This window comes from Apus apus, chromosome 8 (genome assembly GCF_020740795.1).
Source record: "Apus apus isolate bApuApu2 chromosome 8, bApuApu2.pri.cur, whole genome shotgun sequence".
Lineage (NCBI taxonomy): Eukaryota > Metazoa > Chordata > Aves > Apodiformes > Apodidae > Apus > Apus apus.
This window is the reverse complement of record NC_067289.1, coordinates 13,807,656-13,950,156: the sequence shown is the minus strand read 5'-3', so window position 1 is coordinate 13,950,156 and position 142,501 is coordinate 13,807,656. Positions and strand designations below refer to the sequence as shown.

At 47.8% G+C, this 142,501-nt stretch overlaps 6 protein-coding genes across 9 annotated transcripts; 1 reads left to right on the top strand and 5 right to left on the bottom strand.

Annotated features, from left to right (window-relative positions):
- The first annotated feature begins 8,465 nt into the window (after positions 1-8,465).
- HES1 (hes family bHLH transcription factor 1) lies at positions 8,466-10,389 on the top strand. Its single transcript, XM_051626628.1, is given in 5 exon segments — positions 8,466-8,664; positions 8,747-8,842; positions 8,934-9,021; positions 9,639-9,816; positions 9,818-10,389. Coding segments are annotated over 5 exon segments (777 nt in total). The 5' UTR covers positions 8,466-8,556; the 3' UTR covers positions 10,125-10,389.
- A 27,551-nt stretch (positions 10,390-37,940) lies between these two features.
- Positions 37,941-44,284, bottom strand: LOC127387826 (uncharacterized). The gene is made up of 3 exons (XM_051626623.1): positions 43,957-44,284; positions 42,796-42,945; positions 37,941-41,199 (listed from the first exon to the last, which is right to left on the bottom strand). Exons 2-3 carry the CDS (start codon positions 42,924-42,926, stop codon positions 38,517-38,519), a joined length of 2,814 nt encoding a protein of 937 aa, XP_051482583.1. The 5' UTR covers positions 42,927-42,945; positions 43,957-44,284; the 3' UTR covers positions 37,941-38,516.
- An 89-nt stretch (positions 44,285-44,373) lies between these two features.
- LOC127387790 (carboxypeptidase N subunit 2-like) lies at positions 44,374-48,761 on the bottom strand. Its single transcript, XM_051626564.1, has 3 exons — positions 48,758-48,761; positions 47,168-47,310; positions 44,374-46,203 (listed from the first exon to the last, which is right to left on the bottom strand). The coding sequence occupies exons 1-3, from the start codon at positions 48,759-48,761 to the stop codon at positions 44,578-44,580; spliced, it is 1,773 nt and encodes a 590-aa protein (XP_051482524.1). The 3' UTR covers positions 44,374-44,577.
- Positions 48,183-51,394, bottom strand: LOC127387829 (leucine-rich repeat-containing protein 15-like). The gene has a single exon (XM_051626627.1). It carries the CDS (start codon positions 51,392-51,394, stop codon positions 49,673-49,675), a length of 1,722 nt encoding a protein of 573 aa, XP_051482587.1. The 3' UTR covers positions 48,183-49,672.
- A 10,282-nt stretch (positions 51,395-61,676) lies between these two features.
- Positions 61,677-67,419, bottom strand: GP5 (glycoprotein V platelet). The gene is made up of 2 exons (XM_051626626.1): positions 66,336-67,419; positions 61,677-63,718 (listed from the first exon to the last, which is right to left on the bottom strand). Exon 2 carries the CDS (start codon positions 63,690-63,692, stop codon positions 61,767-61,769), a length of 1,926 nt encoding a protein of 641 aa, XP_051482586.1. The 5' UTR covers positions 63,693-63,718; positions 66,336-67,419; the 3' UTR covers positions 61,677-61,766.
- Positions 67,420-67,506: 87 nt separating this feature from the next.
- Positions 67,507-127,255, bottom strand: ATP13A3 (ATPase 13A3). Of its 4 annotated transcripts, none has more exons than XM_051626619.1 (34): positions 127,238-127,255; positions 125,532-125,585; positions 104,651-104,744; positions 102,524-102,697; positions 101,660-101,830; positions 101,333-101,403; positions 97,636-97,716; positions 95,806-95,875; positions 94,824-94,958; positions 93,956-94,025; positions 93,066-93,197; positions 92,011-92,190; positions 89,767-89,924; positions 88,910-89,098; positions 87,955-88,016; positions 87,239-87,389; positions 86,665-86,781; positions 85,636-85,653; positions 85,382-85,535; positions 85,175-85,295; positions 83,392-83,516; positions 82,292-82,470; positions 81,719-81,841; positions 81,553-81,632; positions 80,859-80,901; positions 80,651-80,760; positions 79,711-79,807; positions 78,811-78,883; positions 77,840-78,017; positions 76,977-77,164; positions 76,424-76,512; positions 76,153-76,233; positions 73,405-73,494; positions 67,507-71,891 (listed from the first exon to the last, which is right to left on the bottom strand). In XM_051626619.1, exons 2-34 carry the CDS (start codon positions 125,567-125,569, stop codon positions 71,694-71,696), a joined length of 3,840 nt encoding a protein of 1,279 aa, XP_051482579.1. In that variant the 5' UTR covers positions 125,570-125,585; positions 127,238-127,255; the 3' UTR covers positions 67,507-71,693. The 4 variants fall into 4 exon arrangements, with proteins under 4 accessions (XP_051482579.1, XP_051482578.1, XP_051482582.1 ...); XM_051626618.1 differs by lacking the exon at positions 127,238-127,255 and adding an exon at positions 126,573-126,764; XM_051626622.1 differs by lacking the exons at positions 73,405-73,494; positions 127,238-127,255 and adding an exon at positions 126,573-126,764.
- Between the last annotated feature and the right edge of the window lie 15,246 nt (positions 127,256-142,501).

Genomic DNA, 142,501 nt, shown 5'->3' with positions numbered 1-142,501 from the left:
CATGGTTTCCACATTGCAGCACTCTATAAGGTCTCCTCCAGCTCCCTTTGCTGAAACAAGCTGTTCTCCAGGTGCCTACATCAGACACGCTCCGAATCCACAGGTGCCTTTGGCTCTGAGGAGAAAGAATGGCTGTCCCTTGTCTGCTTCTGGGCATGCTGCACAAGGAGCTGCTTCTAGCTCTTTCCTCATCCTCTCCTGCCTGTGGCATCCAGGGTGCTTTTGTCACAGGGGACAGGGGATTCACCACCATGTGCTCCACTCCTGGCTGCAAATAAAGTAACCACAATGGAGATGGTGCCAGGCAAGGCATGAGTGTTATTTTCTTGCCTCCCTCCAGCAGCAGGATTGCAAAGGCTAGCTTGCCTATTGTAAAGGCAGAGGCAAGGGCTGCTGCCTGCCAAACCCTCCCCAGATATATACCAGAACTCCATTTTATCATGGGGCAGCAGCAGAGAGGGTAGGACAAAGTGCTCCATAACAATGGACTGGGCCACTGTAACATCCCTGCAGCAAGCATCCCTGCCCTCCGTGCTGCTGGCATTTCTCCACCAGGTTTATCACTGTATCAGCCATGTGAATACACCTTTTTTATGGCATGACCCTTTCAGTTGCCTTTCTGAAAGACAATGATGTGCCTTTGAAGGTTTGGCTGATCCCATTTCCTGTATGCTCCTGAGTCTTGTATACATTTAAATTTCACTTGTTAACTTTATAAGTATACTTCAGACTTGTATTGTACTGAAATTGGCTGGGATCTCAGTATCTCTCTTATTCCCACGTACTTTTTTTCTTAGAAATGCTTTGTAGTTATGTTATTGCTGTTGGGAGGTTTGGCTTTAACAGCCTCCAATAAAGATATGAGCCTGCGGAAGGGCACCAGTAGCCCAAGATTATTCAACAGGAGCAACCGAAGTGCAGGTGCCTGATGTTTGCAGGGCCTCTTATTTGGGGCAGCGGCCACCAAGCCCAGCTTGGGCAGCCAGTGTGGCAGAAGGCAGGCAGCAGGCAGGCAGCAGCAGGCCAGGCTCCCTCACACCCTGCTGTGCAGGACCTGCCTGCGATGGGCACAAAGTCCCGCAGCCTCCTGCAGCACTGGTTGGGCATGCACAGGTGGCAATGGGCTGCAAACCCCCCTTGCTGGGTGTATTTGCTGCAGCTTTGGTTTGCATCCTCGCACAGAGCCAAGGCCACACCAGTGCAAGGGCCGGGGCACTGATGCCTCCCAGAAGCACTCCCTGCTCACTCTCCTCCTCAGGTCCTGCCTGTGCTTTTCCCAGCCCTGCCATCATCCTGCCACCACCCAATGCGGATGTGAAGCCTCCCCGTCCACTGTGATGTCCTTGGTTTCTGTATCTATATGCTCTCTTTGCATTTTGTAGTATTGAAAACTTGCATCTACTTTAACCTAGGGTTGCTGCTCTACTGTGTCACTTCTAGAGGATTATTCCTGCGTCCTCTGTGCTCCCAGGCAGCCTGAACACATTTCTAAGGCAGCTGATAAAAACACTGCCCTTCATTGCAGGGAAGGAAGGACAAGGCCCTTGAAATCTTATATCAAGACATTTCATCATTTGGATTACATGTGTAAATAAATGTAATTCCATACGACATTCCAGATTACTTATCAAATAATGATCTGCATTTAATGCCTAGACTACTGGAACCTGTGCAAATTAAATGTTGTACTTGCAAATGTATTTATTCATTATGCTTAGCAATTAACTCATGATTTAAGTAATTGAGCTGTAAATTATCCCCTTGTTTATAAAATAACAACATCTTCTGAGGGATAATATTTTCTATTACAGCAATTAGTAACACATCATTTCTTGACTAGCATGTGAAAGATCTCCATCTTCTCTCATATTAGCTAGTATGAGAAAAACAGTTCTCCAAAGTGATCTCCAGCACCAGGGCATGCACACAGCTCCAGACTGGCATATAGATGGCTGTGCATAACCAAAGCAAATGGAGAATGTAGAGGAGTTTTCCCAAAATCCCACCCCACGCTACTGCATGTTAGTGGCCAAGGGGGCTAGGCCACAAATCAGTGAGAGGAGAAGGAAAATAAAGAAGAAACCCAGTCCATCCTTGCACACTCCCGGCCAATGTCAGTAAACTAAGGACTTCAAATCACCACGTCCCACATCCAGTCTGAGCACCCGGGGCAGAAAAATAAACAAAACCCCACTGTCCCTGTGTCCCCTTGGAACACTGCCCTGGATCACCTCACCTGTCACTGTGGCTTACCTCTGGCATAACTTGGGTGGCCAAGCAGGACTGCCACAGGCAGGAGGCAGGGCAGGATCTGACTCCCTGGAGAGGTGACCAGGATGATGTTGAGGATGCGCTGACATGCAGTGTAGCACCGTGCCCCACTGCCTGCCCACGTGTGTGAAGACTTGTGTCTGCATGGGGTCACTAATCCTGAGAACACATGATCATCCTGGTATTCCTGATACAGCAAAAGGATTAATTTTATCTCTGCTGTCACCTTGAATAATGAATATTGATTTTAGGAATGCATCATTCAAATTATATACACATTAAACTGTTAGTGAGATAGGCTAATTCTCAGCATAAGGCTGCCAAGCTAAAACAAAACTGAAGACACCAAGGAGATCAGGCACCGAGTGCAAATGATTCATCACACCCTGGATTCATCAGAGTCCACGTACTTAACCATGTCAAGAAAGGCACTGGCTGTGCAAAGCCTGTTCTGTAGCAGCACAGCACTGTGCCCTGAAGTATTCTGTGTTTTCCTGAATAAATGGATATGAAAATAATGGAAATGGGAGGGATGGCAAGCTGTGACCAACCTCATCTGCCAAGCGGAAATTTTTGGTATCCCAAGAGCTTCGGGACAAGACCAGACCGGAGGGACTGAGACCTTTTTCTCTGCCCTCAGTGGGGCACACAGCTGCTGTGCTGGCTGGCCTGCCTGTACTGCCCTCAGCTGAGTTCCCCAGTGTGAGGCAGGACTGCCTGTCACTGCACGTCCCAAAGGTCCCAAATATTTTCTTGCTGCACCATGGTGGTTGCCAGGGATTTGAGGATAACGTGCAGTTTAGGCACTGCTCTCCCTGCTGCCGATTCGTGGCATCAGGAATAAGAGATGTTGGTCAGATGGTAAATTTGACAGAAAGCTCTGGGGCAGTGGTAAGTCCAGGCTGCTTTCCTGGCCTGATTAATGATGAAGAGGAGGAATTGTGTTGGAAAATGTGATTGATCACTCTGCAGAGGAGCACAGACACTGTGGTCAAGGGCTGGCCCCGTGGGGTTTATGAGCCTGTGGTCGGTGAAGGTTGGGTCCCCAGGGCCCCCCTGGGCTGCGGGTGCCGGCGGGGCCAGGGGAAGAGGGCAAAGGGGGAACAGAAGGGCTCGTGGGCTGGGATTTGGAGGGCACACTGCCGTGCCCGGGCTCGGTTTCCCTGCGCCGAGGACGGCTGGCGAGGCTCCCACCTCGCCACGCTCCCGCCTGCCTCTTCCAGCCTCCCGGCCGCACTGATCCAGCTGCTCACAGCTGGGCTGCAAACCGCACTGCTGGTCTGATCTGACTTAAAAGCTGTGTTCTGGAAAAGCCCGCGGGGCTTCCTGCAGCCACGGCACGCCAGGGATCACACAGGGCTCAGCGCACGAGTGCTGCAGCAACACGGATGGGGGCTGGACTCCGTGGATGTGGAGTAGCTGCACATCCACTTTTGCCTGGAGGCTCTCAAGAGGGTGCCTTCTGCTCGGTGTTTGGGCCAGGGACATTTTCAGTGCCAATGAGCCCCGGGTGCATCCCCCAGACCCACCATTGCTGAAGTCACAGTGTTTTCATATATGTACCCAGGCTCCATGGCTTGCAAGGTCTCCCTGTGCCCTGCATGCAGGCAAGCAGCACAGCTCCGGCACAGAGACAGCAGCCTCAAGCAGCAGCACAAGTGGGATCTTAATAAATAAATAACTCGGCTCTCACTGCCAACACCTCCCACCACACAGGGAGAGGATGACAGCTGAGAGACACTCCTTCTCCTCGCCGGAGCACAGCAGTGACTGCGCATTTATTTTTGGTTCTCAGAGGGACGCAGGCTGGGCTGTGTGCCCCGCTGCCTGGAGCTTGCAAAAGACACTGCCTGTTGTGCTGGAGCAGGACTGGCCTGCCATGGCCAGCAGGCTGCAAGTTCATGGTCCAGTGAACTCTGGTCATGTTGCATGGAAAGAGCATCTCTAAGAGAAGGGTACAAGTCAGCTCCCAGCCTCCAGCTGGCAACAGCAGAGGCAGATACAGGTCCAAGCCCTGCAATTTGGGGATGTTCCCAGTGCTTGTTCCCAGCTGCAGTGCCTGCCCAGTGCTCGGCCTTCACTGTCAGTGGAGAGCCAGGCTGGAGCTGGGGCTTCACAAGGGTGCAAAGGGCAAAGCTGGGGCTGCACCACCTCGTGCCCATTAGCACATGTGGCTGCTCCAGCCCAACCAGCAATCTCTGAAGCAATGCCATGAGTATCAGGGCAGGAAGGGAATTCCCATCCACATGGGTGGCATTTCACAGCTGCCAAAATGCCCTCTTCGCCAGCTCCCCAGCAGCGTTTCCTTGGTTCAGCAGGATAGGAACCTGCCAAGAAGAAGAATCAGCTTAGCAAGAGATCCAGGTACCCTGGCTCTTGTCCCAGAGCCCTCCTCAGTGCAGAGCTGTGCTACAACCTGAGATGGGGAGACAAAAATTGTTCTTCAATGCCTGTCCTTAGTGATGATGGAGTTTCTCAGAGTGGTACTTTGCTACTCCAGCAAAGCCTTGGCCTCTTCATCCCACAGCTTCCTGTGCTTTTCCTAGGGATGCTTGCCTGGCTGTGTCAGCAATAGAGGGAAGGGTACCATTTCCTGGAGCCCACAGATGCCCCCCTCCCCATAGCAGCAGGTGTCACTGCAGAAGGGATGGAGCCCCCGTACACCCAGCCTGACTCACACAGCAAGGAGTAAAACAAATAAACTTTGCGGCAGCAGCCAGGGAACAGCCTCAAGAACCTGGCTCCTGCAAGGCACATGCTTGCCAGGGGGAGCAGCCACCATGCTAGCCCCCTGAGGTTTGTCTGCCAGAGCTGGGATCCTGGATCTCAGCAGACACTTGGGAAATGGGAGAGGGCAGGATCAGCTGCATAACAGGGCTGCCATCCCACCCAGGGAGCTGCTCCTGCCATCGGGAGGGCTGGCCAGTGACACTCCTGCATGAAAGCTGTTCTGCCTTCTTCACCACGAGGACGTGGTGTGTATGGGAGTAACACCTCTGAAGGCTTCGCTTCATCTAGGGAGCTTTGTCAGGCAGTCTGTTTCCAGAGGATCTGGCAAACATTTATGGAGGTGAAATAAACCCTGAAACCTGGCGCAAAGCTTCTGAGATCACACCTCCCAGGGGAGCTGGTTGGGTATGGATTGCACAACAGCTTCTGGGCCGGGGACCACGAGTGGAGGCATGTGTGCAGGGCTGCCTAGAGGAGACATCTGCGCCAGGGACATGTCCCTGAGATGCAGCACTTGTTTTCCAGCCTTCAGGGTGGTGACGACTTTGAGCTGTGGCCAGGCTAGGATTTCAGTCCGTGACCCAAAGAGGAAAGGCTGGGTGTGCCATTCCAGGGCTTCAGCTTGTATTCCAGCTCTTACAAGCAAAGTGGTTTCTATTTCTGTATTTCCTAGGATCCTGCAAGTTTTGGATATCAAGGCTTTCAGATCTCTAAAAGCACATTTTGCTCATCTTGGCTACTTCCTAAAGGACTGGAGAGCAAGCACACTCAGCCAGCCCTGCTGCCTCCTCACCTCCTGCATGCTGCACCAGTGACAGCATCCTATTTTATTCCACCTTCCCACCCCTGGGCTCATGCCCAGGACTAGTCTAAATTTTCTTGCCAACACATTTTTCCTCCAAGATGTTCTGCCAGTCAGTAATGCCCTAATGCGCTGCCTAAAGGTTCTTCCCAAATCTGTTTTGGACAATTCCCAATTTGTAACCAAAGATTACTGCCCAAGCAAAGCAAAAAACATTGCTGGAGGACTGTGGGACAAGGGACGCCCCAGTCCCTGGGGCAGCCCCTTATCTCAGGGCTCTCTCTCCCCCTGGACATCTCTTTCACAAGCATAGGCTGGGCTGGAGTTGCCCAGAGGATCTGTTCAAGGTCCCCCCAGCGATTACAAACCCCTTCACCACCTTCTTCCAACCTGAACTTGGCCTCGGCCACTTCATTTCCAGAGACAACCTTCCATGTAAATCCTCCCCTTCCTCCCCTGATCCCTGGGGAATTCACAGTATCTGCACTTCCTCTTGGGAATCACAACCCTTGCATGTGTAAGGCATTTTGCAGCAGCAAGCCAGCAGAGGAGGAGATGTGGAACAGGCACACCAGGGTCACTGCCTCCCTGCTGCCCTATGCAGCACTCAGCTGGGGCTCCAGGAAGCCCCTGCAGATGTGGATGCTTTTGGGGGCTCAGTGCCCCACAGCCTGGCTCCTCTCATGCCCCAGAAGTAAAACTCTCCCAGTGGGCTCTGTGGCAGGTGGGAGCGCCGGCAAGGGGAGCTGCTGCAGGGCAGTTCCCAGGTCCTCATCGTGGGCGAGCGCTGGCAAACCCCTGACGCCAGCCTGTCCTCACTGCCTGCCCCGCAAAGACACCGACCTGTTGCCGGCAATTAGAGGCGGGCACAGCAGCTCCCCGGCTGCCATCAACACGGACATAATTACAGCCTGTGCTCACTCCCGGCCTGCCCAGCTCTGCATTTCCTGAGCCCTTCAACAAATCCCCGCAGGAGGGAAAACACCGGCTCAGGCACTGCAGTAACTTTTCTTTTTTTATTATTTTTTCTCCTCCCAAATATACGCAAATACCAGCACTAGAAAAAAAACCTGGTCTGCTGGAGAACTTTGTGGGCTCCCCAGAAATAAACTGCAGTTTTCATGCTAATCACACGTCTCCGATTTCTCCAAAAAGCCAACTCAGAACAGGCTTTTCAGCAGTGACTTCCCCAGAGCAGTCTCAAGTCTTTTCCTCGCTGGGGTTTGTCCGAATGTCTCACTAGCTGAAAGCTTACGTCAAATATTGCTCATCTGAAGTTAAATCTTACACGCTGAAGGCTGCTCTTTGTTTTTAAATCAAAAGGCTTGTGGCTCCATCAGGGAGCTGAAAGAAAGCCCGGATTTGTACCTTTCTGCCGTTTTAAACATGACACTCTCCCTTTTATTTATTTTCTTTTTTTTAAACTCTGAGGGCTCAGCAGGCAAGCCTCTGCAGGGACGAGGGCTTTGCACCGGTGAGATCTGCAAACATGTCTCTTCTTTCTTGAACTTTATTTTTCTCACGGTCTCTGAAAAGGCAAGATCAGGTGATACGTGTGGGATTGGCCCTGTACAGGTGCAGTTCAGGTACTGGAGGAGGTGGAAAAACATTACTGTGTATACTCAAAAAAAAAAAAAAGAGAGACGGAGAGAAAGAAAGAGCGAGTGAGCACATTTTTCAATAGGCCAGGTCTAGTTCTTGGCAGGATGACTCAGGCTTAGCTGGCAGGCTCTGGGAATAGGAGTGTGAGAAAGTCAGTCAAGCGGAGGGGAAAAAAAAAAGATTCAAGTCCCCGGGCAAAATACTTTTTTGTGTGTGTGTTTGTTTTTAAGGTAAGCCCGCAAACTGCCCGAGCCAGCTGGAGGTAGCCAGTGGAGCGCGGCTGGGCCCGGGCTGAGGGACAAGCACCCACCTGGGGCCGCCCCTCGCTCGATGCTGCGGGACACAGCCCCCCACACCTGCGGCCACCGCCCCGCCCACGCGTGGGAGGCCGGGGAGCGTGACCCACAGCAGCGCTGCCCCCGGCCGTGTGTGTGTGTCCGTGTGCGTGTGTGTGCGTGTGCTGCGGTGCCCCCGCTGCGGGCACCGGTGCCGGCCCTGGGGACACCTGCGTGTGGGCACCGCCATGGGGAGACCCAGACTGCCACGGCAAGGGTGGCCGCGGCGACACTGAGGGTACCGCGGGCGGCCGGAGGGCAGCGCAGCGGGGAGCGGGGCCCGTCCCGCACCCAGGAGCGGGGCCCGGGCCAGCACAGCCCGGCTGTTCCCCACACCGCGCGCCGGGGCCATCGCCCCGGAGGGCCGGGCCCCCCCACCGCGCGGCCCGCCCCGAGGCCGGCAGCCGGCGTCCCCCGAAGGGAGCGGGCGGGGCCGCGCCTGCCACGGGCGCCAATTAACCCGGTAATTAGCGCCGCGCTCCCCGCGGGCGGTGCCCAAGGGGTTAAACCGCGGCCGCCCGCCCGCCCCGCGCCATTGGCTCGCGGCCGCCGCGCGGCTCCCAGCCAATGGGCGGGCGGCGCCCACGAGCGGGGCCGCGTGCGGGCGGCGCCCATTGGCTGGGCGCGAGTGTGGGAACGGCGGCGGGGGACGTTTCACACGAGCCGCGCGCGTGCGGCGCGCGCTATAAGTAGGGGCGGCCAAGGGCGCGCGGCACCCGCCGGTCCCGCCGCGCGCCGGCCCGCAGCGCGCGCCCCGCCGCCCCCCCCTCCCCTCCCTCCCCGTCCCTCCGCGGCGGCGGGAGCTGCGGGCGCAGGATGCCGGCCGACCTGATGGAGAAGAGCAGCGCCTCGCCCGTAGCCGCCACCCCCGCCAGCGTCAACGCCACCCCCGACAAGCCCAAGACGGCGGCGGAGCACCGGAAGGTAAAGGGAGCGGAGCGGGGCGGGGGGCGGCGGGGCCGGACGGTGCCCTCGGGAGCCGGGCTGACCGCCGCCTCTCTTGCAGTCCTCCAAGCCCATCATGGAGAAGCGGCGGCGGGCGCGCATCAACGAGAGCCTGGGGCAGCTGAAGACGCTCATCTTGGACGCGCTGAAGAAGGATGTAAGCGAGGGGGTGTCCGGGGCGGGGGGGCCGCGGGAGGGTGTGGGGACCGGGGCCGCCGGGCCGGTCTGAGCCCCGCTTGTGCCCGCAGAGCTCGCGGCACTCCAAGCTGGAGAAGGCTGACATCCTGGAGATGACCGTCAAGCACCTGCGGAGTCTCCAGCGAGCGCAGATGACCGGTGAGTCCTGGGGGAAAACCAGGGAAGGGAGGATAAAGTGGCAGCGCACTCCCTGTCGGCGGCTCGGGCAGTGAGGGTAACGGGGGCACCTGGTGCTGCACCTGCAGCCCTGGTACTGGGGGCAACGTGGGGCATCGTGCCTTGTTCCTCTCTCTGGTACACCGGGCCAGTGGCGTTCTCAGCTACGTCCCGGGCACTGGGGGGCCGCTGGGGGCACAGTGCTACCCACCTGCATCCCCGGCACTGAGAGGGCTTCAGTCCCAGCTTGGGTTGCTTCTGGCAATCTCCACCTGAGTCTGTTCTGATGGGGACAGAAGGCACAGAAGCCACAGATGGGGCTGTGCTCCCAACCTGGATCCCCAGGACTTAGGGACACAGGAGGACTCTAGGGGTTGTCTGTTTCCCACCTGGGTCCCTGGTGCTGGAGAGCTCGGTAGTGGAGGGACCATGCTCTCCATCCGGATCCTCAGCACCTGGAAGCACAAGATATTGCTGGAGGGGCTGCACTCCTTGCCTGGATTCGTGGCTCAGAGGGGCTGCAGAGTGCAACGCTGGTGGGCTGCACGCCCCCATCCCCCGAGGAGCCTGCTGACCACCGTGCACTTCTCCCCCCGCAGCCGCGCTGAGCACAGACCCCACAGTGCTGGGCAAGTACCGCGCCGGCTTCAGCGAGTGCATGAACGAGGTGACGCGGTTCCTCTCCACCTGCGAGGGCGTCAACACCGAGGTGCGCACCCGTCTCCTGGGACACCTGGCCAGCTGCATGACCCAGATCAACGCCATGAACTACCCTGCGCCCCCCCCCACCGCCCCCGCTGCCACCAGGTGCAGCCTTTGGGCCACCCCTGGTGCCGCCGGGCAGTGGCGCGGGGCCGCTCCCGGGCATGCCCTGCAAGCCGGGTGCCGACGCAGCCAAGGTGTACGGGGGCTTCCAGCTGCTGCCGGCCTCCGATGGGCAATTTGCCTTCCTTATCCCCAGCACTGCCTTTGCTCCTGGTGGTGCAGTGCTGCCCCTGTATGGCAGCCCACCCACGGCTGCCACTGCTGCCTCACCGCCTGGCCAGCCAGCCGGCACGGCCGACTCCGTCTGGAGACCCTGGTGAGGGTGGTGGGCACTGGACTGGACTGAGCTCAGCACCCCGTGCTGCTGGCACGGCTGTACATAGGTTATATGTTCATATTGGATTGTGCCTTTGTACCATAGCACTCCCTTGACAGTGTTTCGTGTTTTACACGAGATCTTTTTTTTCCTTTTCCTCCCCTTCCTTACGTGACACCAAAGATCGGGCTTCTTTCCCCCCTCCCCGCCCCCCCGAATGCTCTTAAAATAAAAGTGTCTCTTCCATTTTGGAAGGCCTTTGGAGATAAGTTGGAGTGCTGGCATGTGTGCATAGGAAGGAGTCCAGCTTCTGGCTTGCTCCTGGCTGCTTGTGGATCTTGCTGCTCCAGGGCCTCCTTGCCCTGCTCTCCAGGCTGGAGCTGTTGCTCAGACCCTCCATCCCCTTTCCCTGCCCCAGGGCAGGTGTAATCGCTGCTTTCTTGGGAGCAGCTCAACTGCTCAGACTTGTTAAAAAGATTTTATGCTTTCGGAGCTTGTGAATGCACTGGGGGAGGCACCTCTGCTCTGTTCCTATCTCCTGGAGCTGACAGAGGTGGAGTAGCTCATGTAAAGGGAGATGGATTCAGCACAGAGGCTGACAGCCTGTCTCCCAGTCCAGGCTGCCTGGTTGAGCCTCCTGCCGTGGCACCAGGAGGGGCTTGCTCCTGGCCTGGGGTGTAAATCGCAAGTGACTTCAGTTGCTTGATTTAAAGAGCCTGCCAGCTTCTCGGGTTACAGAAACAGCAGCTCTCTGCAGGACAGGCCTGACACGAGTGCTTCTGTCTCCTGGCTGACAGGCTGCAGCAGGCGCTGGGCATCACCTCCACCTGGACTTAAAAGCACAGAGCTGTTCCTGGCCTTGAGCACTGGCCAGGCTCTGCTTGATGATTAATGTTCTGCATGTGTTTTTGATAGGGTTGGGCATTTCCTCTGCTGTTATATGGAAAACATGTCCAGAGGAGTGATGTGGGGCTGTGTGGATTGTAGCAGTGAGTGGCAACTGACCCCTTTGACTTAGTCATGCCCCATTTCCAGGCAAGATGCAAGCCCTAGATAGAGGTGAGTGGCAGTCTTGGGTTACAGCTTGCATTGCCTGTCTTAACAAGTCCTAACTTGGAGCGGACAGCTTTAAACTCTGCTAGGATCCACTGGGGATTCCTTCCAAATCCTGCCTCCAAAGCTTGTTGGATTTTGTCTGGATCAGCCAGGTGTTTGCATCCAGGTGCTGAAGAAATGAAAGGTGGGGAAGGTGAGACTGTACAGATTAAACCTGCTGGGGTTTCAGTCCCTCCAGCTTCCCCCCCTGCTTTTCTCTGTATACAAACACAGCCGCCTGGTCTGAAAATACATCTTGGGATGGATTTTGGAGGGGAAGAGAGGAGGTGTATGTCTGGGATCTCTCTCTGCAGGCTGTACTGATGAGATGGGGGCCAGTGGCAGCTGTCTTGAAAAGGGCTGCCTGGGTAATGCAGAAAGCTTCACCTCTTCCGTCTGCCAACACCTTTCTGGCCTTGTCTGCATTGCCACCCTCCTGGTGGCATTTCCCAGCCAGGTTTTGTGTGCCAGGCTTGGGAATTTTGGATTTGCTGTCCCTGTGCAGGTGTGTAGCTGTATGGGCTGAGCTTGCCTTCCCTTCCACCAGCTGTAGTGTCACTTTTTTTGTGCTGGAGGTACCAAGGGCAGGACTGAGCCCACCTTGTGTTCAGAGAAGTGCTCTCAGGACTTGTCTGTCTTGGAATTGTATCAGACCAGCTCCTGCTGCTGGATGGCCTGCCTGGAACTGATGCAAACCAGTAATGCATCACCTGTAAGCTGAGGCTCTTCCAGTTTACCAGAGTTCTTTTTTTCTACTGAAGCAGCTGGTTTGGAAAGCACATTAGGAAAAGGCATTGCTGTAAACTAATGGAGAAGGTACAGCAGACCCAGAAGTGGAAGACAAGATGGACCTATTTGCTAATGGCGTTTAAATAGTCTAGTATAAAGCAGGTATGACATGATTGGACCGGTTCCTCCAAAGTGTTCTGTGTTTACTCTATCCCACAGCCTGTTGACTTGAGAGATCTACTTGAGTCTGTGAGCTTTGAGGGCATCAGAGCAATTCCCAGGAGCTGCACTCTTGATGCGATTCACTGAGCCCATGACAAATTGGGATGACAAATACAGGCTATGGGTCTGCTGATCATTATGTGCAGAAGTTGTCCTTCAGGTGCAGCAAGTGCCTTCAAAACCAGTGGTGTGGGGTGAGCAGGTTGAGGGTAAGGGAGGGGTGGGGAGTGCCAGGGAAAGGCCTCTTGTTTGGCCATAACCTCGCATGAGGTGGTGCAGGACAGGATGGAAAAGGACTCGATGCTGCTGGATGAGATACAGCTCCTCTTGGCTTCCATGGCGACCCTGCCTGCCAGCAGAGAGGACCCCAGGGAGGGCTGGAGCCAGGTCTGTCCCTCTTGCATTATTGTTCTTGGTTTTGTAAGCAGTTTGACACAATCCAGTGTGTGCTCTTACAGCCTGGAGAGTGCTGAGCCAGAGGGAGCAGGCTCCATCCCTGCCTGTGCCACACCTGCACAAGGTTCCATAGGCAGAGGGCTTTGCCTGGCCCTGCCTGCATCTAGCTGTGCCCCCCACCCACCGTGGGGTTTACGCCCCCAGCTGCCCCTCACATCCCTGTGTCTCCTTTCCCTCGCCTGCTGCTGCTGTCCCGGGAAACCTGTCATTAAAGTCAATTAACTTTTCCCACACTCCTCGTGAGCAGCGCAAAAACCCCTCCTCGCTTCCTCCTTGGCTCTTAAGTGCTACCATATGGCACGGGGCCCCGCGCCCCCCCGCACCCGCCCTGCCTTTGATTCCAGCCAGACAGCCGGAGCTTTATGATTTAAGCCGGGAGAGCCCTCGTACCAAGCCCTGGGCCGCGCTGCGGCCAAGGTGGTTTTTTTAGCAGGCAAGGCTGTTTTCTGGCAGGAAATGAATAGCTCCCAGATGAGCTCAGGAACCTGAGAGGTCGTGAGAAAGGAGCGAACCCCCGGCGCGGTGGCGGGCTGCCAGGCGGTGTGGGGAGCGCGGGAGGCAGCCCGCCGGCCCCGCTGCCGCACGCCGCCCGCGCCGGCCCCCGCACGCCGCCCGCACGCCTCGGGAGAGCCCTGGCCCTGCGGCCCCCCTGCCCCAAACCACCGTCCTCGCTCGTGCCAGGAGCCCGCGGCCGCTGGCCGGCCTTGGGCTGGGATCCAGGCCTCCCGGCCCACAGGGAGCGTGGGGATGGTGAAAAAGCAGCCTGGCAGCTGGGCTGGGATTCGGGGTTAGTGAGGCAGGTGGTCTGGGGGTGCTGGGACAAGACTTCCCTCACCCAGTCCCCCTGGGAGCTGCGAGTCGTGGGTGTGCGAGCAGGTTTGGGGTGGCAGCTCTGCTGGGTCAGGGATGCTCCAGCCCGCCAGCTCCTGGCTGGGACACGCAGCCTCCTCCAGCTCCATGGAGGGGCTGCATCCTGCCCAGATCCAGGGGGCCAATGACCCAGGTTTGTGCCAGCACCCCTTTTGCTCTGGCGCTGCCCCCAGGGCAGGGTGGGGAAGGGGACCTCTAATTTACAGGGGTGACGTGTTTTACTTAAAATAAGTCAAAACAAAAGCCCGGTTTGTTTCAAGGAGCATAGACTTCCTGGGGGGGTCAGCCCAGACAAATTGCTCCTGTTCATTGAACATTTGTGGCCGGCTGCGCCATCAGCTGGCACTGGGAACTGCGGTCCCGGCACAGCAAGGACAAGCATCTCCCCAGCCTCTGCAGCAGGAGCAATTTCTGATGTCCTCTGCCATGGCAGAGCTGTGCCCCAGGCATGCTAGCTCCCCATTGCAGTGCCTTGCAAGTGTCCAAGGACAGTGGTTTGTCCCACGCAGGCTGTGGTCCACCCTTCTTGTGCACAGCTGTGGCTCAGCTCTGGGTTGACACCCATGGTGAGCACCAACCAGGAGCAGGCTGGGGGCACAAGTCTTGCCTGCTGTCCCCGCAGGCAGGGTGGCATGGGGCTGTATGACACTGGAAGGGTGCAGGGCTGAATGGGTTTCCCCCGCGGTGTTTGCCAAGGGGCCACAGGAGCAGCAGCACAGGGCAGAGGTGCTGTTGTCGAAGGACAGCCAACAGGTAGGGCTACCTGTAATCCGTAGTGATTAGGAAGCTGTTTCCAGCTGCATTTTATTGCCATATAAAGCCAACTCAGCACAGCTGCTGGGGCATTAACTCTGTCTGTCCAGCAGCAAGGGCCCTGGGCTTTGCCTTCGGGCCCAAGGTCACCAGAGCCCTGTGGCAGGGCATGGCACAGCCCTCCAGCGCTGGGGGTGTAGCCAGCACCCTGCACAGGTGCTCCCAAAGCTCCTGGCCCCAGCCCCCTTTGCCTGTGCCCAGCTGCAGGGACGAAGGCTCCATACCCAAACTCCTGAGTGGTTCAGCTGTACAAAAGCAGCATCCCACTTAATTAAAAGCAGACCTGCTGGAATGAGCCTTCCAGCACAGCAGTGTGGCTCAGGCAGCTCTGCTAGGCTGGGACTCAGCCTAACCCTGGGACTGGGATACAGATTGGCCCAGGGGCTGGAAGCGAGGGCAGGGTTACCCTGTGACTCCCTGTGAAGCCATGTCTCCCTTCTTGTCTTCCCAGCTCCCTGAGGAAACGCAGCCTGTCTCTGATCCAGCCTGCTTGGCTTAGCACCTCGCCAAAAGTCATCCCTAAAATCAGCCCCGGAGCGGGGCCTCTGTTGGGTCCTTTCACTCAAGTGTGGTCCCATGCTGTCCCAGGGGCTGTTGGCTCCTATTGCATCACCCAGCCACACTGGCACTGCCAGCAAATGTGCCTACCCTGCTAGGACAGCACCAGGAGGAGGGAGCTCTCTGCTTTGGGTCCTTGGGGACCACAACATCATGCATCACCCTTTCCAAGGGTGCCCTGCATTTAGTTGGCTTTTTTTGGCTGCCAAGGAGGTCAGAGAGTTGCTGGCAATGACTGGAGACTGCCTTGGGTCTTCCCACTGCAGAACACAGACTGCAGCTCTGTTTTCTGGAAAACGTTATGAGTTCTTGAAACCGTAAAACAATCTGGCTGGTGTCTCTCTGACGTTGGAAATCTGGACAGTGTTTGTACCAAGAGAGGGAGCAGGATGTAGAGACACATGCTGAACTCGCAGTTACGTATCTTGCCTGGCTCTAACTCCTGCAGCCCTGCTGCAGCCCAGGCCCAGATAACCCCCCACCTCTTTTGGCAGTGCTGACACATGTAGGACATCTGCCAAGCAGGGGAGACAGTTCTGGGTGTAGCAGCATCCTCACTGAGGCTATTGTATAAAGCAGGACCAAAACAGGCTGATCCTGTGGGGGGTCAAGGAATATTTGGCTTTGTTTGCAGCTCCAGCATCAGGCTAAGCCACATCCCCAGCTCCATCAGAAACAGGCTCAGCTCCAGACATGGAAGACAACCTGTCTGTCTCAGCAATGACATGAATCTGGTTTATGGAGGAGGAGAGCAGATGGCCTGTTGCACTCAGGGGTTTGACTGCAACGTGTAAGTGCAGAGCAATACCTGAGCCCTTCGTAGCCATGGAGGAGAGACCAGGACATCCTTCAGGTCTGCATTCCGGTGAGTGCTGAAAGAGAAGATGGGCCTGGAAGGGGATGGGGGAGCTTTGGTATGATGATACATTGGGTCAAATTCTCCCACTAGGGTGTATTCCCAACTGAACCAGTCCCTTGGTAAATTGGAGTAAATTACTCCAGGTGAATTGGAGTCCTCATCCCCATGTCTGCAACTGGAAGGGCTCTGACAGGTCAGTAGATGCACGATGACCTCACAGCAAGGACTGTGATGGGCCTGACGGGTGCTTCCTTTCTCTCTGCAGCCAAACCTCGCTCCTCGCCATTGGGTTGGCACTGGCTTGTCCTGCAGCACAGAGCTCCATGCTTCCCTTCCCACAGGGTGGCTTGCTTCAGCCATCCTTCAGCTTGCTTTGTGCTCTGAAGGAGAAGGGCTGGCAGCTGGACAGCCTGGGCTGGTGTTTCTGAGTGGGCTCCAAGCAGCTGTTTGTGCTCTCAGACGGTGCTGGCGCTTGCTGCCTTCCCTGCTGGGCTCAGCTGCGTGCGGGCAGGCAGAGGCAGAGGCTGTGGGCAGCCCCCTGCCTGTGGCACTGCCTGTTTGGGTCAACCCCCCCTGGATGTCTGAGAGCGGGTCTGGTACTGGGCACCAGGTGAGAGGCGTCATGTCTACCCAGGGGGATGGGGAGCGTGACCGCTATGGCCACCCACTGCTGGACAAATGGATGAGGGCAGTGGGATGGGAGCCAGCAAACAGGCAAAGGGAAGAGAGCATGGCCATGAGCTGCACTGTGCTTGCTCAGCCAGCGTCATGGCCAGCATGAGGGGTCACCAAGTGGCTCTTCAAGAGCTTCTCCTTGCACCGAGGCTGCCCACAGCATAGCCACCCCTCCCTTATCACCTGATGTTTGTCTGTCTGGAGGAGCACACTGCAAACAGGGCTGGTTAACCATCACCCATGGGAAATAGGACAGGAAAAGTTCTGATGGGACAGGCTGTCCATGGCCCCCTGCCCTTCATGGGGGAGGCACAGACCCCAGCTGGCCCCACACACTCTACTGGCAGCTCTGGGCTGCTCCAGCAATGGCTTTGACGTCAGCCATGTTTCACAGCTCCAAGCTATCCCTTCTGCATTAAAGCCCACTGAGACTCCATTCCTAAAGTAAACAGGAGCCAGTTTATTGCTCACTGGAGTCATTTCCCTGGGAGGTCAGGAGGGCTGTTCTTGGGGCTCGTGACAGCCTGCTAAGCTCCACTGAGCCAAGGTATTATGAGAGCACCATGCGCTGGGAAGAACAGCATTTGGCCCTGGGGATGCCTGCAGGCTGCACTAAACCTTGGGACAAAGTCCTGTTTATCTTCCCTTGCTCTTCAGGGTGCTGTGCTCTGGGCTCCCCTGCCCGCTTGTTTATGGCACTGTGATGGCTTTAACTGCCAAGGGTTTGCTGACTGTGCACCCACCTGGTTTACTGGGCCAGAGACAAAAGCCCTAAATCCCTTTCCAAGGTTTGAAACCATGTCAACCTGATAGACAAGACGGAGATATACTTAAGCATTTGCTTACAGAGTGCCTGGATGTAAAGTAAGACCAGTGGCACCTTAGGGCAGCAGCAATGCTGGCATCCCTGGGGACTGCCCTGCAATGTTGGCTTGCTGCTCCCCATGCCTCCCTGTGCCAGGGACTCAGCTGGGCACCCTTGACCCTATCTGGGTGTTTTGGAGGCCGATTCCCATGCAGGCTGTCAGCTTGTCTTCTGGCACCAATCCCTCTGCATCTCAGGCAAAACTGGCACACAGCTTTCCTCAGGGGCTGAGGCACCATGGACCTGGGCTACATGTGTCTGAGCCAGCCCAGGGGACTGCTCCTGGAAGGGCTCCCGCCTCCACCCAGATACTTCCAGGAGGGTCCAAAGGCTTTTAAGAGGGAGGGAACCCCTCCCTGCCTGCAAGACCCCAGCAGGATCTCGGTCACAGCTGCAGCAGGGCTGAGCAGAACGATGCAAGATGTCTGGAGAGGGCCAGCTACCGGCAGGAGCGTGTGGGAGAGGAGCTGCCGGCCACGGGGCCCTGCCTGCATGCAGGAGGGACCACACAGACACTTCACCATCTGGCCCTTTGAGTCTTGGGGTGCCTGGGAAGAGCAGCACAGATTTTCCATCCACCCCTAGGCTGGGTCCCCCCTCCAGGGTTGCTCCATTACCCCAAAAAAACCTGATGGGCGGAGGGGGCAGCAGCTGGTAGGGGTCTGCAGGAGCTGTGCCTGTGCTGCTGGGTGCTGGAGGGGTCAGGCAACAGTCTGGGGCCTGAGGGGGTCACTGTAGCCGAGGGAGCTTCGCATGGGACCCCAGGAAGGAGGGAACGATTATTAGGCAGGGCAGAGCCCCCAAGGGCAGCCTGGGGAGGAGGGCAGCAGAGCTGAAGCTGGTGTCAGCGCAGGACAGCGATGGGCACGGAGACACCCCAGTGTGTCGTGCAGCCGCAGCCTTGTGCTGTGCAAGCCCCTGGGAGCACCAGCAGCTTGGATACAGCCCTGCCAAGCCCGCAGGGAAGGCCCCTGTGCGCAGCCGTGTCGGAGCACATTCGCACAGAAAGAGTAAAACTTCAGACTCTGAGTGTTGTTTCAACCCCGGAGCCTCCTCAATAGTGAGCTGCCCTCTGAAGACCTCCCCTCTGGCCGCAGAATGGAAGTAGCAGCCTCAGCACTTTGGCAGGAGCAGCGAGCTTTCTGCCTCCCAGCCCTGCTGAATAGCAGCAGAATTCATTATAGCCCCGTTTCACTGCTCCCTCCAATTATCCCCCGGGACAAAGGGCCGGGGCTGTGGCGGAAGGTCCCTTTCAGGAGGTGCCGGTGGCAGGACGTGCTGCTGGGGCTCAGCCAAGAGCCCCTTTGCTGGAGGGCAGTGACCTGAGTCCAGCAAATGCCACTTTTTGGCCCAGGCGGTGTGCATGCACGGGGCAGCAAGGCCAGAGGCTCCAGGGACTGGGGGATGCTCCCTGCAGAACGGGAAGCGCTTGTTAAGCAGAGCTAGCCCAAGTCTGGGAAACACCTGCAATATGGGGGTATTGTAGTCAAAAGTAAGACATCGAAGATTACTTTATTTTAGTACTGGAATGTCATTTTATCTTTACAAACAGAGGGATGATTCAGTCCATCTGGCACATCTCTCTGTGCAGCAGCTTTGGAGCCTGCAAAGACCACAGGTGCTGCTTGCGTCATGACTCTGACCCAAGGGACTGGGCTCTGCAGATGACACCTTACATCCCAGGACCCAGATGTCTTCCTTGTTGCGTTGTGGCCACCCAGGTCACCACTCTCCAGCCAGCCACGTATAGGCCATCAGCTGCTAAGATCAAGAAACCATCAACAATCAGCGCTGGAGCCTGTCACAGCTCTCTGAAAGCCTGGAGCTGAGAAGATGGACATTATACTCAGGTAAGGACTGTTCGTCACCGGTCCTGGCTGCTCGGAGAGTCCTCTCTCTTCCAGTGGTGTTCTGGCCTGACCACACTAATCTCAGCACAGGTCCCAAGAACCTTATTCCACCCCAGTGGAGCAGAACTCACTGGAATGCTATTTGAGGGTGACTGATGTTCAGAGCAAACTTTGGTGTGGAGAAGGGCGGAAGAAGTAGGCGACCAAAGCCTAGGGGTTTCATGGGGGGATTTGCAGCCATGCAGGCAGGGAGAGCCTGGAGTTTTGTGCAGCCACCCCATCCCTTCCACCACTGGCTTTGCTGAACATAAGGGCTGCTTTGGAGGAGCTGGCACAGGAGACTAGCTTTCCACCAGCAGGTCCAATCCTGGCATGCTGGATGCCATTGCAGCATGCATGTCGGTAAAGCAGACTGAGCTCCAAGCCAGAGAGCCTGCAGAGAAACCCCAGGAGAGGACCCCACAGGGCTGAGGACATTTCAGATGGAGGCAGACAGGACACTCAGCCTACTTAGTTTATCAGTAAGAAGATCAAGAGGCGGCTTGATTACAGTCACAAGGACCTTGGTGAGTAAGTTCCTTGGCAGAAATAACAAGCCAGGTACTTAAGAGCACTGTTTAATCTCACAGGGAAAACCAGAATGAGGGCCAATTGCTCCACATTTGTAGCAGCCTGAGTAATTAACTGCAGAAGGAGAGGCAGGAACTGAGGCTTCCTTCCCCTGCAGAGCTGGCTGGGGACTCCTACCCCAGCATCACCTGGAGCAGTGTGTTTTACTTTAACGTAAGTTACAAGAAACTTCTGGAGATGCAGAGAGGCAATATGGGCTGACTTTTCAAGTGCTTTGGCTGCAGAGGGCACATCTTCTCAGCAGGTGAGGAGGCCATTGCTGGTCCCTGGAACAAGGCAGGGCACAGGTGGCAGTGTCCAGAAGCAGTGGGTAGGGCAGCTGTCTGGCCAGGGAATCTGCAAAATGACATTTTTGTTGAGATTGCAGCTGAAGGCTCTTTGTGCCAGAGGGATCTCCAGCTGATGAGGCTCAAGCTCCATAAGCAGAGGGGTGATTGATCCCCTCTCTGCAAGCTCACAAACCCCACCAAAAGCTCCCAAGGCCATAGGGGAGCCAGCTTGCCCAGCAGCTGATCCCAGTACATGCCACTGCATCACCTGCAGGATATAGCTAACAGGTACTGGGGCAGCTGCATCTCCGTCGTGCCAAAAGCATGGCGAAGCAGGCGGAATGGAGCGCTTCTCTCATTGAGCCGTTCATGTTCCTATTTAAATCAAATTTTCCCCCTAATTTTTACAGTTTTCTGGTTAAAAATGAACAGCCTGGCTAGGGCCCTGTTGCAAAGCACTGGGAAGAGCCCTTCCCGGGAGTGCAGCGCGGGGCCCCCAGGCAGCCCCGATGCCCGGCGTGCAGGCAGCGGGGCTAACAAAAGGCCAGCAGAGGGGCCAGCCCGCTCTGGGAGCGCAGCGGTGCCGCTGCTGAATGGCTCTTCCCGCACAGAGGAAGGCATGAAGAGGCGTAATCAAATGAGGGTATCAGCATGGTGCTCCTTGAACAGCGCTCCCAGCGTGAGCCGGCAGCGGGGCCGCGCGGAGGTGACAGGTATCTTTATCCCACCAGGCAGGAGAGCTCCAACGTCCCGCTGGCAGGAATTTGTCTGCAAATTTTCCTCCATTGAAAGAAGCGAGGAGGCCAGCAAGGCGCAGGCTGAGATGATCACTTGATTAAGGCTGGGGCAGGCGAGGTGGAGGGAAGGGGCAGCTCCCGGGGAGCCGTGCTCCCAAGCCCTTAACCTCTCCTCAGGAGACCGCAAATTATATCTGTTAATGTATCGGCCCCCTGGTATCCTACAAATAAGTCGTCTGGCTAAGTGTGTGTCAGACGTTGGCAGGAGGAGTTGTTACCTTTTCATCACTTAATCATTTTCATCATCATCGTTTAATTTATCTCCCAATAAACTTCAACCTGGTGAGTCCCAGGGAAGACAGGTAAAGAGACTTACCAGCCTGTCTGGACTGTGAACATGAGCAGGAGGCACCAGCTGCAAAAGGGGTTTGAAGAGCAAAGGGAAACAGTTTTCCCTGCTTCCCGGTGGAAAGGGGAAACACTGCCACAGGGACAGGAGTATTCCCAGCCCCACTTCCCATCCCACTCCCCTGCCACCCTGGGACAGGGGTGCATAGAACTAAGGTCCCCCTCCACCTGGGAGCAGGAGTGGCTGGAGGGAGGATGCTCCCTGATGTACCGGGGCTGGGGAGTCAGGGGGACATGTCACACACTCCCCTTGGGTGCCAGAAGTGATTTACACAGTGCACCCTAGAGCAGAGTCAATTAAGGTCACATTTCTGTGTTGCTAAACAACAGGCGGCTCTGGGTTCAGGCCCGCTGAAAAGAAAACAAAAGCCACCCCTTGAAATGGGGGCTTTGAGAGGGTTCAAAGGAGCAGGAAACAAAAGGCAGGCTTTGTGGGCTGCCCTCGCCCGCGCCTTCCCGGGCCCTTCCGCCACCAGAGACACCGTTAATGTGGCAAGGGGGAGTTTTTAATTGTCCGGCACAAACAATGCTGGCATATTTAGGCCGGCCTCATTACAGAGCCATCCAAAATGCTTGAGAAGCATTCCCACCGCTTAGCATAAATAGCAGAAACGCTCTTTCACCAGCAGAGCAGGTCCCATCTGCTCCCAGGCCATCCTCACCTTGACTTGAGATGGTGAGCCTGCAGCAACATCCCCTCTGCCCCGCTGCTTCCAAACCCCAGGGTGGGAACTGGCCTCCTAGCCCTGGGCTCACTCAGCTGTAGGGTGCTCCTCACACCCCACGGGAGTGGAGGGCAGGAGCCGTGGGGATTTGCAGCAACGGGTGCTCGACCAAATTGGCTGGTGTGGCAGCTCTGGCTGGGTTTTGTTCTGCCCACTTGGTTCTGGCAGCTTGGCCATAGGTGACAGGGGTCCCGAGGGGCACCATGCACAGCTCCCAGCCCAACAAGGCAGTCTGCACACAGCCCTGCTGGGTGCTGGCTGATGTCTCTCACAGGGAATGAGACAGAGAAGGTCTTGGGAAACTTCTCCAGCTGGGTAGAGTCTGAATTGGGAATAACACTGACATTTCCCAGAGAGACACAAACCCAACTAGGCACTGAGGCCATGGCTGTGGCTGGTTCAGGTTTACAGCCCGTTACACTTCTCAGACCTCCCCACCAGCTTCCCAGCTGGTGCATGGGTGCCCTTGACCCCCAGCAGTGTTCCACCAGCCCCTGGCAGGGAGCTGCTCCAGGAGGCCATCCCCCAGGCTGGGCAGAGGAGGCTGGGAGAGGGCTGCCCTGGCAGGGACACAGCCCCCAGGGCTGGGGAGTGGCGTGGCCACCATCAAGCCCGGCCATGTGCCTGGCCTTTCCCAGACAAGCAGTGCTGACAGGTTGCAGCCCAGCAGCCAAGGCGAAGGCAGAGCTGTGCCCAGTGGGGCAACGAGGCTGCCAGCACCATGGGGATGGAGATCCAGCTCCGCAGCACAGAGACAAGCCTATCCCAAATCCCCCTGGGCAGGGGGTCTTTGTGGGGGCTGAGCTACCTTCCCTGCACCAGCATGGCTAGGAGTTGTAAAGGCACTCCCTGGGATCTGCAGTTCCTATCCCTGGAGCAAACCACCCTGGCAGCCACGGGCAGCTCAGCACAGGGCAGCCAGGGCAGTGAGTCTGTTTTCACCGCATGGGTCCTGGCAAAGAGCCTTGTCAACCCACAGGGATCAAAGCGAGCAGCGTTTCTCCGACCGATACCTGATCCCAGAGCTGGAAGGGAGCCGGGAGGCTGCCGAGTGCCTCCTGCACCGCTCCCACCACCACGCAGTGCCGAGTGTGCCGAGGGCCCCACGCCGACGGGCTGCGTTTTATGGCACTGTGGTTTCTGCCAGCTCCCTCTTCCCCCTTTTTGCCTCCCCTTTCTTGGAGGCAGCTCGCTCCCCATGCCCCAGAGTTTATTAAAAATCCCTGGTACCTTGGAAAAGACGACACAATAGTGTACTTGTTACAGCTGCCTCATATTAATGGACTGCCTCTTTTGATTTTAGAGTGGAACTTCTGGCAGAAAACCAGCATCCAAAAGGGAAAATGGCTGTAAAACTCAGCAAAAATTGGGAAAATAATTTTAAAAGCCCCTAGCTTTGATCAGAAAGGCTTGAAGATGAATCACGGTGATGCCCAGGCAGTTTTGCTAGAGGTGAGGTTCAGTTGCAAAGAGGGGAGCCAGGGTGGGCGCGGAGGGGCTGGTCAGGCCTGTGACGGGGCTGGGGTGGGAGGCAGCCACGGCAGCCAGAGGTTCAAAGGCCTTTGCAGTGAGGAGCAGAACTGGAGGATTATTCACTTTCTATATTTTCACTCCTGCAGCACACATGGGAATCTAATTGGCCAGGATGAGAAATACAGCCAGACAGCTTACAAGTGGGCTCAAGAAGACAGAAAAATATTTGCAGCTGCAAGCCATTAAAGGCAAACCCAGCCTCTCTCTTACACTTTAATTACCCTGCTGTACACTCTCCTCCACGTACCAGAGCTAACGTCAGTTCAAAAACCTTTCTGATCATAAAAGGCCAAGTGCAATGCATGGCTGCATCAGGGCGGTAGTGCTGCTGCACAGTGAGGGCTGCACCACCTCACAGGGTGCCCAGGCACCAGCTCTCCTCCACTTCCTTGGCACAGACCTCAGCACTGCTCCTGCAAGGTTTTTTTAGGAGAGATGGAGCCCATTCTTTCAAGGTCAGGGCTTCCAGTGCAGCCCATACTCTGCAGGGTCCAAGCCAAGCTTTTCCCAGAACCTTGCTGTACTGGCAGTGTGTGGCAAAGCCCTTTGTGGGGCAATGCCTGTGGGTGCTTCCTCCCACCACCTCCCCAGCTGTCTTTGATGCTTCTACATTTCAGCCGAGCTGCTTGGTCCCCAGGATCCCAAAAGCACTTGCTGGGGAGATTTCTTCCTATCAGTACCTGGACCCACCCTGACAGCTGGAGGCAAAGGGTGATGGAGGGATCCCACCTTCCCATCTCTACAACAGCAGCCACACATCCAGGCCATTCTTCCCAGTCCTACAGGCACTGCAGGCTACCCATGACCACATTGCCCACGGCCACAGCACATCCACCCCGGGGTGCTGGTGGCACAGCACTGTCCACGGAGAGGCTCTGGATTCAGCAAAGGGTGGCAAGACAGCAATCACAGCCCAGACTGCCTGGCCAACACTGAGCTGCTCCCCACTCCTTGACTGCTCATTTCCGCTCCTGCGGTGACACCAAAGATGTTATTGCAGGTGTCAGCCTTGGCCCTGCTCGCTCCCTGCCCAGTTCACCCCTCTTCTCCTGAAACCTGAGGAGGACTGAACTAATTTTATGCCATTCTGTTTCAGTGCTCTGAAGGTTAACTTTGTGCCAGGTATTTTCATTCCAGCTATAAACACAGGAGAGGAGAGAGGCTGCAATTTTTCTTAATAAGGCAATTTTTTATTGCTTATTTTGAAGCTTTGATGCAATCTCCTTCCAAATGCATGAGCTGGGGGTAAAAGGGTGCTTGAGTCTGGACTGATTTTAAATTGAGCTTGAAGTTGCTTGGTGACACCAACAGGACATTGCAGAAAACAGGCAAGGACTCCAAAAGATGGGGAAAGACCCCTAGATGAAAGATCTGATAAATATACAGTGTTTGCTCTAGTTGGAGATGTTACGCCCAGGTGTGTGCATGGGACAAGGGAAGTGCTGGGACTGTGGACCAGGGCACAGGCAGGGAGCTCAATGGTCCTGGGTCCCCCATAGTGCTGGTCCTGAGCAGCCGAGTGAGCTGCCCTGGGTCTTGGCAGGAGCTGGCAGGGAGGGCAGAGAAGGTGCTGTGCCCTGGGAGCCTACCAGCACCTGAGGGTGGGGAAGAGGCAGCAGTGGCTGATAGCTGGGGCAGGCGAAGTGAAGGCTAAATAAGGATGCTGGCTTCTCCTGGCTGCCAGCCCAGTTCCACCCCCACAAATCACCCAGCAGCAGATGAAAATCTAACCCTGATGGGAAGACGATGCTCAAGGCTGGGCTAAATGCCAAAGGAGCAACGTTAGCCCCCCCATGGGGTGCGGGCCAGCAGGGACCTTGCTGGGCATTGTGTCCCCAGTGGAAACTTGCCTGAGTCAGTCTCACATCTTGGGGGGGTGGAGGTTCCCTGTGCCCCCCAGGAGGGAACTGGCTGGGTGACACTTCTCAGGGTCGGAGAGCCAGGCGGCTGCCGCATGCCCGGGCCAGCATCGGGGCTGCTCCCAGCCCCTGCCGAGCCCCCCGGGGGCAGCAGGAGGGAGCGGGGGCTCCAGATTGGAACCACATGGAAGCACATTTGCAATGAATTAGGCTGAGAGCCAGCAGCTCTTGCTTGGCCGGGTGTGCAGCCAATCTTTGGGGATTGTCAGCTCCTCCCAGGTTTCCACAGCGGATGTTCCCTGGCCAGAGCACAGCTGGGCTCTGTGCGAAGCCGCCCAAGGCAGCCCAGAAGAAGAGCACACATGTGGGCAGGGACCTCTGCCCACACACACAGCTCTGCCAGGTCAAGTGGGCCCCTGCGCTCCTCCACCTCTGCCAGGGATGCTTTTTGGGGGTGAGGATTCCCCGGTGCAAGGAGAGGAGGTGGTGCAGGAGAGGGGTTATTCAGCCAATTTCCAGCCTGTCAGCCCTGGGGTGATGGGGCAGCTTTAGCAGGCATCATGTCTCCCTGCCTGCCTCAAGCTGCACCCAAAATTCGGCATCTGGGGAGCTCTGGTCAGGCACTGGTGTGGAATCACCTGACAAAAGGGCTGACCTGAGAGGTGGGGAAGAAAACTTTGCCTGGCAGCCCTCCTAGGAGATGGAAGAGGGTTAAATGAGTGGTACAGAAAGGCTCTGAGTGCATATGTCAAAGAATGACACTAACAACTCTTGTGACAACCTGCCAGGAAAACTTTTCAGATCATAATTCGCATAGCGTTTGTATCATGTTCCCTTCCTGTTTAAAAAGGCAATATGGAAACTGTGCAAGGGGTTATTTGCTGGTCAGGCCGGTTTGCTGGTTACACTCCCTGTCACGCATGTCCCTTCAGGAAGTGATGCCACTGTGACAGACATAATTTCTAGAAATAACACCATCCCATGCATTAGTCTCCAGTGTCACTTGTTCTAATAATGCACTCCCAATCAAAGTATAATGGCTAATGATTAGCAGTGGATGCATACTAAGATCCTGGCAGAGCAGGGAATCGGGCTGCCTCCCCACAAATCACTCTTGTGTCTTCCTTGATGGCTTGTCCTGCCTCTCTGGTGGAGAACAGAGAGGGGACACTGCCTTCTGCCCAGCTATTTCAGCCCTTGCAAACCCATCTGCAGTATTTCACTGATCCTGCCCCATGTCCAAAGGACAAATCCTAGGGGCACCCAGGGCCCCTGCACAGCTGCAAGACCAGAGCCCTGGTGCTCAGCTGGATGTACGGGGCCCCAGCAGCACTGTGGCTCTCTGATAAGGCCATGTCTGTTGTAAAACGGCCTCTTGTTTCACAAGTAAGGTTATTTATGAAATGACAGGCTGCTGTGTTAATCTCAGGCTGGCAAGTGACCATGCCAGCAGCGTGGCAGCTGAGCACAGCCTTTTGCTGCAGTCTGGGCAGGGAGACACTTGGAGAGGTCCAGGAAATCTCACCTCCAGCCCTTTGCATGGCCCCTGCTCCCTGATGCCCACCCTGCCCTTGCCCAGCTCCTGGCACAGAGGGGCTGAGGCAGGACCTGCCAGGGCATAGGCAGCCCTTGCTGGGGAAGCTCACCTGCAAGCCCTCCACCCTTCCCCCATGCTCCTGCAAACACCCTGGAGCAACAGCAGCCCAAACAACTCCCCCCTGGATTTTTTATCACCCGCACAGTGCTGGCGAAGGAAGGGAGGCCACCGCCAGGGAACATCTGGGCTCCATTGCTCATTGTCTGGCAATTAATGTCAGCGCTGAAGACAGAAGGGACGTCAGATATTAAATAAACACAACCGCACTCTGCAGACCAAAACAGCCCCCCTGGGGAAAGGCACACATGCACCCCCACCCTCCCCCGGCACGGCCCTGGCTGGGGCACAGGGCACGGGCAGCTCACTGCACACACGTATGAGCACAGCCACACACACTGGCAGGCTCCCACACAGCTTGGGTTTCACCTCAGCTAAGGCAGAGCAGGGGAAAAAAAAAATAGAGCTCCTTCTCCTTTTTTTTTTTCCAGCAGGCAGATCACATCTGCAAGAGCAGAAACCACCAAAAGCTCTACCCCGTGAAACAGGGGGTTGCAGGGAGGGGGCTCAGTGCCCCCAGGGTCTGGGCTGGCAGGTAACCCCCCACCAAGGCTGCTGCTTGGGGTCTTGCCCCTGAGCTGGACGCAGGCCTCCCCCAACCAGCAGTCCCTGCACTGGTCCCAGTGGGTACGTGCACTTCCCAGAGGGCTGTGCACTTCACACAGGGGACTGTGTGGGCTCTGCTGGGCACACCCAGCCCCTCCTGCTGCCCCACAGTGCTGCACGGCCTGGCACGTTGGGGGCTGGCAGCAAATTAGCACCAGATCCTGCCCGACGGGTTTTTGTGCCTCCTGCCAGCCAAAGAGCAGGACCGACACATCCCTCTGACCTCAGTAGATGCTGAAAGCCTTTTTACATGCCCTTTCCCTGCCTGTGCTCAGCAAGAGATCAAGCAGGAGAGCAGGGAAGCTGCCTGGCCATGGACCAAAGCATGTCAGGGCATGCTGGCCACTACCCCTGGGTACAGCTGTGGTGCCAGGCTGGGCTTCACACAAGTTGCACGGATGCTGCTCTGGGGTGTGTGTAAGAGCCACATGGCAGCACTGGGGCATGGCAGGGTGCAGGATGCTCCTGACCCCTGCCCACTGCTGCATTGCTGGAGCAGTTTCCTGCGTCTTGGCACCTTCCATCAAACAGAAGGTGTTTCAGCAAGGATGTTCACCCTGCCCAAGTGCACAGGAAAAGCAAAACACAGTGGGCTGGTACATGTCCGGGATCAGCCTGGGTGGTCTCCCATCCCTTCTGGCCTTAAACCTGTGGGTCTCGTAAAGGGCAACAAGCAAGGGACAGGCAGTGAAACATGCCCTGTTCGCATGGGAGGAGTGCTGCAGCAGCCAAGGGCTTTCTGCCCCTGTGTGCGGCAGGGACTCATTAGCTCAGGGCTGGCTGTGCCTACTTTATTCTCTGGAAGCTTTTGTTCCCTTACAGAAATGTAGTCTCTCTCTCCCTCGCCCTTAGCCCCTTTTAATATTAAGGTCAATAGGTTGACGATTAAGCAGGAAAAGGGCATGAAGAATCAACCAAATTAAATCTTGTGTGCAAACAGGTGGGTGTGAAATTTCAATCAATGGCTGGTGTTAGCGGGGACCCCCAGGATCCCGATTTCCCAGGGGAAGGCTGGGCAGCCCCAGGGGGATTTGGGTACAAAAACTCCAGACATGGGAGAATAGAAAAAAGTCTTCTCAAAAACCAATATTGACAAGGTCCCTGTGTTTGCACCTCGGCTTTCCCCGACAGCACAAAGGGAGATTATTATCCTGGGTCCGGCGGGGAGGGGATGACGGGAGCTCAAAGGTGAGCCGCCCGCCCCCCCCAGCCCCAGCCCCTCTGCTTAATCCCTCTCTAGCCCAAGCTTTGAAGTCACCAGAGGTCGAATATGGGATGTAAATCACGTTAGCCGCAGTGTGTGATCACAACGCTGCTGCGAGACAATGCCGCGCTTCCCCTGGCGCCCGGGCATCCTGCCGGGCTGCGGCCGGCACCGGGCTATAAACAGCCCCGAGATGCGGCCAAAAGTGGGGATGGAGGGTGGGCTGTGGTGGGGGGCACCCGCGGCAGGCCGGGGAGAGCCTCGTGCTCTGCCCTGGAGCTGGGAGTGACGACAGGAACGGGTGCCCAGCGGCCACGGGGATGCCGATGGCAGGAGGCTTGTCCCTGGGATTAATTAGCTAAGGCTGCAGCCGCAGAGTGATGCAAAACACGAACCGCTCGCCGGGCGGTGCTTACCGGGGCTGTCCTGCAGCGTTGCACAGCTTGGAAGCATTAGCGTCACGTCAGAGGAGCCTGCACAGAAGGACGCGGGGTTTATGGGGTCGTAAAAGTGCGTTGTTCCCGCTACAGTAACCTCATCGCTGGTGCAGAAATGTGCCTTTCGCACACGAGGCTGAGGAACCAGGTGTGCCGGGAGGAAACATAGCAGGGTTTGGAGGCTCTGCTGTTGCTATTAGGAGAGAAAAACAAAGCAGGCGTGGGAGAAAGCAGAAGGAGGTACCAGGGAGATGCTACCGCTGCCCCCAGAGCTGCTGTGCCTTTCAGCCCTTTGCATTTACCTGCCCCAGCCCTGGCTCACTGGTGCTCAGCCCCCCTGCTCCCCAAAACAGGTCTGTACACCCAGCCCACTGCCTGGTAAGTTCACACTCGGGATGCGAGGGCTGACAGGGAGTCAGCAAGTATCTACTGGCTCCTCGGCGCTCTTTGATGCCCTTTGCTCTGCCTTGCTCCAGCACTTGTGCTGCCTCCTGCAGCACCTGGGAAGATGGGACACATCAGATTTGCTTCCCGACACTGAAAAAGGGCAGCCCCCAGAACCAAGATCTTCTCCACCCTGTGGAATAATCTCCAGTTTGTCATTTTCCCTTAGCCAGGAAAGCAGCCTCCAAAAATTATTTGGGCAGACCCAAATTAAGAAATTAATCCATTTCCTTTCTTCTCACTAGCAAAAAATACACCATTCTCTGAAAGCAACAAGTTGACTGTTTTAGGACTTTTTTTACTATTTCACACTCAAACCATCACCAATTATCCAAGACCAGCACCAGGGCTTATCAGCCATAACCATCCAGCTGCACAGATCTGGATGAACCCTGTTACAGGTACATCCCTACCAGCCAGCTCCAAATGTCCCTGGTTTCTCCCTGTAACTGCCACCTGCCTCAGTGGCCCCAGCAGACCTTCTCCTGGTGCAAAACACAGGACCAGTCATCCTCCCCATCCAGTGACAAGAGAAGCTGGGTGACACCAGAGATCTGAACCACACGGAATCAATGTGACTGCACATACCCACTAACAGGAGCCACCCCAGCTCACTCCCTTGGGCACCCTGCAGCCCCAACCAGACCTGCAGCACCCAAGCAGGGGACCCTGGCAGTTAGAAAATTCCTACTTTCAAAGCTTTCTTTATTTCTTCTTAACTCGGAGACTGGGTTTTTAATTATTTAATTTTTTTTTCAACAAAAAATGTTGTGACTGTGGAAAGTATCTGCTCTCCACAGAAAATGTTTTGCATTCACTGTACACATCATGGGCCAGGCCATACCAGAAAACATCTGATGTGCTGCCAAAACCATCAGGGCATTTCTTTTAGTACTAGAGTGGAAATTTTCTTAGGAAACAAGTTTCACCTAGTTTGCATTGACATTTGCCATGGCAGAAAGCAAGATTTCCTGTCTCATACCACCCCTCCATCTTGGGGAAGGTGGCATTGTAGGGGACCCCTGCACAACCAAGCACTCAAACCTGCAGCACAAACCCTGGCTTTTACCTGAGCCTTGATCCAAGCTTTGACCCATCTGTGATGAGCATAGATGTCAGGGTGGTGATTACAGCAACTCAACAATTTCCCTGCTGTGTCCATAGCACAAGGCCGGAATCACCCAGGGATGGCTGTTATGGTCCTTCCACGGCAGCTCTGGCTGGCTCTGAATCTGGCAGCCCAGGACTTAAACACTGCCTGACTGGGGAGCAGCTCCAGCCTATCCAGCTGGGGACTGGTCCTTAGCACTCTTCCCCCTAGCAAACCCTCTGGACACATTAAAGAAAACTGTGCCTTCCCACCTGAAACGCACCTTGTTTGTGAACCACTCCTCCTGAGGTGTTTATAGGTTCAAACCCACGGTGGCTCAACTTGCATACTGCAGAGCCTGGGGCTCCCGGGGCGAGGGCTGGTGACAAGCCTGGTGAAGATGCTGTGGTGCCGCGTGGCGCAGGCAGCCGGGACACAGCCATGCTCTGAATTCCTTCTTTTTCTTTTCTTCTTTTAAGCAGTCTTCTGAGAATACATCTGCTGTGCCCCAAGCCCACACCGGAGCTGAAGATCAAAATAAAGGACTTTTGTCTTTTTATTAAGCATTTTAGCAAACGTGACTATTACATTCATATTATATTTCCCTGTTTTGTACAAACATGTTTAAGTCAGCACTAAGAGGATTACGTTTATGGTGCACCAATCTCTGCTCAAATGGGCTGACTAAAGAAACTCTTGTTAAACAGTATTTTCTCTAATGCCTGTTGCTTTTCTTCCTTGCCTTAGTGCTCAGACATCTATCCAGGCTCCCTAAATCCACCCTCCTCATAAGCTTTCAGATCAAGACTCTTCCCCCCTCTGCCCCCTCCGCACCCTTTAATACAGCTGAAGATGAACATTAGCACTTGGTTCAACTGCACTGGAAAGGGAAAGGGCAGATTCATCAAAATCTTTATACCTCCATAGAAAAATGTAGCCTTTTGCCTTTCCTCAAGTGAATGCCTTTTCTAGAGGGTATTCATTAGGGGTTCGGTCTGTTTTTGCAGACAGCTCCACAGATGTTGACATTTTTTTTCTTCGCTGGGTTAAGACGCCTTCTATAGGCTTTCAGTCTTCATTTGTTACTTCTTTATTATCCAAGAGGGGTTTTTCTTTCTTTTTTTTTTTTCCTTCTTTTTTTTTTCCCCCCCCCCCTTTCTTCCCAAGGAGTTGACTCGCTTCTCTGAAGAGAGCAGTGGTAGTCAGGCTCATTATTATCTCGGGCCCTTTTTCATGGCCCCGCCAGGCCGGCCGGGGCCGCGGGCCATTGTGGCGGAGCAGCAGGTAGCCGTGGCACGGCGGGGTCAGCGCTGCGGCCGGCGCGGCGCTTTGTGTGCCCGCCTCGTGCTGCTGGCTCCGCTTCTCCGGCACTGGGAAAGGTCAGGAGCACGTCGCTGCTCCATACCTGAGCTTTTGTCTCCAGCCGATGTCCAGAGCTTATGGAAATCATTTGGATCCAGGGGGGAGGCAGGGCGGAGGTGTGCCGGCAGGGATGTGTGGGATGCTGGAGCTGCCTGGTCCATCGGACACGCTGCGCCTTGGCCGGAGCTGTGGGCTGCTGCCAGGATCCACCCTCTGCGTGCTGCTCAGGAAGCCATGGGCTTGCTGTGGGCCACAAGGCTCAGTATCATCTCCTTTACATCTCCTTAGCCAGTTTCCCACAGCAAACTTTGCAAAGAGAACAATCTGGCTTGGTGTGGAGGCTTAAAATATGATGCAGGCAGCACCCCTCCCTGACGTCCCCATCTCTGAGACCATGACCATGCTTCACCCAGGACCCATTATCCTTGCTTGCAGACATACGCCAGCCAAATACTCCACCCCGGTGCCAGCCAGTGTCCAAATACCTCTAGCCCAGCTCCGAAAGATAACTTACTGTGAATCTATAGATTTTTTCCCAAAAAAAAGATTGCTGGGACAGACATGGGGATTGGCAAAGGCATCATAACTCAGGTGGTGCTTCAGGACATGCTGTAACAGAAACCAGAGGTAAGGACTCCAGCCTATTCACAGCTGGGCTCATTGTGCCAGCCCACCATGCATTATCTTGGGGAAAAGGAAAGCTCTCCTGCTCCTCCTGGGAGCCCTCCCAGCCTGTTCCCATGCTGCTCAGAGGCACCAGCCCCACAGCAGCATGGGGCTTCCCAGCCCTGCTCCCAGTATGAACTGGCAACAGGGCCATGCAGAGGTGACAGGTATCTTTACCCTGCCACCCAGGAGACCTCAAATGTCCTGCTGGCAGGAATTTGTCTGCAAATTTTCCCCCATTGAAAGTAGCAAGAGGACTGAGATGATTACTTGATTACGGCCAGAGCAGGTGAGATGGAGAGCTGTGCTCCAAGCCCTTACCCTCTCTCCCAGCCTGATGATTTAATGCCTTAGCAGAGCACATCAGCTCCAGCCATGGGGCAGTGGGTGGGCATCAAGGGTGCTGCTACTGGGTGCCTGCACCAAGTGCCCAAGCACTCCTAGCCCTCACCCAGCCAAAGGTGGAGCAGGAGGGGAGCAGCTCCCCCCTGCCCCAGATGGGGACACTGAGCATCCAGATGGGAATATTAATGGGAACCCCAAAAGCCATCACATTAAGCCCCCATCAGTATGCTAAAAGCTCCTTCTATTTTCACTTTTTACCATGGCGTTAGCAGGAGAGCTCCCATTAGCTGTACACATCATCCTTGGGGAAACAGTGTTGATAGATGTGTGAGATCAGGTAGGTGGATTATCTTTTCATCACTTATGTCAGGGAAGCTTTCCACTGCTGAAAGCAAGAGGAGAATGAGCCAGCTCTTGCAGCATGCTGGTGATCCACCTTGAGGGTCATGGCTGGTTTTCACATGCCTTGCTCTGCTCTGGTGCCCAGGGTACCGCCTGGCCCCTGGGCAGGGCAGAATCTTTCCCACAACAGCGCAGACTCAGAAGCACTTTCCTGGGGGCTGGGCTCCCCATTTCCCCATGCACAGGGATCAGACCCCTCCTGGGGCAGCATTTCACCCAGCAAACTCCCAGCACAACCACAGGCTGAAAGAATAAAAAGCAGTGATGGCACTCTGCCTGTGCCTGCCCTTTCTCACTCCGGCATGTTTGTGCCGGTCATTGCTCCCCCCAGAGTGTGCTGGCTGGCAGTGACACGCACCCATCAGCACCAGGGATGTGACAGAGACCCGGGCGCAGGATCCTCACCAGCCTTCGCATGGAAGTTGCAAGCACTGAGCTTTATAACCCAGAAAATCTGGGCTCTGAAGGGCTCTATCTGGCGGGGCAGGAGGCGTGCCGCCCTGCCCAGGGCCACTTTTATGCCATTGTGCCTTTTCAGCATTGCATTAAGGCAGCCAAAGAAGGGGGATTTTTAATGGTTCCAGGCGAACAAAGCAGGAACATTCGGCCCAACTTCATTACAGAATCATCTGAAACGCTTGAGGAATGTTTCCCACTAATTATCATAAATAGCCGAAAAAAATCTTTCCCTCCCAAAGCAGGTTCCAGCTGCCCCTCTGTGTTTTCTCACCTCCACTTCCAATAGCCTGACCCTGCCCCTGCACAAAGGGGAGACCCCATCTCTGCTCCCCCTGCACTCGCACTCGGGGGCTCTAAAGAAATACAAACAGCCAGCAGATTAACAGCCCTTGTTTGCACCTTAAACAAACAGGAGACTTCCGCCGCTCTGGGCTCTCCCGCTGCCCAAGGGTGGATGCACCAGCTGGTTTTCCTTGGCCTTGCACTCCCACCCTGCCCAAAGCATGGATAAAAGCATGGGCAGCAAAGGAGTGAAGCAAACAGATGAAGGATGGGATCACCAGGGGTGCGAGCCCCACACCCCATTGAGCCTAGTCCCTTATGCCTGGGTGTCCCCTCGCTGCCCTACAGGGAGCCAGGTCCCTGCCCCAGCAGGACGTGACTGCAGCCCTTTCACAGGAGGGCTGGGAGATGCCAAGGCCAAAGCAGCCAAATGAATGTCCCAGTTCCATCCAGAGGACACATGGAGGAGTGGTGCTAGTGTTCAAAACCATCACCAGCCTTGAGGGGGCACAGCAGCAACACCGAGCAACCATGGCCATCTCTGCTGAACTCAACAGGGGATGGATGGGTTCCAGACATGCCTGCCTGGCCAAGTCCTTAGGCTGATCCCAGCAGCCGCAGATGCCTCTGCCAGGGAGCTGCCACAGCTTGGGTCCCCACCCTGCAGGTCCCATGTCACTCATCCCACCTCTCCAAGTAGCACTGCCAGTACCTCCCTGCTCCCACAGAACCTGGTGCCAAACCAGTCCCTTCTCACCCTGCTCACAGGACCTGGAGCAGCCAGCCCCCAGCCCCACCAGGGCAGGCAGTTGTGAGAGACATTTGGGCTCAAAGCACATCAGCAGCTGGTGAGACACTGATCCCTGCACAGCTATGGCACATTTTGTGGCTGGCATACGAGGCGGGTGCCCAGGGAGAAAGCCGTGGCAGCATGGCCACAGGCTGGGGCAGGCTCCCAGCAGCAAGCCAGCAGTGGCACTTGTCTGCTGGAGGCCCAGGTTTGCTCCCCGCTCAGGTGAAAATCCCCCCACGCAGGTGTTCACTGCTCCCCTTCCTGCTAGCCACAAGAAAGGGCTGTCACTTGAGAGCCCTTTTCCTGCCCAGAGGGTGCCCCAGAGGCAGGAAGGGGACCAGAGGCAGGTGGCAGGGACATGTCACCGCTCTCACAGTGGAGGAGATGACAGGCAGAGGTGTTAAAAGCAAGTGCTGCAGCGTAACAGGGTTGTGGGACCCACGTCTCATCTGCTCAGGGCAGGAAGAGAGCCAGCAGTGGCTGTGGGACTCCCAGGCCATGCTGGAGACCCTCCAGTCCCAGCACCACTCAAGGACATGCAGACACAGTATGCCATCTCTGCTCCCAACTGGTTGTCACCTGAGGCTGTGAGGACCTCAGGCAGTCACAGCAACTAGGAAGAGGTTTGTGGAGCCACAAGCAGCCTGGAGACACCAAACCAGGATCCTCACCTTTATGTGTCCAAAGCAAGCACCAGGGACATCCCATGCAAGGAGTGGCAAGCAGGGGGACAGCAAAGGGACGCATTGTCTCGTTTGGTGCAAGGACAGTCCTGGGCACTCCTCGTCACAGGGTGCTGCAGATGCTAAAAACCTTACCTAGGTTCAGAGAAACCAGAGAAATTCACAGACTAAAAAAAAATCATCAAGTGCTGTTCAGTGCAATGGCTGTCCTGCAGAGTGGGGAGGGTGTGCTAGGAGCAGTGTGCTCCCTGAGCATGCCCCCAGCCACAGACCTCCCTTGTGGGAGGAAGGCCTCTGCTCACCACCACAGTGAGGTGCAGCCCCAAAGCAGCAAAACTGGATGCTGCTCTCTGCTTTTGCTCAGCAATCAGGAAACCCAAGTGTGTTCCCCCACAGGCTGCCTCATCGCCCCCAGGACACCCTGCATCCCATCCACCCTTCTTTTCTGGGGGAAAGCAGGAATGGTTGCTAATTCCTCCAAGCTTAGCACAGCCACAGGCCTCCAGGGATTGGCCCCACAAGATGCCAACTCCTGCCTGCAAGCCAGCTGCACCAGCCTGTCCCCAGGAATATGGGTGGCTGTATTTTCTTTGCAAATTAGAAATCAATCATAGCAGGAAATTCCCGTGCTGTGAACACCCTGGCTATTATTATTTTACAGCACTCAGAGGTGTTCTGGGCACTTAGAAAGACGTGGCCCTTTCAGGGCATTATGGGGCAAATTAGTTTTCAAGGTGGCTGTAGGAATGTTGGCCATTTGGTTTCTGGAGCAGGAAGGGTGCAGGTGGAGGCTGTGGGGCTTTGTGCTGCTTTTGGATACACCACCGCTCTGCAAAGAGGGAACCGGCACGCTCCGGAGGGAACACCTCTAGCCTGACCCCAGCTTTATTAATAACAAGTAATTAATACGAGAGCGGACGTGCCTTGTGTCTCTCAAGACCTTTTAAGATGTGATTATGTTGTGCTAATCTCACCCCGAAGTACTTCCCTGTTTAGGCTGCACTGGGCCATTAAATATCTGAAAAGCCAGCAGAGACCCCCCCCTCACCGCTCCGGGAAGTGCTTGGGGTCTGTTCCCCAGCAGCCAGGCCCCCCTTTCAAACCCTCTAAATCAAACCTTGAGTCCATCTGGATTGCCAGGAAAAACACTCCCTCCCCTCATCTGTGTCTCATTACCCACCGTGCCAGCCCGGCCCCAGAGCCACTTGCTCCATCCCGCCCAGATGTGCCGCCCCGCGCCTGCCTCCCGTATTTCACAGCCGTCAGCAGGACTTCAAGGAGCAGCCGAAGGGCCTGTAACACTGCACAGGCTCTTAGCAAAGACATATATCCAGGTCTCTAATGCACAGCCTCAGGCACAGACCCCAGTGCAAAGCCCCCTTCTCCCGCCCTTGGTCTCACACCAGGCAGGCGGGAGGGGGCTCTCAGGGCTCCCCATCCGGAGGCTTCTGAGCCACTTCCCCACAGCTCTTTGCCGAGCACATCCAGACTATCCATTTGCAGGGGTTCTCCCCCATGAGACTCCCCAAAGCCAGGCAACCTATATGCTGCATTCCCACCTGGGGAAGGGCACCCAAAGGCAGGACATTGCAGAGCACACACTGGCAGCAAAGGCAAGGAGTTTACAACAAACACCTGCAACCTTGTACTAACTGAGGTAAATTTGGGAAGAACTCAAATGGCACAGGGCAAAGTCAGCACCGCTTTGAGCCTAGACCAAAATAAGGTACCCAGAGACCCAGACCAAGAAACAACTCCTGTGTTCATCAGCTCAAAAAAATCTCCTGGGCTAAGGCTTTCTAGTGAAAATGTCAGCACTTCCAGAAAATCCACAGAATCTTGATACTTTCCAGGACCTGGCAGCAGCCCAGGACAGCAGAGGTGAAGGTGCACATCAACCCTCCAGTTAGGAGGAGAGTTAGCCCCTTCCACCAAAGCTTCAGCAGAGCTGGTGCCCAGCCTGCAGGCAGGGCTCAGCATCAGGTGAATTTATGGCATGGGAATCATGCGACCGGCATGATTGAATCTGTGCTCCTCCAGAGAGGTCAGGGCAGGCAGCACCACAAAGAGGTTTTGGGGACACAAGATTTAAAGAGGTGGAAGAAAAGCATCTGTTTCCTCACTCTGCTGCTGCCTGCAGGACAGTGTGCAGCTCTTTCCTGCGCGGGTCCCGTGATGGCCGGCACGGGCCTGGGACCCCGCGCTCCAGCGTGCAACAGGAATCCCCGCAGCAGGTCACAGTGAGAAAAACTCTGGGATGAAAACACTCCTATCACCAGCCCTTCGGTGCACGGCAGAGATGTAGGGAAGGCTTTAATACCCGTGAGGAGGAAAGGGGGACAGAGAGAGGGGAAGAGCTCAGATTTCTGACAGACATACCGGCACTAGCAAGTCCCGTAAGGCGACGTAGGGAAGAGCCGAGGCACGGGGCAAGAAACCTGGGGACCTTGCAGAATATGGAGAGGAGATGCAGGCAGGAGACTCGATCAGACCCTGCAAGCAAGAATGGGCCGTGCCCGAAGTCCAGCGAGGTCCCCAGCCGCCCGGCCGCAGGGTCTCCAGCATTCCGCTGCGGTGCCTTCAGGGCAGGCGCTGCCGGTGTCGGGATGCCATCTAGTGTCGCTTGGCAGGAGGGCTCGTCAGGCGGTAGCAGCGTCCACAGGCTCCCCGAGCTCACAGCATCTCCAAGGGCCAGCCGGGAGGCAGCCCCGAACAGCCTGGGTGCTGGGACACCACCCTGGGGGGCTGCACCCCCAAACAGGCACCCTGCCGCCAGCGCGGCTCCAGACCCCAAGGGTGATGCAGGGCAGCAAAGCTCAAAGCGCTGCCGGGGCTTGCTCGAGGGGTGCCGGGGCAGCCAGGGCTTGGAGGCTCAGCAGCCTCACTGGAGGCGTGAGGTGGCCCCGGCGGTGGGTGGTTTGGTGAAGGAGAAAGGCAAGCATCCCCCAGAGCAGGGTGCAGCCGCCCTGCAGCACCAGCACAGCCAGGCCCAGGCCCAGTGAGACCCGGCAGTGCTGCTGGCCGGGCTGCAGGGCAAAGCCCCGGGCGTGATGGGCACTGGGGGCTGGGGCGGCTGGCTGGGGGCTGGGAGGGTCTGGCAGCGAGGGGACAGGGGTTGTCAGGAGCAGGATGGTGCCTGCAGGGGTGGGAGAACGTTGGGGGGCAGTGGGAGCAGGCTGGGTGCCTGCTGTGGACAAGCTCCATGCCGGGGCGTGGTCCTGCTCCCTGCCTGGCACAGGACCATGATGGGATGGGGATTGTGAGGCCAGTGGGACCGTGACTGGCACAGCAGCCCTGGGGTGTGGCCAGAGTGCTGAGGGGGGAACTGAGACAAGGGAGATGCTGGGTGTCCCCCATGGCATGGTGGCTGGCCTCTCTGTGGGCACCAGAACAGCAGGAGGCTCTGGTCTGGTGGTGGCTGCCAGTGGACTGGTTGGCACCACTGTGGTGGCAGAAGCAAGAGTGGACAGTGCAGGCTCTGGGCTGGTGGTCCCAGGGGGCTGTAGGCTTATGATGGCTGGAGTCAGACACAGGCTGGAGGCTTCCTGTGGCACGGTTGTTAATTGTGTGTTGCTCGAGGTCTTGGGCAGCATGGTTGGTGATGGGGTGCCAATGGAGGCCTTTGGGAGCCCAGCTGGTGATGGGGTAGTGATGGAGGCCTCAGGCAGCACAATTGGTGATGAGGTGTTGATGGAGAATTTTAGCAGCATGGTTGATGATGGTGAAGTGATGGAGATTGTGGACAGCATGGTCAATGATGGTGTGGTGATAGAGGTCTCAGACAGCACATCTGGTGATGGGGTGGTGATGGACATCTTGGGCAGCATGGTTGATGATGGGATGGTGATGGAGGTCTTGGGCACATTGGTTGATGATAGGGTGGGGATGGAGTTATTGAACAGCACAGTTGGTGATGGTGTGGTGATGGAGGCCTCTGTTGGCATGGCTGGCAACATGGCAGAGGTGGCCACAGGCGACAGCATGGTTGGCAGTACCATAGTGGGAAAGGCTGCCAATGACAACATGGTTGGCGCTGCAGTTGTCATGGCTCCAGGTGACAGGAAGGTTGACATCCCTTGTGACAGTGTCAAGGTGAATGGCAGAGATGGAGTAAGAGAAGCTGCAGGAGGCAGAGAAACTGGACAAATTAAGTTGTCATCCCTCAGTGATGTCACTGTTTGCCCTGCCAGGTGGGGTGGACTCTTGCATGACACTTGGGTGGACAATTTTATCTTCTCAGTGTTGCCCAGGATCCAGCTGTGCAGGTAGCAGAGGTTGCAGTCACATCTCCATGGGTTTCCACTCAGATACACTGAGCTGAGCTTCTTCAGGGGGTCCAGGAGCCCTGGAGGGGCACTCTCCAGCTGATTCGTCCGAAGGTTGAGGATTTTCAGATTTGGGAGAGAAGCAAAGACCCCACTATCCAGAGCAGAAATCTGATTTGTGTCCAGTTGGAGGTCTGAGAGCTTGCTAAGCCCAGCAAAGGCTCCACTTAGTAGGGCTGCTAGCTGGTTGTGGGACAAGATCAGTTTGCCAAGAGATGTGAGATTGACAAAGACGCCATCTGGAAGCGTGACCAAACTGTTCCTGCCCAGGTCCAGCTCCCACAGGTGTGGCATGGTGTCAAAAAGGCAGCAGGGGAGCTCCATAATGTGGTTTGAACTCAGAGTCAGTAGTTTCAACTTGTTTAAATGAAAAAAGCTGTAAGGAGGGAGAACCTCGATGAGGTTGTTGTCCAAGAGGAGTTTCTCCAGGTGAGAGAGGCTCCTCAGAAGCATGGGTGGCAGTGTCCTGAGCCTGTTCCTCTGGAGGCTGAGCTCCAGCAGCTCTGACTGACTGTCTAACAGTCCCTCTGGGAGCTCCTGCAACTCATTCTCATACAGCCGGAGGACTTGCAGCCGGGGGAGTTTGTTAAAGGCCTTCCCAGGAAGAGTAGTGATCCTATTTCTAGCCAGGTCCAAAAATGTTAGATTGACAAGAGAATCAAAAATACCTTCTGGAAGAGAAGGGATTGCATTGATGTGCAGGGAGAGCTCTCCCAGATTTTCCAACCCATCAAACAGGCCTTTGGGGATATAGGTGAGGTGGCTGTCTCTCAGTTCCAGCCTCTGCAAACTTGGAAGGTTTTGGAAAGTGCCCACAGCTAGTTCTTCTAACGAGGCACCAGATATCTCCAATTCCCTCAACTTCTCCAAACTGTCAAAAGCTCCAGGTTCAACTGTCTTGATCTTGTTGCCAATAAACAAAATCTTGGTCAGGTTGGGCATGTACCTGAAGGCACCTTTCCTTATAGCAGTGATGCTGGTTTCCACAAAGATCATCTCAGAAATGAAGGGCTTTGCAATCTTTGGGATCTCTTTGACATCATTTTTTGTCCCTCTGTAGACCTCCTGAAAGTCTTTGGGCATTTCATATGGATCTTCACCCAGGATTTGATCTTGGCATTTATGGAGGAGGAAGGAGAGGAAGAAAAGGAAAAGGAAATGCTGGTACATTGTCCTGCAAAAAAGGTTTCAAAAATCAGTTACAAAGAACAAAACAAAACCAAACCACTGTTCACAGCTGCTGAACTGTGGTGTCACAGTGTTGTTCAGCTCTGGGGACACTTCTGTTCACATCTCATAACCCGTGTTAGGGCAGAGACCATACGAGTCCACATATGGTGCATTTACAAGAGTTCCCTGCTGCTGGTACCAAGGGACAGAGAGGAAGAGAGTGTGAGCCAGCTCCGGGCTTGGCACTGGGAGACGCTCCAGGAGGGACAAGGGCTGAACAGCCTGTTCTCTGGGCCTCCTTCTCCCACATTTGGGCTGTAGGCCTGGCATCTGTCTGGGTAAAGAAGGCAAAGTGCTGCTGCCCATTAGCACTGCCCCAGTGGGTCCAGTTACTCAGCAGGGCAACAGCCTGTTCGTGCACAACAGAAGCAGTCAGCCCTGTGCTTGCTAATGAGGGACCAGAAAGGGCCCCAGGAGCCAGCCAAGATCAGATGACCTTGTTTACTCAGAATTTCCATGCTGTGCTGGATAGACTTGCTATTTCATTTGTGCTTCTGCCAGTTCAAGAGGGTCATTTAAAATATGGCTTCTAAGAATCGCCTTTTCAGGATTATTGCTAATTGCATCATATTTTGGCCTTGGTTCTGTCAGATAGAATTGGTTAACTTATGAGCAGCAACAAAGCTTTAGAGCAAGGCTTGTTAAAAGGCTATGAAGAGTCCATAGATGAACTCTTTAATACCTGACATTTAGGGCTCTGACCTGCAGTTAGGAAGTGAAGTGCCTAATGCACACCCGCCAGTAGCCACATAAAACCCACCACTTCCATTGAGTCACTCCATTGAGTTATCCGTTTGGAAACACTCACCTAACACATTATCTGGGGTTTAATGGCTGTGAGCGCTGTACTGGGACTGTAATTTCCAGCTTGTGATTCACAGCCCTGGGTGGGAGCAGGGGAAACAGCTATAGGTTGCTTCTCGGGTGTCCATCAAAGCTGACCATGCAAAGAAACTTATGCTGGGAGGGTAAATCAGCTATGATTTTTTTTTTCATTGTTTTGTTGTTGTTTTGTTGGTGTTGGTTTTGGTTTTCCCAAAAAAAAAATAATGCTGAGAGGTCGGCAAATACAGGAGGCTGAATGCCATCAGGATTGAAGAGAAACCAATAGGAGGTGAGGTATGTGCCAGCTGCCCTGCAGGGCTCCCCAGGGCAGAAGCTGCTGCTGATCTGGTCCTCTCCCCAGAAAAACTCAGGTGCAGGAGGTAGGGACATGGGTGCCAAATTCCCTGCTTTGCTTCAGCTGCAGGTGCAGCACAGGGGGTTAAATGGCGGGAACCACTGGACTGAGCTCATGGGGATCAACATAAACAGCTTCGAACTTAAAGCTCTTTTAAAACCCTTCCTCACCCCACCTGGACTTCAACATGGTCCCTTGCTTCTCCCACCCTCCAGCAGTGCAGGGACATGGAGAGATGGCCCCAGCTCATGTTGCTGCAGCCTCTCCTGCTCCTTGCTGCAAGAAAATGATCAACAGCCCCACAGAGCTGCCCTGCTTAGCATGTTTTAAAGAGTAAAAAAAGCTTTTCGCATCACTTACTTGGCCCGATGCTTGCGAATGAGTCCAGCTGCTGGAGTGAACCATGCTGCGTGTGGAGTGGGGCCACCAGATGTGGTCCCATCACCTGGCCAGCTCTTTATCCATGGCCCAGGCACAGGGCTTGGTTTCATGACAGGTCAGGGCACCGGTCTGTGTGGGGAGATAAGGGACAGCTGGGGAGCTGTGCCCCCGCTGTGGGAGGCTGTCGCAGAAACCCCTTAGAGAGGACACAGGCACGTACTCCCCAGGCGTTATCTGTTGGCACCACTTGACTAGTCACATCCAGGGAACCCTGAAATCTGCAGACCAGCTTGTTTTGGGAGCTGCTGGGCTCTGCAGCCCCATATCTCCACCATGTAACCCACCAGCTTCACAGGCATCACCTCCACTAACACAGCAGAAAGAAGTTTTCCTATTTAAAGCTTTTCCTATTAAAAATGTCCAGCAGTTTCCTTCCTCAGGAATTGGCTTATGAAGCTAAAGATGCTGGTCTGAAGCCATCTGTTTAAGCTTGTAACAGGAATAACATCTATGGCCACAGAGATAGGCTGACATTTGTGCTCTGGGCTCAGCCCCACATATCCACCAGCCATGGGGCTGGGGCTGTTGTGCTCTCCTCTGCCCTAGCACAAGCCAAAGACCCTCTGGCAGTGGCACCCAGGGATCTTGGCTGGCAGAGGTTGTTTTCTTCAGCTTTCACCTACTATTATTAAGGCTCATCTCGGGCTTCCTGGGCTTCCTCATACCTTGCCCGGCAAATTAAAAAACACTCCAACAACTGCATGCCTTCTACAGCCTCACACCTTTCCAACGGCAATGCCATGTGCATCCAGGTCCCAGGCTGCTCCAGAGGCTGCAGGAGCCGGGGTGCACAAGGGGACAAAGCCCACAGCAGGAGGGACACCAGCCCCCCGGGCCGCGGGGTGGCAGCTGTGCCAGCCCCTGTCCCAGTGGCCACAAGATGGAGCAGCAACACCGCCCCGGACCCCCGGGAGAAGGGGCCTGGGCCGTGCACATGGGCACCCGAGGGGCACCCACCATGGCACACGCACAGACAGACACACGTGCGTGCCCTCACACACGCACGCATCCAGCAGCACACAGATGTGCCTGCACTCACACACACGTGCACACCCATCTGCTCTGTTAGGGGGCACTCACCTTCCCTGCTGTCCGCTGGGTGAGACTCTGTGGCCCATCTGCAGGGTTCCCGAACCGCTCCTGGGCAGGCTGCAGGGCTGCAGGCCGAGCCCTGCCTGCCTGTGCACAGCCCCAGGCTGGAGCCCACCCTGCAGCCAGCCCACCCGTGCCCCTCACTGGGCTGCCCTGGACAGCCCACACCAAACCCGTGTACTGGAGGTTAGTGCCAGGCTGCAGATGGGTCTGTGCACTGCCGAGGGACATCGGGCAGGAGGGCTGCACCGGGCAGAGATGAGCAAGCCAGAGAGCAGCACCAGGCACCTGCACCCGTGCCACACCACGTACAGCCCCCAGCCACATCCCCACCGGACCACAGCAACCTTCACCACTTCACCCAGGTGTAGGAACAGTGTTTCCTTTCTCCACCACAGCAACTGGTTGCACAGAAATAATATATATATTTTAATTATATTTGAAATACACAGGAAATGCATAGCTGGGGGAATAAATACCATCAGGCCATGTGGAGAGCTCCGTGACGGCTCGTGACCATGGTAGGAGTAGCAGAGCGAGACTGGTGCTGTTTCCCAGGCTGGTTCAGAAGTTGCCGGTGCAGGAGCAGAGCAGGCACCCGCTCAAGACCTAGGGTGCAGCTGGGAGACCTGGCAAAGTGGCCTCATCCCCACTCTGTGCTGTGATGATGACACTGACCCGCAGTGTGCCACAGCGGGAGCGCAGCTCCCAGGCACCCTGGTACTCTGGCCCTGGCCTGGCTGCTTGCCTGGGAAGAGGAGGGAGGTGAAGGCTGAGCTGCTGGCAGCTGGTGGCATCACAAGCTACACTCATGGTGCCTTCAGGATTGCTGTAGGTACACTGCCCTGGAGCATCCTCCCTTGGCTCCTCCGGGGCAATGCCAGGCACTCCTGGGCACTCCAGCTGCCTCTGGGGGACGTCCAGCAGGGACCTTCCCCGCAGAGTGGCTGGGCTGGCACAGAAGCCTTGTGCATGGATGAGGGGCTCAGCAAAGCCCTGGAGCCAGCCCAGGAGATAGGCCAGGTGGCAGTTGCAGGCCCAGGGGTTGTGGGCCAGCTCCACACGCACCAGCTCCTCGTTGGCATCAAAGAGCCCCAGAGGCAGGTGGGCCAGGCTGTTGTGGTCCAGTGCCAGGGAGGTGAGGAGGGGCATCCCATCCAGCAGCCCAGCTGGCAGGATAGAGATGTTGTTGTAGCTCACCTGCAACATCACCAGCCCTGATAATCCCTGGAAAACCTCCGTGTGGAGGTGGACTATGGCGTTGTGCGACAGCACCAGGGTCTGCAGAGCCGACAGGTTGGCAAAGAGCCCCTGGGGCAGCATCTCCAGCCTGTTGCGAGCCAGCGAGAGGTGGAGGAGGTGAGGGGTGCTGGCGAAGAGGGCAGTAGGCAGAGTGGCCAGGCGGTTGCCTTCCAGGCTGAGGACAGTGAGGTTGTGGAGACCAGCAAAGATGTCAGGGGCCAGGCTGCCCAGGGCGTTGTGCTGCAGCTGCAGCCGCCGCAGCTCCCCCAGACCAGCAAAGGCACCTCCTGGCAGCTCCTCCAGCCGGTTGCCATCCAGGTGGAGCTCAGCCAGCTGGCCCAGTGCCCCAAAAGCACCAAGGGGCACCTGCACCAGCAGGTTGTTGCTGAGCTTGAGGAAGCGGAGGACAGTGAGGGGGGCCAGAAGCCCATCTGGCAGCTCAGACAGGATGTTCTGAGAGAGGTCCAGGGTCTGGAGGTGGCGTAGCGGGTGGAAGATGCCAGAGGGCAGTGCCTCGATCTTGTTCCCTGGCAAACGTAGGTCCTGCAGGTGGCAGGCAGTGGTGAAGAGCCCCGGCTGCAGGGAGTGGATGGCATTGGCACCCAGGGAGAGCTTGCTGAGGTTGGACAGTCCCACCAGCACCTCCGGGCTGACTGCCAGCAAAGGGTTGCCTGACACCTCCAGCTCGGTGAGGCTTGGCAACCCCCGAAAGGCACCAGCCTGCAGCTCCTGGATGTTGTTGTTGAGGAAGACCAGCTTGGTAAGGGTGGTGCTGGAGCCCAGGGCCCCACTGCGGATGCTGCTCAGGGCTGTCTCCACAAAAAAGAGCTGGGTGGCATTCCCTGGCAGGCCCACCGGGATCTCCCGCATCCTCTCCTCCGAGCAGAAGACTTTGGAGGTGTCGTAGCACTGGCAGGTGGGGGGACAGGGCAGGCACAGCCCCTCCTCCAGCAGGGATCCTAGCCCCAGCAGCGCATAGACCACCAGCCTGCACTGAAGAAGCCAAGCTTCATCCCCTGCCTCAGAGAGGCAGAAATCTGCACCCTCAGGTGTGTGCTGCAGGGGAAGCAGCTTCTGCAGCCAGAAATGCAGCAGAAGCAACCTCTGGGGCACCACCAGTAGATGCAGCTGCCCCTGCCATGGGGCATTCCCCCAGCCCTGGCAGCTGCCCTGGCCATGATACATCCCCCCAGCCCCAGCTGCCTGCACCCCCCCACACTCTCCTTGCAGGAGCAGGGAGTGCTTCCCTCCCAAATGTCTCCATGCCTGGCCTGTGTGCTGGGTCAGGGCTCTTTGCCTGTGCCCCAGCACCACTCCAGCCTGTGCTGTGACAGGGTGGTACCACCCTCACTAAAATCCCCACATCCTGCAGAGCAGTAGCCAAGATGGGACCTGTGTGGGGTCTTGGGGGAGCCTGTGGCCTCCTGAAATGTCTCCATGTGCATTGAGCCAGGCTCTGGGGTGGGGGAGCACGTGAAGCATGGGGCTGTGCTGCACACACTGGGTGATGCGGACACCACTGCAGCGCTGCTCTGTGCTCAGGGACAGGAGGAGCAGGCTCCAGTGGTTGTAATTTCTCATTGCCCATCGAGAACTTCCTTCTCTGCAAGCAACCAGAGCATCATCCAACCTTCCTGAGGGATATTCAGCTTGACCAAATGACTGTTCCCAGCCCACATGAGACACTTTTTGAGGCAGTGGCCTCCAGATCTCTGGCAGTCCCTGCCTACTTGGGATACATGCCAGTTGTGGTGGGGGATGCTGCCTGTCCCACAGCAATGCCCATCTGCAGGTACCCGACACCAGGGGGGCTATCCTGGACTTATGTGGCACTCAAGAGCAGTGTTGGGCTTGGCTTTTCCTTTCCACCATCTCACTTGTTTTCACCAGAGCCAACAGTGATTCCCACCTGTCCCTGGGCCCCCCAGATTACCCAAGTGAAATAGCCACCACTTACCGAGTGTTGCATCATGGAGATTGCCACCGAGTCTGCAGCAGGTCTGCAGGGATGCTGCTCACCGAGATGGGATGATGTTTTCTGGGACGGATGGGAAGCTGCCTGACGAGCTGTTCCTGCTGGGGCGGAGCTGCCCCTCACTGCTTATCGGCAACAACAACTCGTGTCCTTGGAATGCTTCAAAAAATAACCTGGCTCCAGAGGGACTGGAGGTGAGGCCAGAGGCAGCTGCCAGCAAGCATCCTGGCAGGGAAGCAGGGTCATGGCCCCGGATGTCCAGTGGCCCAGGGATGGTGGCAGGGCGCTGCTATCATGGCTGGTAGCAGTCCCATGCCAAGGTCAGCACCCTTGCTTCCAGCAGCCTCTCAGGAGATCCCTTGGAGTACGTAAATCTCACTGGGAAATGGTCCTAGCCAACATCTCTTGCATGAAAGCAAGGACCAGGCACAGCTTAGCAAGGCAAAGCAGTGCCATGGGGGTGGGATGCTGACCAGGTGTTTTGCAGCCTGTGAGGTGCACCCAGCCAGCAGTGTGGCGGCGAGAGTGAGCCGTGAACCAACTGCACTGCCTGGGAGCTTGCAACCTGCCTTGGGGAGCAGTGTACACCACCTTAGGGGCTGCCGTGCAAGGGCCTGGGTTGGAACAGACTGGGATGGCAGCAGCCTTGGAGACACCCCCAGGGGAAGGAGGAGGGACACTTACGTGTATTCAGCCAGACTGATGGAGGAGACAGTGACACAGAGAAACTGAGAGGATACAAGCCAGTGGCAGGCAGCTCTGAAGGGAGCCAAGCAAGCTCCCCACCACCTCAGCTCAGGCTCTGCAGCCACAGCCCACTAACCCTCTCCCAGCCCCACACGCCTGTATTGCCTTTTCCAAGGTAAAAACAATCTCTTAGGAGTAGAAATCAATTGCAGCTCCTGTCCTTGCAGGGTCATTCCCCACCTGTGCACCACGGAGGAGTGAATAAACAACTCTTGGCAGTGGGGATGGACAACTGCACTTTAATGGAGAGGTCACAGAGCAGCACCCAACAGCCCCCCAGCACAGTCCCATGTCTCCCACACCGTGCAGGTGCCAGCCCAGAGGAGCATCCCACCACGTGCACAAGGCAGCACTGGCTCCTGGGGCACTGTGAGTGCTGTGGAATGCACACCAAGTAAGACCCTTGTCCTATGGCAGTGATGTCCAGGCAGCCTGGCACCACTGCATCGTGCACAGAGGTGAGCTGGACTTCCCTGTGGCCGTGCCACAGCAGGAGGAGGCAGGGTGGCTGCTGGATGCAGGTGCTGACACCCACCTGCCAATTGCAGAGCAGCCAATGCAGGCTGACACCCCCCTGTGCAGAGCCAGTGTCCCCCTGCCTGGGGTCTCTGAGCAGGCAGCAGGACTGGAACATACAAGAGGGCACTGAAGGGAGGCAGAGGAAGAAGTTTGGCCAGGTTGCTCACTAGCTGGTGGAGGATGCACAAGGGTATCCAGGCAGCAAGAACCAGGGTTGGGGTGCCACAGGAGCAGCCCTGGCATGCTCCAGCAGCCCTGAGACACAGGCACGGGGGCCTCTCCCAGCCGCTGGCAGACACTTCACACCCATCGTCCTACCCCTTTAACTCCCTGGCAGCAGAGGCTGGTGCGAGCCCCCGGGGGGCTGTGGCAGGGTGTTGCAGGCAGGACACAGCCACAGGAGGGTTAGCACCAGGGTACAGCAAGGGCTGAGGGGGCTGTCACTGTCCCCACATGCCAGCACACTGCCCTGTGGCAATCCTGGCAGGAAATGCACAAAGGGTGGGGGGAGCAGGAGAAGATGCTGGCTGTGCTCTGGCCTGCCCTGCCTGCAGGCAGGGAGGGCAGCTTGGAGACAGCCAAGTCACCCAGGGTGTGCCACCCCAGCAGCAGCGCCAGGCCCAGACATCCCAGCCCTGTGGGATGCAGGTGAGCTGCAAAGCAGCTCATGGACACACAGCTGCTGAGGGCAAAGGAACTCGCTTGGCTCCTGGCTAGCAACTGCCTGCCCAGGCAGGGGCAGAGGCTGGGGGCATGACAGGGGGGTAATAAATGGGGGAGAGGAGGTGGGGTTGGGCAGCAGACAAGTGCAAGGGCAGGCACCACTGGAGGGGATGATGCCAGGTGAAGGATGGGAATGTCCAGTTGTTTGGGGTAAGCACCATCATGGTCAGGCTGTGGGTGCCTGCTGGAGTGGTCCCTCTCAGCACGCCATGTGCCAGCTGCTAGCCACCAGCCAGAGAATGAGCACAGAGGCTGCACTGGAGGCAGGAAGGTCTGGGGACATAGAACAGCCAGGGGAGGTCACCTGGGGGGGACACCCTGCTGCAGAGCAGGGGCAGGGAAAAGCAGAGCAGGACAGGGGGACACACAGCACTCAGGGTGATGCTTGCCTGTCCCAATCAGCAAGGGCAGCTGATACAGAGCCACTGTCATGTCCCTTGGCCCCATGGGAAGGGCATGATCTTCTAGCACCGTTCCCCCCCAGGCTCTGTCAGGTGCTCAGGCTTCATTGGGCGCCTTCATCCTCATGAGCACAACGTGGCTTTTCTTCCTACAGCCGTAGACCACCAGTGCCACCAGAGCAGCAAGCAGGGCCAAACACACCAGCACGATGACCGCCACCACCACCCCGCTCTGTATGCGTGTCAGCCCCCACCAGCCCTGCTCCTCTGCCTCTTCTTCCTCCTCTCGTGGGGAGACCGGCACCCCCATGGGGGGCTCCGTCCAATCACTCTCCAATGATGCCACCTCAGAGGGGTGAGCTGGGAGCGGGGTGCTGGGATGGGCAGAGGCAGTGGAGGGTAAGGGAGGGAGGAGCTGGTCCCGCAGCAGCCCGGAAATGGGAGTGCCCCTCAGTATGGGGGGCTGGGCACAGAGGGGGGGTGTATCGCCCACCTTGTGGGGGTTGTCCTCCAACCAGCTCCTCAGGGGTAGGATGCCCTCGTCACAGCGCCAGGAGTTGTTGTGCAGCTTCACCTCTCGCAGGGTTGCCAGGGGGGAGAAGATGCCAGTGGGTAGGTACTCCAGGGCATTGGAGTGCAGCTGCAGGTGCTGCAGCCCTGGGGTGGCTCTGAAGAGGCCCCGTGGCAGCACCTGCAGCTGGTTGTGGTGCAGGGAGAGGTTCTGCAGCTTGGGCAGCCCCTCCAGTGCCTGGGCATCCAGGCGGCGCAGGGTGTTGGAGTGCAGGGACAGCTCCAGCAGCTCCCCCAAGCCCCGGAAAGCCCCTGGTGCCACCGAGCGCAGGCGGTTCTTGCTGAGGACCAGGAGCTGCAGCTGGGTGAGGTTGCTGAAGACAGCAGCAGGGAGGGTGGAAAGCTCATTCTCATAGAGCCACAGCTCCCGCAGGTCGGGCGTGGGCCCGAAGGCGCTGGGGGAGATGTCCCGCAGGCGGTTGACGTGCAGGGTGATCTTGGCAAGGGCGCGCAGGGGCAAGAAGATGCCGCTTGGCAGGGTGGTGAGGAGGTTGTTGGACAGGTAGAGCTTCTGCAGGTTCCCGTTGTTCACAAAGAGATCCGGGGACAGCATCTCCAGCTGGTTCTGGTGCAGCCCCAGCTCCAGCAGCTCTGGCAGCCCGTCGAAGGCACCCACCGGGATCTGCCGGAGCCGGTTCTCATAGAGCCGCAGCACCTGCAACCGCGCCAGCCGCTCGAAAGCCCGGGGCGGCAGACGGTCGATGTTGTTCCTGGCCAGGTTGAGCTTGGTGAGGCTGGTAAGCTGGTCGAACACCCCCTCCTTCAGCTCCTGCAGGTTGTTCCCGTGCAGTTGCAGCTCCTTGAGGTTACTCAGGTGGGCAAAGTGAGAAGGCTCAACCTGGAGAATCTGGTTGCTAGAGAGGAGCAGAGACTCCAGCTTGTCCAGGGGCTCGAAGACCTGCACAGGGAGCTCCTGCAGCTTGTTGCTGGCCAGGCTGAGGTAGCGCAGGTCAGGCAGGTGCTGGAAAGCCCCGGGGCTGATGTGCGACAGGTTGTTCTTCTCGATGCGCAGCCCGATCAGCAGGGAGGTGTTGCCGAAGGACGCGTCGCCCAGCTCAGCGATGCGCGTGTTGATGATCTGGAGGGTCATGGCGTTGGCAGGGATGGGGCTGGGGACCGCGGTGATGCTGGCACCAGAGCACTCCACCTGGGCGGTGCGGACACACTGGCACTGCTCTGGGCACTGGCCACCAGCCAGCTGGATGCCCACCAGCAGCAGCAGCCACTGCTGCCAGCTTCCTCGCTCCATTGGGCCTGCAGTAAAAACAAAGGAGGGGGGCTCAGCCCCTGTGATTTCCCAGCTCCCAGGGCCACTGCCAGGGATGGGTGCTGCTTTCTTTCTGGAAAAGGCCACTGAGGCCATAGCCATCCTGCCCCCAGTGTGGCAGTGAGGTAGAGGAGGGCGGGTGAGGAAGGCTGGGGGCTGACAGGGCTGGTCAGAGCCAGGCAGGAGCACAGAGTGGGACAGAGCCAGGGGCCACGGCGCCTGGCTGCCATACCACAGCTATTAGTGGCATCCCTGGCATCCCCCTTGCTCAGCTCCTCCAGCAGAGACGAGTGAGGTTTCCTGTTTTGGAGTGACTGTGGCAAGCTGCTGCCAGCAGCACTGGCCTCCCAGCACCACTGAACAACTGAGAGCTTCACCAGAGCCAGCCCATGGCACCCACAGCTGATCAGGTCCCCAGGATGCTAGGAGGGGGCACAAAGAAAGGTGCTCCCCCTGGCACTCTCAAGCACCTTCCTGGCTCTGAGCTCCTGTCATGGAGCCAAAAGCAGCACCCACTGCCTGGGTGTGCTTTAGCTCCAATCCTGCAGGAGCTCTGCCAGCTCCCATCACCCCACAAGCATGGCCAGCATGGACACCCTTTCCTCCCTCCTCTAGCCTGGGAGCTTCCTCCCTCCCTCCTTCCCTAGACTGAAGCAGCAGCCTAGTGCCAGGCTGGCATAAAGCAGCCCCCACTAACAGCTTTGAGTGGCATAAGGGAGGGAGAAAACCCATGGCTCCCCTTGCCCCAAGCACAGCTCAGCTAGACGGGCAAGTCCTGCAGCGTGGAGGTCTAGGCATGGTGCTCTGGCTGGCACAGCACCCCGGGGTGCTGAGGCACAGCCCCTGCACTCCACCCCAGCTCCCTTTGAGCAACATGCTTGCACTCCGGCAGGGAGGGAGGAACCCTCCACAAGCCAGCACAGTTTATGTTTCCCATATGGAAACAATCTGCATCCAAGAACAGCTTTGTTTATAGTGAGCTGTTTATAAACTTCCCCAAACGCTCTGCACATCAAAAGCCCTGCTCATGTCACTCCCTGGTAAGGCAGCTGAGAGCATCCACACTGGAGCGCCCTTCAGGAAAAGCAGCTGAAAGCAATTTAGCACCTCTATTCTTCTAGGGACAAAAAGCTTACAGATCAAGAAGCTGAATATTCCCTACCGCTCAACACCCCAGTATCCCACTGCTCCTAATCTCTGTCCCCCTAAACGTTACTTTGCTCCCTTTAATTTTCTCTATCGGTTATTTTTTAACACGTTGCCAATGTAGCTATTTCACCTCCCGTGCCTAAGTGGTCTTGCTTTTTGGGAGAACCCTTGCAAGACAAAGATCTCCATCAAATCAAAAGATGCTGAATGTGCAGATCCCACCGCCACGCTGCCCCCCCTTGGAGCTGCCCCCAAAGCCTCCCAGATCCAAAGCTGCTCACAGGGGCAGCGGCAGAGAGGAAACTTACCCGAGTGTCCTGCAGCCACGAGCGCCGAGCGAGCACAGCTCCGTGCTGGCAAGAGAGCTGAGTGTGGTTCATGATTCCCCTCCCAGTATATAACCCGTCCAAATCAATGAATCAGCACAGGGGCAGTGTCAGGGTTAGGGAAAGCACTGGAGCAGAACTGCCTCCAACTCCTATCTCCTCGGCAAACACAGCAAACATCTCAAGGATGGAGTTTTGGGTTTCCCTCTCCTGAACCCCACTGCGCTTGTTCAAAGACAAGCAGACAGCCCCGTGAACATGCTGCTCATGTCAGCCAGCACCCAGCTCGCAGCGTGGCCCTGAAAGACCCCTCTGTTCACCAGTGTGACATGGCTGGATGCCCCAACCCATGGGAGAAGGTGAGGCAAAGCCAGGGCCCTGGGCACAATCCTTCCCTTTAGTGGCACACATTCACAGCAGGGCTGCCCCGTGACATCACCTCGGCACATGCACAGAATTTGCCTCCCTATGGCTCCTGCAAGTGTCAGGATCTCTGGCTGTGCCCCAGCCCGGGGCCAGCAGCACAGGCAGCCCCCAGCACCCTCACCCTGCCCCAAGTCACAGCTCTCCTTCACTCCCCCCAGCCACAGAAGTCAAGGAGTCAGGAACCCACAAGCACCCATTCCAGGGCTCTGCCCTTCAGGCAGCTCACCCAGCCAGGGAGCAGGGTCAGTGGTGTGGCTGGTGCCAGCTGCAGGCCAGGCTACTCCCACCACTACTGCCTTGTCTGTGGGCACTGAGAAAGCCCCTTGATGCCTATTGGCACCCCAAAGCAGCACATGCTGCCATCTCCCACCAGCTGTTCTTCATCCTCAGCAGCCCCAACACATGGGTGATGGAGCCCAGCACCCAGGCATGTTTGGGAAGCATGGTACAAGCCCCTCCCATCCAGGGACACCTGCTGCCACCCCTCCCCTGTCACTGCCAGCCCACATGGGTGCACGGGGTTCCCCTTGGTTCCCACCACCCAGCCCAGGTCTGCATCCTCACTCACCTCTCTGCGGCAGCCCTGGTCCAGCAGCTGCCAGGAACTAATGTTCTGGAGGAAGCAGCTAAGGAAAGCCAGCATGAGTGGCCCCTTCAGGCTTCCGGGAGCTGAAGCAGCCCCGTGCTAAGCACGGGGTAGCTGGAATTTCCCTGACAATGTCTAATCCCGCCTGAGCCCACCCATGTTTCTGCCAGCCACAGCAGCCCCTGCTCAGGTCCCAGCCAGCACTAACAAGCTGCTGGAGATGTGAGAGAAAGGCTGCCTCCATCCTCATGTCACAGTATGTACTGTCACGCCATGAGGGGTGGGAGGGCACAGAGCAGCGCAGGGGACATAGATCCTGTTCAAAGCAGGGACCAGACCAGGATAAACAGCAAACTGCAGGGATGAAGAGAGAAGTTTCCAGCAAGACTTGGAGGAAGGTGACAGGAGTCATGGGAAGAGGGTCGGGAGTGGGACCTCAGCCGAAGGCAACCAAGGCTGCTCTGTCAGACTGCATGGGGGACCCAGCTCCTGTGGGATGTGTTGGATGGCCCCAGACCTCTCCCCAGCTGGGCAGCAAGCAGTAAGTCTGGAGCTATCCCCCCCAGCCAAACTCCCTGCCTGCTCCTGGGCCAACATCCAGGCATTTGGGCATGGATAAGGAGCATTTTCGAAAACACACAAGTGCTTTAACTCACGCTCTATCGACACAGCAGATTTTCCCAGTGCTATGGTTCCCAAAATAGTCTCCCCACTTCCTTGACAGTGGTGCAGCTGGAGGTCAGGCAGTGGGCCTGGGAGCTGCCCACTCCCTCCAGCCCTGGCATGAGAGCAGGGCTCTCATGGCCTTATCACTTCCTTATCACTGGCTCTGTCTGCCCACCGCCAGCGACACTGGGCTCCTGCCCAGTCTGACTCATCCCAGAGGCACACAGCTTTTCAGCAAGGCAACACAGGAATTAAACCCCAACACTTCCAAAAACCACCACACACCACACCCCCCACCCCAAGCCCAGTCTGACAGAAGAATGTCGGACTCAGCTCCTTCCAAGCAGCACTGCCCCAGGGAGGACTGCAGATGGAGTGCTGGGTACCCTCAAACACCTGTCCCCAGCAGGAGGGGGACCAGGTTGTGGTCCCTGTGGCCACGCAGAGAGCCCAAAGTTTCAGAGGAGCCCAGGTAACAGCCCTGTCAAGAACCCAGATGCCTCTTCCCAGGCCTCGGGAGCTTGACTCCAGCTCCTGGGTGGGAAGGACACCGTGTTTTCAAGACATCCCTAAAAATAAAGCGAGGCTGGGTAACGGCACAAGCACCGCGCCCGAAGCCCAGAGGGAGCTGCTGCCGGAGGTGAGCACAGAGCTCGCCCCGGGCTCTGTGCAAGGGAGGGGAGCAGAGGGTGAGAGAGCCTGGGACAGCACCGACAGTCTCATACATCTGGAAGGGAGAGGCAGCTCCCTGAGACAGCACGTGGATGCTTTCGAGGGTGAGATAAGCGTTTTACAAAGAGAGGCTGCTCACATAGCTGGGAGCTCACACAGTGCTGGATAGAGCGGGGCAAACCTCACGAACGGGAAAGCCACTGGGTCCAGCACTACTCTAAGGACCTTCTCCACCTCCATCTGCACCAGCCAGAGAAAGGCTGAACACCCCCAGACCAGGCTCAGGCTGGTGTGAGGGGTCACTGCCATGTCCCTATGCCTCCAGAGGGACGATGGTGTCCGAGGATGGGCATCTGCCAGACCCAGCACACACAAGAGATGGGGCTGGCAGCAAAACCTGTGGTCATGGCTGGGTTGGTGGCTCCTTCCCCCTAAGTCCTTATCCCTCCTTGCCATCTGCTGCCTGCACAAACATGGTTTTCCAATTCCTGCCAAAGGCAATGGCCAAACACCACAGTGCAGGGAAAAGCAAGAGTACATAATGCAGCCTTTCAGCCCTGTCCTGCCCTTGCACCAGAGCCCCCTGCACTTTCTGCAGGCATTGCTCACACACTAAGCCTACAGGAGGGCTGGAGGCCCTTCAGCAAGTGTTACCCCTTGCACTTTGATGTAGCCCTGCCTGGGGCTCCTGGAGATCTGCACGGCCAAAAACAGGCAACTCCTGGCCACACTATTGGAGCCACTGGCATCTAATACAGTCTGGATTCTCAGCCTCACCAGGGCTCCCATCTGTCCTGTGACCTCTTGCTCAAGCCCTGGTGCTTCCCCTTGATGAGGTCATCCCCAAAATGCCACCAGCTGAGGAGGCACTAGGAGTCCCAGAACAGCAGCATCACCCATTTTTGGGGACATTGGCCTCACTACCAGACAGCAGAATAGTCCCAGTCCATCCATGCTGGCAGACCTCCAAGTGCATCCCCAGGGGCAGGGTGGCGGATGCAGCAAAGCCGAGCAGCTCTGAATCACCAAGGGACTCGAGACTGCTTGGAAAAATGCATGTAATCTCTAAAATTAGCAGCTTGTGGGCTTGGCTGGGAAAGCACATTGCTCATCTGCCAAACAGCTGAGCACACTCACCCACATCGTGCTGCTCCACTGCCTCAGCTCCCCCAGCCCCTGCCTGGATTTGCACCCCCGGGAGAGACGGGACATCCCTAGGACCTGCAGCCCCCTGCAGCACAGGGCTGGAACAACCCCTCCACCAGTATTTTGCACTACTGCAAGCCACCCACCACGCCGTGATAAACCCCCACGGTGGCCCCTGGTGGTTGCAAGGACCAGCTGGCTCAGGGCATGGGGCCAAACTCCGCTCTGCTGAAGCGGAGGAAGAGGGAGAAGGGCTGGGCTACAGGCCAGGGGAGGGGTCCCCTCCGTGCTCCAGCATGACGGGGGGACACCACCAGGCCTGAGCCATGCAACATGACACGTAGGCTCAAGCCATGGCTGAAGGGTGAAGGACTGGTGCTGGGTCCCCCCATCCTCATGAGAGAGGCAACAGCAGTTCTTTCCCCATCACACATCCCCCCCACCTCCCAAGCCTCTGGGGAGCCCAAACAAGAGAGCACTTCTACAGAGCAAACAATCCAGGAGATGTGCAGGGCCAGGGCTGCCCCACTGCCCATGGCTACAGGATGCCCCATCTGCATCTGGGGCAAGGGATGGGGACAGGTCCTGCCTTCCCTGGGGAAACACATGTGCAGGGTGGGAACTTTGGGAAGGAGCGGTAGCCCTGCTCCCTCCCTCCAGGATGAGCAGCAGGGACGGCCATCTGACTAACTTGCATGCAAGCATCAGCATGAGACACACTGTAAAGCCTCTTGGAGCTCAAGGAAAATGGGATTTAGGAACCCAGTCACCTGTGGGGCTCACCTGGCCATCAGGACTGTCACCTCCAGGCTAAGCTCTGGCCCAAGCCACGAGCCATAGCAGCAGCGGCAGGCAGGGCTTGGCACAGGCACAGGGCAGGGCTAGGCTGGAAGGAATGTGGGACTTGCAGCCAAGTCCGCCTGGAGAGATAATCCGAAGCGGAAAGAGCTTGTCCGATCAGCACTGCGAGACGGGGCAAAGAGCTGCTGGAGAGGGAAGCAATGGTGGGGGCTGTCCCTGCTTCTGCACCCTGAGGAGTTTGCTGGACCAGCTTCCCCCCATTCTCCATAAAGCCATCCCTGGCACCAGGGGCTGCCTCAGGGACCTTTTCCTGACACCCCAATGGGGGAAGGGGCCCCATCTCCCCCCCAGGCTCAGGGGAAGGCAGCAGGGAGTGCACAGCAGGCTGCAGAGCTGCTGCCAGCCCGTTGCTGACTCCCTGCCCTGGGCTTTTTTCATCTAGAGAGAGACACAAAGGGACAGCTGGAAGCCTGGCACGTTGTGGAGAAACATGACAGTCCCACAGCAGTGACTGCACAAAAGGGGCTGAGTTTGGTGGGGGGATGTCTCCAGGTGCCACTGGAGCAGCAGCCCCCCACCCCTCAACGAAGCAGGACTCGCCTACCATGGCCCAGGCAAGGCTTTGCCAGGGCTCATCTGCCCACAAACAGCCAGGAGGGAAGGGGGATGGGAACCCAGATTCCTTCCAGGAAAACAGAGGCATAACACCTCCATAGCTTGCCCATCTCTGGATGGAGCTGGGGCAAAGCAGGAGCTTCAGGCCTCCTGATCACTTTGAGAGCCTGTAAACACCCACAAGCCCAGCCTTGGCCCACAGGTATGTGCCTCTGGCTGCATCTCCTCCCAGATATTCTGTCATCCCCAGGAAATGCTCTGCTGTTGTATCGCAGCTGCTGAATCAGCTTCCCCAGGCGAGATGTGCTGCTGGAGTCACGGCCAACGCTCCATAACGTCAAGCAGACGATCCCAGAGCTCCTGCCTCGCAGCCAGAGGTCACACGTGCTCTTGAACCATGGAGTGCTGCTGGGTGTCTTCTCTGAGCACATCTGCCATCACCCAGCTTCTCTTTGCCACCAGGAGAGGAAGGATGCAAGATGCAGCCTCCATTTAGTAGGTACCCATCTGAGCTCACTCCCCTCTGCAAGCAACAACAAAGGCTCTCCAGCAGCTACTGGCCTCATGTGGCAGAGGTGACAGAAAGGGCAGAGATGCTGGGGACACGAGCACAGCACATGCGTGCTGGTGGCTTGGAAGGGGCATCAGCAGCTGGGAAGCAGGCAGAGTTGCCAGCATTTGCAGCAGCAGTTAATTCCCACCTTACCACCATGATTTTCAGGCTGATGGGAGGGGACTCAGTGCATTCAAGCAAATGAGAACAGCACCTGCAGTGACATCAAACTAGAAACATGCTGTGTGCTCCCATGGCCCAGCACAGCAGTCAGAGGTTCCCACTGCTTCAAAGCAGTAGGAGTAGGAGCAGCCGCCACCAGAACAAGTGTTTGAGGGAACCAAGTGAGTTACAAAAGACCCTTGGCTTGGCTGTACTGGTGACCTACTCCAAACTCTCCCCAAAGGCAGCTTCTGGGACTCAAAGGTCTGGTTAACATGTAGGACTGCTAACCACCAGTTCACATCCCGGGTCTGTACAGCAGCCAAGGGCGTGGAGCTGATCCCCTGAGCTGCCAAGCACAGACATGCTTTTAATCTACCCCTTTCCCAGCAGCAGGGATTAGGCACCTTCAGCCTTATCCAGTCCACTGTCCCCCAGGCCCAGCCTGGTGGCAGAGGCCAGGCCGTATTTGTAAAGGTGTGAGCTGCAGGGACTGGGAGGAACCTTGCCAGCACCCTGGAGATGGCAAACCATCAGCACCTTGAGACATCAAGCCAATGCTCCCCAGAGAGGGTCTGAAGTGCAGCTGCACATTCCCCAAGGAGCCCTCCCGGCTGCTTCCCCTGCCATCATGCTGGCCTAGAAGACCATCCCTTCTCCAGGCAAAACAGAGACAGGTTATAAACAAACATATTCTCGGATTTCCCAGGCTAGGGAATTTTGCAGGAAGGGCTGAGCTCTGCTGGGCAACAAGCAATGAATCAGAGGTAGCTCAAAACAGGACACCTCAGACAAAGAGTTACTAAAACATCCCAGGCCCTTATTGCTCCAGCCTTTTGTTGTCTGCTGACTTCACTTCCCTGTCTGGCCCGCCAGGCGCAGGGAAAGCCCGATGACAGCATGTACAGAGGAATCATCCTCTGAGCAGCACTTGACTGTACACGCCACGTGCCAAAGCTTCCACGTGCCAGAGCTCAGCCACGGCAGAACAGGAGCCAGAGGAGCTGCAGAGACCCAACTGGCCCCACTGGGAGGCCAAAGGGGGCTCAGAAAGATGGCAGCTGCTGCTAGCACACTGCTCTTCCAGAGGCTGGGCATCAGGGTGGCATATGCCCATATGGCAACCACACTGCTGCTTTTTCTTAGAAATCCAACAGTGTGCATCCAAGTGCCCGTGGCCATGAGAGTGTTTCTTCACTGTCTCGCTGAGGGAAACAACAACCAGCATGGTTTGTAGAACAATTCCCTCGTTAGTCCAGATTATACTTATCTCCTGCCTGCTGCGAGCAGATGCTTGCGTGGCACCAGCACAGCAGCGCTGGAGCAACACTAAGTGGTCATTACAGTTGCTCAACCTAAATTAGCAACAACTGCCTATTTTTAGGCATTTTTAAGCACTAGCATGTAACAACCCAGAACCACCACCAAGAAAGCTTCACATTGGCTTTGTGCTTCTCTTAAATATATTGCCATAAATACTCGGGTGCTTCTGTGAACTCAGTCCGTTTGCTCCACACCAACTATTGCGACTCCCTTTTCTCCTCCTTTAGAGATGGCTCTACCAACCATTTAGCCAGGCTTGCTAAATTTGGTTAAACTTCACCAGCAAGACAATGGTTATTTAACATCTTAGAAGTGCACCGCCTCCTTTCATGGCCTAGAACAGGAATTAAAGTCCAGCAGCAGAGCATCGTGAAGCAAAGCAGTTCGTAGTTCATTTCACTGCTTTGAGTAGCACACATCAGGGAACAAGCCACAAACCTGGGGCAAACACAAGCTCTCTTCAGCTCAGGCTTGTAAAGTGCCATTTCAAGTCCATCCAGGGAAGACCTCACTAGTTAGAAGGCCAGTAAGGCTACAAAAAGACTCCTAAAGTACAAGGACTCCTGCCCAAGGAACCAGGGAACCACATCCAAAGGCTCTTTAATTCAGCTCTAGCTTTTAAGCACAACATCACAGCTTTTAAGAACAAGCTAAGTCACATCATTAAGGTAACAGCTTATAGTTAAATCCAAGAGCTACCAAAGCACAGGCAGTCAGACAGCTACCAGTCTACTTACAAACTAAGATACTCCTATAATTCAAAATATTAAAAAGTATTAAAGTATGAAGACTAAAATCCACCCTACTGCCTCATAGTTGTCTTTGCATATCAACAATTGAAAGGGCCGAAATCGGGGAGCAATGCTATGGAATAAGAAAAGATTACATTACTGAGACTGAACACTACACTGCTTACTGCAATTGGATGCTCAGGTGAATGCTCTCCAGCCAGCTGCAAAAAAGGTGGCAACACTTCAGGGCCCTTGGCTCGGGCAGGCTCCCTCCCAGCTCAGTCAGACCAGCTCTCACACCAGCTACATTCCTCTGCAGCCAAGTCTTGGTCCTGGGCATCTCCCTGGTACTCCAGGTTCAGGACTGGCTGCATCATGCAGTGAGTAACACCCTGTTTTTCACACCACTGGGCAAAGTTTAAGGATGACAGTGTTTCCTTAAAATTGAAATTTGGATTAATATTACAAAGTTTCCAAAACACAATCAAAAAACAAAATACCTCAAGATCGTACTTTCTTGCCCAGCACCTTCTCTTCCTCTGGTTAAGGTAGAGGAAAGAATGGTTAGTTTTAAACAGTTTTTAAACAGTACCCCTTCCTTCTGCCATGTCCTGAAAAGGGGCTGAGGACAGTAAGTAAAAACAAAGGCACTTGCACCATATCATTCTGCCCCCACCTCCATTTTCAACAGGTTTTTTTCAGCATCTCCTCCCAAAAACACTCTTTCTTCTCTCAATAAGGAGACAAAAAAGGCAGCAGAAGGTGTAATAGCATTTGGAGTACTACAGGCAACCTTTAAAGCACGGTGAAATCCATATTCTGTGTAGGCTTCCCTACACTGATACCACTTCCATCTGAGCAGTGTGAGCAGGACAGCAGGCAGGGATGTCTGGCAGGGACAGGTCTATACACCACAGCAGGAAACTAGTACCAGACACGTGAAGGCAATCACAGATTTTCTTTCAGCTCTCCCTTGGGTTCACTCACCAAGTGTTACAGCAACACACCATGATTACAATCACTTTTGGCAAACACTAAGGTACATAAAAGTGCATTTTCATTACACTGTAAAAACAAGGTCTTTAAGCTTCTTGCTATGAAGATTTGTCATCCAGATCCGAATCAAGTGTGAACTGCCCAAATGCTCACAAAATGAATCCAAAACAGTGCCTCTAATCCTCTCTTTGGCTGGTATTCTCTACCTTCTTAAAAATTTTATCAGAACTACAGGCTGAGCAGCAGTATCTTTGGAGTGCAAGAGCTGCCTGGTTTTACCCATCACATACAGACTGAGCACAATGGTTATAGCCTGGAGTGCTAAAATCAAACTGTGAAGGCACAAGAATAGCTGACAATAAGCTATTCTGGTATTAAAATTGAGCTTAGCACTCCTGCGGGCTGGCAGCTCATCCCACCAGACCAGAGTATTCAAATCTGTTCCTCTGACACTGTTGTTTTCTCCTGTAACACTGGGAGAAGCTTGGGTTGGGATATCTGAAAAACGAAGCCTCTGCTTTCCAACATCTTGAACATGCGAGTAGGTAAAAGCTGGAGTTGAAAGAGGAACTGATGTGGGTGTGCTCATATCCATGTCAGACACTGTTGCTATAGTAGTGTCCCAAGAGGATGTCAACAGCTCTGTCACAAGAGAGGCTGAAGCCTGAGAATAAGTTGATCTGAACATCTGGTAGGTACTGGCTGTGGTTGGCAGACACTTCAGATGATCATCTGTAAGAGCCACGAGAGAAATATTCTGCAATGCCAGTGGGCTGTCACATGTCAGAGATGGCACATTTTTAACTATCTCCATGCTCCTTTGGAGCCACTCTTTGAAGCCAAGAATTTGGCAATCACATTTCCAAGGGTTGTCATCAAGGGAGACTTCCTGCAGCTCAGGTAACGCAGCAAACATATCTCCAGGAAGAGACTGCAGCTTGGTGCTATTCAGGTAAACTTTCTGAAGGTGCTTGAGATTATGGAAGAGGTTTCTAGGAAGAACCTCAAGCCTTGAACCAAAAAGGGAAACATTCTGCAGTTTCTGGAGGCTCAGGAAGATGCCCTCTGGCAGACTGGAAATATTATTTGTATGCAGAGAAAGGCCCCGCAGCTCACTCAGGCCACTGAATACATTCTGAGGAAGAGCACGAAGCTCTGGATTAAAACTCAGCACAAGAAGCTCTAAATTTGTCAAGTTACTGAACACAAAATCTGGTATTGTTGAGAGCTTGGTGTGATACAGCCACAGGCTACCAAGATGCCTCATTTCTCCAAACAATACTTCTGGAAGAGACTTCAGTGGGTTACTGTACAAGGTCAATTTTGACAGGTCATGCAAGTGCAGAAAAAGCCCAGGAGGCAAAGCCTCAAGCTTGTTTCTGGAGAGCGTTAGGGTTCTCAGTTTATGAAGACAATGAAACGCATCAGGGGTGATGGACTGGATGTTATTAGAATGCAGGAAGAGTTCCAGCAGCTCCTTCAGGCTATCAAACATACCAGACTCTATTGAAGACAGCCTGTTAAAATACAGCATCAGCTTCTCAAGCCTGGTTAATGCACTAAATATGTTTTTAGGCAGCACTGCCAAACAATTTCTTGACAAGTTCAGTACTTTGAGTTTGGCGAGTTTCTTCAGCACTCCACTAGGAAGTGCTATTAGTTGGTTCTTGTTCAAGAGAAGCTCCTCCAAACCATCTAGTTTGTCAAACAGATTTTCTTCTATGGATTTTAACCTGTTATTTTCAATGATCAATTGCTGAAGCTGTATCATGTCATCAAACACTTCTGGGGGAAGTTCAACCAGCTTATTATCAAGCAGCTTGAGGGCTTTTAGCCTTCTCAGGCCTTTAAAAGCCATTGGTGAAATCAGGGAGATGTTGTTTGAAGACAAGATGAGATGCTGCAGTTCTACCATCCTGGAAAAAACATCCGGCAAGTATGTTACATTAGTGTCTGTTATGTGAATTTCTGTCATGTTGCAAGGCAGGTTTAATGACTCCAGGTCTTTTATGTGGGGACCAGAGCAATAAATTCCATGTTTTGAAGGGCAGTCACATTTCTCAGGACAAACAGATGCATCCAGCTGGAAGAAAAGCTTGATCATCACTGACATATGGAACACTAACATCCTTGTTGAAGAACCAGAAACATTAGCTGTTACAAGAGATAAGAGAGAGTCAGGATTTCATCACAGGTAGTTTATAACTTAGTAGCCAACAATGTTGTGGGAATATATAATAAAACCTGCAAATGTGAGTGACATTTCTTTTGGCTGCAAAGCAAACCTCAAAATCTCCTACTTGGTTGCAAATATTTCTAAGGTACTCATCTTACACTGAGAAGTACAGATATAGCTCTTTTGTAGATCAAATATTCCTTGTTTACATTTGTATTAGTCAAGTATAATAAAAGCATATGAAAATCATGATGAAACTAAGCTGTCAGAAGGCATGTATTTATTTAAACAAAAAAGTATTATACTAAGTTACACAAAGTCTTTAAAAAAAATAATCAAAAGGTCCTGCATCCACAGTATGTTTATTGTAGGTTGAGGTTTAAAAATAAAGTTTAGCTTGCAAGAATAGATAAGAGGAGGTAAAATGGGTGTCCTATATTTTAAACGGCCAAAAGCAGAAGAGCACACAGTTCTGTGAAATCATCTCTCAGTATCTGCAAGTAATCACTTCTTGGAACAGCCCAAGGACACACAAGAAGCAAAAGGCTATTCTTGACACAGCCTGAAATAACACACAAGAGCTCATGCAGCACAGGACAGTAGAGAGGTTCTGATAACCAACCAGTCTCACTTCAACAGCTTAACACAGTACTAAGTTGTCAGTGGTATTAAAAAAATGATAACAAATTGAGAGGAAAGAACAGCCATGAAGTCAGCTAGAAAGCTGGAGCAATAAAGGTAGTTCTGCATGAAACATACCACAAAGTTGGAAAGCTGCATAGATTTTTTTTAAACAAAACAAAACAAAAAGAACAGGAAAGAAACTATTGCAGCTATAATGATAATATTTAAAAGAACAAGTCAAACAGAAATCCACAGTGTAGAAATACTTCCTTAGTGGAATTAAGGCCAAGCGCATCAGAAACCTGGAAGTCAAGCACCTGGCTGATCAGTGGGAGAAGCAGCAGGTGGGACAGCTGGAATAGCTGGACACATCCTGCAGATCTAACTGGAGCAGCTGACCACGTGTCAGTCTTCAGCACTGAGAGCACAGGGGAAGAGGAGGGCTCCATCCCATCATACCTTTTTCCAGGGACAAAGACGAATGTCTCCCATACCAAGCCCACAAACAGGCCTGTGTACAAAGCCCGTCGCTTAAAAAGGAGTAAATCGGGAGGCACAGCAGAGCTGCTGACGTGCCTGAATTGCTGGCAAGAACACACCACCATGGAGCAAAAACAGCTGCTGTATCAAGAAAAGCAAAGGGGAGTACATTAAAAATGTAAAAAAAAAAAAAAAAAAAGTACCTTGTTGATTTCAGAGTACTGAAGGCTGCCAAAAGCTGCCTCCCTTCCTGCCTCCCTTCCTTGGGAAGGACATGGCACCTGGTGGTATCAACCACCAGCAACGTGGTGCTGCAAAGCAAGTCCTCACTGAGCTTCCAACTCCTTGAACGAGACCCTAAGTCACCAAAAGTAGCCTTAAAGTTTCTCCCTTCCAAAGGACTGTTCCAAGTCAAACAAGAATCTTTCAGAGATTCTCACTCTCCTAGTAACCCACCCCACTCCAAAACTGACCATCTCACGTAAACCAGCGATGCCTTCACCTCAGTTCACTCCTAAGCCAGCCTGGCCCAAATCCTTCCTGTCCCCATCTCAGCAGGCTGCAGAGGAGCTCATCCCTGTGCACCCAGGGCAAGTACCTCTGCCTGCAGCAGGTAGAGCAGGCAGCTGCTGAGATGCTCCTGGGTGGTGTGAGTGCAACCCACCATGTGGGACAGAGACACACATTTCTGTTTCACGTCCTCACTGGCATCTCAACCTGCACCAACTCAAGACCACAGCAGAACTACAGGATTCAACAGGACAAGAGAAAGCAGGATCTAGAGAACTAAATGGGGAATTATGCTACAGACTGCAAATGCAGGTCCCTCAGAGGGAACGACTGCAGGCCACAGTCTGTAAAATAGTCTCACAGCAGTGCTAGCTGGGGGATGTCTGCTTCCCTGGTCTTGTAACAAGAGGTAAGAATGTTCAACAAGACAAGGTTAGACAAGTGCTAGAAGGTACAAACTTTCACAAACAAAAAAGTAGTACAAAAGCATTTGTATGAGATTAAGGCCACAAGAATATGACTGGCACAAGAACTGGATAAATCATCTTACGGATCTAAAACATCTAGAGCTGTTAATGGTATTTTTTAATAAATAAATTTCCATAATTGAGCATATTAATAGTAGAGAGCACAGCAAGATCCATGCAAGGGTCATAAACATTCCTATGTATTAAACTTTCTCAAACCATCATGTGAAACACCTGCCATTCCAGAAAGGACATCAGCCAGCCTGAGCACTTACCACATTGTGGTCTACAGTCTCTTTCCCTTTCTACCAACTCCTTAATGTTTCTCAGACTATGAAAGGATGCCAGAAGCAATACATTAATACTGTTAGTATATTAAAAGTCACAAATCAATTTTGAACTTAGTTTCACAGAATACTGAGCACATGGATAATTTCCTGTGGTGCTTCACTTCCTCACTTTCCTGCAAGTTCGTAAACTGGAAAGAAAATTAAAAAGGAATTTTGAACTGTACCTTAGAAACTTCTCTGCTTTTTAGAGGAACTTACTGGAAGCACAGCAGGCCATCAGGCTTCACCATGGTTCTGCACTTTTCATGGGAAGCAAACCAGCAAAACACATCCTGTAGATAACACTCTCACCCATATTTGTGTAACTACTGTCAAAGGCCAGAGTATTTTAAGCTTCAGAGCAGATTTTGCTGTATTTAGTTGTGTCAGCAACCTGCTTCCATGGGTTGCGTGCAACTCCAAAAGTAGAGTTTGAGACCCCTTACAGGACATGAGGAAGTCTGAAGTCACACGTGCAACAGAATAAAAAATACACTTTCAGCTTCTTTGACAAGGATATCTGAACACATGCTCCAACCAACCCAGTGCAAATCTGGCTAGTCAGGAATCTGCATTTCAGCAAGTATGAGCAGAAAGAAACTTCAAATTTGTTAAGACAGCTTCACTGCAGTCTGCTACAAAGGTGCAGTAGGTTTTGAAGGAGTGGACACATCTACCTTCAACAACCAAGTGATTGATATGTACCTTCACAAGGCTGCACTGACTCTTACTTTCTTGCAGGACTGGAGTAAAAGCAATCTGAGCAAGAAATTAAGTTTTCTTCTTAACACTTTGACTAAGCAATCCAGGTTTGACACATTTCACCTGCTTTTCCCCCAAGCCTTCCATAGTCATTGGCCAACAAAACCCAAAGCCTGAAAGATTCTGAAGAGAGAAAGGCTTTAAGTTTTCAAAATTTTAGCTTGAAATTAAAGGTTAAGTTTTTGTAATTAACCAGATCTTTCAAATAACTTGTTCTCAGTTTTCAAATAGTGTGCTCTGCCAGTAAGTATTTAAATGGACAGTGAGCCACAGAATGGGGAAGATGTCTTCATTTCTGTGTGATTTTTCTGAAGATGACTGTGACAACGCACCAGCTCACACCCAGGAACATCCAACCAGGATTTCCATGTGCCAAAGAACAGAAGGAATATCTGGGTAACAGGAGGTGGAAATGAGTTGCTCTGTACAAGGTCTGGTTTTCAAACGGCTTTCCTAACCCACCAGGTGACCGTAAGCTGCAGACCAGCAGTGCTACTGTACACAGGACATCAGTGGGAGCGGGTCTATTCTTCAACATTCTTTGGGTCTAACTGTATACAGAGTAATTAAAAACAATTTCATGAAACTAATGAAAAGAGTTAAAATCTGTTCATTTTAATTTTATTTTCAAAGAGCTTCAGTCACAAAAGTGATTTACAAGTCTATTTACAGTTCTATTGTACAGTTATTTATGTATGCCTCTTGACAACAGGGTACCATTCTAGAGCAGCAATACATATTTTAAATACCAAGATGTAGTATCATTTCAGATTTAAAAATAAAAAGGAAGCAGAGCTTCTAGAGAGCACTATAATGATGAACCTTTTAATTTGTATTAGGCTAGAGGAATTAATGGCAAATTGAGTAGAGTTTCTGGTTCGCTTAATTATCAAACAAGCTGCAGTTTGTTGAAAATAGCTTTAAAACCCTGAAGCTTTACTGTATATAAAATCAACATATTCAATACACTAAAAATTGTCAGAAACCCACAGCTTTCCCTTAGACATACAAAAACCTAACCTTACATTCCAGAATTTCACAGGAGAAATCCTACAGAACTTTTGCTCTCTCACTTTGTGATGACCAACATAAGCATCAAAATTTTGCAGCATAAAAAGGACTCCACATTTGCTTAGTACTATACTGTATACACATATACAGTACAGGATTATTTACCCAATTTGGGATGACTGTTCAGCATAACCTTCATGAAGAAAGAAAAAAAATAAATAGAATTAAAAATCCAACAGCTTTTAAAAAGTGCAACAGCAGGAGTTTCCAATTTATAGTTATGATGAATATGGACAGTCAGTTCTGTGGCTGTTTCAGCTGCTTCTATTCAAGCATTATTGGCAGCATTTTCTTTACAGTAGATTTAGTTCTATAGTAACAAGAAACTAGTTACTGCTACTTCAATCTGAAGGGAAGAGAAAAAAGAACAACCTTAAAAATAACCCTGAGGGATATACAATTTAATGATCTTGCAGTTTCTTTCTAAAAAGTAACATTTATTATTTTGTAATTGCTTTTCTGGGTAGACCAGTCCTTTAAGTATGTGCATAAATAATATTTAAAAATCAGTAATATTTACAAATCCTAATACATCAAAGTAAAATACGTACAGATTAAAGTCTGGATACACCAATAATTTAATAATAAATCAAACTTCTCAACATAAGGCCAAAATATACAGCAGGAAGAAAATGTCTACCAAATATCTAGTGGAGATCACTAAATTGGTCTGTTCACCTGAATTTTGACTTCAAAGATGAACACTAGACAAGATTCTTTTCAGTACAAACTGAATTTCATCTTGCTTCAAAGCAGAAATTGAATAAGCTAGTGCAGATCTAGTTTGCTGCATTTCTGAAAACCAGAAAAACTAAACTGCTCAAAATGAGAAAAATTATAGGTGGCCAAACTCAGCTCTTGGGCAGGAAGGCATAAATCCCAATAATTGCTGAAGATGCAAAAGCTTATTTTGTGGCTGAACTTGCAACAACATGAAGGATTCTCAGAAAAGCTGATTTATTATTCTTGTCCAAGCATCAGAAGTAAATAGGTTGGAGCTCCAGCATGCAGCCTCAAGAACATTTACTAACTCTGAACCCAGATCTTGAGGAAACTAGCTCCCATTTGAAAAATATTCACGTTTAAATAGAATCATGACCCAGTAGTTACTCAATCATGTGGAGACACTCGGCAATTTCAGTTTTAATAAGAATTCCCTAAAATGTTCTCTGAGACAAGTTCACCTTAATAAGCTGTTTCCTCCTCGCTTTCTAGAATAGTCTAATAAACTAGAGTGAGACTGAAAGACCAGCTTCAGAAACCAAACAAGCCAGAAGAAATCAGCAGTTTAGAGAAAGTATCAAGCGAAAGCATGTAAAAGTGAAAGACAGATTCTTTTACTTCTGATGGAACAACCAAGCTAAAATTGTCTATGAAATGGAATGCAAAAGCTTATGCATTTAAGGATAAGTCACAGCTCCCAGGTCCAAAATGCATAGCTTCACAACAGTTTTCAACTAAAATATTATTTTTCTTTGAATTTGAACGCTACTTACGCAGCTAAGAGTTATTCTTCATCAATTATTCCACGCTACAAAGATTTTATAAAATCAACATTGACAGAAATTGTCAACTGCCTCAAGTTCATGACTAATAAATTTATCCAAGTCCACAGCTGCAGACCCCTCAAAAGCTACCTGTGTTGTTCCATGTTTCTGACCCTAAGAATCCAGGATAAGACTTTTATGTTGCTCTGTTGAATGAATGTTAAGAAAACCACTTCCCCCTTCCTCCTGCTCCACCCCCCAAAAGCAAACAAAATCAGGAAGAGATGTGACAGCTGGACTGCAGGATAGTACACCACATGCATACTATTTATGAGGAGCAAGTGCTAATAACTTAAACCCTCAAGTTCTAGTAAAGTCTTCCAAACCATTTAGCACCACTTTCAAATTCCCACTTGGCACAATATGTTCAACACTGCAGAGACCATGACATGAGCAGCAGGGACACTGCCCGTTCTGCCATACAGAACAGCACAAGGGAATTAGGCCCAACCCGAAAAATTCCCCATATATTAAAAAAATGTTAGAATGGAATAATCACCACAGGAATTAAAACAAACGAACAAAAAACCCCCAAACTTCAAATTCCATCATCAGAATGCACACAATTCAAACTAATCTGGGCTGGTCGGGGAGTTTGATGCCTTCTTTTCACTGCTACTCTAAAGAACCCATTTTTCTTCTCTAAAGGATCTTTACAGAATTGTGACTTCTCTGCACCCCAGATCCCTCCCCTTTTGGAGGTGTCTGAGGCAGTCACTTGCATCTGGTCAAAACAGACTGATCTAGAGGCAGATTTACTATCTTCCCAAAGACACCAAAGAAGACTTTCTGGAAGTTTAGCAACTTGAAGATGGCTTGGAGATAAGTCATTTGTGATTTCAAATTTAAAAAACCTTCTAGGCTTTGCACGTGAAGATGATGACTGCCCCTACATCTTTGCAGACCTGTTTCTCTAGTGGTCTTGTGTTTAGACACCGCCTGATGGCGAAACGATGTATTGCTACCCCAAGTGTTTAAGCAGCATTACTGGTGATGCAAGCTTTTTTTTCCTTTTTTTTTCTTTTTTTCTTTTTTTTTTTTAATAAGTATAATCCACATAAGCCTTATAGCTCTGCAGCAAGACAGATTTTAGCTGATCTATTTTGTCGTAATTTTGTTTCATACAGCTACATATAGTGCTTAAGACACTGGCAGATGTTTTGAAACGCGTATGTTCTTAAAATGCACAAATCATCCCAAGCGTGAGAATGTGAAAAATATTCCCCCCTCCCACCCTCATTTCCCTTGCAGCAGTAACTCTGGCCTTACTACTTCAAGGTACATAGGAAAATTTCCTTCAGTTTTACAAATAAAACATGGTCCACAAGGGAATAACCCAACCCTTCTGCTGGAAAAAGGTGTGTGGAGAAATGCATAGCTAAATGTAATAAAATGTGAGACAGATGATGTTAAGATTCTCCAGCCTTCCTTCTCCAAAAACTTGAGAGTGTAGCCAAATGCCTCCTCCTCTGGAGGCCACCTAAGCCCTTCCTTGGGGTTAGCTAGAAAAGAAGCTAAGGACCCACTTGAAAGCAATGTGCTTTCTTCTTAAGGACAGAGCATATTGTTTCTATTGCATTCCCAATTCCTGCTGTGGCAGACTAAAAAAATTAAAACTTAAAATCAAAACTTTACACCTGGAAACACTCCTTACTAGTAGGGACAAACTCAGAGGTACACACACCAAAACTTTAGAACCATTCTGAGGCACAAAGCTTTTCGACAGTTAATGTTTAAAAAAAAGCAAGCATGACAAGGCTATTTTGTGCCTCTAGCACTACCATGAAACCATCACGTCATAGGGTTTACATGAACACGTGCTCAGGTAAGCAGGTTGGAACAGTGATGATGATCCTCCAGGCAAATAAAGTGAACCTCTTTTAACTGCCCTGCAGTTTAAACCTTCGAATGCATCTCATTTAGGAATAATGAAATTTGATAGAAGGTGGAAGGAAACACAGTAATTTTTGTTCCGCCTAAGGTAACCTACATTTTTAAAATGTATAGCCTAAGGTGTCTGCCTCTGAATTTTGTATTCAGAGAGACAAAACAGTTGGAAACATCTGCATTAGAATTTGACATATACTACGCTGCGATTTCAAATGAAGTCTTAAAATTACATTCCTCTGAATACTACTAGAGACATGCCACTGAGATCCACTGCTACGTCACATTGATGATTTGATATGAACCATTTTCTTGGGATGGTACTTTTGCTTCTGTTGTTGTTCTGGGTTTTGGTGGCCATTCTGGATCAACCAGCAGTTCCTGAGCTAGATGCTTATACTTGGCTTTTGGTGTTTTCTGTCTACAACCAAAGAGGGAAGAAAGGAAGCAGACTCCACAGCGATCCACAGCCTCCTGCAGAAGTGAACAGAATTGAAAATTAGATTACCATAAGAAAAAAACCACAAAACTAACAATACAATAAATAACTAGAAGAAAAGCTATTTTACTTTCTAATTTACTATTTCATAGTCACATTGGACCTAGAAAGTGTAGTACAGAAACTCTTCTGTTTTGTAATCTCTTCTGTACTATGGTAGCAATGGCATTTAAAAAAAAAATTAAGAAAAAAGTATTTAGCATTATTGTAACATCTAAGGTCACCAACAGCTTTTATGCATATTTTATAATAGTTTCAATAAACACAAGTGTATTATGCATAATTCAATTAAGTTGTTATTACTGGAAGAACTAAGGTCTGGGCTAGAAAAAGCAATCAGATTCCCAAAGTCTCTGAACACTTTCTAACCAAATGAAGGCAGGCAGCCACAAGTGCCAGAATGTAACATGCTGACACTGTGAACCCAAGTACTACAGGTATTAATAGTTATTAAAACAGACAAATTCTTGAACTTAAATCTTCCTTCCTATTTTTCCTCTGTCAGTTCTAACTACATGGAACTTAACTAGTTGGAGAAAACAAATATTCCTTATTCTTACGACTGGATTCCTTCCATGTCTCAGAGACTACCTGCAGTCAGCCTGGCTGACAATTAAATGGAGACATATTCTATACTGGTTTTTTCATGCTCTGAATTTCCATCAGCTGGTGATCTGAACCAAATATGGGCCTTAAATACAACTTGCAATCTTCAGTGAACACAAAGCAATTTTCTTCTTGAACAGCCTCAAAAGGACAGATGTAAATCTGAAGTGAATACATTTAATAAAATTTAGTGCTGAGAAATAAACCACTGTAATTCTATCAAGAACAAATATGCAACCAGCAAGAAGTAATAAGCCAAGAGGCTTAAAAAACAAAAGCTAGTTTTTACAGGATTCACATGGATTTCCTTTATGAATTAACAATAGGGGGGCAGAAGTAGACCAAGATTCATGGTCACCTGAAAAGCAGAAGCTAAATCCTTCAGGCTCCTAAACCATGTGTAGTAGTAATAATGTACTTTTGTTTGCTGTTTTATTTCACTTCATTTGTACATGCTATTTCTGCTCTCATAGAAAATGTTCTAAAACCTTGTATCAAATCAATTTAACACAGAGCTGGATTAGACCCAGCATCAGCAGTTCAGCTTCCAAGCACATCAAGACACTCCCAGTTCTAGAATGCTAACTAGTGACAATGCAAATAAAAGCTGCTCATGTGCAAACTGAAGACCAAGTGAGAAAAGTCTTAAAAGCAATCCTCTGGGTTTACATCACAGTTCTTTCATAGATCTAATTTTTTTAAGTGTTAGCAAAGAGAAAAAAAAAAAAAACAGAAGCCTTTCCTTTTAATACTGAAGTTATACAAATCTAATTTAAACAGTCTTAAGCTTAAGATAAGGCAAGAGACAGAGTTCGTAAAAAAAGACAAAACTGAATTAGCCGCATGCACTCAAATGATTACAACAAAATACCAGTCTCCAACCTGAGGCGGCTGGGGCGTGGTGAGGCGATAGTCTCCTTGTTTGTCTCGATTGAACACAACCTTCCAAAGGATCATATCAAGGAGGACATTCTGTGAGAGTGCAGTGAGTGGGAAGAATTAAAGAAACTAATGATCATTGTTGTTAGTGTGCATATTACAAATAAAACCTGAAATAGTGCATTAGGCATAACTAATTCTGTGGCAGGTAAAATGAAGTTGACAATACTTGTCAGTACTTCAGTGCTAAACATTTTCATTCTTAAAGGGATAGTATGAGATTTAAGAATATGAACATGTACTATTTAAATCAAGAGCATCAACCAAAACTGCAGCCATTGTTACAGGTAAAATCATAAATGCACATTCTTAATGTGCTTCAATACTCTAAAAAACCCCATGAAGCACTGCAGACACGAGCACTTAAAGCAGTTTCCCTTTTCACCATCTCAAATGCTACAGTGTACTTCATCCCTGAGCTGTTTTTTTCATTGTTTTAACCTAGTGACATTCCCAGAAAATGTTCAAGAGGGGTGGCAGAGCTGAGTCACTGGCAGGAAGTGTGAAAGAATTCTGTAGGAGCTGTTCCAGATTTTGGGAAAGAGGGCAGAAATTGAACAGCATGTCCAGTACATCCGGTTGTTCTCACATGGCTGTGTGGGCAGACTCCAGAGCCTTGAACAAATCCAACAATGCAGGTGGGAACCTGTATCTTCCATGGCCTTAAGCTCTGATCTTTGGAGAGATTCCATTTTTAACATCTGACTAACCAATGCCACAGAGAAAGGAGAGCGAACTAGCCAGACTTTCAGAATAGATTTTATAATGCTTATGATTTTATAATATACCAGAATTTTGTAGTGCTTTTATAAGGCATTTGCTAACAAATCTTCAACTTGTTAGAAGTTTAAGCCAGTCTGGTTTAAGCATGTCTATATCAGGCATCAGGGTAAGGAGGAACATCTACCAAGATATGCCTTTGTTGTGCAATATTTTCTATCATCTGGGAAAGAGAGTATGTCTGCTTTGTGAACCTAGTCTGGCACCCACATGGAAGGAGAAAAGCTTTACACAGCATGTCACCAAACATGTTTGGGATAACAACAGTCAGAAATCATTCCTGTTGTAGAAGTGATTTAAGAAACTACATACAAGTGTAGTGTGACAAGTGTGAAACTAGCAAGCGTGACAAAAGACAGACCCAATCCCAGTCTCTTCATTATGAGACACTTGGAGGCAACTACTGTGGAATCAGTCTCAGCAGAACAAACTACAGGTGATGTAACTACAGGGCACCTTGTTACAAGATATAAGGAGATGCCACCAGCATTGTTTCCAAATTACTCAGAAGGTAATCTATGGTACTCAGTAACTCTGTAGTGAGAAGTGTGGGTGAGAAGAAAATCCAGCCAGGCAAGGACAAAGACAGAAGGGCAAGGAGCTGTACTGGAAGTGAAGGAATGAAATAGCCTGTGATATCTACAGAACACATTAGACCCAAAGAGTTGCACCCCATGAAAAAGCTCCAGGGGGCCTAGAGTAATGCTGCTGGACAAATAGAGTTGGACAAAAGCAGGGTGAAGTTATGGAAGGTGAAGCCTCTATGGTAAAACAAGGTTTGGGATTTGAGCATCACTAGGTACTGCGTCTGTAAGACAACTTACATCTAAATAAAGCATTCAACTAACAGTAAAAACAGAAGAAATAGGTTTTAAGTGAAAGCAGAATGTTCTAAACAATTAATGTCAAGAAAATTAAATTCTATAATTATTTCTATTCCACTCCTCAAGTATTTTTGCTAAGTTGTGAACAAAAGAGAAAAAAATAGTTGGAAGGAATAATAATGCTGTAGTAATCTTCAAAGGTCAAAATGGTATAATCCAAGCAAACATGCTGGTTACCTTGATAGCAATCCTTCACACACTAATGGAAATGCTGACTAGAAGCTGCAGAGAATGTTATACAGTAAAAACAGATAGCTGTAGTGCAAGGACTAGATGAAAAGCTTTTCCATTTTGCAGGAAAAAAAATAGAGATTAATGGCTGCAACCAAAACCCAAATTTATTTAGGTTGGAAATAAGGCATTGATTAAAGAGGGAGAAGAACTAACCACAGGAATAAATGACTGCCCTTGAATCCAGATTCCTCCTGGAAGATGCATTTATCTGTCAAACTGATTCTTGGAAACAACATAAGGGTACCTGGATGAAAGGCAGGACATGTTTCTGCCCACATTAACTCTAGGATTACAGCAGAAGAGGACAATGACCAGAGCGAGTGACTTTGAACAAGCTTAGGGCTGCAAAAAGGAGCTCTACATGAGTATCTCCACTTCTAGACTTGGATCAGATTAGCTGAAGTTACATAAACCTGCATTATTCTGAACAATAAGCTGTATGTATGATCCAACTAAGAGTTTTCTATAGTTCATTACTATATTATGCTATTCTGAATTGAATTAATCCAGCAAATAAATATGGAAAGTATAATCCTATCAAACAGCCGAAATAATGTGTGTCTTGCAACTTCTCCCCTCTTTTTTTAATTAATAAAAAAGGCTAAGCCTTTAACACAGAAAACCTCAACACTTTAAAAAAAGCCTACGAGAACATTTTTAGGAATACAAATTTAACAAGTGGCCACTTACTCTGACATGCTGTGAAGAGAGACCTTCTAAACAAAAGACAAACATGTACCGTGAAAAAACCCCACTAAACAGACAAGCATTTTTTTCCATTTGAATTTCTTACCTCCATCAGCACAGACACAACTGCATTGAGAACAGCAACGATGAGAATTCTCAGGCGCCACTCGTATGGCACACACACGAGCTGTGAGACGAAGTTGTCAGAAGTTGGCAACATATGAAGTAAACACGGATTCTACACAAGGCTCAGAGTTATAAATTCTCCCTCCCCCCGAGATGCCAAGTTAAAGCTCTAAAAGTGTCAAGCTTGCTCAAAAGGCAGCCAACCAGTTTTCCCAGGAAGTACAGAGGATTATGTATCTGCTGATTCTTACCTCAAGAAAGGTGTCAATAGACTCAACAGGATGCAACATGATGAAAAGTATGAAAACATAAAGAACTATCACAGATGTAACAAAAAGAACTGTAAAAGAAAAACAATTATTTTAGTTGTACAATCTCACAATCAGAGTTTTAGACAGTTTTTACATGTATGATGGGTTCATTACTCTCTGGAAATAAACCCTTTTCTCCCTCTAAATCCCTTCCAGGCAGATTCTGGCAATACAAATTTTACTGATAGCCACAAAGAGACAGAAGGCCAGACTCGGTTTCTCACTGGCTCACTTGTGAAGCTGAAATGTATGTGTGCATATATTTCTACAAACAAAGCAACTATTAAAATGAAATTAAAATGCACAATTCTTTATACAGTTTAATACTTTCCTATCTTTTATCTCTGATTAATAGAGGATAATTGTACTATGTTCTCCTAGCAATGCTATTACTGCTGAAGTGGCACAACAGAATTGTGACCAAGCCACAGGTAAGTAGTACACAGTCACTTGGAGTTTTACTTGGAACTACATATAGTAAGAAAGGACTTACAATTTCTGTAGCATGGTTGTCTAAAGGGCTTTCCTTTAGAAAAGACAATTGCCACTATGAGGTACTGAAAGCTGGATATAAAAAACAAGGTTGTGTTTTCATAATTTTTAATGTTATGTTCATCCTGAAGAGTCACATTCTGATCATGTGCAGAGCTGGTGTTTGTGGCATTCAAGACATTACAGGCACTAAAACAAAAACACATTTAACACTGAGTTAAAGGAGAAGATGAAAAAAAGGCCTAGTTATTAACAAAAGTAATGGCAGAACAAATTGCTACAGTAGTAAAAAGAGCTTATCCTCAGAAGCCTATTATAGGTAGTAAGAAATAACTCAAGACTGCAGCAGGGAGGTAGCAACTTGTTTTGTGTGAATTCTGAGCTGCGAGTTCTCTTATGCTTCCAGCTTGTAAGTTCACTACGTGAGCTGTTTATAAATTATCACTGTAGATACACTTTGAAGACAGGTAAGAAAGTATTGCAGTCTAAAAAACATACTAAAACACTTTTTCCTTTTCAGAAATATGAATTTGGTTTACTAGAACTCTATCAGGAAAACAAAACTTCATAATATAAAAGACTTAAAATAGACCTGAACAATTAATTTCAAATTTCCATCTCAGCTGTCACAAAGTTGAGGAGTCTCCAGCCCCTGCAGTCTGGCTCTGACCCAGTTTCGCTTTTCAGCCACTGAGTAACTCCAATGTACCCATAACCTTTTCACAAAAAATTCAGCAGACTAACAAGCTGCCGTATAAAAGCTTTATTTACGAAGTCCCCAAAGGGGGTCAATAAAGAGAGCAATTACTCTTAATAGCTTTCTGACATTTACTGTATCCTGCACAGAGCCACTGAAACACTTACTCAGATTCTGTTGTCCAAGGCTCATACCAGGACTGCTGTTTGACCCAAAAAAACCCAAAGGTTTGGAAAGCAAGGCAGATGATGATCTGAGACAAAACGGAGCAGAGAAGTGGACCTGAGATAAGACCTGATGGGGGCCTTCGTGCAACAAGCTCCTTCCAAGCAGGATTCAGACTCACTACAAAGAGAAAGGAAAATAAATTACACATTGCATCATTATGGTTTTCAAGAATTACCCTGTGCGGATTCTGTGGAATTAGAATGGCTTGTTCATGACATCACTTCAAAAATAAGTCCAGAACTGCAAGTGTGAAACCACCTTGAAAGGATTATATGACACCAAAAGAATGCCACAGTGCCTTCTACAGGCTGCTCACCCCCAGCAGCAGAGGGTAGCAGGGGACAGCAACAGAAGCCATGAGACTTAAGGAATTAGCTGTGTCTGGCCAAATTTCCTTTGTCTGGCACAAGGACCTAAAGCTCATCTCCCCCATTTTGATCTGCTATTGCTTCAAAGAGTCGGTTTCAGTTAAACAGGAAAATGGAATTCTACTGTCAGCCAAATCCTTCACTAGATAGTAGTTTTGAGAATAACAATTTGTGGACAGCAATTCAACTAAAAATGCAAGAAACCAAAACATTTGGGAAAGATTATATCAGAACAACTCCTGTTTTGATTCCAAAAACAGTTTCTCCATGTCAGCAGAGATTTATGACTTCTTGTACTGTGAAGAAGTGCTTTTCTAAGATCGTGCTCAAACCTGATTTTTGTAAGAGAACATTTCACATACTTCAGATTAAGCTAATTCACTACATAGTGGTTTTTTTTAATGTATATACTGTAGTAGTCATAATATTTTAACTGTAACGATGCTGAGGCCAAACAGCATGTAATTAGAAATTAAAGAAAGTGTGAACAAGCAGAACTTGCTTTATAGAAGCCAGCAAAAGTAATTCAGCACAATACTTACTAGTGAAGACAACCACCAAAATGATTGCCAAATCAATGAAGAGAAACTGGAAATCTCCCAAATTGCTCAGGATCTAGACAGAAATCAGAACTGAAACATTGGTAATTTCTTCACACACAAAAAAAAAATCTTACAGTGACACTCCTATGGCATTAATGCTTTACTTTTCACTCTGTAAACAAGACAGTGTCTTGTCAAACTGTACTCCTTTATCTGCATGAGTCTTGAGTACTCTACAATTCAGAGATCAATTCCTGAACATCAAGGTATGAAACAATTTCAGTTCCATGATGCATTTGGAGTTGAAATTGGTTTGTAATGAAACTTAGGCCCACCGTTCTCTCAACACCTTACTATGTAGTCATACAGTTGTCAAATTTTCCACCTCAAAGGTCCTTTAATACTCTGCATGTTTAACTTACTCAGAATGCAAATTAAAATACAGGATTTCTACCACATGCCATATTGTTAATCTAATAATATTAAAAGGAAATACTCCACTTTGCTTTTTCTTCCTCCTAACTCTACTTGCAAGCTGCCCTATTTCAATCCTTACACAAAAGTAATACATTGCCAGTAAATAGTTAGGCTATTTTAAAATGCTGACAGCTGTTAAATAATGCAAACTTTTATTTCTATTTTGCTTATTTGGACTTCTTACTGTAGAGACTTTCTCTTCATGGGCAATAGTTACTGCCTTTTTCAAAGAAATGCTACCATGTTTTTTCATACAGTTAATATTTTTAAAAAGCAAAACTCACTATCAATACTGTTAGTCCAAAGACAGTTTTTAGAATATGGGTGTTGTGTTCTCAGAGACTTGCAACAATTTATATTTCATATCAATTTTCAAATCTTTCAACTGCGTTGACAGTGCTTAAGCACTTACATAATACTTACAGAATACAGCAGAGTAACACTGATGTACTGGATAATGCTGTACAATGCCATGAATTTAAATACACAGAAGGAAGTTATTAAAGCAGCACGGCCTTCCCTGTCAAAAGAAATGCAATCATGTAACTAGAAAGCTTTCTGTCCAAGCAGGTAAATTCTGCTTAGCAGAATATTAGCAGCAATTATACAGATCAGCAAACCCTTTGAGGGACATTAGACTAAAGACATACAGAGAAAAAAGGGGTCAGAATCGTACACTTTCAAGTACATCAAAGCTGTGAGCATGCCTTCTGAACTGAGGCACCTCCTTACTTCAGCGTTCTTTGGACTGTGGTTTTCCAAGAGGTTTTAAATTGAAAGTTTGCTTGCAAAAGCATCTATGAAACACTAGTTTACTACATGGATTGAATGAACACGCAGTCAGCCAGAGTTGCTGACTTGAGAAGTGTTTCTGATTACACATTACTTCATTAGTTCCACACAGACTTAACTAGATTCTTCTCTGGATGGCCTTTATGTAGAATTAGTACCTAACTTACAATTCTAGAATAAAAAATTAGGTCAAACTCTATTGAGAAAATTTGTTTTCTACTTCATATGGTGCTGAGCAGTTATCTGAAGAATTTTACTGCCTGCCATTACACACAGCCTTTATGGAAACTAGTACAGTCATCAAGACATCAAATTAAATACTAATGTGTAAAAGCTCACTTATGTTCTAAAGAGTAACTTTACAAGGACAAGAGAGTATATTAAAAAAATACCGAATCACACTATGGCAAGTCTTCGCAGAGAGTACCTCCAGTAAAGAAACATAACTACTTAAAATGCATGGCTTGTTCTTTAATTCAAACTGGCCTCCTACAGCATTAAACATGCACTGACACAGGGTATGCATCTGGGTGACTCCTTTTGTATGTGAGCTCCCAGTACGTGGCATTACCTGATCAGCTTTGGCACACAGGAAATACTGGGTGTCCTGGAAGTGAATGGTGATGCCACAGAAGCCTCGAGTTCAGACAAAGAGATACCACCATGTGCCCTCTTTAGTGCCTGCCAGTTAACATTGAAATAGAGAACCTCTTAGAACTTGCTTTGAGCTGTAAAATTTAACAGAACAGATCTGTATGGAAAATAAAAAAAATACTTACGCCACAGTCATTTGCTCCATCTCCACACATGCCCACGTAGTAACTATAAAACCAAAGAGATGTCAGCATTCTGGACCATTCCCTAATCATAGTCCATTCAGCTTATTTCATTTAACACTTCTATATTATTTGACTTACTCAGGGCTTGCATAATAATGAGTGCTCATTACTGCTGAAAACAATTACTGTTCCCACGATACATATAAGGAAGTAAGAAAAACTAACATAACTTAGATCAATCAAACCAACACTGGTTATCAGCCCCTTACCATTCCAAGGTGGTCTAAAGCATCATTGCTCTAGGCAAAGAGACTCATGCAGTATTTTGTAAATTTACAAGGCCTGATACCAACAGTAAGGTTACTGACCATATGTGACTTTAAGTCATTCCATTAATAATTCATTAATACACAGCAGACATTTGATGGATTTTTTTTTATTCTTATTATTTTTACAATCAGTTTAGTTCTTCATCACTTATAACTTCACAAGAAGTCTGACACTTTCCCAACTAGCCAGCAGATGGTACTGCTCTCACTCCTGCTCAGCTAACAGGCTGATTTACCTATTCAAGGAAGTTATATTAGCCCAGCTTTTTTTTATTTGGCAAAGCAGCTAACAGCACACACAGTTTTTTCTCCTATCACAACACTCTGTCAACCCTCCCATTTTCTATGCTTAAGCAAATACTTACTCTACATTTTGTAAAGCTTCCACCAGCTGAGTTTTCTGATCAGGCGCCATGCGAGCAAACACGGTGCCATGTAACACAAGCTGGAAGAGAGAAGGCAAGATCTCTTAATGCTCACAGGGCAGCCTGCTCACCATCAAAAGTGCTCATACTTAAGTAAAATGCTCACCTTGGGTACCAGGTCCTGAAAATGCTCCAAAATCACTGCAAATGACTTCCCATTCATTGCAAAATGGTATTTGGTCATCTGGAGATCTTCAAGGCTTTCATGGACCAATTTCACTGGAATATCCTATCAAAAGTAGTTTAACACTCCAGCTGTAGGGTATTTACATAGATACCTTGTAATTTCAAGCTAATACACAGAGGAGTATTCCAAGAGATCCTTAGGTTTCTAAGAATGTTACTAGAAAGAAAACCTCACACAATGAAAACACTTACTTAATAATAAGAAAATGTGGTTTAATGTTTCAACTACAAGCAGCTAGAGCAGTTTTAAGTAACTGAAATGTGGAAAAAAACATGTCTCCTCCACAACTAGAATGCCAAATGCCTTATTACAGTTGCAAAACTAGGTTCTCCAGCTGTTTTACTGCTCTTTGGTATTTTGAGATCCAAAAGTGCATCCATTTTGATTTGACACTTAACAGCAGACTTGCTACTTAACAGAGTAAGATAAGAAAGAAATAGAACAGTAAAACTAACTGCTTACACTCCAAGGGCATAATAATGCTGGTATTACCTCTGAGTTTATGGCTGGTGATGAACTAGTGCATTTTGCGAGAGTATCTGCATAATGCCAGTTGATCCTGGCAGCCTGCCCATCCTTTGGAGGTAGTGCTTCAGCAATAATCACCTTATCCTGAGGTAGAATCATTCCACAGTCTCTGGCCACTGAGATAGCAGTTAACATGTTATCCCCTGTTAAACAATTGCATTTTAAAAGTTTGATTAGAAAAGGATCAATAGAATACACTGATATTCTACATCAGAGAAAAGCTAAAAAAGGCAGTTCTAACCTAGGAGAAGGACTGCATAATGTGCCAGTGACAACCTTCGGGCAAACCAAGTCTACAGACAAAATTCAAAGCCTAACCTGTTAAAAATCTCCCCTCCACTAGCATCAGGAGAAACTTTGTATGTTTCTTTCAGCCATAAAGATCTCTCACTGACCAAATCTGAGTATATATTGAAAGTCAGGCAGAAAATATGCAGCCATTTTAGATACCGCATTTTAAACAAAGTCACAGAGCATGCAAACACTGAGTTGCATTGCCAGTCTATCACAACATTAGTCCAAAGCTGCAGTACCTGTGATTTAAAAAGCAAACACACATATTGCAAGGAAAACACTAAGCAGAGATACCTAGCCCACTTATGGGAACATAAAAAGACATTCTTACAAAAAAATAAAAACCCAATATAAAGTGACTTATCACAACCTAGTAAGTGTGGTAGGGACACTCAGGAGGTCATCTAGTCCAACCTTCTGCTCAAAGCAGGGTCAATGATAAGATTAGACCAGGACTTTCACCTAGTCTGAACTCAAAGACCCCTAAGATTTCCACCCGTCAATTCAGCATAAAGTAACTTGTGCATAGACCTATGGAGAAGAAGCTACAGTAGATTCAGTCCCCACCCTGGTTTCTGATCTCTAATTTACCAAAGCAAATTCACCCAAAAAGAAGCATTGGTATCTGTATATTCTCACCATAATTTCAACCTTCCTCTTGCTACAAATGTAATCCCAGGCTATTGACACAAAAAATTCACTTCATACAATATAATTAAGACCAAAAAGAGATGGATTTTTATCCTTTGAGTATGAATGTGTAAACTAACCTGTAACCATGACAGTGCGAATGTTGGCGTTATGCAAATCTTCAAGTACAGCAGGGGTTTCTTGCTTCAGCTTGTTTTGCATTATAATTAACCCCATAAAATCCATGTTGCTTTCAATGGCATCTCTAAAGAAAAGAAGGCAAGGAGGAGAACATTTGAAGAATTACCATTATGAGATGTAGACCCTGATTTTCTGTTAATCAAATAAACAGGAATGTTTCTTTTTAACCATGAAAAGTGAAGAATTTGCTTTATAAGTGACCTGATATCATCATAATCATTTATAATTCATTTCCCTTGTGTTAGTTAAAAATCAGTATGAGAAAATGTTATTTTCTGGCAAGCACAAATTTTAGTTGCTTCCATGAAAACTTTCTAGAAGAAACTACATTCTCAAAAATAAAGTTTATGGCTAGAAAAAAATGCTCTGAAACTAAATGCATTCACAGCCAAATTTTAGGTTTTGTTCAGAATGCACACCTCCCGTTTCCAAATTACCTGAACCTCAACATAAAAGCTACAAAATTATGTTACCAAGGCTATTAGATTAAAATACATTAGACCATAGAATCATAGAATCTTAGGGGTTGGAAGGGACCTCGAAAGATCATCTAGTCCAACCCCCCCTGCTAGAGCAGGGTCACCTAGAGCACATCACACAAGAACGCATCCAGGTGGGTTTTGAATGTCTCCAGTGAAGGAGACTCCACAACCTCCCTGGGCAGCCTGTTCCAGGGCTCTGTCACTCTCACAGTAACAAAATTTTTTCGTATATTCACCTTGAACCTCCTGTGCTCCAATTTCCACCCATTACCCCTTGTCCTATCACTGGTCATCACTGAGAAAAGCCTAACTCCATCTCCCTGACACTCACCCCTTACGTATTTGTAAACATTAATGAGGTCACCCCTCAGTCTCCTTTTCTCCAAGCTAAAGAGACCCAGCTCCCTCAGCCTCTCCTCATAAGGGAGATGTTCTACTCCCTTAATCATCTTTGTAGCTCTGCGCTGGACTCTCTCAAGCAGATCCCTGTCATATAATTAAGTAAAGCAACCAATTCACTTTGGCTTACATGAAAGTCAGTGTATTTACAGGTCTTGGGCATTTTACTGCTACTGTAGACTTTAAATTCCTGAAATTGGAAAACCATTTCTCTGCTTTGTACAGTTTTGCATAAAGTTCATCTTGTACACAGAACTAATACAAAAGCAAAGAGTCAAAACCGGCATTTTCATAGTGATGTTACACTATGGAAAAGACAACAGCATTATCCACAACACTGGAACCAGCTGAAAAGTAATTAACAGGCAATGCTATTCTTTGAAGGAAGAAACCTTCCTACCTCCTAAACCTTTCTGACAAGCTTGAGAAAATGGACATGCTGCTTTTAGTAGCTAAAGACAATAAATGAAACAGGCACAGGAGGCTTTCCACCACATGCCATTATCTTTAACAGATACAGATGATAGAAGTATCTTCAAGTAACAAAGAAAATGGATGAGGATTTTCGACATTAGCATAAACTACGCATCATAAAAAAGTATTATCACAGTTCATTTCCAGCTTAAAAATGTTCCACAGAGTTCACATTATTGCAGAAAAACACCCTTATCTTAAACTTAAATGTGTTGTGCAGGGTATAAATGAAGAATGCACAGAACTACATAAGACAGACGAAAGCTAAAAGAGTAGTAATTGATTTAAACAAAAATAAACATTACATAATTAATTGAAAGCAGCTTTTAAAGTCTGTTACTTATTAAAAAAGTGAAGTCACTCTTACCTATTAATAGTCTGGACTTTGTGCCATGTAAGCTTAGACTCCAGTTTTCTGTGAGCAAGAGCAATAACTCGGAAGCCCTGCTTAGTATATTCTTCCAGGACACACTCAAAGTCAACAGGAACTTGAAAAAGGTCAAGTTAAGAGTTATTAAAATTGTTCATATTACAGCTGAGCTACACAAGAAATAGAAACAGCTTGTTCCTGTACCTGTTTCCTGCTTACACAAGCTGGCAATCACTTCAGGTGCACCCTTCATGTAAGCATCCATCCTCTTCTCCCCTAGAACTCTCGCTATTACACACATACGCTGCAAAACTGAAGAAAATGGAAACTGGCGCACAATTCCAATCTCATACCCGGTCTGTGTCATTCAGGAAGGAAGGAAGGAAGGAAGGAAGAAAAGGGTTACATCTACATACATTCTGAAAAAGAGGTACGTTTAATTGACAAAGCATACTTACCGAAAGCTCAAACAACTCCTAGAAAAGAAGAAAAGAATATACGTTTACTGTAAATATTAATTTTGAACTATTTTATTCAGCTACAAACTGTTTCAACATAAATCAGTAAATTAATCTAAACAGCACTCTCAATATAAAGTCACATCATATTTTTAACGGATGTCATATAAGCTAACATGAGTATACTGCATCTGTTTAACATCCTTTACTTTAAGTGAGACATAGTAGAACTTCAGAGCTTGATTTCCTGACTGGAATTTACACCACCTTTCAGAGCCCAACCTATGTCATTTTAGACTATGTGAATGATTTAAGTACTATGGCATTTCAGAATGAGACCATGATTATTAAGTATATCCACAAAAAATAATGTAATAAGTTTCAAGAATGTTCATGTGTCACCTACTGCACCATAATTACTGCTGTGCATGTGCACTGAGCCCTGAACCAAAAAGATCCTGATATCTATTAAAAAGTAAGAGTCATACAGAGGAACCAATCTCCTATACCCTCCTGCTACCCTGGCTCAGTCACATTTAAATTCAAAAAATACTTCCAAATGCAGAGAGAAGAAAATTTTAAGTCTGCCAAGTACATTTTATTTTTAACCCAGCACTTAATTAGAACATACATCTCTAAGGTACAACAGTGGCAAGAATTCCATACTGTGCAGCGACATTAACGAGCAATTGTTGTCACTGAAACTGCAAGGTGAGCACACCTAAGCTCTTCATTAGCATGAGAAGAATTTGGTAATGATACTAGTATTAAAATGCATAGGCTCAAAAAGCATTAGAGTATTTTATAATCAGTCCACGAGGGTGGTAACAATGGCAATCAGTAGAGGTGGCATATACTGAACCACTACTTTCAACAAGCATTTAAATGTCTTCTCTATTTTGCCATCAAAAACCACACAGTTTTGATCCTGTTTGAATTATACCAGCCAGAACCACAGAATACGGCAAAATGTACTTGATTAGCACAAAAGATTACGTTAACTCAAATAATCCCTTTGAATTTTCATACCATTTCTTCATTTGTTGCTTGCTTGGATTCTGGAAAAAGTTGTTTTGAAGGTCGAACCACTGTCGGCATGATTTGATTATGAAGGGCTGTTTCCTCTTCAGTTGCTTCTTCTAAAATCTGTATTAAAATAATCCAACTAATGTATACATTCATTTACTTTTATTTTCTCATAATGTAATTTTCTGGCAAAAAAAATTACCAAGGGGCAATGATCTTTCTAAACAAGATCTTCTGTGAGAATTAAGTGTCTTAATTTTGCAGTTAACTTAAGATCCACTTAGTTATTTTATATGTTTATTATTTACATGTCACATCAAAACCTGTGACACTCAACATCAGAAAGCAGCAGATTAGGTCTTCAGATTCTTTTAGTTCTATGAATTGTTGCAGAGAACACATTGGGAACATTTTCATATTAAGGCTTCCTTTGACATGCAGGGATTTTCAGAAGCCCCCCCTTGTACAGTTACAGCTTGAACCAGCATATAATGCTTGTCTTGTATGTAACACTGCAGGAAATTTATTTAGACTGACGTTAAAAATATTGCTTCTTTTGAAACAAACAGGTACTTACCCATCCTATTGCTTCAAACATCTTCAAATCAAGTGGATCCCCAGACAGTACCCCTTCAATTTTTGTAAGGGAATGACAAGTTGCCATGCAAGCAACAAACTCAGACTTCAGCAGGCTCTCACTGCAAGCACTCTCTTCCGGTAAAAGGAAACTAAAACAATGAAGTTATAATATACTTAGCACTATAATTATTTATTATGAGCCAATTCAAAAGGTTTGTTTAGATTAATAGGAGAAAATGGACTGCACAAGTCTCTTCACTTGTATTTTCACACATAACAGAAAACAAATGAAACTGGAATCTTCAGAAACAGTCACAACTTTTGTCCCCTTCAAAAACTCCGTGTTAATTCACTGTCTAGTTTGATTCCTCATACAGAGACCTCTTACCACTTTGCACTTAACTCAGTTACCTTAGCTAATCCATTTTAGCAACCCAAAGAGTCATCACTTAGGAGGCCAGGATTAAGGCAAAACACGACACTTAACTGCATCAATTCTGCAGTATGAACCTAACAAGGTCTCAGACAAATTAAATTTTCCCTCAGCCTCATGAGAGTTAAAATTTTCATTACACCTAAATAATATTTTCAGTTGCATTCTTACAGACATGCAAATACATATGAGCTCACATAGAATTTTCTGTTCTATTCTGCTGAAGCTGTTAAAGCACAACTAAGTATCATATCTGCTATCAGTTCTGAGATTGTCCTCACCAAGCATTTTCCACCCGTTGAATTCCCCAGAGATCCAAGCCATCCTCAGTAAGTGTGCCAGTCTGCAAAATAAACCAAGGAGCATGGCAAGAAGAAAAAGCCTTTAAAAACTAATTATCCTCAGGTAAAGCAAAAATTAACAGCTAATTAACCAAATTACATCTAAAGAATTTATTTTATTCTGTTTTCACTTATAAATCAAGACCTCAGGACAGGAAATATAACAAAGTTCCAACTCTTAAATAACCTTCAAAAACATTCAAAGTGAGTATGTCCCTACCTGGAGACAGGACAAATGGAACAAGACCCTTGAAAACCAAATACAATAGCTCAATATCTGTCTATTCACAAGCTGGGGGCAATAGAAAACAGGTACTCAACTTTTAGTACTGCTTTCTTACATAGCTAAAACACTAACTGGAATATATTTAGAAAGAAAATAATAAATCTTCTGTGCATACTTAAGATTATTTATTTTTACATGAAAAAGAGGAAAATAAATTTTATCTAAGAATTAGCTAAAAGCAAAGGATTCTGGCTAGTGGTATTACAGTCCTTCATTCATATTTCTGTTAAGGAATATTAACAAAATATTCTGGTTTGGCTTCTCATTGAAATAAAGAGAACTAGAAATGAGTCTGACCTCACATGTCAATTTTCCAGAAGCCTGTGTACTAAATAAAACACTTAATAGACCCTAACACTGATATTTCTGGGGTGCCAGTATTAAGGCTGGATTTGGGACCCCTGAGACAGGAAAGAAGTTCTGTATTAACAACTTCTAAGAGCAGAGTTACAGGCAGTAAACACTGAATACCCAGAAGCTAAGAGGACAAAAATTATCTAACTTATACAAAAGTAATGAATTTTCCTGTAGTCACCAGTTTATACAAATCCCCATTTATAACACAATGCCTCCCCAGGTGACAGCACAAAGTTTCAAAATCCACCTAACCTTATCAAAACACACAAGATTCAGCTGGCCACAAATATTTATCCTTTGTGGGCTGATGCAGAAGATGCCAATTTTTTTCAGCCTTCTTTGTGCATAAACAATGCCAGCAGTCATGGCAGCAGGGAGTGCTGGAGGCACCGTGATGGTGATAATGTCCAGAGACTCGATGATGATGATATGAGCTGGAACCTGCAATTAAGGGCAGAGTTAATGAACATGAACTAACTAGAGATTCACTATCCCACTGAAGCCTTAGATCACTCTTACCTAAAGCAAAATCTAGGCATTGCTTTGCCCAGTACAGCATGTTCTGGATTGCCCAAAAACCTAGCACAATCTTCACTTAGCATCAGCAACCACAACAATCCAATCCCAAATTATCCACAACCCATAATGTCAATTTTGCACTTTTCCTGCCACTGCAATTATATGCTACTTTAAAACAGTGACTGAATAATTCAAACTCTTTGGAGAGAAAAAAACCTACAAGATTAACAGTTACCAATTTCTTGGTAAGGATTTTTTGCCTACAGCATTCTTTAGATGTGTTGTACCTTATTTTCCCCAGCTGGGTATCAGTCAGATGGTAATCCTACATATCAAAGATAAAAGTGTAGCAACTGGGTCAGCAGAAACTGAGGTAAATTCAAATTTCACTGTAATATATTCAAATTCTGCTTCTGTGTGCAATTTTGTTCCCAGTAAGCTTGTCCTTCTAGTTCCATTGATACAAAACGTAGCAAAGAAATCACCACTTAGAATCAAATTGTTTCTCATAATCTGACTGAAGTGTGTTTGAAATCGTGTTCAATCCTTTATTAAAATAAGACTGTTCCGGACAAGAAAAGAAAACATACCTCATTTAAGATGCTATTGACAACTGTGTAAAGAAACCCAATGCCTGCCACCACTACCAGAGACAGAAGAAACAAATAAGCATCTCTGTAGAGTTTAAAATCGGTTGGCTTTGGATACAGTATAGAACGAACAAGCTGTCCTTTAGCAGTACTAAAGCCTAGAAACAAAAAGGAGTAAATTATTAAAAGTATAAATAAGAGCAAGTCTATTCAAATTATTAAAAACCTCAATGAAACCCTTAAGCTACTCATTCCTTTAAGACTGTTTCTCAACATACATAACAGATGTTTAGCAATATGGTAATTAAGGTGCTTCAAAAATGTACGTGCACATCACACTAAGTGGTTCCCTCCCTATGGCAAGGACATGCAGCTGATGCAAATGAACCCTCAAACGGTTTAGCCCTTAGATTTCAGAGCCTATTGCTACAATATCCACGTTAGGTCTGCTGGTCTTAGGGACAGCTCCTTGACAGCTTCTCCATCTGCAAGCCCTCCCAGCAAAGGCTAAGCCCTCCACATTGATATCTAGCATACAAAATTCTACCAGAATTAAGTAGCTATTGCATCAGTCAAAGAGGATGAGTTCATCACAAGAGGAACAAGGTGTAAAAAGCCTCCAGGCTTTGAATTGGCTGCTGCAGAGTACAAACCATGAGCCTGTTCAAAGAAGTTGAGCATGTCTGTATGTACTTGAGTATTTAGCCATGAATGCTTTGTAATTTGACATAGCAATAAAAAAATAAATCAGAACTTCTTTTTATTTTTTAAAATAGTTTTGCAGAAGGTTCTGTAGCCACACAAGCAAGAACACACCAGGGTAGAACACTAACTGAAAGCCTTATGTGATGGTTTGAGAACACATTGGACATACAGGTAACTTCAGTGAACATTTCTGTTCTCTAAAACAAATTACCAGTTTTGAACTACAATAGGAGTGACAATGACATACAAACTAGCATATCCATGAACTGAGTTTCAGAAGGAAAAAAAAATGAATTCATTTAGCTCATTGGTATTTTGTGTATATTTCAGCTGTAACATAAAACATTTCATGTTAAAGGCTGAACTATGATGAGTGCTGCAAGCACAGTCCCAGCAGATCAACCTTACAGACCGATTTAAGACAAGGTTGAGACTACATGTCTTTGCGCACAACCATATGGAGCTCCGCTCTCCCAGAATTCTTTTAAGGACTAAATTTTCTACTATCTTCAATTTTGTGACATCTCCCTTCTTCAGATAAAGGGATTTTTACTTGTATCTCACTAGGTAAGAATTACTTTTGATAAAACTATCAGACATCTTAGTGGCAACAAGCTACAAGCATTGTGACATGTATCCACTTCTGTGGAGGGGGAAATTCCCTACTTGCCTAGAAGCCATCCCTGTAAACCAGACGGGAGAATTGAAAGGATTTTATACCCCTTTGCTCCTTTCTTTATATAGTCATACCAGGAAAAGTGTACTTGTCCATTGTGGGAAACTGTTCTTTCTTCCCCCAAGACTCACTGGGGGTAGCCCCCCAGTACTGGCTTGTGACATCCATACATAACATTTGAACAAGTTCCACAGAGTTAAATTAATCCTATTTGCAACACAGGAGCTAACTCTGACCTGTCATGGGCAAAGTCAGATTAAAAAAATGTAAGCGTAGTAAGACTTAGCGTGTTGGAAGCAGCTACAATACTCCTTGTAAGAGTTCCAGACCATGGTTTCAGATTTTAAAAAAGAGCCTTATGGTACCCACAGAGTAGAAGAATTAAGTCATCAGCAGTTCATTTCTGTTGCTGTTCACAACCCCCTGTCTGTATATATCCATCTGGCTGGGCACATAGCATTTCTTATGTAAGAAATAAAAGAAGCTGAGATGGATATTGCTTAGGGGGAGACTCCAGAAAAATAAGCCATTCCCCACTACACACCCAACACAACAGTATGCTAGACCTTTTCAAAGAGGCATATGTAGTTGAACCAACAAATCACAAAAGGCATCTAAACTACCTGAAAATGTGTAAGTTTTAAATTGATGCTAAAGACTGAGTCACTTTCTTGCTTGCCAACTGATACTCTCCAGGCCATCACTGAGTTCTATTATCGCTATAAGACATTTATCAAAATTATCTGGGGTACACTCATTTATCCAAGCTTAGCAACATTCTACACAATACTCCAAATTATCAGTTGACAAACACCTCAGAAGCAAACAGTATGCTAACAAGTGATAAACTTAACACTCAATACCTGTTCTCACTACTAGAGCTTTGACCAATTCTCCAGTATAAAAGCGGGTTTGGATGACATTGGTTCCACAGAACAAAGTATGTCGTTTATGCACTTCCGGGCTGTATATTTCATCTCCCATTGCTTTTGGACATTCTGAAGGATTTGGTAGATTAATCTTTGTGACAGGAACACTTTCACCTTAAATAGAAAAAAGAGTCTCTAAGAAAGAGCAAATAAGAATAGATTTTTTTTTTTCCCCTTCACAACTTCTTGGATACAATATAATCTCACTTCATCAGTACAGAAGTAGAGTTATGGAAGAAGTCATCTTCCTTTCAGCACGTTATTAAGTAGCCTCTCACTTATCGGCCTCAGCTCACCAGAAAAAACAGAAGCTGAAGAAAATTACTCTCAGCTCCTTTGGTAACTGAGTACACTCAAGTTAGGCCTGTAATCAATTTTTATCAGTTGCTAGTAGCAGCAAGAGGATTAAGTATACTGAAAAAAATTAACATGATAAAACAAAATCTCTGAATTGTTATTTTTTCTAAACACTGCCAGTTTGGACAGATTAAACCAGGAATAACAAAAAGTCCATCTTATTCACTGAAACTGTCTTTCAGCTGTCCTACATCAGGTTTCTGGTTTCAGAGTATGCAGGTACCACTTGAGTGGATTATTTCTGTTTTTAAATACAGCAGAACATTCCACTCACTACCTTCATTCTTGGAAGAAGCTAAAACCTTTGGGAAAAAGTTTTCTGAAGAAGCATACTGCAGAACTCAATCTGCACTGGGAACACCAAGTCAAGAGGCACAAAGACAAGTACCAAGGAGAAACCTTTTCAACCAGAAACCATCACTCATTTTTGGAGGTGCCAAGCAGTACCAGGTAGCTGTTGCAGATAAGCAGAACACAAAAATGTTCAGTACTTAGGAGCATATGTAAATGCAGTAACAAACACATTTCAAGCAAAACAGACGTATCCACTTCTGCTGCAGCATACTGGAAGCATGCACACAGGTATAAACTAATACAATTAGCCATGGAAAACTGTATCAACCTTACTTTACCTGTTAACATGCTTTCATTTACAATGCAAGTACCACTGAGAAGTACTGCATCACAGGGCATAATTGTCCCATTAGATGGAATCAACATAATATCTCCAGGCACAAGGTCAGTGGAAAGGATTTCTTCTATTTCTGAGTGTTAAAACACAAACAGGTTTACGTGAAAATAGCCACCATCTACAAAAACCTGATAAAGATCCTCACAGCTAAGATACAGATGTTGTCAACTAAGATTATGCTCTATTTTATTAATGGCATTATGAAAAGTTTCTTTAAAGATATAGAAAAAGCCACTGATAAACCTAATTCCATCACAGATTAAACTCTAGAACACATGGATACAGTTCATCATACCAAATGAAAGGAATCAAGCTTGTACAAAATATATTAAGAATTAACTAAAGTACAACTTCAGTTTAAAGACAAGTCCAACACAAATGCATGTCTTACAAAATAGTATCACACACCACAACCTAACCATCTTAAACTCTTGCGGTGTACAAATGAGCACAAGTCCAGAAATCAATTTGCAGCCCTGCTGGATAATGATTTGTAGTGGAAACCCAACACAGACAAATCTTTAAGCCAAGAAAGAAACCACAAAGACAATTACATATGTGGAGTGGTAGAGTATGAGAAACAGGAATAGGACAAGCACCTAATATAGAACAAACCTGATGCTCACTAAAAATACTGTCTAGAAGGATAATCTGGAACAGGTGATTATCCTGTCTCAATTCCACTTTGCAACTTCTCTTGTTCCCATGCAATTTTGCTAAGAAAAGTCAGCATTTCAAGCTGATCAAAGAAAGCAGACATGCACACCAACTTCACACTCACACTTAATGAGCCTTTTAAACTCAGCCTTCTAAACCACCTGTGAAATTTACCTTGGTCTCTGCAGACAGAAACCCTGACAATGCTGTGAGCTGCTACCATGTCATGTAGCATGACATATTGCTGTAAATGAGAAAAAAACCAGTTCATTATTTAAAAGCAAAGCTTGTCTTCTTCTAAATGCACACTATTTCTCAAGCAGAAATGATGAGATTTTTCAGTAACATTCTTTTACAACAAAATATTTCTCAAAACATTCTCTTGAACATAGTTTAGGATACTTATGGGCAAATAAAGTCTGAGTTCATGAACGTGTACAGATTCCTACTCTTAACAGTATTCTAAAAGCAAATACACACTGCCACTGTTAGAGAAATGTTTGGTCATCAACATATGTAAGTAAACACTGCAGTAGTGTTATTAACTTGAATAAAGGTAAGGGTTTTTTTTGTCTCAGGTCTGAATTCAGGGATTGCAATTTAAGGATAATTACGACACTGATTTGCATCAGCTACATCTAAGTCTGCAGAGAAAAATGCATCACCAATTTAACAATCCACACATTTGGCTAATGCTCAACTCCACTGGACTTTTTCAAACAGAAGGAAACAATGCAAGATGGAATCACTACTGTCAACACAATTTGGTACATAAACTTGTGTCCAGGTTTCAGTTAAGTCAGGTATTGCTTGTTACCTAAGTTCAACCTACTAAATCAACAGCATGCAAAGTCAGCAGAGAAGGGTCTTGAAGAGAACTGTAAACACCTACATTCTTTCAGCTCACAGAGGGAAAATCCATAAAAATATTCTACCTGTATACCTCTGAAAAAAAAAAATCTTAAAGATTTGTAGGTCATTTCACATTAAAATAAAGAAATCAGTAAAAAGCTGCAAAGATGCATGTTTTCTTTGAACTTACCTTTCTAATGGTGTAGAGTGAGCTAACAATGGATATTACAGACATGATGACAATTGCTAATGCATAGTAGTGATATTCATCAGTGATCCACAATATCACACTGAACAACTGAAAAATGTAAAAAGGGTTGAGAACCTAGAAGAATGACAGAACATGAAAGTTACACCAAAAGGCCACATGCATTCTCCATCAAAACATAGTCAGAATTATCCTTCTCCTCCATAGAGGAGATAAACCTTCCAGTTCTTTATACATTATTTTTGTCTGTTTTGCTAAATTGCTCCCTCCTTTTCACTGCTTCCTCAGCCCCTCAAAAGCACAGTTCTCACTAAAATTATGCAGGAATACATATATTTAAGACTGGGTGCATTTCCCCCTACACCTCAAAACAAAATTACAGGAACGTCTGATGCATCTTTAGTTACAAATCTTAAATTAATTTGGATATTATCTACTTCTTAATAAATGTGCTGACACCTCAAGTTCTTACTCCTTTAGTTCAGGTTGCCAATTTTCCTTGTTCAAAAGTGTCTATCATGCATTATTATACCACATGGATAACCAGTTAACTATTCAAATCCACCAGGAAAATGGAACAAATCCAACAAAGTACATGCAAGAACACATTTGATTCGATGCATATGTTTGCCATGTATAATCCCTGAGCTGGTAATGGATGATAATTTCAAACATAAAATGACTGATTGTAACAACAAAACATATGCAAACCCTCTCAAGAATTCTGATGCATTTTGTAATGTCCTTGCTAAGGCACCAGGTTGTGAACTCTTAAGAGCTTACAGCTAAGGCCTCTTAAGTTTGCAGAACTCAAAATAATCCATATAGTTTTGCTTTACAATGCTGGGCTCTGGGGGAAGGTTTCTGGTTTATTATTTGAAAAGTAATCCGAGAGTCTTCGTATTTACAGTAACTTTGAAAGATACAATTTTTTTTTTACATTTGTTTAAAGAAAAGATCTTACCTCTTTAATCAGAAGCTTAAAAATGGAAGGCACTTTCACAGCAATTTCATTTACTCCATAGAATGCTTTTCTGCATTAAGAAAAACATCAAAAGACAACTGAAATTTGTATCAGAAATCTTATTAACCCTAAAGTAATTCCATTAATATGAGAAAGCATAGAATATGTATTTATCATATTGTTTCAAAAGGCATCTATCAGAACACGTTTATCTAGTGAGATGATCCAATATGATGATAATTATTTTATACTTTAATTTAAACTGTAACTTAATCATTAGGTTATTTCATAAGATTTTCCTGAAAACTGTGTATAGGTCCAATGTTATTATACATGTCATTCTGAAAGCCAATATGGGATTCTCTAACCAAAGCCCAAACAACCCTTACCCTGCAGTAAGACACTATTTCCATGGCTCTGTATTATTCTTAGCATGGAAAAAAAAAAGCAAATAATGAAAAGGGGAACAAGAAACTAAGCTCTGATGGGATCTGAGTTAGTTAAATGACATTGACATGAAGAAGGCCTTAAAGGATGCTCTTAAGCAAAATGGTTTTACTGTAGGAAAAGAAATTGAAAGAAAATGGAATGATGATTAAGTAGCTATTTCCATGTTTTAAACTCTAAGGTGGACTCATTTGCAGAAAGAAAAAGAAAAAAAAAAGCCAGGAACACAACAGAATCCAAACTATTCTAGTTTGGCTACTGTATCAGTAAATTAGAATACCAATAACTGAGTACATATTTCCATATTCACAATTTATATTCCAGCTTGCTGTTCACATTTGAGAATAAAGAAACCCATGAACTATGTATCATTAAAGTTACATTTTAAAGGATTTTTCTAGACTAAGTTCTTCTCTACCTATGCACTTCAGCTGTGCCAGGCATATTTACACCATCTGTCTAAAAGAGCATATTAAAAAATTAGTATTTTTTTCCTCCATTTATGTCTTGACAACCAGAATGAAAAGTGTGAAATACATCTAGCCCAAATCAACCAGAGATAAATCCATGCAAGCCAGGGGACACACCTGTGATACTAACTAAGCTTTTACAACTAAAGCCAGTCTGGAGACCTGGCAAGATTATGCCTAATCTTCCTAAAATAACAAATTAGTTACAGTTCAGGCCAGGTTTGCTGCTTCCTGGTATCCAATATTCTTTGTTACCCATCTAGCACACTATCCCTCCTCACAATGACCACTAGGCCAGGGATGGGAAAGAAAACAAGAACTGGCAGAGGGATCTCCCTCTGCATTTCTTTCAAGCCCTCAGCAATCTGCAGCTTGACACAAACGAGCACCTTTCCAGCTAAAGAACTCTTGATGGACTATTCCACTGGGAATCAGTCTATTATCTCTGAACCCATATACCCCCTCTCAAAATGACAGTATTATATGCTAACATGTCACATAAAGGTGAGTTATGTAGAAAAAATGACTATTTTGTTTTACATCAACTGCCACATTTCACTGTGTACCTGCCAAAGCAGTTGAAAACTGAACTGCTTGCTATTCTTTCTGTACATTCTTTTTATTTCAAAATGTTAAGTAGTAAATACCATTTAAAAAATATATTCTGAATTAGTTTAAGCTATAGTTCCAATTTTCATGGTCAGTGTAGTTTGAAAAAGTAACTCAACACAGTATCAGAGTCTAGTTTGTACTCAATGTATAGGTAAGAAAAACAAGACTTCCATACATCTAACAGCTTTCTTTGAAGGAAGAGCCTGTCTGTAAACACTAATCACTCCATTGTCTTTAGTTAACACTTTGAGCACAGGTAATGGAACAAAAACAATTCTTCCCTCAAAGACTGTAACATTACCTGTAATCATGCATTCCCTTTGTCAATCCTGTGCTGTGTTCGTTGTGAAGTGAAGAACAGAACGTAGATTCATCTAGACCTCTAAGTAAAGAAAAAGTCATTGAGTTATTTAACAATCCTGACATTTAAAATTAATATTCTGTAACTCAGAAGAGCTAGGGCTTTGCCAAGAGTTAGTGCATTATTATAAAAGAACAAGGTGTCTAGATGACTGCTTTTCTAGCTGTTGCTGTCACAACTGCAGATACCCATGAGACGATAAAAGCAGCGCTCTCATTGACACTACATCAAAATAGACACACTTAAAAAATGAAGTAAAACACCAGCTTAACTATTATTCAAAGGCCTCTGAAAAAGTGAGCAAGTTTTATAAAACATTATATGAAATCAAATATGGATTAATATTTCTTCAAATGATCTTAATTTGTCTCTAGTAATGAAAGTATTTTAGAAAAAATTATTAATCGTTTTATCAAATAAATCCATCCTGAAGCTTTTTTGTAGCATTTTGCTATCAAAATATTATCCATGACTAGCTAAAGTACAGTATACAGCTTAAGTACTTCCTTATCACCAGAAGACTCATCTTCCCAGGACTTTTCTACCCACTGTGAAAGCAAATGTTGTCATTTAGCAGATCTGCAGATGCACACCAAAACACCATTATGTTAACAACTACGGGATCATTTCAACTACTAATTCAGTAAATGCAACATGTAATGCTCAATATCCAGGCATTTTCCACTGGACATACTTTAGACGCACAGGAAAATATCATTACCTTCCAAAAGGCTTTCACAGATGACATGAGAAAACCAGCACTATTCAGCACAAGCCTTTTTTTATATTGGGTATCTATTATCTACTAAAAAAGACGCAGAGTTGCCTCAGTGAAGAAAAAACTCTTTATTGTGCACATATAGTAACTATTATTCCCATTCTCTAGAACTCAGGGAAACCTTTGAACATCCATACAATTGCAAAGGCTGGGACCTCTGGTTGTGGATGATTCCATTAACTTCTGATAAAAGAACAGAAGGTGAAAATGTTCATGTGTGAATCTGGCCACTGGTTTATATGGTTTCCCTAAAAATTTTCAAGTTCAAGGATTTTAAAATTATTATTTTTATATTAATAAATATACATCTATTTGTTAATAACAGTGCCTTTCCTCCCATTCTATCCCAAATTATTCAATTACTCTTTTCCTGCACAAAGAAATTTAACAGTGGGTTTAAGAAGGGTCCCTGAAACTAAGTGCTGTCTATGGAAGCATGCAGACCTATGTGTGCAATGTCCACACGAAGACAAAGTTTCTAGCAGGATGTTATCTGCTTTTTACAGCACTGTTACAGTACTGAATTCCCAGGGCATTTAAAAAAAAAAACTTCTGTGCACACAGTTTATTACATAAAGCACTCATCAAGTCACTCAGAGATTCAGTTGACACTAGCTAAAGCAAAACAGACATATAAGGTCAAAGTTGCATCCTCTTTGGCTATGTGACCAAGTCTGATTTAGCTTAAGAACAATTACACTTGCATTTCCTGTGTTTAAAACAGTGATCTTAATATTGCACTGTTATAAAAAGAACAATGATATGGAACTCAAGCTCTCACAGCTGAATTAGTTACCCAAGAAATCTTAATTTGCTTCCCCTCTGTATTGTGCTAAGTCTCTACTCAGTATGATCTAAGAGTTCAGCCTCTGGATACTTGCATAACTGACTGCACAGAGAGACTCCATCTTCATAGCACAGTGTTGTGCTCAGATAGCAACTGCCACTGGGTTGCTTTGCCTTATGGATTTTACTACAAAGTCCTCAGACACATATCCTGCCTCTTTACAAGTATTAACTTGATTCTGTACCATGTTATTAGGAAATACTAATTTCCGATTTTTACATAAACTGAAGGGCAGATTAGGAAAAAGTATTTAAATGAAGGACAAACATTTAAGACTTATGTTCAGAATATTTAGCAGTCATAAGTTCAGCTGTTGTTTCAGGTGGCATCTAGTACTGCACTACATGATGGTACTTAATTCACTTGAGACGAAAATTAGAGCAAACTCATTCTTATTTGACCTTGTGCAGAAGTGATTTAGCACTCTGCCAGTACCAGCTATGTCTCAGATCCAGCTGTTTCTCTTCTTTATTATCCAGTTGCTAAATAATGGTGTTCAGTTCAGCTACAGTACCTGACTAAACAAGTGGTCAGGCTCAGTCATTGTTAATACATCAAACAAATCAAAGTCTGGCATACCAGCAAGAATGTGACTGAATAAATGTTCACATAACTTCACAGGCATATCTGAGATTTTTCCAGGGCTTATAAATTGGCTCAGTTATCACAGGAACATCAAAAGCCACAATCCAACAGCCAACAAATGCCAAGTTTCAAGTCACTGCATTAGTACTAAGGAACATTTTTTCCTAAACACGTGGAGTCCTCCAATTTTTTGCCCATATCTGTTGTCAGCATAGATGTATAGTTTAAATTTGAAGGGGTTTTAAATCTCATCTGTGGGAAATACTTCTTTTTAAGATTTTAAATTAACAACACTACAGGCATGGAAACAGGACCCTGTAATGAAAAATGACAAGTGTCACTACCTGCACCACTGTAATTCATGGTAGGCTTAACACAAAACAATGGATATAAAGCTTTTAATTACTTACAGATTAACTGAGACATTTCCACCCTCCCAGAGGAGGGGATCTCAGTTTTTATGATAGTTTCTTTAAATTGTTGTCATTGCTGTTACCTTTCCATACTATTTGCAGACACTTTTTCAGGAAACTTAACAAACATCTGCAGAGTACGTTTCTTCTTACAGAAATTTTGGCTATTTTTCTTTCCTTCAGTCACTGGCCATTGATTTTTTTCTGTATATACTGCTTGAACTTTACCACATGATGGTTCAATGCACTGAACATCAATTTAAGTTTGAAAGATGTTAAATTTCTGATCTGAACTTCGTATTTTAACAAGCAGTTGTCAAAAGTGGAGAAGCCTGCTTCATTTAACTTGTTAGCACTATGAGAAGGCCTTCTCAGCAGCATCAGAAAAAATAACTATTTTCAAGCCTAACATTATGCAACAGTGCTGTGGATAAAAGAAAATAATACATTTAATGAGTGCAGCTAGTACTGCCCACTTAAAAGACATTACTCATCAATTCAAAAGACCAGTTTTTGTTAGCAAGTAACAGAAGAAGGACCAAATTCAGGTCAACTGAAGCAAAATGTAGTAGCAAAGACCTACACAAAGGTGAGCAACAAGGTATTCAGTGAATTCCCCTCTTCCTAGATACTCATTTTGGGTCTAGCTCAGCAGCACTCCAAAATATGTAAGTTTTTCCACCATAAAGAAAGTTTAAGAGTTTACAGAAGGAAAACTACTGTCTATAAACAGGTGCTCTGATTCTCAGATAACACTTCAAGAACAGGCAAAAAGCCTGCAGAGGCATGCAGCCTGTCACCCTATACAAATCATGCTTGATAAAGGTAGATTAAACAAATACCTTCCTTCCAAAGTCACACCAAGTTAGAATGTTCCTTCTCTTTCTAGGGTTCAACGATTCAATTAGCTAAAGCACCTGGTCAGAATATGATGCCAATTTTCACCATGTTTTTAGGCATGCTTTTGTATTTTTTTTAAATGCAGCTTGAAGCACAACACAAAAGTATTCTTACCTTACAACATCAAAACTTTGAACTGAATCATTCCAGAAATACTTCACGCTGTGATGTGTGAAGTAACGAATCTGCAAGGGCAAGAGATACAGGTATTAAAGTTCTGACTGACTTAATTCTGAACAGTGAAAGTGAAAGTCTTCTTTCAAAACAATCTTTCAAGCACTCACAAATTTCCAGCAGCAAGTTATTGAGGAAAAGATTTGTGCTCCAACCAAAGCATGAGTTCGCCTTTTAGACAAAAGCAGCAGCTCGCATGCACATTTCTCTAGATACTACTTGAGATACTTTGGAAATTGGTATGTGTAATGTTGTGGGTTTACTTACAGGCAAATATTTTTTCAAATCATTTTTATTCTCTTCTGCAGCAGATTCAGAGAAATGAACAGCATGGCCATTTGAAACCTTGTGTACAGTAGGGTTAGGATTCTGTAAAGGACTGGCTCCCAAAGAAGGCATAATGCGAACCTTTGCACAAAACCATATCTTGAATTCATCCTTAAAGAAGAGGGGAAAAATATGAGTTGGTTGAAACAGCATTTAAACAGCATTTTACTACAATAGCTAGGGCAGTATGTGTCAACAACAGGTGACATGTTAGCAGAGCCCACACATAACTAGAAAAGATATCTGCAAGTTAATACCAGCTCCCTAAAGAATACATTTGCTGTCCACAATTCTAAAAGCGTTTTTTTTGCACTGGAAGATTTTTATATTTTTTTTTAACCAATGAGTTATGGTACTTGAATTTCAAAATCTTCAGCAATTTACTATAGTTGTTCTGTAGTAGAAGGAACTACTTCATATAACTGAAGATCATAACCAGGGACTGTACACAGCAATTGTGAAGGAAGAAAATCCCTTGAAATCAAACCATACTTGGGTCCACAGGTGCAATTCAACAAATGCATATTTGCTGAACAAGGGACGGAAAAGATGAAAACCATGTTATCAGGTTATGGGAACAAGGTATATGTTCTGTAACTTTTGATGACAACAGCATCGATGTATTTAATTCTTAAAATCCAAAAGGGAAGACTTTCTTTTTGCTATGCCCAAGGAGCACAGTTCTGCAGTGATGTGAAACAAAACCAAGCCTACACTGCAGGCAAGGCTGTGTGTTTTAGCAAGCAGCAAAGGGGATGTGCAACAGCTGCAAACTGGGAGAAGCACACCCTCCTACAGACTTACAGTTGTTCTCAGCAGAACCACTTCAGAGTCTTTAAGAGCAGTCCTTTTGCATGTTGCTTTCACACGCCATTGAGGCATCCAGTAGAGGAGGAGGAGAAGAAAACCACCAGAACAGATCACTCCTACAGTAACTAGCACCAGCTTCCAGCGACACGGATCATAGCCATAGATCTCCTGCAAGGAAACAGGGAGACAAATAGCAGTGACCCTCTTCATTACTCTGGCTCAGGAAGCCAACATTAATTTTTCATAAAGTGCAGTATTCAAAGAGAATCAAATTTCAAGGCCATTTTCTCCTTTTTCTTTTCTGGGTGAAGGAAAGATTTAAAAGACATAATCCAGGATGGAGCGGCAAGAAAAAGGAACACTCACTTGGTCAGAGATACAAACATCAGTAAAAGCCTGTCAAAGGCAGAACATCCACATTGTTTAAAACACTTCATTGCAAGACCCATCTCCTCTCTCACTGCTCCCTAAGGACTGAGGTTGCAACACAATCTGCCTTAACTCTCAGTGAACAACCAAATTTTTGTCTATGAAAAGTCAGCTAAGCATTCAAGAGCAGAAGTGTATGTGGTTTTGTCAAATGTTGATTTTACCACATTACATTTGATTAGTTAGCTTACATAGCTTTGAATTACTGGTGATAGCAGAATTCCATACTTTCTAAACAAGCAGGTACTTACATTTGTATGTACTATTTTTTAGTAAAGAAGTTGGCTTATTTTGCCTGGCATTTAACAAGAAATTCTACTGTGAAACATTAGAAACTGCAAGCTGCACTGTCAAAGGTTCTGTAACTTGCACCAGCTGGAAAAATCCTCTTCTTCCATTAAAAAACCCACAAAGTATTAAGTGTGCCTTGGTCAAAGGCAAGCACCAACTTAACCTGATGACAGCCGGGAACAGAAAATAATTCAGTGGCTTTCTTGATGCTGTGTTACATTCCTGAGTTTCACATTACATTGTTAGATTATATTTCCTGCTGCAAAAGGGCAATGAAGTTTCCCACTGAGTCCCACCCCCATTGTTCATATTGACACCAACTTTTCGCAAATTTTTTTGAACTTCTGATTAAACAGTATTAGAAAATGTTCAAATTCCTCTCCTAAGAAAAGCCTTTTCAATATGTTTGTTTTGCAGCCTTCTCAGCTGACAAAAAAAAGCAGAGATAAAACCCTTTCTCTGTTACCCCCAAAACACTGGAGCTACTATTCACTCCTTACCAATAAAAAACAGGTGGGTGAAAGATAGTGGGAGAGATAAATGCTTCTTTTGAGGCAAGACTAATTTTTTCCACCAAAGTCTTATTTATTTTAATGATCAGACCTTAAGCACCTCACTTTAATTTTTTGTTGTAAGATGTATTTCCCTACTCTTTGTATTAAAGCTGGTCTAGTGAAGAGCAGCTTTTCCTAGCAGTCTGCACAAAGAAGAAACAAGGACTTCAATTAACAGGAATCTACCATTTTTTAAAACAAAAATCCCTATACACCCCAAATATACTTCACTGTCTCTAGAACGGGCTAGAAATTTAAAGATCAGTTGCCACTATTTTCCTGTCAAATCTCACTGCTGCAGTTTCCAGAACAGTAAGAGTTATCATTGCTCTAGTAGGAATCAAAGCTTGTGTGCTAAGGAACACCCGTAAAACTGCTCACCATGCTTTAGGGAGTGGGTCTTATCTGCATAAATGTGAACATGCAAGAGTACACGGAGTACAGTCAGTTTATGGAGCATTAACCTATTTTAAATGATAAGTAATAAAGCCCCAGGATTTGGAGAATAAAACAAAACAAAGACCACCACCAAAAAAATCTAACATGTCACTTGGTTTCCATTTTCCTTTTTTTCAAAACGGAAAAGTCATTATGTACCAAAAACTTTTATCTATTGGACCACTGACCTCAATGTCTATGTTTGCAAAGGCTTTTAATAAAAACATTCCCTATCCCAAGACTAGATTTCTTAACACCAAAAAAGATTATCAAGGATAACCTTATAAAATTGCTAAACTGATTTAAACAGAGACAGTCCACTTCCTGATGTAATATGCCCCATTTAGAGAGCAAACCATGAAAATGTATTTCTTTCAGTATCTAAAAATATTAGAACATGATTATTTACCATCTCATCTTCCTCTGTTTTATTGACAAATTTCTTTTCTTCTTTCTCCATTTTTAGTATGATATGAAACTTCTCAACTTGAGATATGGAAGACCTTTAACAACAGAAGAATTAAAAACTGAAGCAATTGTATTGATTTTATACTTAAGTATTAGATTGTTTTGCATACACATAAAACACACTGACAACACATTAATACAGATCTTATATTTGCACTGTTACTGGTTTCCAGCAGTAGCAACTCAAGGACCTCTAGTACAGCTTTAAGATTGAACACAGTGAATACAAGTGAAACAATGCAGAAACAGAAGCCTTTGAAGGAGGGAGAGGAGCATATGCCAGTTTAACTTTGTTACATTCTACATGCAGCAAGTAGGTTGTGGTACATTCTTCAAACTTCATGATGGAAACATAAATTAAACATGTAAAAAAAAAATATTTAAAGTAGGTCAAGATGACACATTTCTATGAATGTGCATATAATCGTTTCAATCAGATGTTTCAGAAGCCAGGCTACCCTTCAAGAGCAAAGACATTCTACCTCTGACATGTGCATTTCTCATCTGAGGAGAAAAATAAGTACATGCTAAAAAAAGTTGAGACCCCAGTTTAATATTTCTAATTCAAGACATGCTTAATGGTCAGTTAGTCTTTTCATTTCTTTCCAATTCTTTTACCATTCTATTAGTACCAATGGAGCCGTTTCGTACTCTAAATCTCTCATAGTTGCAAATCTTGACGTGTGCTGTGAGGAGAGATTATTATGATCACAAGTTTCATGAATAGCAAAAAGCATGAAAAAAATATGAAGTTGTCTGTGAGATGAACACAGTGCACATAGATCCCTATTCCAAGAGGGAAGAACTACAAAGAAAAGGCTACAACATACAATGAGGCTCATCGGAAACATCACAAGCAGAGAAAAATCAAAGACAGCAGTAAAAAAAAGCTAAACTTTTGAAATTAAAACTGCATCTAACATTCAACTGGTTTCCCCTCATACATGTTAATAGTACAATTTATAATTAATGCACCCATAATGTATTTCCACAGGACCACTTACCTTAGTGCTCACCTGCCAAGACATGGAATAACACTCATTCTTTGCACAGATACTGTACATTGTTTTTACTTACTACACCTATATAAATCTCTTTGAAGACAGCACTTACTACCACAGCATATACGCAGTCCTTGAGTACTAAAAATTCACTGTCATAGAACAAGTAGATACTGTAATTGCTATTTTTCAGACAAAAGGCTACTGGGTAATAAAAACAACTAGGTGAAAGCCACTCATTTAATCTCAGCTGTTCATTGAAGACAAAAGATGCCACTATTCAAAATACTCAGTATTAGCTTTATGATAAAAGTATAACCATTATCAAGTTCTTTGCTGTCAATAACTCCCCAACATTTTCACAAATCAAATAATCAGAGTCCAATTCAGATCCTCCCAAAGCCAGCCCACTGGATCCATGCACTTACATTCAGCAGCAATGCCAACTTCAAAAGGTTCTTCCCTCCCAGTTCCCACAATTTATCAACTTCACCTCATCCTTGCATGGTTTCTGCAAGGTACCACCTCCTTTCCAATTAAGCCAACAAATGAAGAAGGAACTGAAGAGAAAAGGTTTGTGCTGCTGCCCAAAGCTGGGTTTCCTCAGAAATCTATTCCCATTGCTGAATAAGGTCCTAGTGGAAGAAACACACTCCAAGCAAAGAACCGGGCTGTGTACAGGTGAAAAACAACTCAGCACTTCATAAACCAAGTGCTTAAAACAGTTTGTGTTTTGTTCTGTATGGAGGGAAGCTAACTTGGTAACAGCTGTCTCCTTTGATGGAAACACCAGCTCACACGCTCCTTGCATTGTTAAGATTAAGATTTTCTATTACTGCCCAATTACTGATCTATGAATACATTCCTTATTGCAGATTAATTTAGAGATTAAGCCAAGAGATGTACACCACTGATAATTCCTTATCTGTAACCCATGACATAAAAGTTCTAAACCACATTTTTGTTTAAAATGCCACTTCCCTTCACTAAACAGCTTTTTATCCTGGGAAAGACTTACCTGTGAAACCAGTTAAATGTCTGTCCTAAACCTACACTGAATTGCTAAGAAAGCTCCTGAGAGCAACTGTTGAGTTAATAATGTTAAACAACTTAATGTACACCATACAAATCACATTTTCTATCAAGAAGCCATGCAGCCAGGAAAATTTTTCTGTATTTACAGAATGATACTTTATTACTAATAAGAGTTCACCTCTCCATGAGAGAATGGCAAGATTTATCATACTTGAACTAGTCTGCTCTTAAACAAACATGCCATTCCCTGCTGCAGTTTACTGCAACAGCACGAACTGTGCCAGCAGGCAAAACTCCAACCCTGATGGGCATGTCTAGCAACAACCATACTTCATAGAGGGAAGCACTGGGTTGAAAAATAAATGCAAACAGCTTCAAGATCAATAAATCTCAGCTGAGATTTCCATATGGCCAACACATCAGAACACATACCTAATGGGACATTGCGGCAGCACGAAAGAGAAGCACAACTGCCTTAATTTAGGGCTTTTCCATGGTTAGGAAAGAGCATTAAGTCATCTGTCTGAAGAAGCATGAAGGGAAATCTCAGCACTGCGAGCATCAGCAATAACTCCTGTGACTCAATGAGTTCTTTGAGCAGCTGGTTAGAATCACTCAGGGAATACATGAGGAGAATTAGGAGGCTATGTTTGACTCACATCATTAGCTCCATCTGCATTACTTTATACAGACTCATTTACTGAGCAACCTTCAGGTAACACACACACTCTCAGTATTTCAAATACTATCTGTAATTTTCCATATTAAACTCAAATTCCAGTCTCTAAACTTAGAAAACATTAGAGATCTTTTCTTAATTGATGGGTCCTGAAAATCATTAGTATTCAGCAATGAAGAACAGCAATCTTTCTTCAGTCTTATCCCTTGTGGTTCATCATTAGCCCAAGCTCATCATCAAGAGTTCAAATGCGTAACTGCTTTGGGTTTGTTTCTCACTTCCCTGCTAAAAGCTGGGGTTGACCACCACCACCATGGACTCCACAGAGTTGCCCTCTTTGGAAGTGACTTCAGGCTGCTGGGTCAGTCTGAAGAAATAAGTTGCAGCATCTCACCAATTCCAAAGAGACTTTAGCAATTTGCATTTGATCTTTACTCGCTTCCTTCTGTAATATGATGGGAAATTACACATCTCAATACTTCATATATGTAATATTTAAATATAAGCCTTGGACTTTTCTGACTACAAGGGAGTATGACATTTTACTAGTACTCGAAGGTTGAAATCCACCTACAAGAAGCAACATGGACTCAGGAAAATTAAAATACAAAGTGCCCCTGGTACAAGGGCTACCACTCAGCCTCTCTCCAGCACAAGTTCCCTGAAGTAAACAGCTAGAGAAGTCCTTTCCACCTTTAACAAACTGAAAATAGCAATCAAAAAGCAGAATTTATTCATTTCAAAGAAAGGGGCCAGATAGAAAATAAACAGTGAAAGTTACCGTTGCTCCACTTCCATATTTTTAAATTGAGCTAGTATTGAATAGCTAAGCATATTCTAGAGTCAGAAAAGCAGGAAGCATCAAAAAGGTCTGTAAAATAAATGCTGTTTCCCACCAAGACTGAGAGAATGAAACCACTTGCAGCATTTCACAACATGGGCAGACATTTGACAAACAGTACAGCAATGAGCAGGACAGTGTCTGAACTGTAATGACTTCTAAGAGTATACATCTGAACCACAAGTTTAAAGGGCAAATCTGCAACTTTGTAAAAAAAAGTATATTAAAATGAAGTTAAACTGCAGTTGGTATTCACCTCTGTTCTCAAGAATACATAGCTATGAGTTGGAGAACACCTGCAGTTTCAGATTTAAGTCAATATTATTTTGGAGCCAAAGTAGATCACAAATTAGATCACTAGAGAAATTATAGCAGTGCACCAATCTTAAAACTACATGCATCCCCACAGTGAAGAAAATGTTGTACCTTTTCTGAATTACTACACCAGTATCTGTTTGTTGATCTACCCTGGCTGAACCACCAGGATAACAAGCGGTTCCACCAAAATATCTATAGGCAATAAACATTTGTAGCAACAGTATAAAAGGTGCAATTGAACTCAGAAAAATGTCGTTGAAGAACTACAGTAAGTCTCAATCAGTATGTCTGACAAGTCCTGCAAGCCATACTTTCAAAGGACTACTAGTTTATCTGAAGTCAGTTTTCTAATAGCTGTTATAATTAACAAATTACTTCAGAGCAAATTTTACCCTTTAAGTTTGATTAGGGGAGTGGGGAGCAAAGAGATCTTCCCTCTGTTCTCATCAACATTTGTCCCAAGTCTATAATCCCTAAAAACTAATTCTGCTTTAGTACACATACATTGCTGCCATCAGATTATTCCTCTAGTGCTCAAGTTTCATAATTTCAAGAGAAAATTTCCAAGGTCTGTAAAGTCTACAAATCCAAAAGAAGAAACTTCCGAGATCTCCTGCAGTCACTGGGTTAATTTAAATACCACATTTCTCAAATACAAATATAATTTTGACAGCTAAAGTCTTTAGTAAAATCCATGTATGGATACGCATAAAAAATTACCAAGTTGTTTCATATACTTATGCTCTGATATAATTTGTCTGCTTAAAATACACAATTAAATAATCATACAAACTTGTATCTTAAACATTCCCTATTTTCTTCTTTCAGATATTCACAAAAGTCTTGAGATAACTAAGAGTTTCTCTTACCAGCAAGCAGTCCAGCAGCTGTCCACTTGCTTTTGTTATCATGAGTTGAGTTAGTGAGGCAGTTCTTAATAACTGAGACCCTATCTACAAGGGAAGTCCTGACAAATGAACTATTTTGTCTAAAATCTAAAAAAAGTCTCCAAGGGCTTTTCAAACTGTTATCAGAAGATTAACATATCAAAGAAAATTTGGCACTGCTTGGAATGCCTTCCCTCCCCCCCCCCTCTTCCCTCCAGTGTGGCCAAACAATTGCAAGCCTGTGGCCAGGCTGGAGGCTGCACTTCCAGCATCAGCCACCCGGTCCAGCTCCTTCTATTCAAACAACAAATGCCTCACCAGGAGCCTGAGACAGCTTCAGGTCCATGCACGAGTCCTGATATTATCTGCCCAGCTAAAAGCACACATGTTGCTGGCCAAACCCTTCCTTGTATTTACAGCTGTTGTGAGTGAAGAAAACAACATTCATTCTGAGGAGCTAATGGATGGTACAGGTGGCAGTTAAGAAATACACACTTTCCCCTCAGCATTTTACAACATATCCCAGGTCATAATGAAGCAATCCCATACATCAAATTAGATGACCTTTAGAGGTTAGGTGCTACAAAGCTAAAACAGGTAATTTAGTCACTATCTGAATGATGCAGAAATAAGCTTTTTTTTTTTTCTGTACAAGACAAGAACAAACACTTCTTTGGTCAGAACACAGAGGGCAAATGAAAAATCTAGCAAAGCAGACAAGAAAAGTGAGACATACATCAAGGAGGCCAAGTTTAAAAGCCACCTATGTGCAGACATTAACACAAGTCAATCTTCCTCAACTCCCTACATAATCACTGTCATTGAACAAACCAAGCACTGTAAATTTCTGTAGCAAGAGAACCAAGACCAAAAAACCCAAAACAATTGGCCTGTCTAGAAAAATATTATTATATAGATCAAATATGAATAATATTCCTGACATCTGATCTAGTGTCTTACTAAGTGATCAGTCTGGCTCTCCTGGGTCCAAAAGAATCTATTATGATCACTTGAAGAGGTACTGACAGACTTTCCAACTCATTTCAAGAACTTATTTACAACCAATATATCCTTCATTAAGAGACACTTTACAGCTCTAGAGTTGAAAATTAAATTTACAAATGGCCTGATGTCATGCCAAGCCTCTCAGTTTTCTGAATTAAAAAGAAAAATGTTGAACAGCCTTTCTGATCTTCAGATAGTGCCTGTAGCAGACAGACATCATCTTCAACTATATCCCGACCAGCTGCAAAAACACAGAAAAACCTTGTTTTGTTTTGAAACTAGAAAGTCAAACATTATTTCAGTCACTCAGAAATTAAACATTTCTGCACTTCGAGCCATACTTCCAACCCTTTACCATGAGTAGGAATCAACCTAGCAAAGTAACAGACCTTGAGCAACATCTTCTACGAGGGTGTGATTCCCACACATTCCAGTTACCAAACTGAGTCTGTTTTTCCCTCGTGTTATGGCAAAGCTCTCTGGCGCACATGCAATGGCCTACAGGAGGTAAGCAACTTCTTCACGTATACAAAACACCAACTAATCCTCAGCCTCTGCTGTAGTGGCAGTTCAGAAGAGCAGTAACAGGCCTGAGGAGGTTATTAATGTATCTTCTCAGAATACATTGTTTCAAAATACAGTTTCTTAGTAAAGATGAAAACAGCCTCAGCTATAGATGACATTAGCAGAAGATGACTGTAGGTAAGTATACTAAGCAATTGACAGAGGGAAAGTTTATGGTTTTGTCCTTCCATGGAAGGCAGCTTTCCACATCACCCTGCAGGGGCTGTCTGGTGCTGCAGGGAGCATTTGGCACATCCAAGGAGATGGTACTTTGCAAGACAGTTCTGCACTCAAGCCTCAGGTTGAATGCCAGAAGCTGCTCTGAGTATTACGTGTACTTCAAAATTTGAAAGTTATAATATGATCATACACATGTATTTAGAAGTACTTCTTATCCAGCTACTAGCAGTAAAAAATAAATAAATAAAATAAAATACATCTTCAAAATTATTCCAGAAAGGTTAAGAACTCTTTCCTCAGAAACACAAAAAGATTTCTCAGCAGAAATAAAGAAAAAGAAAAGCGTTTGACCCAGGATCTCCTTCACCATCCAGCTGATGAGAGGTCTGCACACCTGGCAGCACTGACCATGCTAAGTTGCATTCAATACATCACTTTCAAAGTGTGTGTAATACTGAATATGATGTAAGAATTGCCAGCAGCAAGTTGGAGTAAAGAAGTTCTAGGTGTAGCTTAAGAGTCCATACTCTAGTAAAAGCACACTGCTCAATGGAGCTGCAAAAATAGAAGGAAAAGTCTTATCAGCTGTTACTACTCGAGCCTGCCCATGCCAACTGCAAAGGAGCTCCACATACAATACCTGAAAAGCTTGATCTAAAACACTGACTTCATTTAAAATGCACAGTACCAAGAAATAAATGGTCGAGGACACAAGGCTGAGAAGATACAGAGATCAGAAAAAAAAAAAACCAACTTAGAAGAACATTCTTCTCAAACTCTATCACATAACATTCTGCTCATTTTAATCGATCCAATAAAAAAAAAGAAAGCAAATTTCAACAGAACATTTCAAGCATTCAAGAAGCTGAAAGCTTCTGCCCAGTGTCTTTGTCTTAGACATAAGTCCCATTTTTTACTCTCCAGTCCTCCTCCTCTACCTAAGAGATCCTATTTTAGCATGTAGAAAACTCATGTAACACTTTCTAAAATTTCTCCACTGGCTGCTTTGAAAAGATTGTCAGAACCTGCAGTCCTTGCAAGTGAAAAACAGACCATCTTTAAGCAGACTTGCAATTAGAAAAGCTAGAAGTTGATTTAAAAGGCTGTAAGAATGCCCTGCTAAAATCCACATTATAACATCTTCTCTGTTATCAGGACTCCTCATCCCTCACTCATTAGTCTTGGTATCTCCTCATAGGAAACAGTTTTCAAAGCTCCTTTTTGTGGATTCTTACAGACATGGAAGTAGCCTCTGAACAAAGGTGTAGTTGCATTCAGCATTGTTGCAACTCTGATGTTGATCACCATTGCAGTGACAACTTCCACTTAGTATCCAAGAGCAGAACCACCATTTGGGGCAGATGGGATTACATGACACCCTGGACTTAGAGGGATCCATGTATCTGAGCTGCAGCACAACACAAGAGTCTTCTCACACCGCCTGCCAAGCCTGACACCATGTGCAAGATCCTGTCCTTGCCGGCTCCCAAAACACAAAAACCACGTAACTCAAAGATCAGTTACAAACTGAAACAGATCACTTTATACCTGATAAACAGCTAACAGACTGGGGATATCCCATTTTTATTATCGTAATAAACTGAAGTTACCACATTTCACTTCAACTTACACTAGGATGAGCTTGTGTGCATTATTTGTAACATTTTCAATATTATTTTAACACTTTAATATTTATTATAAGCTTGCAGTCTCTATCACAAATGTCAAAGGTACTCTCCGTGAGAGGCACCTTGAATCTGAGAAATGCACCTCACTTTAATGGAAGTCATTGTGATGTACAGTTCTCCAGTACCTTGCAGGTGAACCCCTAAATGTGCCCTTACCCATGAAATGTATAATAAATGTATGGGTAAGACCCATAAGCTAAAAGAACTATGGAAGATCAAAAATCATCCAGCTATATTTTCAAGGAAGTTCAGGTTATAATTTGTACTACAAACAAAGCTTAACACTTTAGTCAACTAACCAAGTTCTAACAATAAGAATGACATAATAGTTTAATGAATACATGGAAATTTTACAAGTACACGAGCTAAATTTTAACAAAGCCCTCCACTCAATACCTATTTTATCACTTCCCATCTTGGGCTTTCTGTTATAATACAAGCTTTTGTTTCTGTGTTTAGGCTTAAGGAAGACCATTGTATCCAACAATCACCAAACCAAAACTGTATTTACATTTGTAGAGAGTATTCTTTGTAAAGTATACTTTTTGCAGGCTGCAACAGCAATTGCCATGTTTATAGTAGAATACGTGCTACATTAAGGAAAGATAATTCTACATCTAACAATAAACTCAGTATCACAATTGATCATGATAATGAAGTATTATAGCCAATAGTATACTCAAAACTTTCTAACTGGTCTTCAGATTGTTATTTTCAGACAGCTTGAAAATTAGCCATTAATGTAATGAACACACACAATCTGAAGACAAGTTAGAGGAAAACTTAGGAAAGCAGTCATTCATATCAAGGACAACTAGTCAAGCAGTTCACCACCTAACCTTCCTCATTTATCTTACTTCAAGCAGCATCAGTTCACATTTATCAAAAAATTTCAGCTGATAAATCAAGCCCCAAGTCAAAATTGCCCAAAGCTTGTTCACACTTGTATACACACAGAAATACAGTCTTTCCATGTTTCCCTTTTTTTAAAAATTAGATTTCTGTATCTCCTACCTGGTTGTCATGAGGGAAAGACTGTCTATTCCACAAAGAATCCAATTAAGCATATATTTATTTTAGATATTTATTGTTTTCCTCTCTTGGAAGAGTATACCAGACATTTGGGTTAGAACTCACACACTGACAACAGTTACAATGAAATGTTTTATTTATTCTTGGAAGAGAAAGTTGAACTGTTTCAAATACCTTGAGCAAGGCATGGTACCATTACACCCAGAGCAAGTTCTGAATAGCTGAGCACTGAAGCTGTTCCCAAAAAGATGTTCCTTTGTCACATGTTTCCAAAAAGACATTCCTTTCTCACATGGGGCATGAACTTTAATCAGTCCTTCTATTTGATTAAATAACCAAGACTGTTATGGTCAGATAATGGAGATGGCAAAGATGCCCCATCCCAGCACCAAGAGAACCACAAGTTTTCTGGCAGAGAATTGGGAGTCTGAAGACCCACATCCAGCAACAATGGGTCCTTTCAAGGAAGCATTTCCCCTCAGGGGCTGTGCCAAGAGCCCAACCTTTCCTGTGTGGCTGCCGCCTTATTGTGCAATGTAGAGTATCTGTTTCCTGGGATATATTTGCTTTTGTAGTATGGATGCTCAGTAAAAGGAGGCAATGACTTTTTTTCCTCTTCCCCTAAATTCTTGGAAAATAGTTCTGAGGTTAACATAAGAACATTGGAATCATGTTTCTGTTTGCCTACAAGGAGATCATCAAGCACAACCAGACTACCCGCAAGCAATTTATTTTCCTCTAAAGTTTAAGACATTTAACTTTTGTTTCCCCAAAAGCACATATAGGTGGCATACAGCTATGGCTAAAGCATAGTTTGAGAACCAGTTGCATTCACAAGAGCCATCTGCTTTAGCATCTTTCTTTTCTTTCTTACTGACTTGGTACCTTCCACTGCTTTCAGTCCAGCACTGAGACAAAGCAGCAGTATTTCTTCACAATTTCCCGAAATCATGATGTAAAACTTAAAGATTCTTAAAGTTCAACTATGCACTGCTAAATGCACACAGAGTATATTTCAGATTAACAGAAATAGCACCAAGTTGCTCTCACTTCTAAAAATTTATTCTTATTATTTAAGATCTATATGTGCAAACAGGTTAAACTTCAGCACTAAAATCTGGGGGTTTTAATGTTTTCTTAAAGTACAATTTTTTTTGAACAGCCATAATAAATATATACAAAGCCCTAAGTACATGTCACATTCACTCTTAGATCAGAAACACTTCAAGGAAAGCGCTCATCTGTGCAACCAACCCACCAATCAACAGACTGCATGACAGAAATTGCTAGAACTCTAAGTAACATATAACACTGAAAATGTAAGTTAAAAGGTTGTATCAAAGATTTCAACATAACTTAAGATATAGAGCAGGACAATTTATTTGCCTTGATCAAATTCTAGTAACTGAAACAAGTAACAGGGAAAGTCTGCAAATGAGTTTCATTCAGAGACTGCTGCAGAAGACAATTTACTTATGCACAGGAATTTATACAACTTGACAGCTTAGCTCCTGAAAATGATTAATTTACTCTCAGAACTACCATATGAGGCAAGATGAGAAAACCAAAGGGGAAAAGTTACCCTGTCTCCATGACCTGAAGTCTAACAAAGACAAAAAGAGAACAGATGTACAGGACTAACATTTAACCCAATTCCCCCATGCCTGAAATGTACACTTTGGCCCACATCCATCTAGCTACTATGTCCCAGTCACTCATAGTCCTACAAACCCAGAAGAGCTTTAGCAATTTAGTAAACAGTTATCCCTCAGAGAATGGTTTGGACAACCTACGGAATTAACTGCACTAGCAGCACCTGACTACAATAAGTCTCATCATTGCCTTAAATAGATCCTTTGAAGCACTTGTGGATCTCTTGGGAACCATTTCCACAGCATCAGCAGTAGGAGACATCTTCTGCAGAATGGAAACAGACTCTGCAAAAATCTGACATATGATCTTGCTTCAACTGCTGCCATCTCAGCACTGACAATCAGTCTTCAGACTTGCTTCTTCCAGTAAGCAATAGCTTTGGGTTATCACTCCATTTACAGTTAACTTTTATCCTGCACACTTACCTAAAAGAAGATACTCTCCTTTAATGTATCATGTCTAGAGCAATATTTATATCTGCATTTGAGCTGCCTTTTTAAGATTATTTTTTCTTTCTTAGCCTATAAACTATTTTATAAGAGTACTAAGAGATGAAATTGTCTTCCCTGTTGTACAGATAAGTTATTTTTCTTAAACCAAGACTGAAATCTTTTAAGTATGTACCTTAAAAGTATCAAGGAGCACTCTTTCCTCAAGTGTTGACCTTACTATCTGAAATACCTCCACTGTCTAGTAAAATATTCAGAAGCAGCTTCTTCTCAGATACCTCTGGTCCAGATGCTCACTCAGATTCTTCCCATCAGCCTTGTTTTTCATAAATATTAAGTGAAAACAGAGGTCAGCTTTCTAAAGCAATGTTAAGGACTGCCACAATCCTCCACTTACATTAAATACATGAGGAGCTTTTACTCTATATCCCTTGAATGAAAGCAACAAAGAACAAAAAGCCTGGCTGACAGCTAATAAAGCAACAGAATAAGTCCCCAGAAGGTCAGATGAAATGTGCATTTCACCGAGCATCCTGAGGAGCAGCAGGCAAGGTGACATCACGAGTACAGTCGTATAAGGATACTTACCCTGCAGACTCTCTCCAATCCCAGGGACCTGCAGTTCAAGAGCTTGGTCTGCCAAACACCACATCATCTTATTTAATGCTAACTGGATTTTCTTAATTCTTAGAATTATTTTGGGGCACATTTTAAGCATGCCAATATCCTGCAACAAAGAATTCTGAGTTCATGAGGAAGTTTCTTTCCTTATTTTGACCCTCCATCTGCTTGTTTCAGCTAAAGTCATGCCTTACTTATTATTCCCTCTCTGCCACATGTGATTATTTTATTAACTGTTTTATCCCCTACCCTTCAGTTTTATCCATGGAGAAACAACTAACAGCTTCCCTTACAGAGGTCATTCCATACTTCTGCTCATCCTCATCAGCTTCTTCCAGTGCTCTGCTATATATACTTCTTACAATGTCTCATCCCCTGTAAGAATTTGCACATGGCAAATAACACACTAATGCTACAAATAAATGGGAAAGTAATACGCTAAACAAATAGTTAATTAAGGTTGGTTAAAAAACATTTTTTAAGAACAGATATGTCTGTTTTGTCTCATACATATTCAGTCTTTACAGGTAAGTGGAACAGAAGTGACACATTCCCTAGAGGCACCTGATGGTCACACTACATGCTGATGTTAAAAAAATCATCTGTGGAATAGAAACATTAAATACCATTACCTATATCACTAAAAAAACACATTCCATATAGACATGGTTCTGGGCAACTGGCTCTACATGGCCCTGCTTGATCAGGGGGACTGGACAAGATGACCTTCAGAGAGCCCTTTCAACCTCAACCACCCTGCAAGACTGAGATTCCACTTACCATACCCAGCATATTTTAATAAAAGAAGATTCAAACAATGGTGACTTGCAAGCTGAGAGATTTAAAACAAACATTTTAATGACTTTTTTGTAACTCATCAAGTAATTAAACTTTTAATTATATAGGTATTAAATTCCTCCTCATCAGGTCTCATATGCATGAACTATCTCTAAAACCTGAGAAGTTCCCCTTAAAGACTATTCCCACATGCCTCTGTCTCTCTGGGAAGGGGATGTTGCTGGATAAAGTAAAGGGTGGCACAAGGAAGAGTGCTATGAGGATACCTACACCTGTGTGTTATAACAGAGTAATGACTCTGTCAAGCTGACAAGACCGTAGGTTACTTTTCTTTGGGCTCTGCCCCTACAAAAGGCATCCATTTGTGTGGTGAAACATTATGCGTGTTCCTACATTTTTGCCTGTTAATTACCACAGTGAAGCTATTTCTGCTGGAAAAGACACAGTCATAAGAAAATGCAATTTAAATTTCAAACAAAAAATAAGATTTGTATAGATGAACTAACCAGACTTTGGAAGTCAGGAGCTCAAGTACACTTTCAACCAACAGTGACTGCACAACAGGGGTTTTCCAAGTGCTTCTCTTCACTCAGACACATTATGTCTGCCTTTGCTCCAGACACATGCCCTTCACCAGGGGTTGATCTCACCCAAGCACTACATAATTGTCACAGCAGTACAACTGTACAGAACAACAAATAGGCAGAAGCTGTGTTTCACCCATACACATTTGGCATTTAAAGCCTGGCTGCCCAAACTGAAGCCCAACCATGACTCCTTTTCACACCACAGGTCTTTGATATTGCCTGTATGAAGGTTCAGCAGACTGTTTCTAGCAATAAAGCACAGCTGTGATACAGGAAAGCAACATCGAGACACTCTCTTGAAACACAACTTTTCTGTGGTACTCAACAAAGGGACCAGCTGAAGATAGGGTTAAACCAAAGAATGTGCTCTGCAAGACTGCACATTTGACAGCTCTTTTATGTTACTGTTTGAATTACCAGTTGGTGTGAAAGAACTTTCTGCTGGCTTGTCAGATCTGGAGTACTGCTCTAGTGACAGAAAGAGCAGCTTTAGACAGCAGCACCCTCAGCCAAAGACTGCTCAAGCCAATGGAACAGCTCTTGGAATTCACTGGGCTTTGGATCAAGCCTTCACAACTTAGTGACAACTGCAGATATGTTAAGATTCCTCCTCTAAGATAAAAACAGTTCCTATTTGAGAAACAAGAGGTAAGAAAGCTTATCTCTCTGCTCAGAGAAAAAACTCTAGCAATTCAACAGTAACAGGACTCTTCAGGAAAGTCATCTGTACTCAAAAGTTATACAGTTCAATGAACACTATTACAGGGCAAAGGTAAAGTCAGGCAGGTAACACAACATAACTGCCAACACACCGTACAATCACCATGTTGGAGGCCAACCCTCTTCTACATCACTGAACTTTCAGCTCCTGCTATCGACTGCTGCATTAAGGGCATCCTCCAGAAGATAAGCTCTTGCTATTGTTGACACTGAACGCTGTGGCAGCTCTAAAGGCCAGAGTTCACAAGGGTAACTGTACTTTTCTTCATTGATTTGGAGACATGGTATGACAGCAAAATGCATAGGATTAATTTTGATGTTCCCACACATTCCAGTTATCTTACAAAACAATCTCTGAAATAGAAGGAATAGTTGGATCCTTTGTTTTGTCATGCAGTCTATTGCAGACAATCAAAAGCAATTATAAGAGTGCATGAGAATAATTATAAATACAATAGCCTGGCTAGACTCGCATTTGGACTTTCCACTTCAAAATCTGTCTGTCCTCACTTTGGCTCCCCACACCAATGAACATACCAAAGTATGTGCCCTTCAAAAAGATCTTTAAAGCCAAAGATGGACCTTTCTAAGTACAGATCAGAAGCATGAGGACTACCACCTGAATTTAAAGTAGTAACCTGAAGCTACTAAGACTACTAAAATGACTGAAAATTCCTCAGTGCTCTGTTACATTCAAGTAACACACACCTTGCCAACCTATAGTACCTTGAGGACAGAGGTTCAGAACATCCCACAGCACAAGAAAAATTGATGCATTTGCAAGAGGCAGGATCCCAGAGAAGAGAGTAACATCCAGAGCACCATACATCTTCAAATTGATATAATCACCACTATCTAGCAGTGTGAACCTGTGCAAGGTCTGAACTTGCACGGTATGACCAAGCGATGGACAAAAAGAATCATAGAATCATAGAATCATAGAATCCTAGGGGTTGGAAGGGACCTCAAAAGATCATCTAGTCCAACCCCCCCTGCCAGAGCAGGGTCACCTAGAATACATCACATAGGAACGCATCCAGGTGGGTTTTGAATGTCTCCAGTGAAGGAGACTCCACAACCTCTCTGGGCAGCCTGTTCCAGTGCTCTGTCACTCTCACAGTAAAAAAATTTTTTCGGATATTCACCTTGAACCTCCTGTGCTCCAATTTACACCCATTACCTCTTGTCCTATCACTGGTCATCACTGAGAAGAGCCTAACTCCATCTCCCTGACACTCACCCCTTACATATTTGTAAACATTGATGAGGTCACCCCTCAGCCTCCTCTTCTCCAAGCTAAAGAGACCCAGCTCCCTCAACCTTTCCTCATAAGGGAGATGTTCCACTCCCTTAATCATCTTAGTAGCTCTGCGCTGGACTCTTTCCAGCAGTTGCCTGTCCTTCTTGAACTGAGGGGCCCAGAACTGGACACAATACTCCAGATGCGGCCTCACCAATGCAGAATAGAGGGGGAGGAGAACCTCTCTTGACCTACTAACCACACCCTTTCTAATGCACCCCAGGATGCCATTGGCCTTCTTGGCCACAAGGGCACATTGCTGGCTCATGGTCATCCTCCTGTCTACCAGGACCCCCAGGTCTCTTTCACCTACACTGCTCTCCAGCAGGTCAGCCCCCAACCTATACTGGGACATCGTGTTGTTCTTCCCCAAATGCAAAACTCTACACTTCCCCTTGTTGAATTTCGTCATGTTTCTCCCCGCCCAACTCTCCAGCCTAAGTGTCTCTGAATGGCAGCACAGCCTTCTGGTGTGTCAGCCACTCCTCCCAGCTTGGTGTCATCAGCAAACTTGCTGAGGGTACATTCTATACCCTCATCCAGGTCGTTGATGAAGATGTTGAACAACACCAGTCCCAGTACCGACCCCTGAGGGACTCCACTAGTCACACACCTCCAACCAGATTCTGCCCCATTGACTACAAAAAAGAATCCTGTGTATTTCCCTCTCCTTTACTCAAATATCACACAAACTAAAACTAGAATCCTATGAGATTAAAGAGACATCAATAGATAGTTTAGTCTATTTCCCAAACTTAACCAACTATACTAGTCTTTCTTAACACACAAACTTATTCTTAATGGCCAAAAGACTTCTTAAAGTACCATTTTTACTGTGAGAATGTTAGAAGCTTCATCAGTGTTTTCCTTGATGAAATCCTTAATCCCATTTCAATCTGCCCATCATGGTCACTGAAAATAGCATTTCCTTCTTACAAAGCTTTTAAATATTTGGAATCTCTTACATTCCACTTAACCTCCTCATCTCTTGCCAAAATAACTTGGACTTTCCTCCATCTTTATGAAGCTGTTTCCTCGAACTCCAATCATTTTCAGTTCTCTCCTCTGAACTATCTCCAAATGGTTCAAATTTTTCTGCAATGTTGGCACCCAACACAGATGCTGACTGCACATGGAGCAAACCAACAGCAAATCAAGCCGACAGATTTAAATTTTACTTCTCACAGACAATACTCCCATTTAAACATCCAAGCGAGAGATCTGCCTTTTCTGCAAGCTGCATGACACTGACTCATGTTCAGCTTGTGATCCAGTACACCCCCAGGTCCTTTTCTAGGACCTAAACAATTATTTCTCACCCTGCATTTGCACAGCTGGTAACTCCTGCCTAAGTGCAGTGCTCTGCATTTGTCCCTATTGAATTTCATCCTGTTTTTCAGGTCATTTTGAACTCTCATCACGTTCTCCACCACATAGTCCCTGAGAATTTAATAAGCACATTTAATCAGTCAGTTGACTGATGCTTCCATTAAAGGCAACTGTACTCACAGCAGAACCCTTCAATATAACCTCTCATGTCAACACTGAATCAATAATTACTGTTCTCTGAATAGGCTCATCCACCCAATTTTGCACATTTCCTAGACTACTTTCCCTAGATCATGTCTCCATTTACTTATGAGGCCATTAAAAAGTGGAAAACCTTATTAAATAAATAAATCCATCAGGAGACAATAACTCCACTGCCAGATAGCCACAAAGCCTTCTGCTCTGCAGTAAAAATATACTAGACATTGGACGCAATTAATTTTCCCACAGATCAGTTCATGCTGTTATTCTTCTCATAGTTATCTTCCAAGCACTTGAAAACAGAATGTTTGCTTCTTAATCTCCAGTGATGGAAAAAATGAGATAAAGTGAACTACAAGATTTCAACTCCTCTCCCTCAGCTCTCTTCCATTATAACTCTCTGAAGACTGACTCATCCTTTGCCATCCTCTGGTACTTCTGAGTATTTCTAGGCAGTATTTTTCCATTTTTGAGCTGTTTTGAGAATCATACAGTGAAGCTTATCAGGGCCAGCTGATGCAGGAACATCTAATGGAAGTACACAGTAGTGTAAAATACTACCTCATCACCAGTATTAATAAGATTAAGCACCTGCATGACACTGTGTTAAAGAGAAGCAAAAGAGGCACTGAGCACTTCAAATGTTCTGCACCTTCTGCAGATACCTGCATTCCCCACAGAATCAAAAAGATTTTTCCAATCTTCTTCCAACTATAAAGGTACTTCTACAGGAACCTGGCTAGGTTTTATGCCCCTTGCTAGGTGCAATCCCATTTGCACTTTGGCCCTTCCAGTATATGTCTCTACTATTCTTTTGTCCATGCTCTTCAAAATGTCACTTTAACACTCAACATACTTTTTTTCTTGCATCCAAAGTCAGTAAAAGCTCACAATATAAGATGGTCTTACTACTTTCTCTATTTCTCAAAAGCCATCCCATTTTACTGCTCTGTCTCCTACCCTTTATAAGGACCATGAGCCATTGCCATTTATCACCTTTCATTTTGCCATCCTCTAACTAGAAAAAAAAATCTAAAGGGGTTGCCATTTTTGCTGCTGTATGTACCTTCTAAACTGAAAATGTCACCATGACATAACTTTGATAAAGGTGAAAAAAGAGAGAGCTAGGCACTTTGATTTTGAAGGATGGTCTTTTGGTCTTCAATACCACATAAAATCTCAATCCAATTAAAGTAGCAATGGACTTGCTACCATTTCCAGTACCTGCTCCTCTTCCAAAGAGCTGCTTTAAGATGAACAATACAATGCCATAATTCTAATAAACCAGAACCTTTAAAAAAAAGGCCTAAATTCTTCCAAAGAAAGAATGAAACAATGAAAAATGAAAATATGAAATGAAATGAAAAAATGAAAATACAGAACTAAGGCAAAACGCAGCTAATTCTGGTAGGCCTGATCACAAACACTGCACCACTTCAGTGCAAGCAGCTGGACTGCATGACCCCTTCCCAAACCCAACCTGTGCACAGAGCTCTGAGCAGATGGTGCTGAAGTTACACATCTTAGAAAAGGAGCAGCAACACAAAGCACTTCAGATTTTTTGTGTAGTGCACAACCATAACTCCTGAAGAGTAACTGCCAATTTTTTATTAAAGTCTGCCTTTCAGCTACCAAAGATTAAACTTCACAGTCTTCTTTCAATCAGGAATAAAGCCTGAAGCTATAATACAATTACAGTTTACTACAAACTGAACTTTTGTTCTCTGCTAAGCAGATTATTTAACAAAGGAAGTACCTTTTTTATGAATGAAAACTATTTTTAGCTCATTGTGTAACAGTGAAAGGGAAACACTTCAGCATTACAGTTATTTAAAATACCTTTTCATACATCTAATCAGAAAATTTGGATTTTTGAACTAGGATTTGTTTTGTATTAATGCTTCCAAGCTAAACATAATCAGATCCAAGCTCCAGTCAGAATGTTGGGGTTTTTTTTTGCCAGTGGAAGTACACAAAACATACTAATTTGCACAGTACTGTGCCTACAGGCCCAAAGCAGGCTTGGCCATACTAGGTGCCACGTTGTGGAGACCAATTATCCTTGCCCACTCAAGTTCCTCAGTGCAAGCCCTTAAGCCACTCAAAAGAAGAGTGTAAACACACACTGCAGAAGCAAACATTTTTACATTATGCTGATCCTATTTGGGCACTGAGAAAATTAAATTCAAGGAAGTCCTTTTTGCTAATTTCCAAAACTCAGGAGTCCTAGAAGAATTAACCGACGGGCTTTGCTTCATAACCTATCAAAGGAATGAAACCTCTTCCATCCACACCAGACACCATCAGGTTCATACCAGACAGATATTTAAAAAGGGAAGTGTTAGAACAGCTCTCCCTGGCCTGATGTTAAAGACGCTCAAGTGTATCACTCAACCACTTTTCATGCAAGAAGCAGTAATTCCTACAACAGACCTTGGACAAGCTAAATCAAAGTAACTCACTATTGGTATTTTACAGAAATAAGGCAAACAGCATCTGAGGGCTGCCAGAAAAAGGAACAAGGGTGCCACGGTTAAGACGCTTGACAGAAACCTGCCCTTTCCACATCAGCTCCCAGTTCTAGTACAAATTTCATCTATGACCTGGGCAACAGACTTGGACCTGGCTTTATCAATAAAAAGGTGTTTCACTCCCCCATGTAAATGGAATTTGTCTCCACGCCACTGGAAATCTTGTGTCTTGTTGACTGTTTTATACTCCACACAGAAGACAGTGACAATATCACCTCCTCAGGGCAAATGAAAACAATACATCTGAGGGCTTTGTGTCAAGACAGATTTTTTTAATTCCTTTTTAAAAATAATTTATTAGGACCACAACAAAACAGCGTGTCTGATGCACCATGCCTGTCACATGGCACACTAGCAGAAGGACTGAATCACCAAGTTTCTCAATCATACTCAGCCATCATGATGCAACTTCCCCCTTGCTAGGCAGCCCCCAGGCTCCCTCGCCTGGTATAGGACCTTTCTTCCCTCTCTCTTCAGGCTAGGAAGGAATTAGTGCCTGCCTGAGTCACTGAGCCGTCCCTAGAGGAGAAAGGGACGAATGAAATACACGAACAGACACTGGATTTTAGAAGACAACTAACAAAAAAACTAAGTGATGAGAGTGTAACAAGCTTCAAGCCTAGAGCACCCTACTGGAAGAGACCAAGCAGAGCACCCAGCACCACCACCACTCCTGGGAGGTATTCCAGAAGGCAGCTGCTGCTGTCCACAGATCCAATGGAGACAGCCTCTGCAGAAACACTCAGATCCCTTCCACTACCTTCTTCTCCTCCTTGGGGCATGGACAGTCAGCTTTGGCCAAACCCAAAGTTAACGAGATGCTCTCTTAGCCATGTCCTGAAAGCTGAGTACTTTGGAGTGCACCGCATTTTCCTAGCTGACACAGGCACTCACACTGGAACACTCCATGCTGCCAAAAGCCAGCGTTCCTCCTCACTGGTGACCACACCAACAACACATCACATTCTTGTTTCACCAAGCCATCTTAACAATATGTTTCTTAGAAGTCAGCACCAAGACATTTCCAAGTCAATTATGCAGCTCAAAGCTTCCAAAGTGGTCTTTCTAATTAGCCAACACGAAAATCAGCTTACAAAAACAGCAGTTCATGGTCCTTGCTGTCACACTCCAAACCAGGACAAACAACTCCTCAGTGTACATGTAGGCAAGGTCTATTTGCTGTCACCAAGGACACTGCTACATGGACACTACATTTATGAGACCCTGACTCACACCATAGAATATACTTAATGTCAAAAAACCTGCTTCTCCACAGGCTCAAGAAAACCAGTATTCTAGAGGTCATAGCAGGGTTGCAGGAAAGTCAGTTTTATTTTAATAAAGTGTAAAAGTAGCAACTCTTTCAGATATAATGGAACTGATAGCAGAAAAATATAGCTAACCTGTCTGAAGAGCCAGTGAGTAGGTAAATCTCATACATACAATGGCTGAGTCACCTAGAATAAAAAAAAAAAAAAAAACACAGAGGAATGAATAGGCTAAATGAATGAAACCTAATTTCCCAAGCTAAAGAAGTACTGTACAGTTCCAGCAAGTGCATACAGCAAAGCAAACACATTAATGAAATCTTAAATCTGGAACTAAACTTCCAGCAAGCTCAGATGAAGCCAGTCAGTGCAGACAGCTATTGGTGCTTGTGTTAGAACAGTTCAGAGTCAACCATCTCCTACTGCTGGAGGCCACACTATCCCAGCTGAGGGACACAACAGCTTCTGGGAGGGCTCCAAGCGCCTCCTCCAGCCACAGCACCTGCAGGGACACACGGATCCCAGCCACTGCGGCCACAACCAGCTTTTAGAGCAAACCCTGCAGATACTCAAGTTCCTCCTCTTCACCTTCAGCACCGGTGCTGCTTTGACACCTGCCTCGTCAATTTCGCTTCCGCTCCCGGCGTTTATTCCACCTGCAGCTGTTGGCCCCCGGAGGAGCAGAGCGGCCTGCCCTGGGGGACGGCGCGCTGGCTGCCCGGGGTGCCGGCAGATCCCTCCCCAGCCCCACACACCGCCCCGTGCCCCGGCAGCGGGAGGCTCCGTGCCCGCTGCTGCTGACCAGGGCCCGCGGGCAGAGCTGGGGCCGGGCAGGGCGGAGGGCAGAGCCGCAGCGGCCCCCCCTGCCGCGCCGGGCCGGGCCGCGGGGCGGAGCGGAGCGGGCAGGTGAACGGCCGGGCCGGCGCCGCACGCCTGGGCGGGCAGAGCGCACCGGCCGCAGGCCCGGCCCTCCCCCGGGCGGCGGGGCCCGCCCCGCACGGCAGAGGCCCCGACGCGACCCCCGCGCCCAGGCCGGGGGCAGCGCCCCCGCTGCGGGGAGAGGAGCCGCCGGCGCGGCTGAAGGGCGAGAGGGCCCGGGCCCGGCGGGAGGGCTGCGGGGCGCGGCCGAGGGCCCGGCCCGGGGCTCCCCCCCACCCCCCCCCCCCGGCACCTCACCTGGCGGGCGGTCCCGCGGCCCCGCGGCCCGGGCTGAGCGCGGCCCGGGCTCAGCTCCCCATCCCGGCGGGGCGGGCGGGCCCGGAGCGCCCGGACCGGCTCTCCCCGCCCCACCCGCCGCGCGCGCCGCCGCGTGCCGCCTGCCGGGGCCGCCGCCACCCGCTGCACGCGCCGGCCGCGCTGGGCGGGGGCCGGGAGGGGCGCGGAAGTGACGCCGCGGGACACGGCCCCGCCCCGCCGGAAGCGCGGGGGGCACCGGGGGCGGGCGGGGCCGGGGGGGGCACGTGGGGGCACCCGGGGGCACGTGGGGCGGGGGTGCGGGCCGGGCGGACACGGGCACGCGGGAGGCGCGCGCTCCGCGGGGCAGGACAGGGGGTCCTTGGGGTGGGGGGGGCCCAGGGGGGCACTTGGGACGGGGCAGCGGGGGGGTCTCGGGCGGAGTTGGCAGCTGGAGCGGGGCTGCCCGGGGGTCCCCAGGCGGCAGGTGCGGGGTGTCCTGCGGGCGGGGGCCGGAGGGCCCCCCTGGAGCCGCCGCTGCCCCTCCTGGGGCGGCCCTTGGGCTGGGGCAGCCCCGAGGGGCGCTGCGCCGGGGCCCGGGGGGGAGGAGCTGACCCGGCCCGGCACGGTGCCCCGGGGAGGTGCTGCTGTGTCCCGCTCCGTGTTACCTGGCAGCGGGAACGTGGGGAAGGGATCCTGCAGATCCCCCCGTAGGAGGTCCGTGTCCCCTCGCACGCTGGGATGCTGCCCGAGAGGCGCGGCCGGGCAGGAGGGTCCCTGGCAGAGCCCGGCTCAGGTGGGGGACACAACCCAGTGTCCCCTGTTCAAGCCCAACCCGGATGCCAAGGGGCCTTTGCACACCCTAACCTCTGCCTTCAACAACCCATCCCTGCTTCTGTCAGCTGGTGTCCAAGGAACATGCCCAGCAGGCAGCTGCCTGTTGCTTTCCTGGCGGGCAGCCCTGTCCCCCGTCCTTGCTCTCCATGGTGTGCTCAGCTGGGACCTGTGCATGCTCTGCTCTCTGGAAGCAGCCTTTAATTTTATAACCTTTGCACTGCTCAGGAATGCCCAGCCACAACAGCCAGCTGGGCTGGCGTGCCTGACAGCCTGCCCCATCACTGTCCCACCGACATAAAATCTCTTCAGACACTATCAGAAATTATTGTTACTGCTTCCAGGTAACATATAAAGATAACATTGGAAGGGCAAGAAGGGATACCAGTATGACTCCACTAAACACAGCCTTAGGTGGATGATGGGTCAAGTTTTCAGAGGCATCAGTTAAAGATTTTGAAGCGTGATGTAAACCATTTAGGGGGTCTGCAAATTATTTTTTTCCCAATAGTTCTCCTCCACGGCCAAGTGAGGCAGCTGGTGACCACTGTATCTCATCACGTGCAACCCCAGCAGTGACAACAGGATCCTCAGATGCTCTGGGGGTCCCATCACCCCAGCAGCGTGCTCAGCTTCCCACACCACCTCCAGTGCCCCCACAGCCCCAGGGCGAGTCACCCAGCACAGGGATCCAGCAGGAAATTCTGCCAATTAGAAAAAGAAAAGGCACAGTTTTCTTTTGATCCCTGCAAGTTAAACTGATTCACCAGGCAGGCATGTGAACACTATTTAAGGGAATGAGAGGAAAAGAAAAGGAGAAACAAAACTGCCTCTTTTGGCAGCCACCCACAGATCAGACATAATACCGAGCTGCTCTGACTCAAATCGGAATGCTTGCCTTTCTCTACCCCAAAAAACCCCAAAACCATCTATATTCTGTTACTGCGTTAGCACTGGTGCTGTCACGGTTTAATTCCGTGCGGACTGCGTGCCCCACTGCTGTCCTTACCACTTTGGCCAAAGGTTGGTGTCAGCATAGCTGAGCTTCTCTTCCTGCTCACCTGGAACACAGGTAACACTTACTGGGTTCTGTACATTCGCTCAGCAGTTACTTCCCCGGGTTCTCTGGAAAATCAGTGATGCAGTATTTGATGAGAAATCCCTACTAAGAGTTTGGTGAACTTCTCAGGCAATTTTTATAATACTTTTGCCTACAAGTTTTAAAGACAAGTATTAACCAGTGATTTTCATTCACTCTGGTTATATATGGAAAACAAGAACCTCCATTAAACATGGGGGCATCATTCTGTCCATGTTCCAGACAAATAACAGAAAAATTTACCAAAGAGTTTCACTTCTTTTTCACAGAATTGTTATTGCCATTGTCTAACATCCAGCATAAATCACTGGTAGGATTTTCTTTATACCTCAAGGAAATACAGCTGGGTAGTGATCAATCATACTGGCCATATATATAGTATCACTGAATTTCCCTACTTCATTACCAAAGTGTTCATCTACTCATGGCTATCAGCTTACCAAATTTCCACCTATATTCAATTCTTTATTGTTGCCTACACCTCCCCTCAGAGCAGGAGGTCTCATTTCATTTTCAAACCAGAGAAGCCTCCTTTGGCGACCTTGAAACTGTGAGCGTTTGAGTCATCTAATAACACATTGGTGAAGAACTCCCCCAGCTTCTATTCAGACTCGAGTGAAGTATTTCCTCAGGCTCACTTTTGCTCAGAACTGCTTTTAGCTTTGCAAACTTGGCAGCTGTGTCCCCAGTAGAGTCATATGAGGGCAGGCAGATTGAAATGAGTACCATGCTGCCTGGATATTGATATAAAGAGAAAAACAGAGGCAAAACACATAAGCAGAAGTAGCAGATACCCATCCAGACCCAGAAACATGACTACAATGAGCAGAAGCCAAAGAGGAGATTTTTTTCAGACTAATTATTGACTGGTAAAGAGAGTCTACCATATGACTCAAAGGAAAAATATTATGAAGTTATTAGTGCTATTAAACAGAAGCTCTTATTCTGTCATTCCCTATTAGTAATAAGAATAAAAAGATTTGCTTTGATACATACATTTATATGTTCTTCATCAAAATTCCTTTAGTAATTTTCAATTAAAGATTAATGTCTCATCACATTTTTCAACCCATTGCATATTCTAATATATTATCTTTATCCCCATTAGAAGATTTCTCTGAACACCTAATTACTTCTCTTTTCAGTCTCTGGCAAATTTGAACTCGTTTATTGCTTCACAAACCTCAAACCATGCAGGCTTTTATTAATTCAGAGATTAATTTTGTGGTTGGCGTGTTCCCTCCACCCATCTCCTTAAGCTGCTTTTCAGCTGCTTTCCAGCTCTGTTGGCATCACTCCGGTTTGTGCCTCTGGAAGTGCTTGGCAAGCTCTGCTCTCCTGCAGCTTCTCTAGGGGAAAGGATGGGTCACAGGGCATCATGAGTTATGACTTACATAGAAATCATGGTGTTTGGTGCTTTTATACATCAGGTGTTCAACCTAGGTGAAATCAGAAGAAAAAAATGTTACAAGAGAAATAAGTTTTTTTCTCTGTTCAGACACTGGTTAACAGCAGGAAATGAGCCAGAGCACACGACCCAGCATTGTCACCTCTTCTGGAAATGTTATGGCTATTCACAGCCAGTGTAAATCCTCTAGACTTTGCTCAGTAATGTGGGAGCAGGCAAGCAGCACGGGGCTGGAGGAAGGAGGAGCCTGCTTGGATCCCTTCCAGCAGCCTTTCTTAACAGGATTCCCATGACTATATTGATTTCTTAATCACATATAAGTCATCTGAACCTGAACTGGGTACAGGTCCCATGATAACACTCAACAGTTCCTTTACAACCTTCTGTGACTAGAGCATTTTTCACTGGTGGTGTTTCTTAGTTGCTCCCTGCCACCACCTTTCCCCCAGTTGTCCAGGGCATACGCTGTGTTCCATGTCCAGCTTTGCCCCACCAAACCCTGCATACTCCCAGAAGGAGACACAGATGTGCTGAACAATGCTCATTAGGTTTATGACTTTTAGTGAGTCTAGGCTGACTAATCCCATTTTATGTGCTTTCTCAGTCTGACTGTATCCACTGTTATCTCTCATCTTTAAGTCCTTCAGGGCAGACACCATCTTTGTTACCTGTTCTATATTACCCAGCTGATGGGGGTGAGGGATTTAATGTGCTTTGGCAGTACACAGCATGAAACTCATTTTGCTTTAAGAACATTTGCAAAGCTTTTGTCTCCTTTGCACATGATTTCTAGATCAGCCAGGACAAGAATCTATCTGGAGATCACATTTGTATATGAAATGTATTTTGTGCCAAAACTAAGATACACAAGTAGCAGAGAAAATAAATCAAAACCTACTGTTTGATTATTCAGTTACTTTAATGTGTATATAGTAGTGTGTTCCACCCGGCCTTTTTCTGTATAAATACATGCCTTTCGCTCAGGGGAGGTTGTGGGCCCCACCTCTGCTGTGCACAGGTGCCAAGTTGGCCACGTTTCATCCCAGATGCTTCAAACACACTTCTCCTAGCTCTGTGCCACCAAGCCCTTCCCAGGGACATCTGTGGGGCCTCCTGTGGGACACCTCTGGCCTTGTTTGTTTGACCTGCCTGGCAAGGGTGTTATACACAATGGGATGAAGTCTCCATGATCCACTCTCTCTAATCCCCATATGTCCTTATGCAAATTCAAGAGCCTCATGAGAAAAGGGGCTGAGAGTGGACAAGGCTCCATGCCTTCCCCGAATCACAGAGGGGAAGGAGCTGTCTGTGAGTGGATATGACATTCCTCCTTCTACCTTTATTAATTTTCCCTGATCACAGTTGTTTGCAACTCTGCCAGCTGAGATTTTAAAGCTCAGGAAGTTGTCAAAAGCAATGGCATCACTGCCATGCTGGGCTCTTGGGCATGAGGTCTCCATGGGAACATCAGACTCCGAGTGCTAGAGCTCATGAATGCACAGGCCCATGAAATGGTGGTTAGCGATCTGCAGTTACAGTTTCACTCTTCAAGATGATTCACACGCAGTTGAAAGCCACAAGTCCTTAAAAGTCTCCTTTGAAAGCTCCTTAAACTACTTTAGCAAGCCTGAGTTGTTGAACAATTTATTATCACTTCTCTGCCAGAAGAGTTTGTGAAACAGCTTAAAGAGCAAATTGTACAAAGTGCTCAAGATTGTCACAGATGAAGCCTCTCTTTTCTCTTGTGCCACCCAATCCTGTTCCCACCTTTTCCCCAGACATGCAGTTCTTCTTGGTTTAAAATAGCCTGGCTTGTTATTTCCATTACAACAGCAGCATATCTAGTAAGTCACATGCTGTCAGCAGCAGTCAGAGTGAAAGGGGAATTCATTGCTCCATTTACTTGAACAAGATCTTAAATAGCCACTTTTTATAATAGATGGAAATAAATAACACTGTGCTTTCCCATTCCTTTCACTAGCCCCACAACTACCATGGGAAGCAGTCAAGGAGGTCACTCCTGTCTCCAGGTTACTTCTCAAGCTCTTTAAAGACTATTCTCTCACTATAAGTTATCACCCCCTCTCCCCTCCTGCCTCCCTGCTGCCACAAAGCCACAACTGAATCACTGTGCAGCTACTTGGCACATTCATGTTGTTGGTACTTCTTCCCTCCCTCCACCCCCTTATTTTCCCTAATGCAGAAGTCTTTCAGCCAGTAGGCCTGTCAGATGTTGCCTAGCCTGTACGATACCTAAAGAAAAGTGGGATCTGAGTGCTTTTACCTGCTCTCTCACCTCCAACACATTATTTAATGCTGCCACACAGTGTGCACCCAAAAGCCTGCTGATGGATTGTCTCCACTGAGGACACTGGTCTCCTGATGGCTTGCACAGGGCTTGTCATATCCAGCCTCTGGGCTGGGCTGAAATCCTTGGACACCACAGCAGCACTGGTGATGGCAACAGCAGAGCAAAAGCTGCCACACTGAAGGATGGTTGAGTTTGGCAGCAGTTGTCCCAGCCAGAGGGAAAAAGTTGTCAAGGGGACCCAGCAGGTCCCTGCAAAACTACTAACTTCACTGGGAAGTATTCCAGCAAATGGAGGGAGCTCCTCCCATACCAATGGGCAGTATAAATGCAATACCAGATAACCTATTTACAGATAAACTACCCCAGGACACCTAAGAAAAGTAAAGCAACTATTTAATCAGAGCAAAAAAAAAAAAAAATACACAGGCAAACCTCAAATGCAAGACTCCTGAGAAACCGTCTCTGCCACCTAGCAGAGTACAACTGGTAAAGGGCAAGAGCTTGTGCATTTATTATTTGGCTGCAAGTAAGGGGACTGAAATAAATCTGCCTCTCACTGCCCACCCAGCACAGAGGACAGATTCAAGCTCTCTGGCAACATTCCTAGCTGGAGAAGGAGATAGTCCCTCCAGCTGAAGAATACATACACACCACTGATGGATCTCACCATCTAGCAGAGCAATGTTTTGATTTCATATTAGAATTGCTTGAAAATAGGGTCTTTAATACCTCTATTGTTGTACTTCTCTCCCTCAAAGTATGTTTAAAGGACTTAATCAGACTCATTTCCTTAATTTCAAGCATATCTCTAAAAATGTATTATCCCAGGCTGGTGGCATCAAAGAGTGAATTAGGAATAAAGCCAAGTGAATAAAAACAAAGATATTTCCTTTCAGTTACTGTGCAGCCTTCACAGGCTGCAGAGCATTAGAGCTGCTGAAATACCACTGGCACATTCTTCAAGATCTGCAAATTAGTGCCTTGCTTCTCCACCCTTGGCAGGAAGCGAGGACACGATGCCTGTTACACCTAGCCAGAGCAGGGCTGTGATGAGCAGCTTCAGCTCTGCAGCACCGGAAAAATGTCTTTGAACTATTGCTGTTTAGATTTCCAGTTTCCGAAACACATTTATCATAGCAAAGATCTCCCACTAAACAAACAAACAAAAAAAACCCAACCAGCAACAACCCTGGATTTTATTATTACAGAAGTAGCAGCTGTTGCAGCTGTCCTGGACCAGGCTGAAAGTCTGTGCAGACCACCATCCTGGTCAGGTCTGACAGGAGCTGGCCCAGAGCAGGCAAGCATGTGCTGAGGAGCTGAAGTGCACTGAAATTCAGTGTGAGGAGACAGCTTGTGCATCCTCCCATCAGGGAATCAAATACACATCTCCCTTTTACTGCCTTTCCAGCAGGGAAGGCAGCACAGGCAGAAGGGGGAGCATTTGGCATCCACAGCTTCTCCAGGGGTTTATCACAGATCTCCCCTCAAGGACATCCCTGTCCTGCCACAGTAAGCAACAACACCTCTAACTCCTTCTGTGCACGGAGGCAGAACATGATTTTTGTGGTCCAGGGCAGAGCAAGCAGAGTTACCACTGAAATGACTTATGCAACCTTGTTCTCACAGCACCTCCTGAGATACTGCCTGCCAGACCGGCTGTCGATGCTGTCACAACAAAGCAGAGCACTGGGAAACTTTTCTTCTACTGTGTGCTCTCCAGAGCAAGGCTGGGCCCTGCCTGCTTCCAAAGAGTACAGGGGTAGGGAGCCTGCGTGCCTCTCCCCTCCTCAGCACGCTACCTTGGAAAAGGATGCCAGGCAGGTTGCACTGCCTGGTCGCTCACCCTCTGTCAGTTATCCTCATCAATAGCTTTTTCATCTCCATTATTTCAGCTAAACAGGCAAAGCCCATGGGTTTATTACAGTCTGAGCTGCTGTGCTTCTGCAATGCCCTGTGCCACCTTGCTGGCTCCCGCTTGCCCCGCAGGGCTGGTGGCTGGGCTGGCTGGTGGGCAGCAGCACCCAGGGCTCCAGGCAGGGCTGCACAGCTAGGGAGCCCCTGGGCTACAGCCAGCCCCACAAACATGCACAAACCAGCTTTGCAAAACACAAGGCAGGATCATATTTTAGGGTCATTTCACTTCTCTGAAACTACAGACTTTAAAAGTTACTTGCTTTTCCTTTGCCTCCTGCTTTCCAAGCCACACTGCTTGGGCTACCTCCATCTCTCCAGCCTTTCTTCAGCAACACCTCAACCTGGACTCAGCACTGCAAAGAAGCTGGAGAGGACAGTCACTGACAGGAGCCAGTATTTTCCATGCCCAGCCATGGTAGCACCATGACAAAGCTCAGCGGTGCTGCAGCCTCACAGAAAGGGGTGTCTCCAGGCTTCCTCCTTCCCATGCTAGGAAATGGTTTCCCTGTGCTCTCCCTCCCATGGCTTAGCAAGGTGGCAGCTCCAAAGTCACCACTTCTAAGCAGGAGCTAATGTTCTATTAGTAGCAGCTGGATACTTTCCACTCTCCCTTGCCCTCTGGGGTCCCTTCTTTTCCATCTGTAAGGTATTATCACAAGAAATTACTAATTACTCTTGCAGCTCCACTGTAATGAAGCAAGCTCATCTGCCTCCTCAGGACAGGTTGTGCCCTGACAACCATCTGGCTGCTTGATTGCTCCAGACACCTCTTGGGGCTCTGCAGACAGTTCAGGCTCCAGGACATGAGGAGACAAGTGGTTGCTGAGTAGCTGTGGGGTGAAGCAGCTTTCAACCCCCTGCCCCGGGCTGAGCAAGCAGCAGCATGCTCTTGGTGGCTGGCAAAACCCAAAGGGAGGACCGTGCAAGGAAGAGGGGTACTTGCATGTCAGCATGTCCCACCCGCTCACACACGTGTGCAAAGGACTACACCCACATGCACATGCCTGTGCACTGCACTGGGGCTTCCTGAAGCCTTCCAGCACAGCACTTGCTGATGGAGACCTCCCCGAAGAGCCGCATCCATGGAAAGGGTGTTCTTGGAGCTTCATTCAGAGCTTCATTCAAGACATCTGGCCACAATCCTCCAGCAGCTGTTCCTGACACCCAGGGACCTGGCCAGACCTTTCCTCCCTCCTGTCCACAGCTACAAAACCAGCAGAGGTGAAGGTCCTGCTTTGAGCTCAAAGCAGGTGAGCTCAAGTCACCCTGTGGATCAGAGGACGCCCAGCAGACACACTGAAGCCATTTGATCTGCCCAAAACTGATGTGTTGCCAGCCCTAGGCCAGGAGAGTGACATTGGCTGAGCACCTTTCAGGGAGGGGGAGCTGAGCAGACAGATGCAGCTGCAGCCCCTCAGGAAAAGCCTCCTCCAAAGCTGTGCCTGCTTGGAGCATTCCCACCCTGGCCATTGTTTTGGGAATGGCTGGAAAATGTCAGCAGGGCGCTGGGTGCGGGTGGGGGGTCAGGAAAAAGGAAAAACTGATGATTAGATTTTTTTTTTCAAATCAGCCAATAAATTATATTAACTTTTCCATTGACCTTTTGTCGGGTCACATTATCAGCCTGGTGAATGTGGTTCATGACGATAGCATTATGTTTGGATTTCAAACTGTGCAGAAAGTGCATCCCAAGCAATACACCAAAATGGAAACATCGGCTTCACCAGAGGGGTGTGCTGTTCATTATCCTCCCAAAGAAGGCCAGATCCAGCACCTACAAGTATTACATGTATTATTAAAAAGGTCTGGTTCCCAGGGAGGCCAGAGATTTCATAAGGTCTGGCCTTGTCAGTGGTGCCATTTACTGCTTTCTTCTGGAGATCGTGGTGCCACTGGCACTGCTGGCAGAGGGACAAGCAGCTGAGATTGCCTTCCTGCCCATGCTTGGCCAGCAAGCCACAGTGCAGGCAGCTGGGAACAGGCAGCTTTCCTTGGCCAGGGCGTGAACACTTGTCTTGCATCACCACACTGCCTTTAGGACAGGATAACATTCAAGGCATGGGAGTGTGTGAGGGTGCAGCTACACACCTTGGGTGCCTGCAAGGGTAAGGTGGAGCAATGCTGCTCCCAGCCACCCCAGCCCCAGGCATGTTTTACCAGATGTCAGCAGGACTGCAGCATCGTGCTGCATCCTATTGGCTCCATGTCACGAAGCTGGTGGTGACATCTCTGTCTGAAGCCATGGCACCTTCCAGGCGTGCTGGCAGGGAGCATGCCAGCCTGTGGGGATGTCCTGGTCCTCAGGGCTCAGAGAGCTACTCTGCCCCTTGGACCACATCCCCAGCACAGATGAATGCCTCCTCTCAGCCCCTGCCAGCCCAGCAAGGCCAAAATTAGCTTCCCCCATGTGGGTGCCGGGTAGAAGAGCCACAATTGTATCTCAGGAAAGCATTATTGTACTCCGTGAGCCCTATCTTATCAGGGAAAGGAAAATGGGACCTTGACAAATTGCCTTTGTCGCAGCCGGGGTAAGCACATGATTTTCAGCAGTCACCCACCCTGGCCGCAGCAATGCCACGGCCACTATTGTTCCCAGCCCTGGCGCTGTGCCATGAAGGGTCTGGGCAGCCAGGACCCTCCCCAACGGGAAAAGAGCACGTGGGGCCTGACTGTGGTCACTTTGTGCCCTGTACATGGCAGTTTGCAGCCCTGGTGGGGATGCAGTTGGAGTTAGATTGATCCCTTTGTCGGGAGCCTTCAAGTGCTGATAAGGTGACATCACCCTCCGGGAGCAGGGACTTGAACTCTTTTGCAAGGGGAGATGGTTATCGGCAGGCTCTGGCAGGGCTGCGCCGTCAGCCTCGCAGCTGGGAGCCGAGCCACCCTCCGAGCCTGCGGCGAGAGGAAGGGTTTGTTTGGCTGCGCACAATGGCCGCGCAGACCCTGCCCAGCGCCGCGGGGCACTGCGGAGACGCTCAGCCTCGGCCTCCCAGCACAGCCTGGCCCCGGGGTGCTCAGCCTGGCCCCGGGGTGCTCAGCCTGGCCCCGGGGTGCTCAGCCTGGCCCCGGGACAGCGTGCTTCCCGAAACACCAGCTGCAGCAGGAGGCACATAGTTCCCAGTCCCAGGGCAAAGACCTCCTGAAGAGCTTGTATCGTCTCACCGGGAAGCCCAAGAGCAGCTCACAAGCCCACCTCTGCCTGCAGAGCATCCCTGCAGGGAGGAGGGCAGGTCGGTCCCGCCATCTCTCCATTCCTCACTGTTGTGAGGCCACCTGGGCACCCTCCCCAGCAGAGATGGGAGGGCTGAGAAAGCCTCTAAAATGGTTCCAGATACTCCACAAACCACACGCCTTGGCACAGCAGGGAGCAGTGGGTCCTCAGCTCACCTCTGCTGTAAGCTACATGGCAGAGAAACACCTGAAAGGCAGCTGTGATGGCCACTGGGACAGCCAGCACCAGCCCACAATGATGTCCCACAGGGGACAGACAGCCTGGCCCACTCGGTTTGCCTGCCCATGTGGGACAACAGTGCAGAGGCCACACCAGGTACATGCAGCCAACCTCACTGGCAGTGTGTGGCTGCAGCAGGTCTGGCCTGGCAGTGGTGCTGGGAACACTCCAGAACACTTTGCACTGCTGCCTGCAGTCTCACTGTTAGTGGTGGGACACCCAAGCAGCCCTCGGGGCCGAGCAGAGGCTCACACCTCTGGGGCCAAGGTGGAGCAGGGCAGTGCAGGGTGACCTCCTGCAGCCCGCCCTGCTGCGCCCAGCAGCCACAGCCCGGGGGCTTCCTGAGCCAGAGGGGCAGCCCTGGCCTGCCTTCTTGAACTCTGCTCATCATTCATCCTGGTCTCACTGCCCAAAATAGCCCACAATGATTTCCGCAGTTAATGTGGGCTTTCTCCGAGCATGCAGGCTGTAGTCTGAACTTGCCTCTGGCCAATTCCACTTCAGAGCTCCCTGACCCAGTGCTCCGAGATACAGCAGAGGCACTTGTGCTGTCCTTTCCTCTGTTGCCCAAATGTGACCCACCCTACCACATCCCTTCCTTGAGAGAGAACACCTCTACAGATGCCCACCATATTTAGTCATTTCTTACTTAAATGCCATCTATACTCCTTGCTGTCCTTGTTCCTCTTCCAGTGGCCTACATAGTTCTGGGTGCTGGGGTGGAGGCCCAGCACTGTCCGCACACCAGCATAGCATGGATTCACTTGCATCCCACACTCTAGCAGCTCCCACACACATCACATTCCCACAACCAGCAGCCTCTGTGGCAGTGGCAAATTCTGCTGCTGGTCCTGCCCACATAGACACACTCTCTGTCCCTGTTTCCACTGCTCTGACATGCAGTACAACCTGTTGCTCTGCCCCCAGCCACTCAGCAGTGTTACATTCCTTCAACAAGTCCAGCTCTGGGATTTCATACACCCAGTTATTCCGTATCAGTAGCAAATGTTGTAGCCTCGCTTTCCTCAGCTCTTCCAACAGCATTTACAGTAAGATGTGTCTTGACAGTTTGTAAATGAAGAACATGGATGGGCCAGAGGGATGGAGCAGGAGGAGGCCAGGTCAGCTGCTGCTTCAAGACTCACAGCAAAGCACCACAAACACTGCTGTCTCCTGCTCACCCTGCGAGGGCTGCACACGTTGGCTGGGGAGAGCCCAGCTCCTGCAAACGCCCTCCCAAAGCTTCCCAAAGTGCTTGAGGTGCCCACCCCACCGTCTGCAGTGGAGACTTTTGTTTCACTTTGGGTTATCTTATCACCATAGGAAAGGCAATACAGCAGAAGAATTTCCTTTCCTTTATGTTTCCAGCCTTTCCATTGTCTGGCGTCTGGATTTCTGAGCTTTGCCACTCAGCAATTCACTCAGGGCTTTTGGAAACATGAATGCAGGCACTTCTTGTAGGCAGGAGCCCTGCAAAGGCTCCCTTTGCTGCTGCAGGCAAACCAGGCAGGGTCGGGCTTCCTGGACCCTAATCCTCATCCTGGATGAATAGATGCTCAGAGCACTGTGAAGGAGTTGCAAGTTGTCCAAAAGTGCCCCGGCACAGCAAGAAGTGAGGCTGAGCAGCAGGGCTGGTTCCACTGCACCATCATGTCTTCAATGTCCCACTGCAAAGAGAAAGGATCAGGCAGTGCCAGAGCCGGTGGGAGGGAGCCCTGGGCAGCTCTGTCCCCCAGGCAGTTCTGCTCCCCACCAGCAGCACAGGGCCTGTGCCACTGCCACTTTCCAGAAAGGGGAATTGGCTATGTTTGAAACTAGAAATTACTTGGTTCTCCCATTCTCCATGACAACACAAGCAAAGCTCAAAGCAGAGCAATGCTGGTTTTCATTTTTCTCATGCGCTTCACTCCCCACCCAGGAAATGTGAGGAGTGGGCTCAGGAGCACACAAACTGGTGACCAAGTGAGGTGTAGGCTGTGTCAAGAGAAGGACAATCCCCTTTCCCTGGGACCTACACAGCAGCAGCTCCTGAACATCCCCTCAGGTACCATGAACACAGACAGTTCTGGGAGCCACCAAGCAGAGACAACCTTTGCTAAAAACTCTGAAGCCCTGGATGAAGCTCAGACTGGTTCAATACTGGCCAACACAAAGAGGTTCTGCAGAAGCTTCCAGTCTCCCTTTGTACTGTGCAGGCAGCAAAAGCCTGGCTAGAATGTGGGAACTTCCCGTCAGGGACACAACGACATTTCTGTTTCTTTGCCTCAGCTGCTATGACTCCTAAGTGACAAGGGGCTGGGGATCAGAGGACAACATTTCCAGGAGTGGAAACCCAAGTCTGCTCCACCCAGCCCTCCTGCCCTGGCACTACTCATGGGACAGACCCTTTTCCCACAACTGCAGCAAGAAAAAACACTGGGGCAGAGTTCCTCTGACTCAGGAGCAGTTTCTTATCTTCTTGTCCTCACAGTGACCTCTCTTTATGTCCCAAGATGTCTTGGGCACCTCAAACACTTCTCCAGGAGAGATTATACTTTGAGGTGTCCTGGGGAGCTGCTCCCTTCCTCTCTCAGCAGCTCAATGATATTTTTTGCCCAATATTTCTGCTGTAAAAGGAAGAAAAGTAAATAAAAAAAGATAGGCTAGAGCCACCACGCAGGGAGGGTGACAGAGCACAACACTGCTCCTCACTGACCCATGGGGCAGAGGAACCTGCTGGGGCCAGGCAATGGCATGAAGCTCACCAGAGCAGGGAAGGAGCCGTGAGCAGATAGGGGGTGGAGGCTGATTCTTACTTTAAAACAACAGTGTTGTAGGACAACCAGTAAAGAGCTGCTTAACTTCAGCAGAGGCAGCGTGCAAGGCCCTGGACTCAGCTCATCACCAGGGCAGGGCAAGAGCTGTTTTGACCATTGTGGTCCTCTTGACCACCTTCTTGAACAAGCTAGCTGGGCTTGGCTAGTTCAGTGCCACTCTGCAGGAGTGCGTGTTGGTGCAGCCCCAACTGCTGGGATCCCTAACTGGAGAAGGACCTAGCAGTGCTGCACTGGGGATATGATGCCTGCCTGGCCAGGGCTGCTCTCCTTCTGCCTTGGAAAGGCCGGCCCCTAACGGCAAGAGAGAAGGATTTCAGCCTCCTCCGAGAAGTCATGAAGTATTTTTGGACCAGGAAGTAACTGCAGAAAGCTGGTGAGCTGCACACATGGCAGCCCCTCGTTGTGGGACTCCCTGGTGCAAAAGTCATCTTCCCACCAACCCTTGAGCTGAGATGTCAGGAAATCTAAGACACCCGACCCTGACAGCCACGTGGCTTGGTCTGCTGTGGGGTGATGGGAAAAGAACTCGCTTTGTGTGGTGCTGGCTCAGCCAAGCCGAGAGGAGTGAGGCTGGTGCACCTGCCGTGACTGCAGCATTGGAAGAGCCACAGCACCCCATGCAGAGCAGCTCGGGGGTTTGCAGCTGGTGAGGGCATCCTGGCATCCTGCTCACTTGCTCACCCACCCTGCCTCCATTATCAGGGATAGAGTAAAAAATGCTGTTGTCTCCCAAAACAGACTCTGCAAAGCATGTTTTCCAGTAGATGGACAGCCTAGGGATTCAATGGGTGAAGGACAGCCCCAGCCTTCTAAACCTCCAGGGCAGAACTGGGGCCAACGTTGCACCAGTACAGCTCTCCCTGCACCAAAACCCTCTTGCAGCCAACAGCAGGAGCTTGAGGGGAAAACACCCTTAGAAGAAACTAAGCAAAACTAGTGGGAAGTAGCAGGGAAGTTCTGAAAAAGTGTCTTGCCCATCTCCTGCAACAGAGTAGATTTAGACTGGATGTTAGGAGAAATTTTTTCACAGAGTGGTCAGACACTGGAATAGGCTACCCAGGGAGGTGGTGGAGTCACCATCCCTGGATGTATTTAAGGGTCATTTGGGTGTGGTGTTGGTGGATATGGTTTAGGGGAGAACTTTGTAGAGCAGGGATGATGGTTGGACTTGGTGATCCTAAGGGTCTTTTCCAACCTGAATGATTCTATGATTCTATATGGGGTGGATGCCTTAATGTACACACTGCAGCAGGGCAGAGCCCCACAGGGAGGTGGGGGCAGGAGGAAAACAGCATCTAAAGAGCCAGGAACAGGCACTGACCTTGAGCCCCAAGCTGATGGAGGCAACATCAGAAGAGCTGGATGGGGAACGCCCAGCATACAGGGCTGGGAGCAGGTGATTCCAGGGACTTCAACCCTCTCCTGCCACACCAGGAGTGCTGTGGTGTGCAGAGGCTGCCTCTCCTAGCCCCTATCCCTGGAATAAAGGGGTTGGGGGACCAAAAAGTACCCCTGACCAGCCTGGGTCACCCCAGGGACACAAAACCCTAGGAAACCAAGATGCCAGCTTGAGCAGCACCGAGGGAGCTAAACAGGAAAATGGAACCAAATGGAACTTACCAGTGCTCGGAATCTGGCAGCTGCCTGTGCTCACACAGGCTCTGCCCACTGCCCGTGGCCCTAGCAAGGATGAAGAGGGGGCAGCTCACCTCGAATACTGCCCCAAGCAGGCTCTGCTGGGCTCCACAGAGCTGCTCCTAGGGAGGCTGGGTGCCAGCAGAGACCCACCAGCACCCACGGACAGGAGCAGGGTGATGGTGAGCAGGCCATCCCACAGCTGCCTCCAGCACCGATGGGGCAGACCTGCACAAGACATGGGCCGATTTCAGGGCATCATCCTTGTGGACAGGCTTTGCCCCATCATGCCCTGTGGGCTGTGTTGGGTCCCCACTCCTCAGCTGTCCCAGGGGCCACCCAGCCACCCCCTGCTCATCCAGGGTGCCATGCCACCTGCTGTCCCCAAGGTGCCCACACCAGTCTGCCCAGCCAGGGGCACGTGGTGCTCCCTGAAACCCTCAGCTCTGAGGAGGCTGCTG

Bases quoted from the DNA above. Each gene is read 5' to 3' on its own strand.
- LOC127387829 (XM_051626627.1), bottom strand. From the start codon at position 51,394: ATGGAGCGAGGAAGCTGGCAGCAGTGGCTGCTGCTGCTGGTGGGCATC.
- LOC127387790 (XM_051626564.1), bottom strand. The intron at 46,204-47,167 runs GTAAGTGGTGGC...TGGCTTCTTCAG, and splicing joins TCTCCATGATGCAACACTCG to TGCAGGCTGGTGGTCTATGC.
- ATP13A3 (XM_051626619.1), bottom strand. From the start codon at position 125,569: ATGTATGAGATTTACCTACTCACTGGCTCTTCAGACAG. The intron at 95,876-97,635 runs GTAATGTTACAG...TTCTTAATGCAG, and splicing joins AAGGGAATGCATGATTACAG to AAAAGCATTCTATGGAGTAA. The intron at 73,495-76,152 runs GTAAGAAATTCA...GCACTCTCACAG, and splicing joins TTGTGTCTGTGCTGATGGAG to AATGTCCTCCTTGATATGAT.
- LOC127387826 (XM_051626623.1), bottom strand. From the start codon at position 42,926: ATGAAACCAAGCCCTGTGCCTGGGCCATGGATAAAGAGCTGGCCAGGT. The intron at 41,200-42,795 runs GTAAGTGATGCG...CCTTTTTTGCAG, and splicing joins ATTCGCAAGCATCGGGCCAA to GACAATGTACCAGCATTTCC.
- GP5 (XM_051626626.1), bottom strand. From the start codon at position 63,692: ATGTTAGTGTTCCATATGTCAGTGATGATCAAGCTTTTCTTCCAGCTG.